At 46.2% G+C, this 144,179-nt stretch overlaps 1 protein-coding gene and 1 long non-coding RNA gene across 5 annotated transcripts; one reads left to right on the top strand and one right to left on the bottom strand.

Moving 5' to 3' along the window:
* Positions 1-34,198: 34,198 nt before the first annotated feature.
* B4GALT5 (beta-1,4-galactosyltransferase 5) lies at positions 34,199-125,100 on the bottom strand. Of its 3 annotated transcripts, none has more exons than XM_077167062.1 (9): positions 124,983-125,100; positions 61,800-61,934; positions 54,742-54,855; positions 53,610-53,734; positions 52,428-52,544; positions 49,853-50,040; positions 49,087-49,209; positions 35,395-35,496; positions 34,199-34,584 (listed from the first exon to the last, which is right to left on the bottom strand). In XM_077167062.1, the coding sequence occupies exons 1-9, from the start codon at positions 125,092-125,094 to the stop codon at positions 34,437-34,439; spliced, it is 1,164 nt and encodes a 387-aa protein (XP_077023177.1). In that variant the 5' UTR covers positions 125,095-125,100; the 3' UTR covers positions 34,199-34,436. The 3 variants fall into 3 exon arrangements, with proteins under 3 accessions (XP_077023177.1, XP_077023185.1, XP_077023187.1); XM_077167070.1 differs by lacking the exon at positions 124,983-125,100 and adding an exon at positions 124,123-124,300; XM_077167072.1 differs by lacking the exon at positions 124,983-125,100 and adding an exon at positions 88,649-89,769.
* LOC143688783 (uncharacterized) lies at positions 61,800-67,833 on the top strand. Of its 2 annotated transcripts, none has more exons than XR_013178309.1 (3): positions 61,800-61,923; positions 63,559-63,628; positions 67,087-67,833. It is a non-coding gene; the product is annotated as an uncharacterized LOC143688783 (long non-coding RNA). The 2 variants fall into 2 exon arrangements; XR_013178308.1 differs by having other exon boundaries at positions 63,559-63,656.
* Positions 125,101-144,179: the final 19,079 nt, after the last annotated feature.

The following is a 144,179-nucleotide window of genomic DNA, read 5'->3' as shown; positions in this document are numbered from 1 at the left end:
CAGATCCCGGGCGTGTTCGGATCCAGATGCCCAGGCTCCGGGCGTGGTCGGATCCAGATGTTCAGGCTCCGGGCGTGGTCAGATCCAGATGCCAAGGCTCCGGGCGTGGTCAGATCCAGATGTTCAGGCTCTGGGCATGGTCGGATCCAGATGCCCAGGCTCCGGGCGTGGTCGGATCCAGATGCTCAGGCTCCAGGCGTGGTTGGATCCAGATGCTCAGGCTCCGGGCGTGGTCAGATCCAGATGCCAAGGCTCCGGGCGTGGTCAGATCCAGATGTTCAGGCTCTGGGCATGGTCGGATCCAGATGCCCAGGCTCCGGGCGTGGTCGGATCCAGATGTTCAGGCTCCGGGCGTGGTCGGATCCAGATGCTCAGGCTCCAGGCGTGGTTGGATCCAGATGCTCAGGCTCCGGGCGTGGTCAGATCCAGATGCTCAGGCTCCAGGCATGACTGGATCCAGATGCCCAGGCTCCGGGCGTGGTTGGATCCAGATGCTCAGGCTCCAGGCGTGGTTGGATCCAGATGCTCAGGCTCCAGGCATGGTTGGATCCAGATGCCCAGGTTCCAGGTGTGGTTGGATCCAGATGACCAGGCTCCAGGTGTGGTTGGATCCAGATGCTCAGGCTCCAGGCGTGATTGGATCCAGATGCTCAGGCTCCAGGCGTTGTCGGATCCAGATGCTCAGGCTCCAGGTGTGGTTGGATCCAGATGCCCAGGTTCCAGGTGTGGTTGGATCCAGATGCTCAGGCTCCAGGTGTGGTTGGATCCAGATGCTCAGGCTCCAGGCGTGATTGGATCCAGATGCTCAGGCTCCGGGCGTGGTCGGATCCAGATGCTCAGGCTCCAGGCATGATTGGATCCAGATGACCAGGCTCCAAGCATGGTTGGATCTCGATGCTCAGATCATGTCTACAGTGATACAATCCCTCCGGTTCTCATCCCTGCTCCCCCCACGCAGCCTCTCCTCTTGAGGTGACTGAGGTTGGCCCTCAGAGCTCCAAGCTTCCACCAACCAGCTCAGCAAACTCAGAGAAAAGGGAGCACCACTCTTCCAGGTGTTGCAGGTGGGTCTATAGCAGGGCCTCTGGGACTTGAACATGCACCCAGACCACAGAGGACCCTGTGGAAACGCAGATTCTAGCTCAGCTGAGCCAGTTCTGGGTGGAGCTTGGGGTGCGGCGTCACTAAGAAGTGCCCAGCTGGGACCACCACTGCTGGCCCATGGCCTGGCTTGGAGTGGGTGGGTGGGGGTGTCTTCGCACAAGGTTGTTTTCTCTAAATTAAAAATGCACTGCACACGCACAAAACCCTCTTGCTGCCTGGCAGGTATTCTCTAAGGATTAACTCATCCACTGCTCACAACAACGTCACAAGAGCATACTACTCTCAGCCCTGTCTCCCTGTAAGGCACAGAGGGCGTTCGCTTTCCCAAGGCCACATCAAGCAGGAAGCAGCAGCGCTGGGCTCTGACAGCCCCTCCGGCTCTGGGGTCTGCGTGGCCCGGGGTGCTTTGGCGTCGGTCTTGCTGCCTCTGCCCACGGGAGCTGCCTCCATCCTTCCCTGTCACAGCATCACTCAGCGGACACCTGCCCCAAGGTGTGCAGGGGTGCCTGGACAGGTGCACCTGGGACGGAGGCGAACAAGTGAAACGGCCACGTTGAAAGATGCCTCCAGATGCCTTCGGACACACAGACTCACGGTGTCCATTTTTTCTCTCACCTGAAAAAGCAGGTGTGCTCACCCCTGCCCCCACCCCCACCCCCACCCTCCTGTCCCGCCCCCACCCCCCACTGGCACTCACAGGTTTTGCTAGTCCAGCCAGGGACAGGCGACCTTCCTCCCAACCCGGGAAGGTCAAGGACAGAAGGGACCGGTCACTGGGGTTGCCCTGGGCCACCGGCCTCTGGCATCAGGGTAAAGGTTGGAAACTGGTCCCTGGAGAAGCTGGTCCCTGCGCTCCCCAAAAGTCCCAGGAAGAGGCCACGTGGCAGGCTGAGCCCCTCTGCCCCGTTAGCCTCCCTGTGGGTGCTGCCCTGATGGGGGGCTGGCCGTGCTCTCCACAGGCTTGGTGCCCTCCCCCGACCCTCAGCCTGCCGGGAGAAACTGCAGGGCCCCCCATGCCGGGCCGCCCAGGCTGCACGGCCTCAGGGAATTTTTTTTCAAACTAGGGCTCGAGTTGCCTAGTCCAAGTTGGAGTTTTTTCCCTAACGCCCTTTTAGGCTGCTTCGGTGGAGGCTGGTCTAACTCCCAAGGCTCAGGCTTGTCTCCCTTTGGGGGACCCGAATACACAAGCTTCCTAAAACAATGGAAATAGTAAATGACAGAAAGCCTCGATCACCACAGCCGAGGGACCTAAGGTCCCGTCCCCAGGACAGGCCACGCCGGCCCCCGAGGCCAGCTGGAAACAGCGAGCAGACGCGGCTGGGTTTCGGGCTCCAGAAGCAGGTGCAGTCCGAGCCCAGGCCCCAGGGGACGTCCCGGGGCCCAGTGAGGGCCTCGGGCCAGCTGGCCTGTCCCCAAGAGCATCAAGGTCAAGGACAAAAACCTCTAGACTAAAGGAGATGGAAGGGACATGGCCACCAGCTATGATGCGTAATCCTGATGAAACTTTCGATCGGAGAAAATGCATCAAGGACCACTGGGATAACTGGCAACATTTTTATGTACTTTAGACAATGGCTCCGTCACATTTCCCGGCTTTGACAGCTGCCTGGCTGTAGACCAGAATGGCCCTGATCACAGGCCATGCGTGCAAAAGCGTTTAGGGGGAAAGAAGCATCATGTCTTCATTCTCAAATGATTCAGAAAAGATTGTACATCTTGAGAAGAGAGGAAGAGAGAGCGCGGTGAAGGACACATGCCCCAGCCCCCGGCACAGGCTGGCGGGGAGGAAAGGGGCTGCAGGGTCTAGGCCGGGTGCAAATTGCAGCTGTGCTTCCAAAGCCGCTTCCCTCCCTGAGCCGCCTTCCTTCCTCTGCCTGGGAATATTTCTGTTTAAAAAGTAAAAACTTTCTGTGTAAAATAAAACACGGATACAGAAAACCATCGAACGCGAACATGGGCAGTCGTAAGTTATCACGAGGCGGCTAAGCGTCCTGGGCACCCCCGCCCTCCAGGTCAAGAAATAGAACTTTCCAGATGGCCCCGCAGGAAGCCCCTGCACACACACCCTCCCCCCCACCCCCCGCCCACAGCCCCTCCCCCGCCCACAGCCCCCCTCCCCTCCTCACGGGACCCTCCCTTTGGTGTCAGCACTTGTGCTTCCTACAGCTCTGTCACCCCCCGACCCCCGTGCGCGTCCCGCCCACACATTTTGTCTCTCCTATTAAAAAAAAATTGCTCCGATGGCTTTTAAATCGCTTGATCTGCGTCTCCCCCACCACGCCACTCTTTCCCTTACGCAGGCTCTGCTGGGTCGCGAGTCCCACAGCAGCGCCGTCCTCCGGGGCCGCTGGTCCCCGTGCCACCTGGCAGTGCCCTGGCCAGAGGCGGGGAGCCGTGCAGGGGCGCCGGGGCAGCACCCCCCCCCGATGCAGCAGCCGAGCCTCTCGGGGGCTCCGGGCCTGGGGGATGCGCCTGCCCGAGACCCTCCGCCTCCTTCCCCCCACCAGACCAGCCGCAGCCCGCGGTGGACAGCGGCCTGGAGGGCAGCTGCCTCTCTTCCCTAAAATCATTTTTCCTCTGGAAACGGCTTCCAAACCCCGCCCAGGAAAGAGTTGGTGGTGCAGGGAACATTTTCTATTTAAAAATATTTATTTATAACAAACCACCAAATGCCGAACCTCTCCAGCCTGGGCTCGGAGGCCTGGCTGAGCACCAGCTGTATACCCTGCCTTGAGAGGCCTGGCCAGGGAGGAGCAGAGGCTGAAAAGGGGCAGTGGGGGCCTGTCCCCAGGACCAGGTTGGGGCAAGGAGACACAGCCACCTCCTGCAGAGGCACAGATGTGGGGGTGCTGCGCCTCGGTGCCCCAACGGCCGAGGAGAGGGGTTTGGCCTGGGGTGGTGACCTGCCCGGCCACTGGGACACACAGTGACTCTGGGGGGCTCTAGGTCAGATTAGTAGGAAGTTACTTCCTTAGGGACTGCCTGAACCTCTCAAGGAGGAAAGCTCGCCGGCTGCTGGCTTCCTTATCACTCCCTAACACTCTCATACCCCCTTAACAGATCCCGCCCAGGCTTCTCTGTCCAGACCTGGGCCATCGAGGGCCACAAGGCGCTGGCAGGAATGTAATGACCCCGTTTACTTCAGCTTATATTTGTTTTCATAGCTCTCTGCAATTTGGGACAAGTGTTACCAGTATTTTATTTCTGTTAATGATACAAAGTTTCCTTTGCACGGAGATGGATTTAGTGGGGACTGGGTGAGGTGGAGCGGGGCCAGGTCATTTTAACTCTATCCTAGAAAAGCAGAGGGCTGAGTGCAGCAAGCATTGCTGGGTGGAGGATGAGAGGCCCTGGCGCCAAGGCTAAGAGGGCAGGCTCGAGAGCAGACCTGGGTGCCAATACTTGCAGGCTATGTGACCTTGGGCAAGACGCTTTCCCTCTCTGAGCTTCAGTCTTTCATCTGTAAAAACAAGGGAAATAACACCTCCTTTGAGGGCTGTTAATGAGGATTCAGTCAGGCACTGGGGAAGGCACTTAGCACAGCACCAGTGTGTGGACTCAACACCTCCATTCACGCAGCCAGAGCTGAGGAAGCGCCTCTGCCAAGCTCCCCGCAATGAAGCGCAATGAGGGGCTCACGGAGCAGGTCCAAATCCCAGCCATACTGCTTACTAGCTGTGCAAACTGCCCCACCTCTCAGCCTCCGTGTCCACCTCTGTAAACGGGGCCCTGACAGCCCCTGAGGGTCCCACAGGGGGTGGAGGGCCGTCTCCTATGACCCTGCAGCTCCTTGTGTGCCCTACACCTGCCCAGGTAGTCTGCTCGGCCTCTAAGTCTCAGCAAGGAAACGGAGCCGTGTCGGCCCGCCCAGCCCATTAGGGCCTCCTTGGCAGACTCAGCGCTGAGCTCCAGCGCCACCTCCTGTCCTTCCAGCCGCGGATCTTCCGGCCTCAGGGGCCCCCTGCTTCTGCCTGGGTAACAGCAGCTCGTCACGGAACAGCAGGAGGACGCCCCTTCCCTGGAGGCGCCCCAAGGCTGGGTGGAGACCCCGTGCTGGCCCCCTAGCTCCCCAGGACTCTGGCATTTTCTGACCTCGGATCTGGAGGGGCGGTGGATGTTTGGACAGACCACTAAATGTCCTGTGATCCTGGGTCACACGCCGGCCTCTTTCCTCTGCGCACGTACCTCACACACGCCTCCCCTTTCCTCTCAGAGCCCGCCAAGGAGCCACTCGACGCCTGACCCCACTGCGGCCGCAGCTGTGAGGGCTGGAGCCCCCCCGGGCAGGCTGGGCGGGCTTCCCTGGCACGGAACAGCAGCCCTTCCGCTGCTCCCCAAGTCCTGGACCCCACCCCCAAAGCCAGCAGGAAGGAGGGCATCGCAGGCCACAGGAGCAGGAGCTGCTTCTACCTGGGGACCCTCGGTTTCTTCACCTGCAAAAGGAGAGGAGGGCTGGCCCCACATGTGGCAGCTGGAGGCGCCCCTCGTCCACTAATGCCCTTCCCTCAACACTAGCATCAAATAAGCACCTCCTGTTTGCAAAGGACTCAAGATGGCTGATGTGCAAGCAGCTCCCTCCGGGGCTTAGGGGGCAGGGGCTGCAGGGGGGATTGGGTCCGGTGGCTGAAGCGGGAGTGTCCTGCTGAGCATCTCCTGTGTGCCACCCAGGGCAGTTGAGTAGACCAGCTTGTCTGGGCGCAGAGCGCAAGGGGTTGGCACCACTCTGCACCTTTCTGTGGAGCCGGCCACCCAGAGAGGCGGCCCCACTTGCCCAAGGGCACCCAGGCCAGGTGCGGCCAGGGCCGGGTTCTCTGGACGCCCCCCCCCAGCTGTTGCAGTGCAGATTCATTCATTCCACGGGTATGGAGGTGCCAAGAGGGTGCCAGGGGCCAGGAACAGCGGGGAGCAGCAGGGAGCCACGGGGAGCAAACACGCATGGCCCCCACCCTCAGGGAGCTGGCCACCTGGAGGTGGACAATCAGCAAGATAAGTCTTGAAATACGCACCAGCTGCGGGTAGAATCAGTAGGCAGAGGGGAGAGGGTGGCGAGGGGGGTGGTGAGGGTGCGTTTCCACTTTCCATTGAAGTCTCCATTTACTCAGGGCTGGGTGGTCACTGAGGCTTCCACCCCAGGGGGCACCGGTAGGGAGGGCCAGCCCTGGCTGGACACTCCCCGGGGCCTTGGGCCCCTCGGGGTGCAGGGTGGGGGCTGAGCCCTGGTGGCCCAGGTGGCGGAGGTGGGGACGCAGATCACAAGGAGGGGCTGTGAGGTGCAGGGCGAGGGGTTCCCAAGTGGACGGCTCCCTGAGCTTCTGGGGGTACAGCTGCCTGTGCGCCAGGAAGGCTGTGGGCGGGGCAGGTTTCAGGGCGAGGTGGGGACTTTGGGTTTGACACGCGGGTTCTGTCCTGCAGTTAAACCCAAACTGCACACCCGGATGAGATGCCCGGCGCTGACCCGGCACCCCATAATAACCCGGCGCCCACCCGGCACCCCATAACCAGGGCCGAGACTGTGAGCGCCACGGCTGCACCGTCCTGCTGCCCACGCGCTGGAGGGGCCTTGCCACTGAGGGTCCTGCAGGGCTGCGGCGCTGCCGGGCAGCCAGCAGGTGGCGTCCGCCCCCCGCGGGCCGCGTGTCTCCAGGAGGTGGGGGTGCGGGAGACAAATCCCCACCTTGGGCGGCCCTAGGCCCTAAGGCAGCACCCCTACCCCAGTAACAACCAAGCACAGCTCCAGACATTGCCAGGGTTCCCTGGAGGACCCCCATGAGAACCAGTGCTCTGGCACCCACTGAGTGCCCACTGTGTGCCTCTGAGCGCCCACTGTATGCCCCTGAGCGCCCACTGTGTGCCCACTGTATGCCCACTGAGTACCCACTGTGTGCCTCTGAGCGCCTACTGTGTGCCCACTGAGTGCCCACTGTATGCCTACTGTGTGCCCACTAAGGATCCCTGTGTGCCCGAGCACCCACCGTGTGCCCACTGAGCGCCCACTGAGCACCCACTGTATGCCCTCTGAGCACCCACTGTGTGCCCACTGAGTGCCCACTGTGTGCCCTCTGAGTGCCCACTGTGTGCCCACTGAGCACCCATTGTATGCCCTCTGCATGCCCACTGTGTGCCCTCTGAGCGCCCACTGTGTGCCCTCTGAGCGCCCACTGTGTACCCACTGAGCACCCACTGTGTGCCCACTGAGCGCCCACTGTATGCCCACTGAGCGCCCTGTGTGCCTGAGCCTGGGCTTGGCTGGCACTTCACAGAGGTGGACAGTTTGGGTGCATCGCCGGCCCTCAAGGGACTCACAGCCGACAGGCCAGTGCCCAGCAGGGCACTTCACAGCTGCCTGCCCAGTGCTGGAGTGGTGCCCGGCACCCATGGATGCTCCATCCACAAGTCAGCCTGAGCGTCCTGTGGAAACGGACGCCAGATCACGCCCCCGGGAGCTCCCCTCGCTCGGAATAGATGTCCCTGTGGCCTCCTGGCCCTCTGTGGCCTGCCCACGGGCCCAACTCCCGCCGCCCCTTCCCCTCGCTCCCTCTGTGCCAGCCCCTCTGGTCTCCTTGCACTCCTCACACACATGCTGGCCATTCCTGCCCCAGGACCTTTGCACTTGCTGTTCCGTCTGTCTGGAATGTGCTTCCCCAGATATCGGTCTATCTCCCTCCTTGTCACCAGGTCCCTGCTCAAATGTCATCTCCTTGGGAGGTCCCTGGCCAGCCACTCTATGCAGTTATCTGATTTTCCTAAAGCAGTGACCTAGAGGAAGGGATCTTAGGGAAATGCCAACTTCTTCACTGTCAGGCTCCCCCGTACCACAGACACCTGCGAGTCTTATAAGCCAGGTGGCCAGGAGGGGCTTCTTCGTAGAGGGACTTGTGTTGTGACTGGCAGGATGAGAAGGGGCTGGTTGTGCGGAAATTGAGGAAAGGTCTCTTCTGGCAGAGAGAACAGCATGTGCAAAGGCCCGGGGCTTGGATGGTGCATGCTCACACACACACACACACACACACACACACAGGTTGCCTTTGGGCAGGTGTATCTGCACACGCACCCAGCGTCCCCTGGGAGCAGGAGGGCAAGAAGCACCTTGGAGCTCCAGGTGGCACAGCCCTGTCTCAGGAGGCTCAGGCTTCCCTTGGGGGTTGAGGAGGCCCGGAAGGGGGGCCAGCAGGCGGGCAGGCACCTTTCCACCTTTACATGCCTGGCCTTGGTGGGGGGGGCCCATCTCGGGCTGGGGGCAGCCAAGGCAGAATGGCAGGGGCCACTGGCCTAGGGAGGGGCCTGCGGGGGAGGAGGGCTGGACCCAGAGGAGGGAGGCCCATGCCCGAGACAAGGGTGGACTTTGGCCCATGGCAGCCGGCGCGGGGAGGGGGGGTCGGAGGGGGCAGCCGGCGCGGGGAGGGGACGTCGGAGGGGGCAGCCGGCACGGGGAGGGGGTTCGGAGGGGGCAGCGGGCGCATGGGGGGTTCGGAGGGGCAGCGGGCGCATGGGAGATGTTGGAGGGGGGCAGCCGGTGCAGGGGGGTGGTCGGAAGGGCAGCGGGCGCGGGGTGTGTGGGAGGTCTGGCCGCCCTGCCTGGGAACTGATGCGCTAAGGAGCCGGCGGCCATCAGGAGTCGGCCCTTACCTTGCCCTTCTCTACCCATAGAGGTCGGGTCCCTCCGGGGACTTAGAAATTGTTCTAGAAAAAATTAAACTAGCTAGTATTCGTTAAGCATTACTTACTGAGAACCTGCTATGTGCTAGATTTTGGGAACAGACAAGAACAGAGTCCCTGAGTATGGAGTTGACAAGAAGTTCAGAAAGAAAGAAGGTTCCCCCAGCCCGTGTCAGGTAGAGTTGAAAAGCAGCGTGTGGAGTGAGGCCTCTTGGGGAGCGAAGATGCTCCAGGAGAGGGACCAGCAGAGGCAAATGTCCTGGGGTGGGGAGGAGCTGGAGGCCCAGGAAGGGGGGGGGGAGGGGGAAGGGGGAGGGGGGGAGAAGGGAGGGCAGGGAGGGGGGAGGAGGGAGGGCAGGGGACGTGGGCTTAGACCCCACAAGGCCTTGTACAGTGAGGTTAAGACTTTGTTCCAAGCTCAGTGGGAGCCTGGGGGTGGTGGGTGCGGGAAGGGGCTTATTTGCAATTTTGCATCCTGTCACAGGGCTCAACTATTTCACAGACAAGGGCCCTGAGACTGAGAGGATTAATGACTTGCCTAAGGTCACACAGCTGCTGAGAGGCAATGGCAGGCCTGGACCCTGATTCCTGCCCTCCTCCCAACTGCAGGTAGCCCTGCTAGGGGTGGGGGGAAGCCAGGCTTGTGGGGGGAAGCCAGGCTCGGGGTGGGAGGGAGCCAGGCTGGGAGGGGAGAAGCCAGGCTGGGGTGGGGAGCCAGACTGGGTGGGGGAAGCCAGGCTAGGAGGGGAGAAGCCAGGCTGGGGTGGGGAGCCAGGCTGGGTGGGGGAAGCCAGGCTGGGAGGGGAGAAGCCAGACTCAGGGTGGGGGGGAGTCAGGCTGGGCCCAGTGCCTTAGGAGCGCTGGGTGACTCTGGCTGTTGGCGTGGGGCAGCAGGGGACAGGGACAGGCCTGGCCAGCGGCTCTGCTGAGTGCCCAGGCCGTGTGGTGCCTCCCCAGCTGGGAGCTACCCTGGGGTCCGGCCCTCAGCCTGCCCTCGGCCAGGTGCCCCATGGCTGCCCAGTGAGCCCCTTTGCTCCCCAGGCCCTCTGGCCACTACTGCCAGGGGGAGGCCCTGCAGGAGAGCAAGTGACCACCTTCTCCCTTCGCAGGTGGCCTCGGCCAAGCGCCCTGCCCTCGGGGCTCACACTGCCCCGCTGTCTGGCGCAGACACTTTGTGGAGTCCAGGCTGGACAGATAAGGAAGGGCGGGCGGGTGCCCAGGGCCCACCCTGAAAAGGGGACCCAAGAAGAGGGGAGGCTCCAGCAGGCAAGAAAACATTTAAACAAACAAACACAAATCACTAAACACAGCTAGCATTTATGGAGCGCTCTACTGCGGTTATCTCACTTAACCCACACAACAACCCCCTCGTGAGGACAGGATGGAGCCCATTTCACAGATGAGGGAACAAAGCGAGGCTCGAGCCCGGGTCCCTCCCACTCCAGAGCCGCTCTGGCTGGGCCTGTGGCTCCTCCTCTCCTAAGTGCCCGTTTCCCCCCAGACAAGAGGCCCCCCTGGCCGGAGGCAGCCCGGGCCATCCCGCACGCCGGGGTCCCTGACATCCAGGCAGCCTCCCTGCTGGAGCCTGGCCCTGCCCCCAAACCCCCCACCTGCCACTCGGGTCCTCACCCACAGCCCAGCGGCTTCACCTGCGGCCTCACCACAGAGGTGCAGAGCCGAGGCCGGGACGCGGCCACCCCAGCAGTATGTGGGGAGTGGGGAGCCCAGGGCCGCTTCCCGCCACCTCGCCCACTCGAAGCTCTTCTTCTCGCTACTGCCTGTCTCATGCAGCCTCAATTCGTCCTGTCCCAGGATCTCATGTTAGAATAAACACACAAATAAATAAAATGCCCACAAGAATGGTTATACTAAAGGCAGCCGGAAAATAACAAGTGTTGGCAAGAACGTGGAACATTTGGGGTCCTCGTGCATTGCTGATGGGAATGAAAACAGATCCGCTGATGTGGAGCAGACTGGTGGTCCCTCTTAAACGTAGGATGGCAACGTGACCCAGCAACTCCACTCCCAGGTACATAAACCCAAAGAGTTGAGGCAGGTGCCTGAAGAAACACGTGTGCATGCCTGCTCGGAGCAGCAGGAGGGGGAAGCACCCAAACGTGCCGCAGGTAAACACATCGTGGTGCTTCGATGCAATGGACTACAGCTCAGCCGTGAAAGAGTGAAACTCTGATACAAGCCGCATGGGTGAGCCTTGGAAACATTATGCTCAGTGAAAGATGCCGGACACAAAAGAAATGTCCTGAATAGGTAAATCCATACAGACAGAACGCAGATTGGTATCTGTCAAGGGCTGGGGAGGGGAATGGGGTGCAGGGTCTCCCTCTAGGGTGATGAAAATACTTGCAGCCAGGCCAAGGTGACAGCCGCACTGTGAATGCACTAAATGCCATTTGTTCTAGTTTGCTAGCTGCCGGAATGCAACACACCAGAAACGATTGGCTTTTAATAAAAGGGGATTTATTTTGTTAGTTCTTCAGAGGAAAGGCAGCTAACTTTCCACTGAGGGTCTTTCTTACGTGGGAAGGCACGGGATGGTCTCTGCTGGCCTTCTCTCCAGGCCCCTGGGTTCCAACAACTTTCTCTGGGGTGATTCCTTTCTGCATCTCCAAAGACCTGGGCTGAGCTGCGAGTGCTGAGATGAGGAATGCCGAGCTGCTTAGGCTGTACTACGTTGAGTCTCTCATTTAAGCACCAGCCAATTAAGTCAAATGTCCTTCATTGCAGCAGGCACGCCTCCTAGCCGACTGCAGATGTAATCAGCAACAGATGAGGTTCACATACCATTGGCTCATGTCTGCAGCAACAGGACTAGGTGCCTTCACCTGGCCAAGTTGACCCCTGAATCTAACTACCACACCATTGAATTGCCCACTTCAAAAGGGTTAATTTTACGTGACCTGACTACCCCTCAGCAAAGGTGAATGAGTGAAAGAAGTTCTCTCCTTGGCCCTACTGCTTTTCAGCAGGGATTGCTAGAAGACGGCGCTCCTGCCACGAAATGGGTCTGGAGGGCCCGAGCTCTCGGCGACCCAACAGTGGCAGCCACGCCGACTGTCATCCCTGGGCAGCACGGCCGACGCCCTCTCCTCCTGGAAACGCCCCCATGGCCGGACCCCACCTCGGGCCCACCCAGGCTCCTTCCCCGGACCGGGACCTCGGAACTCGGGGCTTCATGACTGCCGCCGGACTCGGCCTGGACACAGCCTGAAAAGGCGTCTCATTCCCCCCAAAGACTTATCCAACCTCTCCGCACCCTACAGCCTGCGCTCACGCCCCAAACTCGGGCGTCTCCCTGATTCTCCCATTTCCCTCACCAGCCCTGCAAAGCACACCCTGCGCCGCCCATCCCTCTCGCCTCCACTGCCGCCCCAGCCCAGGCTGCCACTTCCCGCCCATGACCCCTTGCTGGCTGCTCTGCTGCCACGTTCTCCCCCCTCAGCAACCAGAGGGCATGTTTTAGAAACGTCAATCAACATGCCAGCTGAAAGCCTCCTGGGGCCTCTGGCTGCCCTTCTGAAAAACAACTCCAAAGTTCCCACCAAGGCCCCGGGGAGGGTCTCCAGTTTTGCTTCCTTCTTCAGCCACACACTTCCTCTGAGTCAAGATCTTTCGTGCCTCAGGGCCTTTGCACTTACTGTTCCCTCTGCCTGTAAATCACTTCCCATTCTTCCCATAAATGCAGAACCACTTCTCCCTCCAAGGCCCCCCCAACCCCCGAGAAAGAGCCCCCTACTCCTGGCACCTTGTCTCAGTGCTGCCGGGAACTCACTTAATTGCTTATTTACTTGTTTATTGTCTATCCACCCCACCTCCCAGAATCTAAGTTCCAAGAAGACATTTATGCTTGCTTTTTACCCACTGCTTGTGGAAACCAGGCAGGTAGCAGAGTATCTGGCACACAGAATACGCTCGATAAATATGGGTTGGGTGTAAGGATGGGCTTATGGGTGGATGGGTGGATGGGTGGATAAATGAATAAATACATGACCAGATAAATGAACTGTATATAAACTATACCCTTATTCATGTCGCTCTCCCACTCAAGAACCTTCCTTGGCTCCCCAGTGCCTCCAGACCAGAGAACAAACTCCTCTGTGTGACAAGGTTCTGGAGTTTGGCCTCAGATGTGGTGCCCACTGCACCTCCAGGGGATACACAGATCACTCCCACCTGGCCCTGAGAAGTGGATCAGTCAGCCAAGCGCCTCCCCAGCAGCTCAGGGGGCGTTTGAGGACAGGGTCTTGGTCGTTGTCATTGCTGCATCTCTGCATTGAACCCGTGGTCAGTGGCGGCAGACCCCTTTGATGAATTAAAGATGCACTGGTGAGCAAGGGAGTGAACGGAGTCCCGCTGTGATTCTGGAGCCAGTAAAGGAGATGCTCCCACGCAGGAAGCCTTTGACCCAGAGAGGTGAACTCACAGGTTAAAATGTGGCAGTAGGAGCCCCCAGTATTGGGGTTTGTTCATACGAAACTTAACCCCACAAAGGATAGGCTAAGCCTACTTAAAATTAGGCCTAAGAGTCACCCCCAAGAGAACCTCTTTTGTTGCTCAGATGTGGCCTCTCTCTCCAGCCAACACAACAAGCAAACTCACCATCCTCCCCCTGTCTGCGTGGGATGTGACTCCCAGGGGTGCAGACCTTCCTGGCAACATGGGACAGAGATCCTAGAATGAGCTGAGACTCAGCATCAAGGGACTGAGAAAACATTCTCGACCAAAAGGGGGAAGAGTGAAATGAGACAGTGTCAATGGCTGAGAGACTGCAAACAGAGTCAAGAGGTTATCCTGGAGGTTATTCTTACGCATTGAGTAGATATTGCCTTGTTATCCAAGATGTAATGATGAGGCTGGAGGGAACTGCCTGAAAATGTAGAGCTGTGTTCCAGTAGCCATGTTTCTTGATGATGATTGTATAATGATATAGCTTTCACATGTGACTGTGTGATTGTGAAAACCTTGTGTCTGATGGTCCTTTTATCTACATTGCCAACAGATGAGTAGAACATATGGAATAAAAATAAATAATAGGGGGAACAAATGTTAAAATAAATTTAGTTTGAAATGCTAGTGATCAATGAAAGGGAGGGGTAAGGGGTATGGTATGTATAATCTTTTTTTTTCCTTCTGTTTTCATTTTATTTCTTTTTCTGTTGTCTTTTTATTTCTTTTTCTGAATTGATGCAAATGTTCTAAGAAATGATCATGATGATGAATATGCAACTATGTGATGATATCGTGAATTACTGATTATATATGTAGAACAGAACGATCATATGTTAAGAATGTGTTCGTTTGTTAAGTTTTTTTTTTAATTAATAAAAAAAAGAAAGAAGAAAAAAAATGTGGCAGTAGGTTCACAGCTTCAGGTCACTGGTCAGTTTTGAGGAGCGCGTAAAGCTGGGCTCCGTGGTGACAGGTAAGTTTGAACCCTACCAGGATGGGCCTGGCAGGTCTCTGGGAATGGCCTGACCTGGCTGGTGTGGCAGGTCCTCCACCGTCAGAGCCTCACTGTGTGGGCGGTAAAAACACGCTCCCGCCGGGCTTCGAGGGGAGCCAAAGCCTGGGAGGGAAGGTCCCCGGGCCTCTGGTCCCGGCAGGCCGCTCGTTGGAAGGAGCCCAGCTCTGGGGGACCGCCCTGCCCTTCAGAGACGGGTCAGCCTGCCACGCTCCTGGATAGGCTCAGGCTTTAGGATTGTGCACCGGAGGCCCATAAATCCTCACTGAGAAACCCACCCACTTCTAGGATGCTGCACTTGTCAGCTTTAGCAAAGTGAGATGCTTGTGTTGATGCCGACCAGGGGGGTGGGGGTGGGGGGCTGCAACCAAAGGGAAAGAGCCGAAGGCGCCTCCACGGAGCCCCGGCCCCACCTCGAGGTGGGCACCCCAGCTCCCCTGCAACCCACGACGCCCTGGTCCGGGGTGGGCGAGCTCCCGCCTTAGGAGGCCGCAGGGACGAGCTTTTGGGGGGTGGGAGTGATGCTGTCAGTAGGGGCGTTCCCGCAGGTGCTGAGGGACTTCCCCGGAGGTGATGGGCCAGCAAGTCCTGGCGGGAGCACAGTGCTGCGCCCGCGTCCCACCCCTCAGGGAGTGGGACCCCGATGAGGCTTCAACCAGCTGAGGCTGGGTGGGTCCCAGGTGGGGGTGGGGGGCCGGCGGGCACGGTGGGGACATGGCCGGGACAGCTCATGCTTAGACTCGGGGCGTGGAGAAGACCTTGGGGGTGGTAAGGGGGGGCAGGCACAGCCCTTGGTGCGCATGACCCCGAAGCCAGTTTTAAGGGTCTGCAATGATTTCCTCACGATACTGGAGAAGAGGTGTCGGGCTCCAATGAACCCCACCGTTTGGACCTTGGCTGTGCGAGCTGGCCACGGACTGGCTATGGCGCTGTGTCGGGGCGCGCGGGTATCGGGGGCGCGCGGGCATCGGGGGCGCGCGGTCCCCCTAGAAGCGCCTCGGCTCCGCCCAGGCCGCCTCGAAGTCCCGGAGACAAAGTCGCACCAGCTGCTGGGGCAGCTGCTCCGAGGACCCTACCGGGCCTCGCCTGCCGACCCCGAGCTGAACTGCAATGAGCAGAAATAGGAGTGAAGGGGACCCCGGAGCAAGGGAGGAGCAAAGGAAAAGCCCCGACGGCCGTGACACGGGGACACGGGAGGACACCTCGCGAGGAGGACGGCGAACAAGCGGGCGCTGTGTACCCACGGGGGAGGGGGTGCCCCGGGGAGGGCGTGGCCCCGGGAACACGGAGAAGCGGGCCACGCAGCAGGGCCTCACCGCGGAGGGCGGGTGGTTCGACGCCAACCCGCGCTGTTTGGTGCCCGACAGGCCACAGCAGTGGGACAGCACGTGGGAGCCTGTCCTGGCCGGAACATGCTCCAATCCTTCAGAACCAAAAGGAATGCGGGGCCGGGTTGCGCCCTGACACCCCACGGGCTGCACAGCACGAGGTGCTTTTCCTTTCTTCCACCTTCCCCCTCAGGAAAGTGAAGGACAGGCCTCGGCTTTTGCTCCTTGATCAACCCCGGCACCCGGGGTTGTGCTAGGTGTTCAAATATTTACTGAATGAATGAACGAATAAACCTTCCCAATCTGACAGATAAGAAATTGAGATTAAAAAATATACACATAGGAGCGGGCCACGGTTGCTCAAGAAGCAGACTTCTTGCCTGCCGTGCCGGAGACCCGGTTGGATTCCCGGTGCTGCCCATGCAAAAAATATACATATACAGAGAGCCAGATAACCCCTCATAGGCGCAGGTGCCCCTGGCGGAGCCCCACTGCTCCCTCTGGAGAAGCAGGGAGGTGGGTGAGCAAACACTTTCCCTGCAAGTCTTCGGTCAAGAGTAAACGGAGCTGCATGAGCCCAGCAGGAAGCTAGATGCCCAAAGGCCAAAGGTCAGCGGCAGCTCTGTCCTCAGGGGCCCAACCAGAGCTCTGGGTGACCTGGGGTGCGCCCTCCCTTGCCCGGAGCCAGAGCCTCTCATCAACCACAAGGAAGCGAGTTCTGACGCCTGCTCACACATTGTGCTAAGTGAAACAAACCAGGCGCAGAGGACGAAGGCTGCGTGCTTGCACTTGCATTAAGTATCCACAACATGCAAACTTGTAGAGCAGAGAAAATCTGGTAATTCTGTCAATGAACAGCCAACCATTGAAAACGTGTAATTATGAATGCGAATCTTTTAAGAAAAGGAGAGCCGGGGGTGGAGAGAAGAACGTGGTATGAAGGATGGGGGCTAGGGTGTGGGGGATGTGGGGGGGCGTGTGGGGAGGGTGGGGGGAGGGCGTGGGGGGAGGGCGTGGGGGGCGTGTGGGGAGGGCGTGGGAAGGCATGGGGAAGACGTGGGGGGAGGACGTGGGGGAGGCGTGGGGAGGGCATGGGGGGCATGTGGGGAGGGCGTGGGGAGGGCGTGGGGAAGGGTGTCGGGGAGGCTGTGGGGGGAGGGCGTGGGGAGGACGTGGGGTTAGGGCGTGGGGTTAGGGCGTGGGGAGGGCGTGGGGGGAGGACGTGGGGAGGACGTGGGGAGGACGTGGGGAGGGCGTGGGGAAGAGTGTGGGGAAGGCTGTGGGGGGAGGGCGTGGGGAGGGCGTGGGGGAGGACGTGGGGAGGGCGTGGGGGGAGGACGTGGGGAGGGCGTGGGGGGAGGGCGTGGGGGGAAGGCGTGGGGGGAGGGCATGGGGTGACATGAGGGGGACGTGGAAAGGAGGGTGTGGGGAGAGGGCGTGGAGGGAGGATATGGGGAGGACGTGGGCGTGGGAGGCGGGTGTGGGGTGATGTGGGGGGAGGACATGGGGAGGGCGTGGGGAGGACGTGGGGAGGGCGTGGGGGGAGGACATGGGGAGGGCGTGGGGAGGACGTGGGGAGGGCGTGGGGTGAGGGCATGGGGGGAGGGCGTGGGGAGGGCGTGGGGGGAGGACGTGGGGAGGGCGTGGGGGGAAGGCGTGGGGGGAGGGCATGGGGTGACATGAGGGGGACGTGGAGAGGAGGGTGTGGGGAGGACGTGGGCGTGGGAGGCGGGTGTGGGGTGATGTGGGGGGACGCCGAGAGGAGGGCGTGGCCTTTAGGCGGGTTGCACCTGCAAGGCCCTGGGAGGAGGGATGCCTGTGCTTTACTGAGGAAGCTTCTCTGTCGTAGAAAAAGAGGCCTCAAAGAAATAGTAGGATAAAAAAAAATTATGTTTAAAAATGTATATACAAGCAGCTAGAAGAACGAATGAAAAATCATGGAACTGTAACCCATACCAAAGTTTAAAATCTGTTCTATAACTACCTGTTAAAATGTACTTGGAAATTAATTGTCTTTGTATATATATTTCACAATAAAAAAAAATGAGATGCAAATGTCTGCAGGCGGCCCTCGCCTTCCTGGGATGCTATCCACACATCCCGCCCTTGAGCACGTCCTGCCAGCTGCCCCAGTGGGACCCTGGAGGGTCACTCTCTTTAGTTCTTTTTCTGGCGCGCTGCAGATGCTCTGAAATGGCCACGGTGACGGACACACAGCGATGGGCAGATGCTGCGAGCCACTCACTGTCCACTGAGCACAGACTGCGTGTGGCGATGCTGACGCGGGCGATGGGCGTTGGGGATCCCGCGGGGACTGTGCGCTCTGGGAGGCCCCACGCGGCCCCTTTCCTCGTCCCGTGGCTGCCACCCCCTTCCCTGCCCTCGCGCATCGGCGTCCCCCAGAAAGGAGGCATCTCCCTGCTCCCCCCAGGAATCCGGGAGCCCTCCCCAGCTGTGAGGCTCAGGGACCCCCGGAACCTGACTGGGGTCTCCTCCCCGTGGGAGCAGGAGTCCGTGGGGCCGATTTGAGTCTCCCCCACACACTGCCCCTCCAGGAGCTCCGTGCGCCCTCTTCTCCCGGCTCTGTACCCCAAGCCTCACATGTTCTCCCTTAGCGCCCCACAGGCGCCCTGGGTGTGGGGGACACCCTGTGGGGGCCTCAGGACTCTCCTGGCCCCTCCTGGACATCCCTGGCACACCTGTGGGTCGGCCTTTCCGGGCACCCCCCCCCCGCCCCATCCTGGCAGCACCTGGGGGCCCCTCCCTGGAGCTTCTCAGGGCCGAAGCCTCTCCATTTCCCCGGCAGTAAGCTGAGAGCGGTGTGGGGTGGCCGAGCCATCAGTCTCCCGTCCTGGAGGGCCGGGGATGCCTGGAACAGAGCTCGTGGGGCGGCAGGAGACCCAAACCAGGGCAGCGGCCCTCAGCCCCCCTCTCTGCCTCTCCTTTCCCAGGAGTGCGTGGTGGGCGCCCCGCAGCACAGCCTGGACACAGTGGCATCAGCTGGACGTTTGGGAAGGGACAGTCAGTGCCCTGTTGTAAAAGAGACCGAGAATGGCCACACATTCCTCACGTGCGGGTTTTTATGGCTTCATATCACAACAACCCGTATAAGGGCTCTGGCAACGCACGGTTTGCCCAAAAGGGCAGTCAAGAACTTCTTTCTCAGAACTCTTCTTCGCAGGAGGCAAATATTTATTTTTTTAAAATTTATTTATTAATTAAAAAAATAAACAAAATAAAACAATATATAATCAGTAATTCACAATATCATCACTCAGTTGCACATTCATCATTTCTTAGAACATTTGCATTAATTCAGAAAGAGAAATAAAAAGACAATAGAAAAAGAAATAAAACGAACACAGGAAAGAAAAAAAAAAGATTATACCTACCATACCCCTTACCCCTTGCTTTCACTGATCACTAGCATTTAAACTAAAATTATTTTAGCATTTGTTCCCCCTATTATTTATTTTTATTCCATATCTTCTACTCCTTTGTTGACAAGGTAGATAAAAGGAGCATCAGACACAAGGTTTTCACAATCACACAGTCACATTGTGACAGCTGTATCATTATTCAATCATCCTCAGGAAACATGGCTACTGGAACACAGCTCTATACTTTCAGGCAGTTCCCTCCAGCCTCTCCATTACATCTTGAATAACAAGATGATATCTACTTGATGCATAAGAATAACCTCCAGGATAACCTCTCGACTCTGGAATCTCTCAGCCATTGACATTTTGTCTCATTTCCCTCTTCCCCCTTTTGGATGAGAAGGTTTTCTCAATCCCTTGATGCTAAATCTCAGCTCATTCTAGGGTTTTTTTCAATCCCTTGACGCTGAGTCTCCGCTCATTCCAAGATTTCTGTTCCACGTTGCCAGGAAGGTCCACACCCCTGGGAGTCATGTCCCACGCAGAGAGGGAGAGGGTGGTGAGACTGCTCGTCATGTTGGCTGGAGGGAGAGGCCACATCTGAGCAACAAAAGAGGCTCTCTTGGGGGTGACTCTTAGGCCTAAATTTTAAGTAGACTTGACCTATCATTTGTGGGGTTAAGTTTCATATGAACAAACTGCAAGACTGGGGGCTCTCCCTATAGCTTTGGTTGTCCACACTGCTTGTGAGAATATCAAGAATTCAACTTGGGGGCGGGCCATGGTGGCTCAGCAGGTAAGAGTGTTTGCCTGCCATGCCCGAGGACCCGGGTTCGATTCCCGGTGCCTGCCCATGTTAAAAAAAAAAGAATTCAACTTGGGAAAGTTGCATTTCTCCCCGTTCTCACCACTCCCCGAAGGGGGCTTTGCAGATACTTTTCCAGCCACTGATCAAATCACTCTGGGATTCATCGGGGCATGACTCTGGACAAACTAGCTAAAACTCATGTCCTACCTGAGATTCCAAGTACTTATGGCGTTTAATCAAACTATCTACATAAGTTATATTAGGAAATGCACTAGTCAAAATATAAATTTTGTAACAAATAAACATTTTTTGCTTTAATCTCACACAGAAGGTGACATTTTAAAATATTAATTACCATCTATTTTCAGTACCCTGCAATAATGACATTCCTTTGTTCTTCCTCATGCAAAAACATTTTTAAGATTGTACCTTGTACATTTCACTATTATTATACACTCTAGGCATTCCTAGATTTACCATCTCAATTTTTAAGATCTTTCTTTCTGATTTCATTTATGTCCCCAGCCCTCCCGCCCTATATCATTCTCAGATGTCACTTCATTCAGTGTTTTAACATAATTATATTACAGTTAGGTAGTATTTGCTGTCCATTTCTGAGTTTTTGTATTCAGTCCTGTTGCAGTCTGTATCCCTTCAGCTCCAATTACCCAATATCTTACCCTATTTCTATCTCCTGATGGTCTCTGTTACGAACAAAATATTTCAAGTTTATTCACCAATGTCAGTTCATAACAATGAGACCATACAGTATTTGTCCTTTAGTTTTTGGCTAGTCTCACTCAGCATAATGTTCTCAAGGTCCATCCATGTTGTTACATACTTCATAAGTTTATTCTGTCTTAAAGCTGCATAATATTCCATCGTATGTATATACCACAGTTTGTTTAGCCACTCGTCTGTTGATGGACATTTTGGCTGTTTCCATCTCCTTGCAATTGTAAATAATGCTGCTATAAACATTGGTGTGCAAATGTCCGTTTGTGTCTTTGCCCTTATGTCCTCTGAGTAGATACCTAGCAATGGTATTGCTGGGTCATATGGCAATTCTATATTCAGCTTTTTGAGGAACCGCCAAACTGCCTTCCACAGAGGTTGTACCATTTGACATTCCCATCAACAGTGCATAAGTGTGCCTCTTTCTCCACATCCTCTCCAGCTCTTGTCATTTTCTGTTTTGTTGATAATGCCATTCTGGTGGGTGTGAGATGATATCTCATTGTGGTTTTGATTTGCATTTCTCTAATGGCCAAGGACGTTGAACATCTCTTCATGTGCCTTTTGGCCATTTGTATTTCCTCTTCTGAGAGTTGTCTGTTCAAGTCTTTTTCCCATTTTGTAATTGGATTGGTTGATTTTTGTTGTTGAGTTGAATAATCTCTTTACAAATTCTGGATACTAGACCTTTATCTGATATGTCGTTTCCAAATATTGTCTCCCATTGTGTAGGCTGTCTTTTTACTTTCTTAATGAAGTTCTTTGATGCACAAAAGTGTTTAATTTTGAGGAGTTCCCATTTATTTATTTATTTATTCAGTGCTCTTGCTTTAGGTGTAAGGTCTATAAAACTGCCTCCAATTATAAGATTTATAAGATATTTCCCTACATTTTCCTCTAACTGTTTTATGGTCTTAGACCTGATGTTTAGATCTTTGATCCATTTTGAGTTAACTTTCGTATAGGGTGTGAGATACGGGTCCTCTTTCATTCTTTTGCATATGGATATCCAGTTCTCTAGACACTATTTATTGAAGAGACTGTTCTGTCCCAGGTGAGTTGGCTTGACTGCCTTATCAAAGATCAAATGTCCATAGATGAGAGGGTCTATATCTGAACACTCTGTTCGATTCCATTGGTCAATATATCTATCTTTATGCCAGTACCATGCTGTTTTGACCACTGTGGCTTCATAATATGCCTTAAAGTCAGGCAGCGTGAGACCTCCAGTTTCGTTTTTTTTTCCTCAAGATACTTTTAGCAATTCGGGGCACCCTGCCCTTCCAGATAAATTTGCTTATTGGTTTTTCTATTTCTGAAAAGTAAGTTGTTGGGATTTTGATTGGTATTGTGTTGAATCTGTAAATCAATTTAGGTAGAATTGACATCTTAACTATATTTAGTCTTCCAATCCATGAACATGGTATGCCCTTCCATATATTTAGGTCTTCTGTGATTTCTTTTAACAGTTTCTTGTAGTTTTCTTTGTATAGGTCTTTTGTCTCTTTAGTTAAATTTATTCCAAAGTATTTTATTCTTTTAGTTGCAATTGTGAATGGAATTCGTTTCTTGATTTCCCCCTCAGATTGTTCATTACTAGTGTATAGAAACACTACAGATTTTTGAATGTTGATCTTGAAACCTGCCACTTTGCTGTACTCGTTTATTAGCTCTAGTAGTTTTGCTGTGGATTTTTCAGAGTTCTCGACATATAGTATCATATCATCTGCAAACAGTGATAGTTTTACTTCTTCCTTTCCAATTTTGATGCCTTGTATTTCTTTTTCTTGTCTAATTGCTCTGGCTAGAACTTCCAACACGATGTTGAATAACAGTGGTGATAGTGGACATCCTTGTCTTGTTCCTGATCTTAGGGGGAAAGTTTTCAATTTTTCCCCATTGAGGACGATATTAGCTGTGGGTTTTTCATATATTCCCTTTATCATTTTAAGGAAATTCCCTTGTATTCCTATCCTTTGAAGTGTTTTCAACAGGAAAGGATGTTGAATCTTGTCAAATGCCTTCTCTGCATCAATTGAGATGATCATGTGATTTTTCTGCTTTGATTTGTTGATATGGTGTATTACATTAATTGATTTTCTTATGTAGAACCATCCTTGCATATCTTGGATGAATCCTACTTGGTCATGATGTATAATTCTTTTAATGTGTTGCTGGATTCAATTTGCTAGAATTTTGTTGAAGTTTTTTGCATCTATATTCATTAGAGAGATTGGTCTGTAGTTTTCTTTTTTTGTAATATCTTTGCCTGGTTTTGGTATGAGGGTGATGTTGGCTTCATAGAACGAATTAGGTAGCTTTCCCTCCACTTCAATTTTTTGAAGTGTTTGAGCAGGATTGGTACTAATTCTTTCCAGAATGTTTGGTAGAATTCACATGTGAAGCCGTCTGGTCGTGGACTTTTCTTTTTGGGAAGCTTTTTAATGACTGATTCAATTTCTTTACTTGTGATTGGTTTGTTGAGGTCATCTATTTCATCTTGAGTCAAAGTTGGTTGTTCATGCCTTTCTAGGAAGTTGTCCATTTCATCTACATTGTTGTATTTATTGGCATAAAGTTGTTCATAGTATCCTGTTATCACCTCCTTTATTTCTGTGAGGTCAGTGGTTATATCTCCTCTTCCATTTCTGATCCTATTTATTTGCATCCTCGCTCTTCTTCTTTTTGTCAATCTTGCTAAGGGCCCATCAATCTTATTTTCTCATAGAACCAACTTCTGGTTTTATTGATTTTCTCAATTGTTTTCATGTTCTCAATTTCATTTATTTCTGCTCTAATCTTTGTTATTTCTTTCCTTTTGCTTGCTTTGGGGTTAGTTTGCTGTTCTTTCTCCAGTTCTTCCAAGTGGACAGTTAATTGCCGAATTTTTGCCCTTTCTTCTTTTTTGATATAGGCATTTAGGGCAATAAATTTCCCTCTTAGCACTGCCTTTGCTGCATCCCATAAGTTTTGATATGTTGTGTTTTCATTTTCATTTGCCTTGAGATATTTACTGATTTCTCTTGTAATTTCTTCCTTGACCCACTGGTTGTTTAAGGGCATGTTGTTGAGCCTCCACATATTTGTGAATTTTCTGGCACTCTGCCTATTATTGATTTCCAACTTCATTCCCTTATGATCTGAGAAAGTGTTTAGTATGATTTCAATCTTTTAAAATTTGTTGAGACTTGCTTTTTGACCCAGCATATGGTCTATCTTTGAGAATGATCCATGAGCACTTGAGAAAAATGTATATCCTGCTGTTGTGGGGTGTAATGTCCTATAAATGTCCTTTAAGTCTAGCTCATTTATTGTAATATTCAAATTCTCTGTTTCTTTATTGATCCTCTGTCTAGATGTTCTGTCCATCGATGAGAGTGGGGGATTGAAGTCTCCAACTATTATGGTAGATGTGTCTATTTCCCTTTTCAGTGTTTGCAGTGTTTGCCTCATGTATTTTGGGGCTTTCTGATTCGGTGCATAAATATTTATGATTGTTATGTCTTCATGTTGAATTGTTCCTTTTATTAGTACATAGTATTCTTCTTTGTCTCTTTTAACTGTTTTACATTTGAAGTCTAATTTGTTGGATATTAGTATAGCTACTCCTGCTCTTTTCTGGTTGTTATTTGCATGAAATATTTTTTCCCAACCTTTCACTTTCAACCTATGTTTATCTTTGGGTCTGAGATGTGTTTCCTGTAGACAACATATAGAAGGATCCTTTTTTTAAATCCATTCTGCCAGTCTATGTCTTTTGAATGGGGAGTTCAATCCATTAACATTTAGTGTTATTATTGTTTGGGTAGTACTTTCCTCTACCATTTTGCCTTTTGTATTTTATATGTCATATCTAATTTTCCTTCTTTCTACACTCTTCTCCACACTTCTCTCTTCTGTCTTTTAGTATCTGTCTCTAGTGCTCCCTTTAGTATTTCTTGCAGAGCTTGTCTCTTGGTCACAAATTCTCTCAGTGATTTTTTTGTCTAAAAATGTTTTAATTTCTCCCTCATTTTTGAAGGACAATTTTGCTGGGTATAGAATTTTTGGTTGGCAGTTTTTCTCTTTTAGTAATTTAAATATATCATCCCACTGTCTTCTCGCCTCCATGGTTTCTGCTGAGAAATCTACACATAGTCTTACTGGATTTCCCTTGTATGTGATGGATTGCTTTTCTCTTGCTGCTTTCAAGATCCTCTCTTTCTCTTTGACCTCTGACATTCTGACTAGTAAGTGTCTTGGAGAACGTCTATTTGGATCTATTCTCTTTGGGGTACACTGCACTTCTTGGATCTGTGATTTTAGGTCTTTCATAAGAGTTGGGAAATTTTCAGTGATAATTTCTTCCATTAGTTTTTCTCCTCCTTTTCCCTTCTCTTCTCCTTCCGGGACACCTACAACACGTAACTTGTGCGCTTCATATTATCATTCAGTTCCCTGAGTCCCTACTCATATTTTTCCTATAGTTTCTGTATCTTATCAGATTTCAGATGTTCCGTCCTCCAGTTCACTAATCCTAACCTCTGTCTCTTGAAATCTACCATCGTAGGTTTCCATTGTTTTTTTTTCATCTCTTCTACTGTACCTTTCATCCCCATAAGTTCCGTGATTTTTTTTTTCAGACTTTCCATTTCTTCTTTTTGTTCATTCCTTGCCTTTTTCATATCCTCCCTCAATTCACTGATTTGGTTTTTGATGAGGTTTTCCATGTCTGTTCGTACATTCTGAATTAGTTGTTTCAGCTCTTGTATCTCATTTGAACTACTGGTTTGTTCCTTTGACTGGGCCATATCTTCAATTTTCCTGATGTGATCTGTTATTTTTTGCTGGCGTCTAGACATTTAATTACCTTAATTAGTTTATTCTGGAGATTGCTTTCACTTCTCTTACCTAGGGTTTTCTTGCTAGATGAATTTGTTGTCTATCTGTTCTTTGACCTTCAGTTCAGCTTTTTCCGGACCTCTAGCTTAGGTTTTGTTTAACAGAGGATAATTTTTCAGTTCTTGTTTTCTTGTTTCTTGCCCTGCTTGTATGGTGCCTTTTCCCTCCCCCCCCTTAGGAGGGTCTACATAGGTATTATAGACTCCAGCCGGGTTTTCCTGGACTAAACTGGTCTCCTATCAGGGGAAAGGAGTCACCTGCATCAGTTTTCCCTTAGGGTGAGACCCCGCAGGTTAAAAGAATTGCCTGTGAAGTCTCTGGGCTCTGTTTTTCTTATCCTGCCCAGTATGTGGCACGTCTGCCTGCGGGTCCCACCAGCATAAGATGTTGGGGCACTTTTAACTTTGGAATACTCTCCCTGCTGGGGGCATGGTGGAGACAGAGGAGAGGTTGTAGGCTGGTTTTAATGGCTTCAAATTGCCAAGCCCTGGGGTCTGAATTCCTTGAGGGAGGGATTCCACCTGAGTTGCGCTTCACCCCTCTCCTGGGGAAGGCACAGGTGGGAGACAGCCCTGAAAGCAGTTGTTTCTGCCTATGCCTGGGGCAGTTGTAGCCCAAGAAGTCCCGCCGCTGAATCCAGAGGCTGCTAAGTCTCCATAGAAACACAGCCACCAACGCTTCTGTTTTCTCCCCTTTCCTCTTTTTCTGTGAGCCCAATGAGCAAACTCTGGAGGCAAATATTTTAAATAATCCTTTTTTAACAGCCCAGCCCACCCCAAATCTTCAGTTAGCCTCTCAAAATATAAAGCTCCTCTTTTTCCTCTTTCCCGCCACTGTCCCTGCCACTGCCCCCGCCACTGCTCCCCACTGCCCCCCACTGTTCCTGCCATTGCTCCCCACTGCTCCCCACTGCCCCCCACTGTCCGTGCCATTGCTCCCCACTGCCCCTGCCACTGCTCCCCACTGCCCCCCACTGACCCTACCATTGCTCCCCATTGCCCCTGCCACTGCTCCCCACTGCCCCCCACTGACCCTGCCACTGCTCCCCACTGCTCCCCACTGCCCCGCCACTGTTCCCCACTGCCTCCTGTCACTGCTCCCCACTACCCCTGCCACTGCCCCCCACTGACCCTGCCACTGCTCCCCACTGCTCCCCACTACCCCTGCCACTGCTCCCCACTGCCCCCCACTGCCCCCTCCCTGCCCGCCTCTCCATCTTTACACTGGAAACCCAGCAGGGGAAAGCAAAGGCAGAGGGAGGCGAGTAAAGACCGGGAAGAGCCCAGTCCATGCTGGAACCCGTGTCCTCTCGCCCAATGCCCCTAACCCCAAAGGCCTCTTCTTCCCCTGGGGGTCAGAGACCTAACCCTGGGCCTCGGGACCCCCCACCCACCAGGGCTCGGGCCCAGGGACTGCACCGTCCCCGCGGGGTGGGCGACCCCTCCAGCCCTGCTTGCAGCAACCTGTGACCCTGAAGTTAGGGCATGAAGGGCCAGGCCTGTCAATCAGCATGCAGGGGTCCCCTCCACGGCCTAAGTGTATGGAAACAGGCCGAGGGAGGCGCCTGCACCACCACTCACTGCCACGGCTGTGTGGCCTGAATCTCGTGCCCTGTGATTGTAAAAACTTGTGACTAACCCTCATTTGTACCCAGTTACCCAGTTTTTTTTTTTTTTTTTTTTTTTTTTAGAGAGAGGGAGGAAGGGAAGGAAAGACAGAAGGAAGGAAGGATGGAAGGGAAACATCTTTAAACATTTTCTTGTTTTATTATATTTTGTTTGTTTGTTTTTTACATGGGCTGGGGCCGGGAATCGAACCGGGGTCCTCCGGCACGGCAGGCAAGCACTCTTGCCCGCTGAGCCACCGCGGCCCGCCCCCAGTTACCCAGTTTTAAAGTTTTAGAGTCCTGTGATCACTAAAGACAGTCCCTAGTATTTTATTAATGAAGGGCCCAGGGTCCGCCCGGAACTGACCCACCCCCAATCCAAGTCACCTTGATGACCGAGACCGGATGGAGCCAGAATGGCCACCTGAGCTTGGACTTGAACCCACAGGTCACCTGGGCCTTATCACAGCACCGAAGGTCACCGTTGTCCAGCAGGCGCCCTTTTCTTACACACGCTCATGCCTAGGCGTGTCACCAACCTGCGCAGCCTCAATAACCTGACCCCTCTAATCACACCCTCGGCCGCTGGGCTCACCATCCTGCAGCTGCCCACTTTTTTTCTAATAAAACTCCCCGAAGTACTGCAGTTCGGGGGGACACATTTTGGGCCGCTAGGCCATCTGCTGTGCTACTACGCGCCTAGTAATCAACTCCTTCTCTGTGAGATCCCGGGGTATCAGGCATTAGTCATCTGAGCACATCAGGCAAAAGAATCCACCACCTTTGTCTGGTAACAATTACTTTGTCTAAAAGATAAAAACTCCTATCATATCAAAATAATGTCCTCATTAATGTTTACGGTGACGTCATCACCTTTAGTTCAGAAAACAAATGTTCTCACTCTTAAAGGAAAACTGTTACAAGAGATTTGTTCTCTCACCTTGTAAAAGGTGCCAACATAGTTTGACATATTACATTAAAAAGGTATTTAAGAAGTATTACAATAATTAAAAGATTTTCTGTCCTTCTGTTAGCAAAATGTACATGAGTGAAATGTTATTCATTTATTTAGAAACTGTGTAAATTTTCTAAAAACTTGACAATGTTCTATCCTAATACTGATCTGTATAATGTTAAAAGTTACAGATCACGACACAACCGGATTTAACTGTCAATTACTTTACTCTAAGTAAAGCTTCCCTAAAGAGACACATGGTCAGCTATAAGTCAAAACTCCATCTTCAATAAAAAGGACCTTAAAAGAGCAACAAGCAAGCTTATATATTACATTCTATCTATTAATTAACAAGTAAATGTGTACAAGTAAAACAGGGCAATACTTCTGTTATGGTTTGTAGTTAATAACCCCAATATAAAACAACTGTCAAATGTTTTCATTTCTTAAAACTTCATTTAAAATGCTTATAAATAAGTAAGGCTTACATTGTAAACTTGCTATGGCATTCACATTTACTCCTGAGCTTTAACTGTTGTCATGGTTAGGGACAGGTGTCAACTTGGCCAAGTTGTGGTACCTGTTCATCTGATTGGGCAAGCGCTGGCCTGTCTGTTGCAATGAGGACATTTCATAGGATTAGGTCATGATCACGTCAGCTACATCCACAGCTGATTCCATTTGTAATCAGCCAAAGGGGAGTGTCTTCTGCAATTAGTGATGCTAAATGCAATCATGGGAAGCCTTTTAAGGAGGACTCGGAGGAGACAGGTTCCATTCCTGCTCTGGCTGGTGAGCCTCTCCTGTGGAGTTCATCCAGACCCTCCATCGGAGTCGTCGGCTTCACAGCCTGTCCTGTGGATTTTGGACTCTGCGTTCCTACGGTCACTTGAGACACTTTCATAGATTTTATATTTGCAAGTGTTCCCTGTTGATTCTGTTTCTCTAGAGAACCCTAACTAATACAACTGTTATTTCTGAATTCTGAAATGCTTTGCTTTTTGTATAACCTAGTAATTTCCTAAAATGCTGTCTGTGTGAAACCCAAAACTCAAAATTAAAGTTCTCCAGTTCACTTCATACACAATGGTTGCCATGAAAAAGCTGTAGATTTTCTATAGCACACTTCCTAATTTAACTAGCCTAGTATTTGCAGAGTTTCCTAAAGGACTAAAGAAAAAGTTCAAGTATTAAGCTTTCCCGCCGGGGAGTTCTTGCCACTCCCTTAAGCAATGGGGGCTCCCAATTTAACAAATCAGACTAGAGTGAGGGCAACCCCCTCAACCCCGCCCCACCCCGGGACTTAAAGCCAAAACCAACAGTCCTCACCTGGGCTCTCACTCAGAAAAAAGGGCAAGGTTCTGCCTTCCCCGTTGTGGATGCTCCTGCAGCAGTGTAGAAAGAGTGAGGCTTTCTCTCGAAATGCCACCAAAAACCTACTCCATTTCTTAAAAGCTGTGCTCTCGCCGACAGAAATGCTGCAATTCGTCGCCTTGGTCGTTAAAGTAATGCTAACATCTCTCGAGGAATAGCTGGGCCAGCACGGCAGCCGAGAGGCAGCCGGGTCAGCCAAGCCCCTCCTAGCCTCATCCTTAGATGGAGATGGTGGAGCCAAATGCCCCCCACCTAGGGGGCTGTCCACGGGAAGATGGGGCCAACCAGCCCCCCCCCCCCACCTGGTGGGCTGTCCATGGGAAGATGGGGCCAACCAGCCCCCCCCCCACCTGGTGGGCTGTCCATGGGAAGATGGGGCCAACTGGCCCCACACGCAGGGCCGACTCCTCTCACTTGCTCACCTGCCTGCCGAGCCCTGCATGGCCTCTCACGTGTTCTCGATAAATCTTCCATCTGCAGCCGCCTGCTGGACACTGGACTCCGCTCGCCGCTGACCCCACGGTCTTCTGCATCTACCTGCTCCATCTCTACCTGGGCTCGGCCTCGGGCCTGGCCCTGCCCTCGTGCAGGAGGAGGGGAGCTGGAAGTGCCTTCCTCCAGCCCCGTGCAGTCCACACCCAGGTCCCGTGGGCCTCAGCTCGGCGCCTCGCCGCCTCCCCTCCTCATCCACTCCGCCCCCCGCCTGTCCGTCTGCAACCCCCCAAACCACAGCTCGGCGCCTCGCCGCCTCCCCTCCTCATCCACTCCGCCCCCCGCCTGTCCGTCTGCAACCCCCCAAACACCCTCCAGCCACAGCCATCTCTTCAATCCTACCACCCGTGCCCTCACTCACTGCCCTCCAGCCCTCAAACCAAGTGCCTCGCTTTGGACAGACAAGGCCCCAGTCCCTCCTCGGCTGGGCAGGGTTCCCCACGCCGGCCCTGTGGGCCCCGTCCAGGGCAGGCAGCTGAGCAGGGCCCAGCCTCGTCGCCCCGTGGCCCGGGGACGCCTTCCCTACACACCCTCACTGCTTACAGAGTCCGCCTCGGTCATGCTTATCGCAGATGTCACTTGAATTAGTCACACCACCCACTGGACAGTACGCTTTTCGGGACCGCTGACCCTGCCTGAACTTATTCAAAATTTATCAAGCCCCAGCACTGGGCACAGAGCCTTTCCTCAATCTGTGAGTGGTAAAGAGTCAGCAAACAGCGGCTGTGATGACAATCTCTCAGCAGAACAAGGCAGAGCAAACCATGGACTTGCCCCAGCGACCTCTTCCCCAGCCGCCCCGGGGTGGGGGGGGGGGAATATGCATATTTTTGTTCAACATTTTTAAATCGTAAAATATAGCATATAAGCCAAAAAATTTTGGCTTGATAAATTTTGAAGTACATTTTAATAAGTAGTTAGAGAACAAATGTCAAAGTACTGTTCGGAATTCCACAATTTTAGGTATTTCCTTCGAGCTGCTCTAAGATACTGGAGACTAAAAAGATATATCAGTATGCCATGTGGGAGACCCGGGTTTGATTCCTGGACCATGCATCTCCCCCCCAAAAAAGAAATATCAATATAATGATTGTGGGGTCGTGTTCACTTGTTAATTCGTACTGTCTCTGTCATAACTTCTCCTTTGATCCTTCTCAGAACTTTTAGGGATGTCTGGGCAATGACCATTCTGACTTCTTCACACTGAAAAGGGGTGTGGACATTTTGAGGAAGTGGATGTTTCTGGTGAGACCGCTGGGTTTCAGGGCTTATTTGGCTTAAGAACAATTTAGAGTTTTAGGTTTCTGTAAAATAAACTTAGTGAGTGAAGCGTTTATAGAGCCTCAGCCAGGGCCCTGGGTATTTTTTAGGGTTTTTAAGATTACTGTTGGTTTGGGGCTTGGCTTTCCATGGCAATATCCCACTAAAGTCCAGAGTAGCCTTTCGACTCCATGTGAAATCGCTTAGCCACGGAACCTTATTTTTGCTACATTTCTTTTCCCTTTACTATATATTTTTAAGTTACTATGTGCAGCTGATTCAAGGAATAGTATAGTTTCACTCAGTCATTCTTGAAATAAAACCCAAATATGGAGGGAGCCCAGATAGCACAGGGGCTTCCGTGCTTTAGCTGCACTGGGGGAGGCTTTTACTTAACGTGAAACTGGCCCGGGGTCAGCCGACTGTCAGGCAGCATTTATCTCAGGGGAGCAAAGCAGAGGCCAGAGCTGCTTTTAGGACCACACAGGAGCTCAAGGCTCACAAGAAAGGAAAATAAACGCCCCAAGCAGCCAACCTGTCCGAGACAAAGAGAGACGGCCACCAAAGTTTGGTTCTTGAATATGTATTTTTTACTGAAAAAATCATTCATAAATTAACATACAAAAATGTACAAACACATGAGTAAATAATGTCATGACAAAGGATTATTTTTGTGAAAAGTGTTTCTTAAAACATTTTTAGATTTCAGTGCAAAAATGTACCCCTGGCACCTCTTAAAACATAAGAGCAAGCTCAAAAAAACAGCGATGGAAACACACCCGCGATGCTTGGTGCCCTCAGCAGCCAGAGCAGATGCAGTCAACACTTGCAGATGCTGCTCATCGCGGGAGGACAGCCGACGAAGGCCCAATAATGTCAAAATGAGGATTTCTGCAAATATCGCAGGTCCTCAACCCCACCAGAAAAACAAGCGGAAAGGGGAAAGAAAGGCTTGTAATTTTTTCATTAACCTTTCCTTATACACAGCAATCAAAAGCAAGGTTGATTAAGGGATCACCATGGCAGCTTTCAAGAATTTCAGCTGCCAAGATAAACACAAGGTCACATTTGGTTCTTATTTGTTTTTTTTAACATGAGAATTTGACACTGTTAGCAGCCCACAGGCCGGGCGGTTTATTTTGGACAACACATTTTCCATACAATAACTAACCTGGTGGATAACAGTGCACATTCAGAGATGCCACATTAATAAAACCAACGTATACATGACTGCAAGAGAATTTAAGTGACCCTAATTAAAGCAGTGAAGAGAGTCCTTTCCTTTTGTCCTTGAATCAGCATGTTCTCTTAAAAATCAGGTGCTAGGCTTTTGCCAGATTTGTCCTTGGTGACAAGTATGTTAATATAGAACTTCGGACAAGTCCACCTCATACCACTGCCACGCATGCGCTATCATCCTTAAGCAAGAATGAGTCTGACCTGGCAAATCACTGCACCTTACATCCATCATCTTATCACCCGGAAAGCAACTCACATTGCTCAGTGACAAAAGAGGAGAGTAAGAAGGACCCAGAACAGCTCAAAAGTCTGGGGAGGGAGGAGAGGGAAAGGGGGAAGAAAGCTTTATTGCTATATGCACCATGAAACGGAGGAAAACCAAATGAACTTCCGTGTATAATGTTCCCATAACGTTCTCTTAAAGCACGGATGCTCAGGGTTTTGTTAAAACATATGACACAACTTACCAGCATCTTCAAGGGCAGATTCCTGCTCTCTCATACGAGCTGATAAGAGCTTTGCAATGCAATTTATTTTCTAAACAGCACTCTGCTCCCCAAAACAACAAAAACACAAACAAAAAACAAGGCCTGGCCAATCACTCCCTCATCGGCGGGAATCATCTGTCCACGGACCCCACAGACGCCTACCCTCCTGCAAAAATCCATGTAAACCATGAGAATCAAGGAAACCGAAGGCAAACAAGGCAATTAAAAAAAATACGAAGTTCTCTTCAGAAAGTACTCCTAGTCACAATATATAAATATGTTTTGTGGAAAAGGAGGGAGAGAAACTGGAATCTTTCAGCACTCTGCAGAAGCCGCAGAGACCACGACGGGGGACCTGGCTCAGGGAAGGCCTGGCTCAGGGAAGGCGAGGCGCGCAGGTGCGTGGCTGAGGACGTGCCTTCCTAAGGCACGCGGGGCGGGCAAGCTCTGGGCTCGGGGCCTCGTGGGTCTCACTGCAAAGCCCAATCTGGAGTGGACTGAACCCCAGCTTGCCCACCACGCACCTGTCACCTCCCCCAGCTGAATCCTTCATCATGTGATTGTGCGTTCGTTCTCTGCACCAGCTAACAGAGTTAACAGAGAACCTTCCTGGGGCCAAAAGGGGAAACAGAGGAATCAATGAAAACCCGGTAATTGAGGCACGAATTTCAGAAACGGTGGCTGTTTCCGAAAGAGAAAAAAGCAAGCAAACAAAAAAACCCACTCTCTCTCTCTCTCTCTGACGATGAAAGTACAGAGTGCGTGGGCTGGGCACAGTAAGTCTCCCTAGGGACTGCTCCGGCAGACAGAGCAGCACTCAAAAAGCAGCAGCCTCCTGCTGAGGAGAGGCCGGGAGTTTATAAGCCCAACAAGAAGAGAGGCTGGAGCAGAAGTGTGAGACCCCCGGGAAGAGGCTGACAGCAGGGGTGGGAGAGACGCACTGGTCACGCCCCGCCCCGCGTCGGCTCCTTCCAAAGTGACAGCCCTTCGGGAGATGACACCCACCTGCATTCTAGCTGTGTCCCTGCACTCGCCAACCAAAGAAGTGATCTAATGTGCAAAGCCCTCAGTGTGAACTGGAGCCAGCTATAAAATTAAATCTTAAAAAGGCATCTTACACGGCTTATGTACAATTATACTTCTTCAAGAAGTGATTGTTATATATATGTCTATTGATCTGCCCCCGTCCCTCCCCTCCCCTCCCCCCCCAACTCCCACCTAAAGCGGGTACTTTAAAAAGACAAGGAACCGCAGAGACCAGCAGGCCCGTGGACCCGCGTGGGGCTGGCCCGCCTCTTTGCTGGGAGGCCCAGAGCCTCCAGAGGTCATTCGTGGGAGCAGGTTTCAAGGGCGGACCACGACGGACCACCGTCGGCCCTGGAGGTGATGGCTAAGACAGGACGTTAGGGCAGGACAGATGGCTGTCTCGTGGAAAGAGGAAAGAAAGCCAGTCCTGATGACGCTGGCGTGAGCCCAACGCAGGGGCCAACACAGCGAAGGCATTTTGTGTGTGTTTCACATTCCGTCCTCGAACCCTGTGATCCTTCATTAGACACTGGAGTTCTCTTCTCTTCCTGGGTCGGCTTCGAAACCCCCTCACTGGGCTGCGTTCTTGGTGGCGGCGAGCGGAGCGACCACGCGTCCTCTGGCCTCAGTACTTGTCCACCTGAGCCAGCTCGGGCGTCAAGTTGACAGTTATGTTTTTGTACAAGGCGTCGTACGTGACGTTTGCAAAGTACTTCAGGTTGCTGAGGCCGTCCAGGGCTTGCCGTTCCTTTGACTTCCTCAGCAGAGCATACCTGTTCAGGCAGAGAGCACAGGCGGTCCGGAGCTGGACACAGAGCTCGTCACAGCCCAGAGGGCTGAGGGGCCCAGCACTGGACACAACCCGACTGCACCAGGCGTGCCACACACCAGGTCAAACACTGCTATACTGAATGCTCTTCATTGCTGATGACTATTTCCTTTAGTCCCTTCCCCTCCCCTTTAAGTTATGAGGATACCAAGACTCAGCAATGTTAAGTGACTTGCCCAAGGTGACAGAGCGAGGAAGTGTCAAGTAATATATTAAAAACAGATCTGACGGCACAGTCCTTAATCGTATTCAGTGCCTGCTTACTTCTCTGAAAAGAGATGCAGCAATCAGAATCCGCTGTCTAGAGAACCGTGCTCTCCCCAGTTCACAGGAGACTCAGCTGCTCTTCATAACGCAGACAGAACCACAAAAACAGAAGCTCAGAAACACCCCTTCAAAAATGAAGTTTGCAGAAAAGGTGTCACTCTGCTTTGTCATGTTAGCACATGTGGCACAGAGATCTTCCTCCGAGTGGATTTTTCTGTAACTCTCTAAAGGTTACAGAGGAGAGTACAAAGCTTAAGATGAGAGATTTCCTTGAAAGATCTATCATATTTTTTCACCAATAGTCTGATTTCACCCCAAATTCCTGCCTCAAAGCTAAAACAGAATATACCCAGTGGCTGGAATGAGCTGGTACAGCAGGGTCTTGGAATGGGAGTAGAAGACACGGAGCGGCTATAATATGCTCTAAGACAACTAGAGAGCAAAGTACTGAGGATATTTGTAAGAGGAACACACAAATTGCACCAACCTTCCAAGAAACTGGACTTCTCCTCGATGATGATAAGGGATGGACTTGTACTTGCCCGTGTCACCTTCCGGCCGACTCACGGAGTAGCCTGAGTTCTGTACTCTGTTCAAGAGAAAGAAAATGGGCTTTTAGCCATAACGGCCACACCCCACAGGTGACCCAAATCTAACAGGTGCGTTACAAGCTTATAACCACAACAAAGTATAGCAGAAGCTTTCTCCTCTGCTCTGGTGTAACTGGCTCGCTGGGCTAGGGAGGCTCTGCAGACCCCCACAGAACACGCTGGCGAGTGCTCCCAGAACACCCTGGTAAGTGCTCCCAGAACACGGTGGTCAGTGCTCCCAGAACACCTGGTAAGTGCTCCCAGAGCACGCTGGCCAGTGCTCCCAGCTCCCTGTGCTCGTGGTCAACAGTTCACTTGCGAATACACTTGTAAAACACCCCCCCAGCTTGGTGGGGGTGTCCCAAGATCAGCAGTACGTAGCCTCGGCCCTGCATGCTAGCTGTGCTTGCTATTATGGTGCTCTAATTTAATTAAACCATATGTAAACTAACAAAAGAGAGCTCTAAGTTATTGTTTCCATGAAGAGTAAGTTGACTGCTCTGAAAAGACTCAATAAAGACAAGTTGTTAGACAATTCTGGTGAAGTAAGTATGGGTGAAACAGCTATAAAGGACTGAAATGAAACATGATAAATATTTAGAAGGATTTGACACTTGTTATCTGGAAGCAGATCTCAATCTACTTTAAAGAGCCCTCCCTAAACTCGAAGCTGTGCTCGCAACATTGTGGGTCTGACTTCAGCAGAAGAGATGAGATAACGGGCATCAGTGAAGCCTGATCAGGGAAAAGAGAAAGCAAACAATGTAGATGTGCATAACTAAGGTGGAAATAAAACATTTGTCCTCCTTATGACTGCTTTACTTCACCAGCTGATGAAGGGGAACCAGTGACTCTCCACTGGGGTATGGTGTCACAGCTGGGGGTTGAGTGTGCCACTGCTGCGGGCGTTGGGTGGGTGTCACGGCTGGGGGCTGAGCGTGCTGGTTTGGTGGGTGTCACAGCTGGGAGCTGAGCGTGCCGCTGCTGTGGGCGTTTGGTGGGTGTCACGGCTGGGGGCTGAGTGTGCTGGTTTGGTGGGTGTCACAGCTGGGGGCTGAGTGTGCCGCTGCTGTGGGCGTTGGGTGGGTGTCACGGCTGGGGGCTGAGCGTGCTGGTTTGGTGGGTGTCACAGCTGGGAGCTGAGCGTGCCGCTGCTGCGGGCGTTTGGTGGGTGTCAGCCAGGGACACTGCCAACACCCTGCCATGCACAGGACACCCCCACAATGAAATTATCCAGCCCAACTTCAACAGCACCACTGCTGAGAACCCAGAGCTTAACAACAGACTTCTGCATCTAAATATCCCGACTGCATATCCTGTGCATGATTTTAGAAAATAAATCTCTAATACATGAAATTTTGAAGACAAAACATTCATAATCCCTGAGTGTGAGCTCTGACGTGGCGTCTCGGTACCAGGACAAGAGTTACCTCCCCCCCCCGCCACAGGAGCACACACATCCTTCTTTGTCCTGGTTAATTTCTATCAAAGGGATTTCTCTTGTTGGTTTGCAGCACCTTCCCTTCCATGACCTACTATAAAGCAATTCAGCAAAATCAAAATGGTGGCATGTTTCCCCTACTGAATTAGAACGTGTGTCTTTGCCCACCTCCCCTGTTGCCCAGGGGCTGCGCTAACTTACCCGGCACGCCTCTATCTAGACGGGAAGAAGAGCATACAGGGGTGTGCGGGCTAGTTTTCCTCACGACTTACCCGGGAAGATCTCCCCAACCTGGGTTTACTGGAACGTTAACCTGCGTGACATATGCGGTCGTTCTTACATATTAAAATTATGGGAGAATGTTATTTCAAGATCTTCCTCTTGATTAAAAACTATACTCTAGCTTTGACATATGAACATGTGTTCTTGCTCTACAGCGCGTATTCACTGAGTGCCTGCTGTGGGGGGCTTGGGACCAGGCAGGGAAAAGCAGCGGCAGCTCCTGCCTCCCAGGGAGCCTCCGAGAGCGGGTGAGGGGCTCGAGCAGACCCAAGGCAGCTGACCACACGCAGGAGACCTGGGAAGGCCCAGGGAGCTCAACCGGACCGAGGACCCGCCAGAATAACTAAGCACACGGGAAAGACGCTCCCTATCAGGGGGTCCTAAGAAACCCAAAATAATAGGTTGGGATGCCACGTTATTGCAGACTGAAAACAATGAAAAGGCTGCTTATACCCAGCATTCACAGAGGGGTAAGGATGGGCACACGGGGGCACCGCTGGTGGGAATGCATCTGCGGTCTTTCCTGAGGCACAATTTGGCCGCAGCTACCCAAAGCCTGAGCGTGCATCTACGGCTCGGCTCCGCAGCTCCACACGAGCATGGGACCTGAAGAAATACGTGCCCATGTGAACAAAGCATGTTCAATATAGTAAACACCTGATGTTCGTCAAGAGCAGAGGAGTAAAAGCTACTTCGTCTACACAAGGAGAGACCATGGAACTGTTAAGCGTAGTGAAATGGCTCTCTAGAGGCTGACGTGGTCAGAGGCAGAGAAGGGACGTGCCGCGGCTGCCGACGTGTGCCCACAACGAAGAGTAGCGGGAAACAAAGCTCGTTAAGACGCTACTCCCAGAATGGGACAGAAGGTCAATGGAGAGTAAGACTTGTGCACTTTTGTTCATGCACTTCTGCATTATTTGAGTTTTTGCCTGAAAACGATTACTCTTTAAGAAAATCAATACTGTGTAATTAAGTACCAACACATATTTTCTTTTTAAAAACAAAGCTAGACATGTGTTATAACTAACAGGCAGAAATTCTTGCATTTGTTCCTTATTAGGTTGATATTTACACAACTTTGTGAAAATATGACTTTACACCATCCACACCCCACAGAGTTGTCTGGTTTTCATAACCAAAGCCTTATCTGATGGCAGGAAAAGCAAGTGTACACATATCACCAATACTTGACCCCTGACTTGTAAAGGTTCAATGAAGCAGTCACTGGTGTGTAAAGCTTCAGAGGAGCCTTTGGACACCTGGTTGTAATATGCCGTAAGAGCCTTAAAACGGCCTTAGTATTTCCACTTCTAGGAATTTTTCCTAAGTAGGAAAAAAAAAAACCAGGCAAAAGAACATCCACTATGTTACAATCTATAATAGTGGCAAAACGGAAAAGAATGAATGTACAACAACAGGGGAATAGCTACACAAATTACAGTAAATCTATTTAATGGAATAAAATGTAGCCATTTAAAATCCTGTTTCAAAGAATATTTAATGTCGATATAATAAAAACATCCACTGAGAACCAATCACATGTCAAACACTAGAGTTTCATATGCATGGTCTCACTGGATCCTCAAAACCCTAAGATTTGTACTATTGTTATTTTACAGACTAAAAAACCCTGATACACATGGAATTTATTGCTTACTTATCGCTTTTAAAAGGCAAAATAGCTCCTGGGAAGAGGGCCAACTGGAGTGGGTCGCGCTCAGCCCTGCTCCGCGGAAAGGCTGGGGAGGGGACAGGAGGGTGATGGAGGCGGAGACTCGGGAGGGCGCGGACCTGGGGGAGCTTCGCACCGCGTGGGGCGGCCCTGGCTGCGGAGGCCAAGGGCTGGGAGGCAGAGAGGGGGAGCGCGGTGCCCGAGGGAGGCACGGCCGGGGCGGGACTAGGAGTCAGCCAGGAGCATCCCCTGGCGCTATCCTACCCGTGACCGGCCACTCAGCCCACACCCCATGCCCCTGAACATCCTTACCGGCTCCCTTCCCAGCGCTCCAGGGGCCCCCACCCCACAGCCCCCAGTGCACGCACCTGCCCTCCACCCCACCCCAAGGGCAGCCCAGCCCACCTCTCCTGCCCCCTCCCGAGCACTGCCTCCCCCTCCCTATTCCCTGCAGGCTGATGCCAGCACATAAAAGGCTGCGGGCACTCACCTCCATGCCGAGGCTACGCCCCCCCCCCCCGCCCCCCTCCACCTCCACCTCCCCCCAACCCCAACAGGGCCGTACCCTTACCTCCCCCCCTGAGCTCCGTTCACGGCACTCCGAGGCCCACGCATGCGCAAGGCCCCCAGTTACGTCATCAGCTCTGGGAACAGCACTTTACAGCAGCCCTAGAACCAGGCATGCGCACAGCCCTCAGCCTTACTTCCCAGCTCTGAGAAAGCACCGACCTGTGCAGCTGGGTCACATCTGCCCCCAGGCCATGAAGGTGTAATGCCAACCTGCTGCCACAGCTCTATGCATATGCACAAAGGGCCCCTAGCCGTAGACCAGCTCGAACCAGGGTTACGCCCACCAGACTGGTGAACCCGCACAGCTCCATCCTCCCTGGGCTGGGCGCCCACGTTCACAAGCATCAAGGTTAACAGCCCCAGACTTGCGCCCATACCTGCCCTGAGACACATCACTGTACTGAGTGCTCCACCCCGTGCCCTGCTCCTTGCTGACCAACCTTCCTGCAAACACAAGGCCTTATACTACTGAAAGAAATCAACTCCCAAAGGAAATCAATCAAGTCATTTACATGCTGTCTTTTTATTTCTTTTTCTGAATTAATGCAAATGTTCTAAGAAATGATCATGATGAGGAATATGCAACTATATGAAGATATTGCGATTACTGATTATATATGTAGAACGGAATGATCATAAGTTAAGAATGTTTGTGTTTACTTGTTACATTTCTTTAAAAAATTTAAAAATTAAAAAAGAAAAAAATGTAAAAAAAAGATATTTACATGCAATGAAGACAGCAGAAGATCAGTAAGCATACCACAACACAGACAGATATAGCCCTGCCTAATGACCAAATTAAAACACCAGAGGAGACACAGATACTGGAACTAATCAAAGAGGTACATACAACTCCACTTAATAAAATAAGGGGGAGAGCAAATGACATAAAGGAGATCAAGAAGACAGTAGAAGAGCATAAAGAGGAATTTGAAAGAATAAATTGAAAAATAGCAGAAATCACGGAGATTAAAGACTGCTAACCAAATAAAAAACACACTAGAGGCACATAATACCGGATTTGAAGAGACAGAAGAAAGAATAAGTGATATAGAGGACAGGATAATTGACTTCAAAGACTGAAAACAGCAAATAGCAAAAAAAAAGATGGAAAAAATTGAATGGGAACTCAGGGAACTGACAGACGAAACAAAGGGCGCAAATATAAGAATCACTGCTGTGCTGGTTTGAAAGGATGTCTGTCCCCTAGAAAAGACACGTCTTAATCTAAATCCAGTTTCGTAAAGGCAGAATAATCCGTATTCAATACTGTATGCTTGAAGCTGTAATTAGATCACCTCCCCGGAGATATCATTTAATCAAGAGTGGTTAAACTGGATGAGGTGATGACATTTCTCCACCCATTCGGGTGGGTCTAGGTAAGTTTCTGGAGTCCTATAAAAGAGGAAACATTTTGGAGAATGAAAGAGATTCGGAAAGAGCAGAGAATGCCGTAGCACCACGAAGCAGAGAGTCCACAGCCAGCGACCTTTTGAAACGAAGAAGGAAAACCCCTCCCAGGGAGCTTCATGAAACAGGAAGCCAGGAAAGAAAGCTAGCAGATGACGCTGTGCTCACCATGTGCCCTTCCAGATGAGAAAGAAACTGTTACTGTGTTCGCCATGTGCCCTTCCACTTGAGAGAGAAACCCTGAACATCAGCCTTCTAGAACCAAGGTATCTTTCCCTGGATACCTTTGATTGGACATTTCTATAGACTTGTTTTAATTGGGACATTTTCTCGGCCTTAGAACTGTAAACTAGCAACTTATTAAATTCCCTTTTTTAAAAGCCATTCTGTTTCTGGTATATTGCATTCTGACAGCTAGCAAACTAGAACAATTGGTGTCCCAGAAGGAGAAGAGAGGAGTAAAGGGCTATGAAGAGTAGTTAAGGATGTAATGGGGGGGGGAAACTTCCCAACCTCATAAAGGCATAAATATACAAGTCAAAGAAACCCAAAGAGCTCCAAACAGAATAAATCTAAATAGGCCTTCCTCAAGGCACATACTAATCAGTCTGTCAAATGTTGAAGAGAAGCAGAAAACTCTGAAAGCAGCAAGAGAAAAACAATCTACTACATACAAGGGAAATCAAATAAGACTGAGTTCAGATTACTCAACTAGCACCCCGGAGGCGAGAAGGCAGTGGTATGATATATTCAAGATCCTGAAAGAGAAAGACTTCCACCCAAGAATTCTGTACCCAGCCAAAATGTCCTTCAAAATTGAGGGAGATTTTATCTACCTTATCAACAGACAAGTAAAATACATGGATTAAAAATAAATAAATAATAGGGGGGACAAATATTAAAACAAATTTAGTAGACTGAAATGCTAGTGACCAATGAAAGGGAGGAGAGTAAGGGGTATGGTATGTATGAATTTTTTTCTGTTTTCTTTTTATTTCTTTTTCTGAATTGATACAAATGTTCTAAGAAACGACCATGATGATGAATATACAACTATGTGATGATATTGTGAGTTATCGATTATATATCAAGAATGGAATGATCATACAGTAAGAATGTTTGTGTTTGTATATTGTTATGTTGCATTAAAAAAAAAAGTTGAGGGAGAGATTAAAGTTTGCACAGACAAATAAGTCCTGAAAGAATTTGTCAACAAGAGACCGGCCCTACAAGAAATACTAAAAGCAGTTCTGCTGGCTGAAAAAAAACAGTCAGGAGAGGGAGGTCTGAAGGAGGGCACAGATTTGAAGAGTACCACTGAGGGTAAAATTTAAAGAATGGGAAAAGAATATATAGATCTGAGAAATAAAACAAAAAAGATAAGATGGTGAAATCAAGAAACGGCTTTTCAGTAATAACTTTGAATGTAATGGACTAAATTTACCAATTAAAAGATACAGATTGGCAGAACAGATTAAGAAACACAATCCAGCTATAGGCTGTTCCCAAGAGACTCATCTTAGACACAAAGATACAAACAGATTGAAAGTGGAAGGATGGAAAAAGATTTTCCACGCAAGTTGTAACCAAAAGAAAACAGGAGTAGCTATACTAATACAGGACAAAAGAGACTTTAAATGTAAAGACATCATAAAAGACAAAGAAGGACACTATATACTAATTCAAGGGTCAACTCACCAAGAAGATATAACAATCATAAATGTTTATGCTCCCAATCAAGGAGCTCCAAAGTAGACGAGACAGGCATTGGCAAAACTGAAGGGAGAAATAGATGTTTCAATAATAACAGTAGGAGACTTCAATACATCACTCACCTCTATAGATAGAACAACCAGGCAGAAGATCAACAAGGAAACAGAGAAGTTAAATAACTTGATAAATGAATTAGACCTAACAGACATACATAGGTCACTGCATCCCAAAGCACAAGGGTACACATTCTTCTCTAGTGCTAACGGAACATTCTCCAGGATAGATCATATGCTGGGGCACAAAACAGGTCCTTATAAATTTAAAAATACTGAAGCTATTCAAAGCACTTTTTCTGATCACAATGGGATGAAGCTGGATCTCAATAACCACCAAAGAACCAGAACATACACAAATATATGGAGATTAAGTAACACACTCTTAAACAACCAGTGGGTCAAAGAAGAAATTGCTAGAGAAATCAGCAGCTATCTGGAGATGAATGAAAATGAGAAAACAACTTCTCAGAACTTTTGGGATGTGGCAAAGGCTGAGCTGAGAGGGAAATTTATTGCCTTAAATGCCTATATTAAAAAACAAGAAAGAGCAAAAATCGAGGACTTAACAGCAAACCTTGAGCAACTTGAGAAAGAACAGCAAACTAACCCCAAAGCAAACAGGAGAAGAAAAATAACAAAGATAAAGTAGAGTAAATGAATGGGAGAACAAAAAAACAATAAAATTGACAGGCCACTAGCAAGACTGACAAAAAAAGAGAGAGGATGCAAATAAATAAAATCAGAAATGAGAAAGGGTGTGTTACCACAGACCCTGAAGAAATCATAGGAGGATACTATGAACAACTATACGCCAACAAACTAGACAACTTAGATGAATTGGACAAATTCCTGGAGACACACAAATAAGCTACACTGACTGAGGAAGAAACAGAAGATCTCAACAAACCAATCACAAGTAAAGAGAGTCAATCAGTCATCAAAAATCTTCCTACAAAGAAAAGCCCAGGGCCAGATGGCTTCAATTTTATCAAACATTCCAGAAAAAAACTAACACCAATCCTGCTCAAACTTTTCTAAAATTTGAGGAAAAAGGAACACTACCTAACTCATTTATTTTATGGAGCTAATATCATTTTAATACCAAAACTGGGTAAAGATGCTCTAAAAAAGGAAAACTACAGGCCAATCTCCCTAATGAACACAGATACAAAAATTCTCAACAAAATATTAGCAAATTGAATCCAACAGCACATTAACAGAATTATATACCATGATCAAGTGGGGTTTAAATCAGGAATGCAAGGATGGTTCAACTCAAGAAAATCAATTAATGTAATACAGCACATTAACAAATTAAAAGGAAAAAAATCACATGATCATCTCAATTGATGCTGAAAAAGCATTTAACAAAATTCAGTACCCCTTTCTGGTAAAAACACTTCAAAAGATAGGAATCAAAGGTAACTACCTCAATATGATAAAGGGGATATATGAAAAACGGATAGCCAGCATTGTACTCAATGGAGAGAGACTGAAAGCCTTCCCTCTAAGATCAGGTACAAAACAAGGATGCCCACTGTCACCACTATTATTCAACATTGTCCTAGTTCTAGCTAGAGCAATCAGGCAGGACAAAGAAATAAAAGGCATCCAAATTGGAAAGGAAGAAGTAAAACTCTCATTATTTGCAGATGATATATGATACTGTGTATACTTGGAAGATCCTGAGAAATCTACAGCAAAGTTACTTAGAAATAATAAATTCAGCAAGATGGTGGGGTATAAAATTAACGTGCAAAAATCAGTAACATTTCTATACACAAGCAATGATCTAGCTGAGGAGTCAGTTAAGGAAAAAATTCCACTCAAAACAGCACTAAAAGAATCAAGTACTTAGGAATGAACTTAACTAGGGACATGAAGGACTTGTACACAGAAAACTACATAACACTGCTAAAAGAAATCAAAGGAGACCTAAATAGGTGGAAAGATGTTCCCTGCTCATAGAAAGGAAGGTTAAATATAGTTAAGATGTCAACTCTCCCCAAGTTGATCTACAGAATCAACACAGTACCAATCAAAATTCCAACAGCCTATTTTGAAGATTTGGAAAAGCTAACTACCAAAATCATCTGGAAGGGAAAGAGACCCTGAATACCTGAAAGCATCCTAAAAAAGAACGAAGTGGCAGGATTAGTACTTCCTGACTTTATAACCTATTATAAAGCCACAGTGGTCAAAACAGCATGGTACTGGCACAAAGACAGAAGCATTGACCAATGGAATTGAATCAAGAGTACAGAAATAGACCACCAAATCTATGGTCAACTGATTTTTTGACAAGGCCCCCAAATCCTCTGAACTGGGACAAAATAGTCTTTTCAATAATTGGGCAGAAAGAACTGGATATCAGTAACCAAAAGAATGAAAGAGGACCCCTATCTTATACTCTACACAAAAATTCACTCAAAGTGGATCAAACACCTAAATATAAGAAGTGGCACCATAAAGCTTCTAGAAGAAAAAGTCGGGAAACATCTTCAAGACCTAGTAATAGGGAGTACCTTCCTAAACTTTACACCCAAAGCACAAGCAACAAAAGAAAAAATAGATAAATGGGAACTCCTCAAAATCAAATGCTTCTGAACCTCAAAACACTGTCAAAAAGGTGAAGAGGCAGCCAAGTCAATGGGAGAAAATATTCGGAAATCACATATTGGGCAAAGGTTCAATATCCTGTATTCACAAAGAAATCATACAAATCAACAAAAAAAGAACAAACAACCCAATTATAAAATGGGCTAAAGATATGAATAGGCATTTTTCTGAAGAGCAAATACAGATGGCTCAAAAGCACATGATTAGATGCTCATTTTCACTGGCTATAAAGGAAATGCAGATCAAGAATAAAATACCACCTCACATGGATGCTATTAGACAAACAGGGAACTATAAATGTTGGAGAGGATGCCGAGAAACTGGGACACTTATGCACTGCTGGTGGGAAGGTATAATGGTGCAGCCACTATGGCAGATGGTTTGGCAGTTCCTTAGGAAACTAAATATCGAGTTGCCCTATGACCCAGCAATAGCACTACTTGTTATATACCCAGAAGAGCTGAAAGCAACGACACAGACATTTGCACACCGATCGTAGCAGCATTATTCACAATCACAAAAGATGGAAACAATCCACATGCCATGAACAGAGGAGTGGATCAAGAAAATGTGGTATATACATACAATGCAGTATTATGCAGCTGTAGGACAAAATGACGTCCTGAAGCACATGACAAGACGGATAAGCCTTGAGGACATAATGCTGAGCAAAAGTAGCCAGACACAAAAGGACAGATACTGTGTGATTCTACTTTTATTGCCAGCATGAAGGTATAATCAGAGGCTTAAAATAAAGAATATAGGGGACTTAGAGATACATAGAAGCTAGAGATGGGTGAACCATTAGCTAATGAGGTTGAACCCCAATGTCAGGGACTAGAAAGGAGCAAAGGTGATTCTCTAGTGGGTCTAGAAGCAATATTACCATATTGAAGATGAACAAAATTGAAAGGGGTTGTGTAGACCTACATGTCCCACTGACTCACACTAAAAAGATGAATGGAATTCTTGTAAGAACTACTTCAAAGATATGATTCTTGTATAAAGAGTGTTTAAGTTCAAGGCACAGTGAGAAAACTGCTATTGCATGCTAGGAGCTACGTTCAAAAGGAAACCGTCAGCACTACCACAGCTACAGCACAGGTAAATAATGGGGGGAGGGACAAGGTTAAGAGGAGGTTTAGATTTCATATTTTGTGAGGGTGTGTTTATTGGATTTCTGTCTCTTGGGAACAATGAAATTATCTAAAATTGAGAATTTTAGATAATTCTTCTACATGATGCCTGATGAATGCAGGTGGCTGAAGGATGCACAGAGAAGTAGAATGGTGAACGATGGTGTATACTTATGAACAAAGGTTGTGCTGCTACAAAAAGGAACAAAGTTGTGAGGCATGCAACGAAGTGAATGAACATGTGGGACATTTGGTGAGACAAAAAAAGCCAGGAACAAAAAAACAACAATGGAATGGTCACCTTTAGAAAAAGCTTATAAGAAAGCAGGGGCCTAGATTGTAAGCTTTTAGAGCTGACACATTAAGTCTGGAGTGGTGATTATTATTTCTGGATTTTGAGAGGCTGTTTTACATAAAACCTGATATTCAGAGATAAGAACGAAGCCAAACAGGTTGGAGTTAAAGTAATTCAGAAGTTAAAGTAATTCAGAAGTTAAAGTAATTCAAAACACAGGGATAAGGAAGACAGTGTCTATATTTTAGAACCACACATACTCTTTGAGAACAATGGAAGAAAGGTTTATTCGATTTGAAACTGAAATTTTCTGTAGTGCATAATCTAATTCAACCTATCTGTACAGCTCATTTGAACTATGGAAACACAGAGAGCACAGAATGAGAAAGAGGTCCTTTAATCCTGTATAGGTTACTGTAATGCCTGGATACGTCCTAGAGTATATTCAGCAGATAATCAAAAAGTACTGGCAAAGTCCCCTGAGGGAGGGGAGAAAGAATATGGAATTATTAAATGTTACCATCAGGGAATCCCCTGATATTGTGTCAAACTTTAGGGACACCCAAGTCAATAGGCCATGCCCTCGAGCCTGAGGCTTACTCTTGTGAAGCTTATGCAGGTAGCGGAGAAGCTTAGACTACCTATAGGCATGCCTAAGAGTTACTTCTGGAGGACCTCTGTTGTTGCTCAGATATGACCTCAGTCTCTCTAAGCCCAACTCTCCAAGTGAAATCATTGCCCTCCCCCCTACGTGGGACATAACATCCAGGGGTGAAAGTCTCCCTGGTGACGTGGGAGAGGACTCCCAGGGATGAATCCAGACCTGGTACCGTGGGATCAACAATTCCATTCTGAGCAAATGGGGGAAAAGAAGTATAATTAATAAAGTAACAGTGGCAGAGAGAGTTCAAATAGAATCGAGAGGCTACTCTGGAGGTTGCTCTTATGCAAGCTTCAGGTAGACCTTGCTACCTATCATAACCTGCCAACCCCCAACCAGGACCATTCCAGCCAGTCCTAAAGAACACCTAGGGCAATATATAAGATTCCACAAGGGTTCCAGGCACTAGAGTAACTTTCCAGAAACCTACAACCTCCAGATGGGTCCCCGGACCAGATAAGTCCTGAAACCTAGTCCAGCCTCTCCAGAACATTAGAAAGTTCCATCTTCCTACCCCATATTAGTGACAGACCCTTCCAATATCAAAAATTTAGAATGGTCATAGCTCAAACACCCCTAAAGAGAAGGATGGAAAAATCAAAGGTGATGATGCACTTATACAGCGAAGATAGGATTTAACAAATGAATATGAATGCTGAATCGTTAAATTGATATCTCTTTTAGTCTCCAGTATCTTAAAGCAGCTAGAAGTAAAAACCTAAAATTGTGGAACTGTAACCCATGTCAAAGCCTGAAATATGTTCTACAACTAATTGTGGTGCTGTGCTTTGAAATTTATAGCTTTTTGTATATATGTTATTGTTCACAAAAAAAGAAGGAAAAAAACGTTGATTGTGATGATAAAAAAGTGTATTTAAGCCCTCTAGCCTCTTATATTCTGGAGCAGCTAGAAGGAAAAATCTGAGAGGATCGTACCATAGCCCATGATAAACTCTGGGATCTGTCCTGTAACCACTTTTTGAAGAGTGCTTTGAAAACTATTGCCTTTTTATTTCTTTGCTTTGTATATATGTTATAGTATACAACAAAAAAAGTTTTAAAAAAAGGCAAAATAAATTTATGAAAATGGAAACAATGATTATTTCTGGGTGTTTAGACTGTGGACAATTTATTCTATTTTTATACACATCTGTATTTTTAAATGAATATGTTATCTACTATAAGAAAACTTTGTTGAATTACAAGGAGTTAATTTTTGCATGTCAAAGGGAAAAAAGGAAATCGCTGCTTTATTAGAATGCTGAGTTTGTCTTATAGGATGGTAAGAAGTATCTTTATGTGTGTTTTAAGGTTATAATTATCTAAATTTTAAGTGGAAAAAATTCATTTCTATGCCTCCAGATAGCCTAGTCTCTATCGTAAAAGAAAATTATTAATTGCTCCTGAAATCTAAGCAGAAAGAATCTTCTGGAGTTGCTCTGTCCAGGCTGGCGCCACAAGTCGCTGTCCACACCGGGAAGGGGCGGGTCAGAAGTGACGCTGCAATGGCTGTCAAATACACACCGGACTTGGAAGACGTAATAGGAAAAAGTGAATGCAAAATAGTAATAATATTTACACTGACTACACACTGGAATGATATCAGTTTAGCTATATTATTAACAACATTAAACATACCGTTAATATATTAATACAATTAATTTCACTTTAAAAGAAAGGTGGACCCTAGAAAAGCTTAAACCGCACCCCAGGGCAGCAGAGGAGGGGCAGCACCTGTTCCAGAGGTCGTCGTCCTCTCCGCCCCAGCCCCAGAACGCATTGGGGAAGCCATTGATTTTCCGAAACTGTTCCACCGTTAAGCCGCTCACGCCACCAAAGAACTCGGTGTAAGGAAGCCTGAAAGCAGAGAGACAGCACACATCACAGATGCACCGCAGCGCGTTTCCCCGGGGCAGGCCGCCTCACTCGCGCGCCCAGGTGGAAAACTGTCTGAAATCGTGCTCATGCGCTGGGACGGAGCAACCTGCCACCGCTGGGTTTTGTCCCAAGTGACTTCTGAAATCACAGCTTTCTTGAGAAACAATTCACAGACCATACAATCCACCCACTAAAGGGTACACATGAATGGGTTTCAGTACGCTCAATGTTAGAACATTTCCCCACCCCCGGGGAAGGCGTGTGCACACCAGCGACGGCACCCCCAAGCCCCACCCCCTCGCAACCCCAGAGGAGCCACGCTGCCTTCTGTCTCTGATCTGTTCTGGGCATTTCACTTGATGGGATCACGCAGTCTGTGGTCTCTTGCGACTGGATTCTTTCACCCAGCGCGTTGTTTTTTGAGTTTTACGCACATGGTAGCACATGTCAGCGCTTCCTCTCTCTCAGTGCTGAAGCACGCCCCACCCGGGGGGTGCACGGCGTGGACCGGTCCACGCGCCAGCTGACGAGCACCGGGGTCCCAGCTAACTGCGTTTTCCCGTCCTTGCGTCTCCCGCATCCTTTTAGAGTTACCCTCTCCGCTCAGAGGCAGGACACTCACAGATACAGGTACTTGTCCAGCCTGGCCGCGAAGTGCCTCGGCATGCGCCCACACCCGTAGTAGTTGCGGTCGCTTTCCGGTATGTGGTCCACGTCGTGGAAAATCAGACAGTCCCAATCCAGGTCCTTCATAGCTTCTTGAAAACCGACATTGAAGAGCATGGCCCGATTGAAAGGCTGCGAACCCGCCTGCAAGAAGCACAACTGCGGTTTTAAGAATTCTCAAGGCGCCATCCCTTGCACCATCCCTGGGGGGCTCGCGGGGATGGAGGGACGGTCACAGGGCTGACACAGGTCACCACGTGAGCACCACTGCCTCAGAAATGGAAGGCGGGAGAGACGGCTTCTGTATGCAGCTGCAGAGGTGAAAAAGCAGCCTAGGGGAGCACCCACCCCATAAATTAACACGACCGAGCTAACTTCACAGGCTGCCTGGTACTCGCCCATCACTCCCTCAGCACATGGACCAATCTGTACCTGTTCTACTTCATAAACCAAATCCATCAAGAAGACTGTGTTTTCGTTCTGTCTTGTCTTGTTTTATTCTGAACAAAGGCACCAGTCACTGAGCCTGTTAGGGGCTCGCGGAGCTCACAGAGAGAACATTTCAAACCATGACAGCCCCCCTGTGAGTCAAACGTTGGAACTTCTGATGGGTGTGCAGGGGATGAAATGTAATTAAATAAGAAAACTGGGTTTGATATTTAATCACTAGGACAACGCTTTTTATAGCGTAGCGTCCACAAGCCACAGGCAAACAGAAATGAAAGCTGCTTCCCCAAGACTGTGGACGGCTCCATCCCATTCAAGATACCTCTCCTTTTTAGGATCGTGACTCTCAGCTGACTTCTCATGGTTCCAGCCACCACCACTGCACCGCCACCTCTCACAGCAGCACAGGCAACCATTCTCAAAAGCGTGCTAGCAGGGAGGGGCAAGTTTGCAAAAGGTCTTCAAAGCTGAGAGTGAGTTTATCACGGGGAAATTGTAAACCTTCACCCGTCCATAAAGCTCTAGTCTAAGTATCCCAAACTTAAAAAATGTCCACAGAAGCCAGGTCAGTAACATAAGTGTGAACCAGGCAGGGAGGAGACGACAGTAGTCCGGGGACCAGGACAACTGGACAGCACGCTCCATCGAAAGCCAGCAAATAAATAATAGTGCACAGGGATCAGCTCCCCCGCCCACCCCAGGGAAGGGGTTCAGATGCTGAATTTGCCACGTGGGTCTTCAGTTTGTGACTTCTGTATCTGACTCAATCCCAATACTCTAAAGATTAAAAACCACAAACCAAGGGGGAGGAGAGAAATGAGACAAAATAAAGTGTCAATGGCTGAGAGATTCCAAACAGAGTTGAGAGGTTATCCTGGAGGTTATTCTTATGCATAAATAGATATCACGTTGTTAGTCAAGATGTAATGGGAAGGCTGGAGGAAACTGCCTGAAAATGTAGAGCTGTGTTCCAGTAGCCATGCTTCTTGATGATGATTGTATAATGATACAGCTTTCACAATGTGACTGTGTGATTGTGAAAACCTTGTATCTGATGCTCCTTTTATCTACCTTGTCAACAGATGAGTAGAACATATGGAATAAAAATAAATAATAGGAGGAACAAATGCTAAAATAAATTTAGTTTGAAATGCTAGTGATCAATGAAAGCGAGGGGTAAGAGGTATGGAATGTATAATCTTTTTTTCCCTTTTCTGTTTTCATTTTATTTCTTTTTCTATTGTCTTTTTATTTCTTTTTCTGAATTAATGCAAATGTTCTAAGAAATGATGAATATGCAACTAAGTGATGATATTGTGAATTACTGATTATATATGTTAATGTGTTATTTGGCTTGTTAATTTTTTAAATTAATGAATACTTTTTTTAAAAAAATTTTTAAAATTTAAATAAATAATAGGGGGAACAAATGTTAAAATAAATGTAGTAGATTGAAATGCTAGTGATCAATGAAAGGGAGGGGTGAGAGGTATGGTATGTATGAATTTTTTTTCTGTTTTCTTTTTCTCAATTGATGCAAATGTTCTAAGAAATGATCATGATGATGAATATACAATTACATGATTAAAAAAACGTTTATATTGTATGCTGATTGGTTTCATTAATAAAAATTTTCAAAAAAACCACAAACCAAAATAAAACCCTGAGGCTGAGAGAAGTCTGCTAATGTTCACATCCCACGGTTGATTAATAGCAGACACGGGAAAGGAACCCAGGTCTCCTGACTCCAACGCCACGTTCTCTGAGTCGGAAGCTGATATAGCTTCTTATCTTAAGAGGAATTTCCTGGGGCTGGAGTCTGAAGACACGGCCCAAAGCAGGCACTACCCAAACCGCCTTACAAAGGCAAAGTTCAGGTGCGAAGTTCCACCGTGTACTCAAATGTGCTGATTTTGAGCCACATCTCAACCGGAGCACAGAACTGCTCTGTTTCCCTTCCCTCCTCAGGGTGCCTCAGTTGTAAGAGCTGCTTTACTGGCTCTTTACACCAAAGATGGATTGGCTTGAAGCACTCTACACTGCTGCCCCAGAAGAGAAAGAAAGAAAAAGAGAGGACCACTCACTTGCTCAACCACATAAAATGCAAACCGCAGGCGCTGGCGCTGAAGCATGGGGATCAGATGTCTGAGAAGGACGGGGAGGTGCTCACGGCGATTCCGGAAAGGGATAAGGATTGCCACCTGGTGTGAGCCACAGCAAAAGAAACAAGCCTGTTAGTCCCCCAGATTGCTGTTCGATGGCAGGTCACCCCTGCAGAACTGGCAGCCAGCTGACCGGCTTCTGGGGGGGTTGAGCTGCCTGTACCTCAACTTCCTCCAAGGGAAGACTTCTGTGCTGGCGAGTCGACCCTTGGAAGCCAGCGGATGATACTGTTACATGCACTTTGCCTTGCACACAGTAGGACTGTCCAGTGGATACTGCTACATACACTTTGCCTTGCACGCAGTAGGAGTGTCCAGTGAATTAGTTTATTCAACCCACAGGAACAGATACAGTTTACACTATGACCCAGTTCATTATATATATATATATATATATATATAGACACAAGTAAAATAACGTCACAAAAGTTGTCCTCCTTACAACATGCCAAGCACTCTAATATTTTACTTTATTTTTTAACTGCTAGTCATTAAACTGATTTTATATTCGTGACGGGCTGCAAACACTCTTCTAAACTTTAAAGTCCAGGACTTCCTTGATCTCTGCTGCACCACGAGTGCTTAACAGGGTCTGCCACATAAGAAGCACTTTAATAAATATTGTTAGAAGAATGGATTTAAGTCAGTGTCATAAACTTGGTCCACACCATTGACTTCTGATTATAACTGTGCAGAAAAACACTAAACAAATCTCCAAGTCAAACTAGATAACTCTGTTTTTTATTCCACTAACCTCAGACTAAGCCAAAGAAGAACAGAGCAGGAAGCACTGCATTTGCAAAGACGCCTGCAACTGTACCACAAGAGACCTACAGACCCCACCCGCCGCCATTCACTTCAAGCATATTTCAGTTAGGAAGAGAAGAGGGTCCCGCTGAGTACTCAGAGTGATGCAAATTCCTACGACTACAGAAGAGTTCTCAGGTTAGATCCATTCCTTCAAAATGTTTCTGTCAGTGCAAACACCTTGCATTCGATGGAGGGAAGCCAAGTACTAAATGCTGTATCTGTGAACCCCTGGTGATCCAGGCTGATGGCACATTCTGGGTAGACCTCCCGGCACCTCTGGCCTGGCGTCCCTACCTTCCATCGAGGCATGCAATCCGAGGGCTTCCAGTGACCTCCGAGCTGGATGGCTGGGTCTCGGGAGAAGATCTCATGAATGTCATCCATGCTGATTTCACTCATGTTTATGTCTATGGGGCCCTCTGAACATAGAAGAAAAAACGGATTAAGAGGCCAGAAAATGGTATGTTTTTTCCAGGGTGTGAGTCAACGCCTTTTCAGTTGATAGTGTTTTTAATAGTAATGGAAAGCTCTTCCTCTGCTTTCCAACTCACTGCACTTCCGCTCACCACTCTTATTTGCTAAAAGCAGGAGATCAAGAAATTAAGACTTCAGAGCTCTGCTTCTGCCAAGGGTATAGAAAGAAGTTGAAAATTAGAAAACAAAACGGCAATTGAAAATGATTTCTCGTAACCAGCTCCCATCTCTCAAAGCTCTCTTTTACTGAACGTGAAACTTCTCAAAGGGGAAGTAGGAAAGCCACGAAGCTAGTTGGAGCCATTTCAGCTTGCTCCTGAGGTAAGTACAGACACAATGTTTCAATTCATTCACTTATGAGTCTGGGGCCCTAAAACCCACGTGGCAAACCACCTCAAAACCCAGATCATTTGTCATGTCTGACTTAAGTTAAAAAGCAGAACTATCTGAACTATCTAAGAAGCCCAAAAGAACAGAAAAAAATTAATGTCCCTGTTTCGGATTGCACATGAAAAAAAAAAAGAAAAAAAATCCGAGAATTTCTTAATAACCAGCACTTTGTTGAGAAAATAACTTTTCCAATATCAAACAAGTTATAATCAGTGTGAGATTTATACCAAAAGACGAAGCTAGATGCCTAGATTCTTCTTTGTCTAAAATATACATTATTCTTTTTCTAGGACATCCTAACAGGCCCAAGTTACAAAAGAAGAGAGAAAAGTGTGGGTACCACAGGACACCCAGGGGTGCAGGCAACGCTGCAGAGAAGCTGAAGAGAGGTCCAGACCACAAACAACATTTGCTAGCTCCGCTCCTGATGGCAGGGAGGTGCCTGTGTTCTCCATATACGTACAAATACAGAGTTCAAGAAAGAACGCCCTCCTTGTCATTTTGATCAAATAAAAACACAAATCACTTTAAAAAATAGAAGAAAATAAACAGCTCTACTCACTCATGGAAGGGAGCCTTTCAGGGCAGGTGTGATTCGCAAAATAGGTGAAGTCTTCAGGGAGAAAAGTTGTGGTTTGTAGGAAAGTTTCACTGTGATTCAAGTCAAGAGGATAATCTGGGGAAAAAGGGGGGGGGGGGGAAATGGCAAATCAGCCTCGTACCTAAAATCAATGGGCAATTCTTAGACACCTACCAAAGATGAACTCTTTTTCTTAGATGTCGTCTTTTACAGAAGCAGGATTCTGAACTAGCTCTTTGCCAGTTAAAAATCCAAACCCACCAACAGAAATGTTGATCAGATGAATAGCATTTTAACCAGCGTTCCCATCTTCATTGATTTTACAGTCTTAGAAACATTCCATTTAGAGCCACATAATCCTACAAGGTAATTAAAGAGACAACAGGCCCCATCTTCCATCTCTTATTCCCTAAAGATATTATTCTCACCTCCTTGAGCCAACTATGTAGTACTTACATTTAGTTTTTACCTCCACCAAGCCATATATAGGTAACACCGGTTTTTCTTTCAGGTCACGGCTACTGACTGCCCACTTCGGAAGGTGATGATTTTATTTTGCCCCCTTCTTCCTCCTGCTCCCCCACTTGCCTCTCCCATCTCCCCATCCTCCTGACAGCCCTGTGTCTTGACTGTGGTCAGGACAGCCTTTGGTGTTACATTATGATTTTTCTACAAATAACATTCAGAGCTGAGAAACAGAAATTCCTGCATAATTTTCGTGGGTTATCTATTTTTCAGAGCAACGGTCTTGTTTTTCTGTTTGCTTGGGGTAATAACTACTAACTTGGCATCACACCTCTCACTGACACATGTCCTCCTAAGACATCTGCAGGCATCAACTACGCTATTCACTTCACCTTTCCAAGAAGGGCCAGTGCCTCTGAGCACCCCAGCCTGGAGCGGCAGTCTCGGTTCCTCACCTTCACCAGTGTTCTAGACTCCCTCCCCCTCTCTTCCTTACTGAACCTCACGTTTCCTACAGCCATTTTCTTTCTTTGTCCTCTCTGGTGGAACCCATCCTTTGAGTAGCTTCTTAACAAACAGGACGGAAAGCAAATTTTTCTGAAATCTTGTATATTTGATCGCTCTTATTTCTCCTCACTTGATTAAAAGCTTGGTTGAATTTACAGAACTCTAGACCAGAACCAGTTTTCTTTTAGAACTGTGAACGTGCTGTTCCACTGCCCTCCACCTTCCACGGGGTTGGAGGTCTAAAGCCATTCCAGTTCCTGACATCTGGGGCGACTCATAGCTCCTTTCCAGAAGGACATTCTCTTAGGTCAGAAAACATCCCGCTGGCCAGACCTGCTGTGGTCTGCTTCAACCTCCTGGTTTAGCCATCCGATGGGCCTTGAAAGTCTGTAAATTCACGTCCTTCTGAACTGTCTTTGCTGGAAAGGTACTACTTCAGTGATGATGCCCTCCCTTCTTTATTCTCTGTTCCCTTTCTGAAGAACAGACTATGAGCTGGTCACTGGACCCACTGAACCTCTAATTTTCTCTTTTTTTTTAATCTGGTTTTCCATTTTGCCTTTTTTTGTCCTACTTTCCAACATATTTCCCCAACTTTACCCAACCCTCAAGTTAACTTCCATTTCAACCATCATATCTTTAATTTCCAAAAACTCTTTTCTGAATATTCATTTATGATAATATATTCTTGTATATATTCACATTTACAGTCATTTTCTCTTATCTCTGAGAATACAAATGACAATTGTTTGGTTTTCTTTTCCCAATATAGTCTATTTCCTCCAATTTACTTTTTGTTCTTGGTTTTCATCTCCAGCACAGTAATCCTTGGTCACTGCTAATATTTAAGAGTGGGGCACCCCACAGCTAACTGGAAAGGGCTGGACGATGAGGCGCCTCGTTGTAGGGTGCTGTGCCCTAAGCCGGCTCTGGAAACCTCCCGTGCCAGCATCTTCGGGTCTGTCCTCTTGGCTGGTCAGAGTCCCCAGGGAAGCTTCCTTCAGCCTCCAGTCGGGAACACAGCCCGGCCCCAAGGCTGGATGTGCTGGCCCTGACTTTTCAATCCTAGGCTCCCCCTGACCTGCCTCGCGTCCCCAGGTCCCCGGGCCCTCTGCGAGCATCTCTGCCACTGGAGTCGCTATCTCCTGCCAGAAGAGGAAATGGGATTGGGCACCTGACTGCATTTTAAGTAGTTTTCCACCGATCTTAATCCTAGTTCTCACCTTTATTCCCACTTCTAAAAGGACTTGCTATTGCTCATAATTCCAGAGCTTCTGGGAGATTCCCGGGTCTAAACTGTGTGGTTTCTCACTCTCCCTGCAGCTGCAACTATGCCAGTTTTCTCGGGCCTGTTAAGTCCTTTATCCCGGGTCCATCTGCTTTCCAACTTCCAAATTTGTTGGCTGTAGTGTCCTTTCCTGTTCTCATTCTTGAGAAGAATTAAAATAAAATCTAAGCTTATGTTCCTTTACTGACTTTTAGTGGTGTTTTAAGAGTGCGAAAGCAGAAGCCTTTTTCCTAGGGGACTATAACAGCGAAACAGAAAGGGCTTCCTCCAACCTCTCATTTTTTACAGAGGAAGAAGCTGAGGCCTCCCGCGCACACAGCTTCTGCGAGGAGATTCAGCCAGTGTGCGACAGCACCCACGGCTACGGCTCTGGGCCTTTCCCACATCACTGCATTATTTTTCACCAAGCATTAAAATCTTTCTCCCGAGCAAAACATACGGAATAAAAATAAATAATAGGGGAACACATGTTAAAATAAATTTAGATTGAAATGTGAGTGCTCACTGAAAGGGAGGGGTAAGGGGTATGGTATGTATGAATTTTTTCCTGCTGTCTTTTTATTTCTTTTTCTGAATTGATGCAAATGTTCTAAAAAATGATCATGATGATGAATATGCAACTATGTGATGATATTGTGAACTACTGATTACATACGTAGAATGAAATGACCATAAGTTAAGAATGTTTGTGTTTGTTGTTATATTTTTTTAAAAATTAAAAATTAATAAAAAAAAAATCTTTCTCCAAATCTTTTAGATTCAGCTCAATTTCTTTTGGATCCTCATGCTAATTCTATGAAAATTAAAACTTCTTGCCAATTTCACTTCTAACCCCTAGATTTGTAGACTTTTCAACCTGGTTATCATAAAAACTATCGGTAGAGGGCTCCCAAGAATCAAAGGGCTAATGCGCTGCCCCTCTTATATGAGCACGCAGCTGCCCTCCCCACGAGGACTCGGGTGCAAAGCCCAAGGGGGCAGCCTGAGGAGAATTTAACAGTCTCACGGCACAGAGGGAAGAAGCAGGCGCCTTTCTGTCCTTGAGAGCTGCAGTTTAAAAAGAAAACCCCCACACCCATATTCAGAGCCTGGTAGCGATTACTTTACACAGAGATGCAAACCGAACAAGCCCGAGCCTTGAAGGGAAAATCCCACATCCACGGAAATCAGTCCACAGTCCCCAGTTCATCCGTGCAAACCTACCCTAAGTCGCCCTTCTCCCAAACGTATTTACTACTGCAAAAACCTACGCGAAGAGTCGACCAATTACTCTGACGATTCCGATTGCTTCATAAAAAAATACATATTTTATATGTAAAATGATTATCTTGAAGAAAAATACATTAAAGGCAAAAGTTTCCCCATGTACTGGAAAGGGAGCGTGAAGAGCCCACGTGCTGGGAGGTAGAAGGTGGCGGGACACCCAGCACTGCAGAAACTGCGTGAGCCCCGCGGGCATTATAACAAGCATTTTCATGAACTAATCCACAAAAACAGACAGTGTATTAACACCCGCAATGCCAGACTTAACTCTTAAGAGTTACAGCCTACATAGGAAATAAGAAGTTAAAAAGAAGAAGAAAAAAAGCCACGGAGAGAGGAGACAAGGTACTTTCCAAACTTGAGGCACCTACTATTTGAGGTTTGTTTGAAGATAAAGATAAATTCCTTTCTACTTGCTTCAAATGCTGATACAATAAGCCTGGTGACAATTAGTATGAAATAAAACAAGGCTACTTTATTCTTTCTTCTGATTACTAAATTCATATATGCCATTAAAATAATAAAAAAAAAAACAACTCCCAAATACAGCTGCAAAGTGAAAGTTCTCCGTAATCTTGCCTTAACCCTTGAAAAAAATTAACACCTCACATGTGAAACGAAAACGCGAAGAAAACCTCCTTTCACTAGCAGGGGAAACTTTATAAAGAAGTGAAAGAGGCAGAGGAAGTGGCCAGTGACCTGGAAAAACTGCCCGTGGTTAACTGCGAGCAGTCCCAGCTCTCCTCCTCCTCTTGCCTAGAAACAGGCGGGTCACACGGCCACACTGCTGGGGTTCCCAGACGTCACCGGCTTCCCCTTCCGCGCATGCGCCCAGGGAGGGGGGAGCCTCAGACAGCGGGGATGAAACAATGGATTTGCTGAATTTCTATGGCCACAGTTTTACTTTTTAAAATTTAATCCATTTCAAATCCGGACATGTTCGTCCAGCAAAGGAAGGAGAAGTGCAAAGAAGGCAGCTGCTTTTACAGTGATACAATGGGGGAAACAAACATCCTACCTACAGATTCAAGTGGCCACTGACTCCCCAGGGCTCAGAGACCAATATTTCTGTCCATCAGTAGCTACTTACTCAACTTGGCTTCACAGCACTGGTTCTCAGCCTTGGTCGCGAGGCTGCAGGGGTGGGAGTGGCCCTGCTGGAGGTGGTAGGCACCTGGCCATCTCAGCAGCTTCAGGGCCAGGATACCCTCCATGCGAGGCAGAGAACTGCTTTGAAATGAGTGAAGATGGTGGGTTTTCACCAACTACAATTCCAGTGAAATACCCCCACTTCAATTCTTATTTGTCCAGGGTGTGCCGGGAACACAGAAGCCGCTGGAGGGGGTCTGAAAGCCACGCTGCGATAGGAACCGTGCCTCTCGTCACACCCACCATTCACTCACACAGCCAACAGGCATTTCCTGGCACCTCCCACCTTCCTCCATAAGATGGGAACACGGGAGCCACTGTACTGGGTCCCCGAGAAGACGCTGAGCGACGATGCAAGCACAGAGCCTGGCACACGTAAGGCAGCGACAACAAAGACTCCCCTAGTCTTTCAGGGGATTTCTGTCTTACCCTTCATCTTCTAAATGTTTAAATTTAAACAGTCAATGAGAAGGGGGGGTATGGTACATATGAGGTTTTACTTTTATTTCTTTTTCTGGAGTGACGCAAATGTTCTAAAAAATGATCATGGTGATGCATAGACAACTATGTGATGATATTGTGAGCCACTGATTGTGGCTATATATATGGTATGGAATATATGTGTGTGCAGATTTATCAATAAAAGTATTAAAAAAAAAAAGTTCCTATAATAAGTATAATGTTGGGCAGGTCATCAGACGTTTCTGTGTCCTGATTTCCTCTTTATGCAGTTAGTTCTTAGAAGAGAATAAAATCCACAGGTAAGAGTCCCCACACTGAGAGGGAAATGTGCACGCTCACATCTGGAAAGCTCTATCAGTGGCTGAGTGAGCGTGACCACCAAACTCAGCCACACACAGGGAATTACACCACGGGAGGAAACGCCTCGCCTGGTTGGGAAAGGTAAACCAGAGGCAATTCATTAAACCGTTGTTCCAGAAGTCGCTTTTAAAATTATAATTTGTAAGAACTGTCCCCATTACCAGATCATTATGAAATGCACATGTGTAAATTTCAACTAAAGCATACATAAAAAATGCTGTAAACAAATCCTACTGGGTTGAACACATTTAAAATAGAGTCCAAGGCTCCCAAGGGTGTGGACCTTCCCGGCAACGGGGGACATAGAAATCTTAGAATGAGCTGAGACTTGGCACCAAGGGATTGAGAAAACCTTCTCGACCAAAAGGGGGAAGAGGGAAATGAGACAAAGTGTCAATGGCTGAGAGATTCCAGAGTCGAGATGTTATCCTGGAGGTTATTCTTACGCATTGAGTAGATATCACCTTGTTAGTCAAGATGTAATGGAGAGACTGGAGGGAACTGCCTGAAAATGTAGAGCTGTGTTCCAGTAGCCATGTTTCTTGAAGATGATTGTATAATGATACAGCTTTCAGTGTGACTGTGTGATTGTGAAAACCTTGTGTCTGATGCTCCTTTTATCTACCTTGTTAACACACGAGTAGAACATATGGAATAAAGATGAATAATAGAGGGAACAAATGTTAAACTAAATTTAGTTTGAAATGCTAGTGATCAATGAAAGGGAGAGGTAAGGGGTATGGTATGTATAAAATTTTTTTCTGTTTTCTTTTTATTTCTTTTTCTGAATAGATGCAAATGTTCCAAGAAATGATCATGATGATGAATATGCAACTACGTGAGGATATTGTGAATTACTGATTACATATGTAGAACGGAATGATCAAAATAGGAATATATGCGTTTGTTATGTGTTTTTTGGTATTTAAAAAAATAAAATAGAGTCCAAGGAGAGAAGAGAGTTGAACAGCTCCTCCTTTCTCTCTGTGTAGCCTTCGGGGCCAGATTATGATTTAAGGAAATTCTGAACCGTCACCACCTTCACCGTCACCACATGTAACTGAAAACAAAACAAGTAACAGACAAGACTAACATCCGCAAACCTAAGGGTAAGGAAGTCCCACCAAGTTCTTTCTTCTCTGTTGGTGAAGAGGATACATTTTTGAAATCAAGTACCGAGTTATTTCCCCAAACAGTTTTTGGTTCTCCTGTTTTACCGGGTCCCTAAATATATGCCTAAACTGCCTACTGGCAAGACACCATGGCAACTACGCTGAACCCTGGGGCCTTGAAAGCTAGCGCCTGCCTCCTGGAAAAGTATCAGGTCGAAAGCAGAGTCACCTGGTTACGCTTAAGGCACAGTCAGAAACATGAACAAGGATTCATTTTGCAACAACTTCTTCTGCAGAAGTAAGGTAAGACTCTCAGCCAAACCTCCCCTCTTGGACAATGCATTTTTTTTCCATCAAAAATAACTATGCATACCAAACCCAGCCCTCCTGGGAAGAGACCGTCCAATAAAACCACCTCTTTGCTCAAGGCCTACCTGAGTCGTTCCCGCTGCTGTTCCTCTTGGCGTAGGCGCCGCGGACCATCTGCTCGTAAACCTGCGCACTGATGGTCCTCACGTTGTCGCGGATCAGGATGCCCTGAGCTTGCATCATGAAGAGGTAGGTGTTCACTGCGGAAACAGGAGGGTCGTGGAAAGGGGCCAATTCAATAGCAATCATGGAAAAAACCCCAAAACTTTGGATTCCTTTTTCTCTTTTTTGACTTCTAAAATCCCTTTCAGTTCTAAAATCCCACAATGCTGTGACTCACGTTTCCATACCGGGTTGAATGTTTTTGGGTCATCAGCATTCCCTGGGTAGCTGGTAGGGTTCAGGGGAATTTCTATCAATACTCAGAAAATTAAAAAAAAAAAAACAAAAAAAACCCCATAAATTTAAAAAATTACATCCTATCTGATCTTTGAATATACACAACCTGTGTTCTAACAATGTGGTTATCACAAAGACGTTTATGAATTATTTAAAACTTTTGAAGTCACTTCTATCTTTAAGTTTACCTTCTGGTATTTATTATCTAAATATTTATTGTTTAATAAATAATAAATATTTATTACCTAAATACCAGAAGGCTGTACACAGAGAAAAGAAACCATTGGCTGCTCTGCTTTCTGAAAACACTTAATCTGGGTTTGGCCTTGGTAACCTTTCTCGAACTGGTGGACTAAGGTTCCAACTACTTTTCTTTGGGAGATTTGGAGAGAAAGGGGAGATAAAGAAAGAATGCTGCAGTTCTCACGACACCCCCACCCCACCCAGATTTCCAAAGCCTTAGGAAAAGAACAGGTGGCATGGCTATTCCACTTTTTCCCAGGCCTCGCCAATCCAAGAATTCAAACAGAAGGTGCCTTTCCATACACAGTCCTATTAAAATTTATCAGTGGAGGAAATATGTTGTATTTGGCAGTTCTGAAGCAGGAGAATATCAATTGTAAAAGTAAACATAGCTTATTTGTGCAATATAAAGGAAGTACAAAACAAAGAAGTAGTCCTCCAAATTTTTTCTTCTACACATGTATGAAATACATAACTCTTTTCTTTCCTTCCTTTCTTTTTGCCAGGGACAGACTCATCCCTGGGAGTCTTCTCCCACGTCGCTAGGGAGACTTTCACCCCTGGATGTCATGTCCCATGCAGGGGGGAGGGCAATGATTTCTCTTCCAGGGTTGGGCTTAGAGAGACTGAGGCCATATCTGAGCAACAACAGAGGTCCTCCAGAAGTAACTCTTGGGCATGCCTATAGGTAGTCTAAGCTTCTCCGCTACCTACATAAGCTTCACAAGAGTAAGCCTCATGATCAAGGGCATGGCCTATTGATTTGAGTGTCCCTAAAGTTTGACAAAGTATCAGGGGATTCCCTGGTGGTAAAGTTTAATAGTTCCATATTTCTTCTCCCATCCCTCAGGGGACTTCGCCAATACTTTTTAATGATCTGGTCAACATACTTTGGGATGTATCCAGGCACGACGTTAGGCTGTACAGGAGTAAAAGCCCTCAATCCATTCTGGGCTCCCTGGGTTTTGGGCTGTTCACATGATCTGCCCAGACTGAGTTAAGAGAATGTGCTATGGATAATTCAGGTTCTAGACAAAAATAAACCTCTCTTCCTTTGGTCTCATAAAGTAGGTGAAGTTCTAAAATACAGTGTCCTCCTTCCCCCTATATTCTGATTTACCTTAGTTCCAATCTGATCAGCTTCGTTCTTATCTCTAATTGAGGCCTAATCTCTTTTCCAAGGTCTCTAACAGTTGCTGTTAGAAGGAAACACTGACCTTCAGACCTGCAGAACTCCAACTCTGAGCCTCAGGTGACACACAGTTCCGGAGAAATACCAGGTTATAGATATATAGCACAGCCTCTCAAAATCTAAAAATAATAATTACAGCTCTGTACTAAACGTGACTGCTATAAAACTTGCCATCTAGGCCAAATTTTCTAAATGAGATCATACAGTATTTGCTCTCTTGTTTCTGGCTTATTTTGCATCACATAATGGCCCACAGGTTCATTCACAGTGCGGCATGCCTCACGACTCTGCTCCTTTCTGCAGCAGCACAGTATTCGCGCGTATGTACACTCACAGCTCACCACTCTGCCTCTCAGTCAGCATGTCCCTCAGCCACCTCCATGCACTGGGCATCAGGCTCAGTGTCCAAGGTCAACAGGCCATGTCTCACATTAGCCTCACTTACACATACTTTTCTTTAAATAGAAATGCTATGTTCTTGCACAGGATTCTGTAGCTTCCCTTTTTTTTTTTCTCCACTAATACTGCACGGATATTTTTCCTTATCAGTAAAATGCAAATAAACTTTCTGGTTTTTAACACCTGTTTAGTACTATTTCACTGAAGTAATATATTTAATTTTATTTTACCAATCCTCTGATTATAGATATTTATAGTGTTCTAACTATTTACTGTTATAAACATGCTTTACTGACCAACTTTATTCAAGTGTCTTAGCATTTAAACCGGACATTGCAAAACTGCTCTCCAGTAAATCAATGACAATTTATTTTCAATAATTCAACAAAGTTTTATTGAGTGCCTATCATGGGCTAAGTCAGTTTCTTCACACCTTGGCAACAACAGGTATTATTAATGCTTTAAGTGTCTGACATTTTATCTTAAATGCAAGTTCTTTGGTCAAGTTTTTCAAAGAGTGGTGAAGGGAAGCATGGCAGTTCCAAACAAAAGTCCCAGTCCTTTTAGCAGGTGAATTCTTAGGACTAACTAACAAAGGAGAAAAAATGTGACTCTCCTTTTGATTCCAAAATAAAATTTAATCATTAAAAAATAATAATGGGTCAGTCTCCTATTAGGAAATTTTATAATAGGATTCATTTTCAATTCTGTTTAGGTAACTTTAAAGTTCTAAAAACAATCAATAAAAATCAAATCATACTCAACAAATATATCTATGAAACACAATAGCATAATTCCTTCCAGAACATATAAAAGACTTGACACTGAAATTCAAAGCAATGTGCAGACTTTACATACAAACCCTAGCTTTTATGCCACTCTCCTCATTTCTCCACCCTCCAATCTACCCTTCTCCCATCTTTAGTTCTCAGCACAACCTGATTCGGCCATCTCATCGTCCCCTAGACTCCCATCTTCAATCTCACGCTCACGCTGCTCTCTCTGCACAGACCATGCCACCCAGTCTAAGCAAACAGCCCCTGCGGGAATCCCCAGCAGTGCCCGCCTGCCGGAAGCTTCTCGCAGCCCCCCTTGCCCGTAGTCCCCCCTGCTCTCCCCCCGGGCCCTGGCTGCCCTTCCTGGCCCCCACTCACTAGAGGCACCACTGTGCGCCTCCTTCATCCATCACCCCCACCCCACAACATGAAACGACAGCACAGACATCAACACCGCCTTATGGTCCCAAAGGGGCAAAGAGGGACCTAAAAACAGGCGTTTCCTGCATGACATCCCAAACCCGAAGGCAGCCCCGCAAAACATTCTACTTTGTATTATTTAAACACTTTTTATATTAAGTTGGGGTCTCATTTGTTTACAGTCCCCTATCTCCATCATCTGACTCCCACTAGCTGACCTTTAACCATCTGTAAGTCTCACATTACTTAAAATCCCAGTGAAATTTATTCTGTCTTACGGCTACATAATACTCCATCATATGTATATAACACAGTTTGTTTAGCCACTCATCTGTTGATGGACATCTGGGCTGTTTCCATCTCTTGGCAATCGTAAATAATGCTGCTATAAACACTGGCGTGCAAATGTTCGTTTGTGTCCTTGCCCTCATATCCTCTGAGTAGATAGCTAGCAATGGCATTGCCGGGTCATCTGGCAATTCTATACTTAGCTTCCTGAGGTACCCCCAAATTGCCTTCCCACAGCGGTTGCACCATTTGACATTCCCATCAACAGTGGATAAGTGTGCCTCTTTCTCCACATCCTCTCCAGCACTTGTCGTTTTCTGTTTTGTTGATAATGGCCATTCTGGTGGGTGTGAGATGATATCTCATTGTGGTTTTGATTTGCATTTCCCTAATAGCCAGGGAAGTTGAGCATCTTTTCATGTGCCTTTTGGCCATCATGATGATGAATATGCAACTATATGATGATATTGTGAATAACTGATAATATATGTAGAACCGAATGACCATACATTAAGAATGCTTGCGTTTGTTTGCTGTATTTTTTTAAAAATTAAAAAACTAATAAAAAATAAAGATAAAAAAGAAAAAAAAAATCCAAGTGAATCAGGGCTCATACTGAAACATACTATGTTTAATGGAGGTTCCACATTCACTTTTTAATATAAATAAATATCAAATGAAGAAGCCAAAGCCACATGCTTCCTCAGGAAGGGAAAATTCTCTTCCAAAAATGTACCTACCACACCCCACTCCCCGCCCCCAGGGCAAAGTCAGTGGCAGATTGTAAAACACAAGCAGACCTCAAACTGAAAACTCAGGTAATTCACCACGATTCGGCAGGCATCTCAAAAACCTGTATACTGAAATAAGAACAAAGAAATCTAACTGCATTCTCTTCTACCTCTCCAGAACTCAGACTCCATCCTATGTGAACAGATTGTCACTCGAGCACATCCACCCTCTTTGGAGAGCAGTTTCTACTTGGATTCTCTGCTGCTCACTCTGTGATATAAAACTAGGAGCTCACAACACCTTACAACAGAACTCCTGTATTCCACTTGCAATCTCAAATACTATGCCACTGAACTTCAAGAAACTGTAAAACGTTTAAAAACATATCCTCTTAACTAGCCACCCTCATCGTTGTGAGATGGCAGCAATTTAAAGGAGGCGCTTTTTGTTTTTCATATAAACATTTATATTCATAACAATTTGTATTTTTTATTATGAAAAACAACATATGTCCAAAAAAAGCAATAAATTTCAAAGCACACCCAACAAGTAGTTGTAGAACAGATTTCAGAGTTTAGCATGGGTTACAATTCCACAAATTTAGGTTTTTCCTTCTAGCTGCTCCCAGACACTGGAGACTAAAAGAAATATCAATATAATGACTCAGCAGCCAGACTCATTTGTTAAACCCGACCTTCTCTGTTTTAACCAGGGTGGCACATTTTTACAAATCTGCATTGGGGGAGGAGAGATTGAAAAAAAAACTAAACAGGTGGCTGACCCCCCCACAGGCCTGGCTCTTCAGGACACACTAGCTGACCCTGTTTTACCTTTATTTCCAGGGCCCTGCCCCTATGTGCCGTGAATAGTGACAATGGTCACTTATTTCAAGCTATCATGCAGGTGCTGATACAGAACGGGGTGGAGACAGAACAAACCCACGGGCACAATTCTCAGGGTCGAAAAACCCAGGTGGCCAGCATGCAACAGAAGCAAGAAATCTTTCAAAGGATTTTAACTCATCTCTAAAATATATTCTAATCTATAAAAAAAGAAGCAACAGAAGTCAATGGTCAGAGAGCTTTTAGAGGCAGCAATTTCAAATTACTCTTTGCAGCGACTGGAAGGCAAACCACATGCTTCACTCGTGGCATTTTTGGAGGCTAGCTCAGGCACCGTTTATTCTCTATTAGCTAGAAAAGGTTAAGGGACATACCACAGCTTCAAATCCAAAAGAAATGGAATCCTGTGGCGCCTCTGAAAGCAAGAGTGCTGCCTCACTACCTACTCCCAGCACACAGGACAACGCCTGGCCACAGGCGGGCAGCCCGTGAGTATCTCTTGTACAGAATATTTAAATCTCAACTTACAATCCCATTTCTAATTTGATTCTGTAGGGTTTTTTTTTCTTTCTAAAAAAATTTATTGTGGTAACATATAAACATAAAATGTGCCATTTCAACCACCCTTGATTATATTTACAATGTGTGCTACCGTCATCATATGTTCATCACGTCTCCATCAGCTCGCTGGGACGCTGCGCCTGGTGGGGCTAATGAGCCTGCACCACCCCCCCCCACCAGCACGCGTGGCACAGGTTCCCGGTCACCAGCGCCGCCCACCAGTCACCAACTCCACTCACCAGTCACCAGCACCGCCTACCGGTCACCAGTGCTGCCCACCGGTCACCAGCGCCGCACACCAGTCACCAGCACCGCCTATCGGTCACCAGCTCCGCCTACCGGTCACCAACTCCGCCCATCGGTCACCAACTCCACTCACCGGTCACCAACTCCGCCCATCGGTCACCAACTCCGCTCACCGGTCACCAACTCCGCCCATCGGTCACCAACTCCACTCACCGGTCACCAACTCCGCCCATCGGTCACCAACTCCGCCCATCGGTCACCAACTCCGCCCACCGGTCACCAACTCCACTCACCGGTCACCAACTCCACTCACCGGTCACCAACTCCGCCCATCGGTCACCAACTCCGCCCATCGGTCACCAACTCCACTCACCGGTCACCAACTCCGCCCATCGGTCACCAACTCCGCCCATCGGTCACCAACTCCGCTCACCGGTCACCAACTCCGCCCATCGGTCACCAACTCCGCCCATCGGTCACCAACTCCACTCACCGGTCACCAACTCCGCCCACCGGTCACCAACTCCACTCACCGGTCACCAACTCCGCCCATCGGTCACCAACTCCGCCCATCGGTCACCAACTCCACTCACCGGTCACCAACTCCGCCCATCGGTCACCAACTCCACTCACCGGTCACCAACTCCGCCCATCGGTCACCAACTCCACCCACCGGTCACCAGCTCCGCCCACCAGTCACTAGCGCCGCCCACCGGCCACCAACACCGCCCACCGGTCACCAACTCCGCCCACCGGTCACCAGCTCCGCTCACCGGCCACCAACGCCGCCCACCGGTCACCAGTGCTGCCCACCGGCCACCAACGCCGCCCACCAGTCACCAGTGCTGCCCACCGGCCACCAACACCGCCCACCGATCACCAACTCCGCCCACCGGTCACCAACTCCGCCCACCAGTCACCAACACCAGTCACCAGCACCGCCTATCGGTCACCAGTGCTGCCCACCGGTCACCAACTCCGCCCACTGGTCACCAACTCCGCCCACTGGTCACCAGCACTGCCCACCAGTCACCAACACCGCCACCAGTCACCAGCGCCGCCCACCAGCCACCAGCACCGCCCACCGGTCACCAACACCGCCCACTGGTCACCAGCACTGCCCACCAGTCAGCAACACCGCCACCAGTCACCAACACCGCCACCAGTCACCAGCACCGCCCACTGGTCACCAGCGCCGCCCACCGGTCACCAACACCGCCCACCGGTCACCAATACCACCCACTGGTCACCAACACTACCACCAGTCACCAGCTCTGCCCGCCAGGGCACACTGAAACCACTGCTCTACCATTTAAGCTATAATAAAAAATTGGAATAGTAGGTAGCATTTTTCGAACACTTAATTCCATGATTCTTCATCTCATTTAACCCTCACAATTATCAGAAAGCCCAATTTATAGCCAATTCTAGGCTCCAGTTTCTCCCAGACTCTGCCCCAAGGTTGAGGGAGGAGCTGGAATTGGAACCGGGCACGCCTGAGCTGGCGCTGAGCTTTAGCCCGCGCTCAGCACCCCCACCGCAGCCGCCACGCCGCCCGGGGTGAGGCAGGGAGACAGCTCCCCAGGCGACATCCCGACAGGGCTCTGGCTGAGCTCCCCTCACCCCAGTGAGGGCGTCTCTGGGCCTTCCCGTCTCCTGTCTTGGTGGCTCCTGCTCTCCCTTCTGTCCTCAAATCCTCCCAGCCCTTCGAGTCCTTCACATGCACTTCTAGAAGCTTCTGTATCATGCAGCCGTCCAGGCCTTCCTTCCCTTTCCCGGGATCTCTATGGGTCTGCCACGGGCTTTCAAAAATATGGCTTCCGCTACCGTCTTGTCCTCATTTCCTAACAGCTGTATCGTGTGTAGTCTCATCATTCAACGAGTAAGTATGCACAAATCAGATTATTCATCCTTTTCCTAATGAACCACAGGAATGAACACAATGCTGAAAAAAGAAAAGGCTGAAGAACTAAACATTGCCAAACGAAATAAAATAATCACAAATTCCTCGGGACTGGAGGGAATAGTAAAGAACACTTCCCCACACCCAGGAATGCTCCTTCCAAGAACACAGGCCCAGGATGGGAAACCAGCAGCCTGCAGGGAGCTCGGCCTCAGCACAGCCAGCCCCACAGACAACTCGACCCCACGTGGGGTCTCTGGTGTCTCCCGCTCGCTTCTGCCCACTGGTTCTCAATCTGCCCCAGGTTTCTGCGTAGAGGCACTTCAATCCCCGGCACCCTTACCTCGAACCCCCGCCAGGCCGGGCAGCCTCACGGCTCTCTCCTCTGCTGGCCCCCTCCCCTGGCCCAGCGGTCCCTACCTGACAGCGGCCAGGTGCTGCATGTCGAACCCAGACACAGGCCGGGGCCCAGCCCCCCTGTCCACCTGCCGTCAAAGCACGGTCAGCCGAGCCCCTCTGGGAGACACACATGTACGACGATTTCCTGGCAAAGAAATCCTACAAAAATGATGTTCCATATTTAACCAGTATCTCCCCAGCAAGCTCCTTTCTTCACAGAGGCCTGGCAGCACACCTCCAGGCCTTCGCCAGAGAACTTGGGGAAACTCTACTTGGGGTATTTTTATTAACAGAATTTAAAACTTCTATTACATGGTAGGTCATCAATTGATACCTCTGAACGCTGATGGGAATATAACAGGCAGACAATAATACTGATTCATGTGAAGCTTGCTGGGGGCAAAAAACCCAGGAATGCCCCCTTTTTAAAGACGCTGGTGCGAAGCTGCCCTTCTGTTCTGATCCCAAGATCAGGCTGCAGGGCTTTGCAACGCCTCTATTAACAATTCTGTGATTACATTTATCCCAGGTCCCAGCCTAAACGAGACAGTGTACGTGCATTTACACGCACATCGCTTCCAATTTAAATCATCTCATTTAAAGTTCACATCTCAGTGAAATTTCTGATTTTCTTATTTCAGGTAATGAAGTCAAGTCCTCCAGAGATAATCTGGCTAAGGATATATACTATATTAGTGAAATAAAAAAGAGAGGTTAAAAATAAAATAATAGAAAAATAAATAAGTAAAAAAAATAAAATAATAATGATAAAAAAGAGAACTGAGGTTGGACAAATATCCCATAACATTTGGATTAATTTTACTTTGAAAACTTTGAAAAGCAGCATCTTCCAATAATGGGATCGTAACAGCTGGCTAACTCACAGTTACAAATCCGTTCTAAATTGGCACACGGGGGTGCAAGGGTAGTTCAGAGACAGAATTCTCACCTGCTATGAAGGAGAGCCGGTTCGATTTGGGGCCCATGCAGTTCTCAAGAAACAAACAAAAATTCAACAAACGGTGCTACAGTAACGAGGGATACTCGCGTGGAAAAAGAATGAAATGTGACCCCGCCATAGAGCATACCAAAAAAAAAGGCAGACAATCCTCCATTATTCCAACAACTACCTCTGGAGCACCTGCTCTGCGGTGGGCTTTTGGCACAGCACTAAGCTCCTGGGGTTCCTGGGAGGAGGAGACAACACACTACGGGACAGACTGAGTGAACAAGAAACTCTCATCCAGTCGGGTAAATGCTAAAATGACAATTCATACAAGTTCACACTTACTAACAATTCTCGGACACTTTTGTGAAGAGCTGACACGGTAATCCAGCCCCAGCGTCTGGACTGGGGTCACCTGCAGCCACGCTCCTGCGCCCCCATCTGTGTTCACAGCTGGAAATTTCCAGGCGGCCGCGGGGGTGCGGTGGGGGTGGGGGGCTGGAGCGGAGCCTGGGCTGCAGCCCTGAGCCCCCCCGGGCCCCCCAGCACAGCCCCCTCCCCTCGGCCTCCCTCCCTCCCCCAGACCCCCAGGCAGCCCCCGCTTCCCCGTGGATCCAGCCACGCGGCTTCCACCTGACCACACTCGGCAATCAGCGGTGACTCGACAGTCCTCCCGCGATAATGAAACCTGACATTCCAGATGAGGACCAAAATAACAAGACACAATAGGTTCAAGTGGGAAAAAAAACGAGGTTCTATACACTTAGAGTTGGTGATTTCGCATCCTAAACATGAGCATCCTTAAGGTTAGATTTGGCTTGGGAAGTGACATCAGAAAAGAATGACAAAAGAAAGCCATGCCTTTCCTGAGGACGGTTTAAAATCTCAGATTCATCCTCAACGCCCCAAACACACACACACACACACACACACACACACACACACACACACACACACACACACACAACTGTCTTTTAAAAAAAGAATGAGGAACCACTGCTAATAGCCAAAGCTGGAAAGAATCCAGAAGTCCACCTAGAGAGAAGATTAAAAATTTATAGTGCGGTCAAATCTTGGAATACAAAGTACAACTATAGAAAACAACAGAGTAAATCTCTGGAGACACAAAGATGTAAATAAGATAATTCCTGTCACTGCCTGAGAGTGGAGGAGATAGGGAAGAAGCCCAAAGTGCAGCTGTGTTTGCTGAGCGCCGTGCAGGCACAGGACGCTGCGGGAACAGGAGGGAGAGGCTAGTACACACATCAGGCGGGGGTCCGAGAAACGCTCTCACAGAGAGAAGGAGACTTTAGAAGGGGTCTTGAAAGAGGGGCTCTGAAAACGGACAGGGAAGAGCAGAAACGAAGACAAGGGCATAGGGGGCTCGAGGAACGAGCGGCAGTCCTGGCTGGAGTGAAGGGCGCGGGTGGCGAGCACAGGAGAGGGTAGGTGCTGCGTTTAGGGGTCGGTTCGCCATTCTGAAAGCCAGGACACTGAAGGTGTAATGCAAGATCTGATTCGTGGGGGCGGATAAACAGGTAAACAAATTCACCCCTGCTCAAAATGCTCGGCTCGGGGTAAGGAACTACGTTTTCAGTTGACGGATCTGAGGTCCTAAAAGGGAGCACCATCTGCAGGTGAAATGAGTCAGGTCCCGCACACAAATCCCCACTGGGCACTAAAAGCTGGGCACCCACATCCTGCCGAGGAGCAAGCTTTCCTTCCAGGTCCGAAGGCAACCTGATGAAGACGTCAGGTACAACTCAGGGACAGCTGACCAGCCAGGAGGAGGGGAAGGGTGGAGGTGTGGCAGCACGAGGATGGGTGCCGCCTGAGGTCCGGGGTGCACGGGCACGCCGGGTTCCTTACCTGCATTCGCAAACAAACTGAGAGGCAGGTCATCAACCCTCATCTGACAGATGAGGGAACTGAAGGTTAGATAAATAGCTCGATCGCACGGAACCAAGATCAAGACCACAGCAGGTCTGTATCTCAGAGTCCACGCTTTAAAAAAAAAGGCCATTTCATCTCTCAGGTTCCCAAGGCCTAAGAACGCCTCGAGTCCACAGCTCCTCTCCCACCCTTTGCTGACTGACTCCTTTATTCTGGGTCTTTACTGTCAATACAGCACATACAGTGAGTGCCAAAACTCAAAATAAAGTCTAGGGTAGCGCTAATAGTTGACAAGATTTATAAAATCATGTAAATTTGAGACTCCCTGAATTTCTGCATTTCAAAACGACTTTCTGTAGTGCGCACTGGAATCTAAGAGGCAGGGTAGCAGAAGCAGTCTCACCCCTGTAGAAACAAAATTTACCTCATCTCCTAACATGCAAGGCATTTTTTGAGACCCCAAACTTCAAACTTTCCAGCGTTACTGAGAATCCTTTTCTCAAATAGCACCTATGTAATATCTATGAACATGCGCTAGCCACCTGAGGGAATGGTCTTGTTATGTTTTAAACAGTGATCGTACAATGTGTACATTGGGGGATTAAGCACAAAAATACAACCACGCTCTGCCTTAATAAGGGCTCCAAGCCCGGGAATTTCCTTTTCATCTACCCCCAAAATGAGTCATAATTATCCTAAAACTTCTGCTGCTTCTCATCGTAACTGCACCATTCAGGTTTCCTCTACCTCGTCTAAAACCAGAAGTATTCCTCCATAAACAACTCCTGTTCTCCATGCTGATTCCCTTCTGGAAAGGAGATGATTTCCCGAGAATATACTATACTCAGGTTACTGTTAGTGTGACAGACTAATGAGGTTATCTACTCTTCGGGAACTAAATGCTTCCACAAGATAGCCTTCCAATTGCTATTAAGTCCCAAACTTTCAAATGCATGAAATCAAAGCCATGATTTCCCTACAAAGGCGAAAATTACCATAGTAAACACCTGAAAATTTCTTGTCAAAAGGCTTATCAAAACAAGGTCTTCCTTTACCCTCTGTGAATACACTTCCTCAGACCAAATGTCCACACAATCAGCAAACATCAAATTACAGTCCTAAAAAGGGGTCCTCGGAGCCATGCAAAACTGCACATTTTCCCATTTTCTATTATAGAACTCTCCTGTCCAGCTGATCCAGAACAATCTAAGACGATAAAACTGTTAGAAGAAAATGTAGGGAAATATCTTATAAATCTTATACTTGGAGGCGGTTTTATAGACCTTACACCCAAAGCAAGAACACTGAAGAAAGAAAGAAAGAAATGGGAACTTCTCAAAATTAAATACAAATGGCCACAAGGCACATGAAGAGATGCTCAACTTCCCTGGCCATTAGAGAAATGTAAATCAAAACCACAATGAGAGAGAGGTCCCAAGATGGCGGCTTAGTAAGACGCGCGGGTCTTAGTTCCTCCTCCAGAAAAGCAACTAAAGAAACAGAAACAATACGAAACAGCTCCTGGAGTCACGACAGAGACCAAAAAGACAGCGTACCCCATTCTGGAACAGCTGAACGGGCAGGGAGAATCTGCTGCGGTGAGCTACCCGAGGGGCGCGCGTTTTCCCGGCCGGGGCGGCTGGCGACTGGGGTCCCCTCCACGCACGTGGCTCCCCGGTCTGACTGGGAACGTTGGATAGCGGGGCCCTCCCGTCACGCTTGGCGTTTCGGGCCAGCTGGGCAATTAGGACCGGCACTCCCCCAAGCCAGGGCGGCCGGCGACACCCCCCGCCCTCCACGCGCGGTTTCCCGGGCCGACTGCCGTGCAGACAGACGAGCGCCACGAGCGCCACCTACTGGGCAGGAAAAGAAAAACAGAGCCCAGAGATTTCACAGAAAAAGCTTTCAACCAGCTGGGTCCCACACCCAGGGAAATCTGATCAAATGCCCAGACACCAGCAGAAAATAATGGATGACGCTCGGAAAATTGAAGATATGGCCCAGTCAAAGGAACAAACCAATAGTTCAAATGAGATACAGGAGCTGAGACAACTAATGCTGAATATACGAACAGAAATGGAAAAATTCTTCAAAAACCAAATCAATAAATTGAGGGAGGACATGAAGAAGACATGGGCTGAACAAAAAGAAGAAATAGAAAATCTGAAAAAACAAATCACAGAACGTATGGGAGTGAAGGACAAAGAAGAAAAAATGGAACAAACAATGGATACCTACAATGGTAGATCTAAAGAGACAGAAGCTACAATTAGTGAACTGGAGGATGGAACATCTGAATTCCAAAAAGAAACAGAAACTATAGGGAAAAGAATGGAAAAACTTGAGCAGGGGATCAGGGAACTGAATGACAATATGAAGCGCACAAATATACGTGTTATGGGTGTCCCAGAAGGAGAAGAGAAGGGAAAAGGAGGAGAAAAACTAATGGAAGAAATTATCACTGAAAATTTCCCAACTCTTATGAAAGACCTAAATTTACAGATCCAAGAAGTGCAGCGCACCCCAAAGAGAACAGACCCAAATAGGCGTTCTCCAAGACACTTACTAGTTAGAATGTCAGAGGTCAAAGAGAAAGAGAGGATCTTGAAAGCAGCAAGAGAAAAACAATCTGTCACATACAAGGGAAACCCAATAAGACTATGTGTAGATTTCTCAGCAGAAACCATGGAAGCTAGAAGACAGTGGGATGATATATTTAAATTACTAAAAGAGAAAAACTGCCAACCAAGACTCCTATATCCAGCAAAATTGTCCTTCAAAAATGAAGGAGAAATTAAAACATTTATAGACAAAAAGTCACTGAGAGAATTTGTGACCAAGAGACCAGCTCTGCAAGAAATACTAAAGGGAGCATTAGAGTCAGATACGAAAAGACAGAAGAGAGAGGTATGGAGTAAAGTGTAGAAAGAAGGAAAATCAGATATGATATATATAATACAAAAGCCAAAATGGTAGAGGAAAATATTATCCAAACAGTAATAATACTAAAAGTTAATGGACTGAATTTCCCAATCAAAAGACATAGAATGGCAGAATGGATTACGACCCAGCAATACCACTGCTAGGTATCTACTCAAGGGACTTAAGGGCAAAGACACAGACGGACATTTGCACACCAGTGTTTATAGCAGCATTATCTACAATTGCAAAGAGATGGAAACAGCCAAAATGTTCATCAACAGACGAGTGGCTAAACAAACTGTGGCATATACCTACGATGGAATATTATGCAGCTTTAAGACAGACTAAACTTATGAAGCATGTAATAACATGGATGGACCTAGAGAACATTATGCTGAGTGAGTCTAGCCAAAAACTAAAGGACAAATACTGTAAGGTCCCACTGATGTGAACCGACATTTGAGAATCAGCTTGGAATATATCATTGGTAACAGAGACCAGCAGGAGTTAGAAACAGGGTAAGATAATGGGTAATTGGAGCTGAAGGGATACAGACTGTGCAACAGGACTAGATACAAAAACTCAAAAATGGACAGCACAATAATACCTAAGTGTAATGTAACTATGTTGGAACACTGAATGAAGCTGCACCTGAAATATGGTTTTTTGTTTGTTTGTTTGTGTGTTTGTATCTTTTGTTTTTGTTTTTTTCTTTTTCCTTTTTATATATATATATATATATTAGTAGTAGTATTATTTTAATTCTCTTCTCTATATTAACATTCTATATTTTTTTCTGCTGTTTTGCTAGTTCTTTTCCTAAATCGATGCAAATGTACTAAGAAATGATGATCATACATCTATGTGATGATACTAAGAATTACTGAGTGCATTTGTAGAATGGAATGATTTCTAAATGTTGTGTTAATTTCTTTTCTTTTTTTTGATTAATAAAAAAATTAAAAAAAAAAAAAAGAGAGAGAAAAAAAAAAAAAAAAAAAAAAACCCACAATGAGATATCATCTCACACCCACCAGAGTGGCCATTATCAACAAAACAGAAAATGACAAGTGCTGGAGAGGATGTAGCGAAAGAGGCACACGTATCCACTGTTGGTGGGATTGTCAAATGGTACAACCGCTGTGGAAGGCAGTTTGGCAGTTCCTCAAAAAGCTGAATATAGAATTGCCAAATGACCCGGCAATACCATTGCTAGGTATCTACTCAGAGGACATAACGGCAAAGACACAGACATTTGCACACCAATGTTTATAGCAGCATTATTTACAATTGCGAAGAGATGGAAACAGCCAAAATATCCATCAACAGACGAGTGGCTAAACCAACTGTGGTATATACATACAATGGAATATTATGCAGCTGTAAGACAGAATAAAGTTATGAAGCATGTAATAACATGAATGGACCTTGAGAACATTATGCTGAGTGACACTAGCCAAAAACTAAAGGACAAATACTGTATGGTCTCACTGATATGAACTGACATTTGTGAATAAACTTGGAATATTTCGTTGGTAACAGAGTCCAGCAGGAGTTAGAAACAGGGTAAGATATTGGGTAATTGGAGCTGAAGGGATACAGATTGTGCAACAGGACTGGATACAAAAACTCAGAAATGGATAGCACAATACTACCTAACTGTAATACAATTATGTTAAAACACTAAATGAAGCTGCATGTGAGAATGGTAGAGGGAGAAGGGCTGGGGACATAAATGAAATCAGAAAGAAAGATAGATGATAAAGACTGACATGGTATAATCTAAGAATGCCTAGAGTGTATAATGTTAGTGACTAAATGTACAAATTTTAAAACTGTTTTTGCATGAGGAAGAACAAAGGAATGTCATTACTGCAGGGTGCTGAAAATAGATGGTACTTAATATTTAAAAATTTCATCTTATGTGTGAGACTAAAGCAAAAAATGTTTATTTGGTACAAAATTTATATTTTGACTACTGCATTTCCTAATATAACTTATGTAGATAGCTTGATTGAACACCGTAAGTACTTGGAATCTTGGTTAGGACATGAGATTTTGATGGTTTGTCCACAGTGATGCCCCGATGAATCCCAGAGTGATTCGATCAGTGAGTGGAAAAGTATTTGCAAAGTTCCCTTCGGGGAATGGTGACAATGGGGAGAAATTCAACTTTTCCAAGTTGAATTCTTGATATTCTCACAAGCAGTGTGGACAACCAAAGCTATAGGCTGAGCCCCCAGTCTTGGGGTTTGTTCATATGAAACTTAACCCCACAGGGGATAGGTCAAGCCTACTTAAAATTAAGCCTAAGAGTCACCCCCTAGAGAACCTCTTTTCTGGCTCAGATGTGGCCTCTCTCTCTCCAGCCAACACAACAAGCAAACTCACCACCCTCCCCCTGTCTACGTGGGACATGACTCCCAGGGGTGTGGACCTTCCTAGCAACGTGGGACAGAAATCTTAGAATGAGCTGAGATTCAGCATCAAGGGATTGAGAAAAACCCTAGATTGAGCTGAGAATTAACATCAAGGGATTGAGAAAATCTTCTCGACCAAAAGCGGGAAGAGTAAAATGAGACAAAGTGTCAATGGCTGAGAGATTTCAAACAGAGTCGAGATGTTATCCTGGAGGTTATTCTTACGCATTAAGTAGATATCATCTTGTTATCCAAGATGTAATGGAGAGGCTGGAGGGAACTGCCTGAAAATGTAGAGCTGTGTTCCAGTAGCCATGTTTCTTGATGATGATTGTATAATCATATAGCTTTCACAATATGCCTGTGTGATTGTGAAAACCTTGTGTCTGATGCTCCTTTTATCTACCTTGTCAACAGACGAGTAGAACATATGGAATAAAAATAAATAATAGGGGGAACAAATGTTAAAATAAACTTAGTTTTAAATGCTAGTAATCAATGAAAGCGAGGGGTAAGGGGTATGGTATATGTAATCTTTTTTTTTCTGTTGTCTTTTTATTTCTTTTTCTGTTGTCTTTTTATTTCTTTTTCTGAATTGATGCAAATGTTCTAAGAAATGATGAATATGCAACTATGTGATGATTGTGAATTATTGATTATATATGTAGAATGGAATGATCATGTCAATGTTTTTGTTTGTTGCTAAATATTAAATTAATAAATAAATAAATAATTTTAAAAAAACAAACTTTCTTTCTTTAGTTAACTGACATTCACTTGATAAAGCGATTCAGGATTTATCAAGGCCAGAGCTAAGAGAAAGGCCAACTTACTCCACAAGCGAACGCTGGAAGAACGCAATGACTGCTCAAAATTCGGAAGATTCTATATTCTGGAACATGAGATACAAGTTCTTTTCACAGATTACTTAACACAATGAGGGAAATGTACAGGTACCTCTTAACCAAGGGGCCAAACTAGTTGTCATAACATTGGAAAACGCTAACATTATCTTCAAAATATCCTTGCCAGTAACTTTTAACCTAAACCCAATCAGTGTTTTCCAATGTAACATACCAAACTGACAGCAGACGGGTGCAGAATGAGGCGGGCCCAGTCTCTTCAAAAACTTCCAATAATGGAGGGAGGGCCAAGATGGTGGCTTGGTGAGGTGTCGGATTTAGTTCATCCTCCAGAGCAGGTAATATAGCCAGGAACAGGACGGAACAACTGCTGGGGCCACGTCAGTGACCGGACACACAGAGTACTCCAGTCTGGACCAGATGGACTGGCTGCCAGCGCCCCCAGAACCGTGAGTTCCCCAAGCCGCAGCAGCCAGCACCGCTCCCCCACAGGCTGCTTCCCAGAGGGGAAAGGAAAGGGACTTTACCAGCAGCAGGGTCTGAGCCCAACCAAATGCCAATTGTGGAATTAATTCACAAATTCTGACTGCTAAAAATAGGCTCCCAGCTCAGCTGAACCTTGAGTAAAAGCAGAGGTCATTGGTTTTGCCCCAGCGCAGAGAGGGCAGGGTGACAGAAAAAGAAAAAGAAAAACAACAGATGGGCCCTGAAGGAAAGGAGGAGGCCCATAGGACCTGGAGATACACAGAGCAGCGTACCAACTTAAGCTCTTGATAGGCAAACTCAAGGAACAGGGGTCCTGCTCTGAAAAGAATTTTTCTTTCATTTTGGTGGCGGTGTTTCTATGGCTTCACTGCTCTTTGGATACAGTGGCAGGGCTTCTCAGGCTTCACTGCCCCAGGCATGGGCAGAATTAAGCTTGTTTGAGAGCTTGTCTGGAGCCTGTGCCTTCCCGAGGAGAGGCGTGGGGCCCAGCTCAGGTGGAATCCCTCCCTCAAGGAGTTCAGACCCCAGGGTCTGGAAAAGGGAAGGATTAAAGTCAGCTGACAACCTCTCCTCTGTCTCAACCAAACCCCCAGCAAGGAGAGTCTGCTGAAGTTAAAGGTACTGCAGCATCTTATGCTGGGGGGACCTGCAGGCAGACCAGGCAGGATAGGAAAATGGAGAGTCCAGAGAATTCACAGGAAAGGCTTTCAACCTGCTGGGTCTCACCCTCAGGGAAAACCGACGCAGGGGACTCTTTCCTTCTGAGAGGAGGCCAGTTTGGTCTGGGAAAATGTGCCTGGGGTCTATAATACTTAAGTAGACCCTCCTAAGTGTGGGGAAAAAGGCACTATACAGGCAGGGCAAGAAACAAGAAAACAAAAACTGAAAAACTCTGATCTGTTAAACAGAACCTACGCTAGAGATCCAGAATTAGCTGAACTGAATGTCAAAGATAGACAACAAAGTCATCCAGCAAGAAAATCCTAGGTAAAAAAGTTAAAACAACCTCCAGAATAAACTAATTAAGGTAATTAAATGCCTAGATGCCAGCAAAAAACAATGAATCATACTAGGAAAATTGAAGATACGGCCCAAAGGAACAAACCAACAATTCAAATGAGATACAGAAGTTGAAACAATTAAGTCAGACAGAATGTTCAAACAGACATGGGAAACCTCATCAAAAATCAAATCAGTGAATTGAGGGAGGATATAAAGAAGGCAAGGAATGAACAAAAAGAAAAAATTGAAAGTCTGAAAAAACAAATCACAGAACTTATGCGCATGAAAGGCACAGTAGAGGAGATGAAAAAACAATGGAAACCTACAATGTTAGATTTCAAGAAGGAGAAGATAGGATTAGTGAACTGAAGATGGGACATCTGAACTCAGACAAGCAAAAGAAATATAGGGGAAAGAATGGAAAAATATGAGCAGGGACTCAGGGAATTCAATGACAACATGAAGTGCATGAATATACGTGTTGTGGGTGTCCCAGAAGGAGAAGAGGAGGGAAAAGGAGGAGAAAAACTAACGGAGGAAATTATCACTGAAAATTTCCCAACTCTTATGAAAGACTTAAAATTACAGATCCAAGAAATGCAGCATACCCCAAACAGAATAGATCCAAATAGACGTACTCCAAGACACTTACTAATCAGAATGTCAGATGTTAAAGAGAAAGAGAGAATCTTGGAAGCAGCAAGAGAAAAGCAATCCATCACATACAAGGGAAGCCCAATAAGACCATACGTAGATTTTTCAGCAGAAACCATGGAGGTGAGAAGACACTAGGAGATATATTTAAATTACTAAAAGAGAAAAACTGCCAACCAAGAATTCTATATCCAGCAAAACTGTCCTTCAAAAATAAGGGGGAAATTAAAACATTTTCAGATAAAAAATCACTGAGAGAATTTGTGACCAAGAGACTGGCTCTGCAAGAAATACTAAAGGGAGCACTAAAGACAGATACAAAAAGACAGGAGAGAGAGGTGTGGAGAAGAGTATAGAAATGAAGACTATCAGTACAGGTAAAAAGAAGAAAAATTAGACATGACATATAAAATCCAAAAGGCAAAATGGTAGAAGAAAGTACTACCCGAAAAGCAATAACAGTAAATGTTAATGGATAAAACTCCCCAATCAAAAGACATAGACTGGCAGAATGGATTAAAAAACAAGACCCATCTATATGCTGTCTACAGGAAACACATCTTAGACCCAAGGACAGACATAGGTTGGAAGTGAAAGGTTGGGACAAGATATTTAATGCAAATAACAATCAGAAAAGAGCAGGAGTAGCTATACTAATATCCAACAAATTAGACTTCAAATGTAAAACAGTTAAAAGAGACAAAGAAGGACATTAATAAAAGGAACAAAAAGAAGAAGAGAGAGGATTCAAATAATAAAATCATAAATGGAAGAGGAGACATAACCACTGACCCCATAGAAATAAAGGAAGTAATGAGAGGATACTATGAACAACTTCATGCTAATAAACGTGACAAAGCAGATAAAATGGACTACTTCCTAGAAAAGCATGAACAACCAACACTGACTTGAGAAGAAATAGACGACCTCAACAAACCAATCACAAATAAAGAAATTAAATCAGTCACTAAGAAGCTCCCCAAAAAGAAAAGTCCAGGACCAGATGGCTTCACATGTGAATTCTACCAAACATTCAAGAAAGAATTAGTACTAATCCTACTCAAACTCTTCCAAAAAATTGAAGAGGAGGGAAAGCTACCTAACTCATTCTATGTAGCCAACATCACCCTCATACCAAAGCCAGACAAAGACATTATAAAAAAAAGAAAACTACAGACCAATCTCTTATGAACAAAGATGCAAAAATCCTCAACAAAATTCTCGCAAATCAAATCCAACAGCATATTAACAGAATTATACACCATGACCAAGTAGGATTCATCACAGGTATGCAAGGATGGTTCAACATAAGAAAACAGAATTAATGTAATACACCATATTAACAAATCAAAGCAGAAAAACCACATGATCATCTCGATTGATGCAGAAAAGGCATTTGGCAAAATTCAACATTCTTTCTTGTTGAGAACACTTCAAAGGATAGAAATAGAAGGGAACTTCCACAACACGATAAAGGGAATATATGAAAAACCCACGGCTAACATCATCCTCAATGGGGAAAAACTGAAAACTTCCCCCCTAAGATCAGGAAGAAGACAAGGATGTCCACTATCACCACTGTTACTTGACATTGTGTTGCCAGAGCAATTAGACAAAGTGGCATGTTACAAGATCAACAGTCAAAAATCTGTAGTGTTTCTATACACTAGTAGTGAATAACCTGAATTACAACCAATATGTTAAAAGAAATCACAGAAGACCTAAATAGATGGAAGGGCATACCGTGTTCATGGATTGGAAGACTAAATATGGTTAAGATGTCAATTCTACCTAAATTGATTTACAGATTCAATGTACTACCAATTAAAATCCCAAAAACTTTCTCTTCAGAAATAGAAAAGCCAATAACCAAATTTATTTGGAAGGGCAGGGTGCCCCGAATAGCTAAAAGTATCCTGAGAAAGAAAAACGAAGCTGGAGGTCTCACGCTACCTGACTTTAGGGCATATTATGAAGCTACAGTGGTCAAAACATCATGGTACTGGCATAAAGATAGATATACTGACCAATGGAATCAAATAGTGTTCAGATACAGACCCTCTCATCTATGGACAATTGATCTTTGATAAGGCAGTCAGGCCAACTCACCTGGGATAGAACAGTCTCTTCAATAAATGATGCCTAGAGAACTGGATATCCACATGCAAAAGAATGAAAGAGGACCCATGTCTCACACCCTATATAAAAATTAACTTGAAATGAATCAAAGACCTAAACATTAGATCTAAGACCATAACACTGTTAGAAGAAAATGTAGGGAAATATCTTATAAATCTTATAATAGGAGGTGGTTTCCAATGGGAGACAATATTTGGTAACAATATATCAGATAAAGGTCTAGTATCCAGAATATATAAAAAGATTGTTCAACTCAACAACAAAAAGACAGACAACCCAATTACAAAATGGGAAAAAGACTTGAACAGACACTTCTCAGAAGAGGAAATACAAATGGCCAAAAGACACATGAAAAGATGCTCAACTTCCCTGGCTATTAGGGAAATGCAAATCAAAACCACAATGAGATATCATCTCACACCCACCAGAATGGCCATTATCAATAAAACAGAAAACGGCAAGTGCTGGAGAGGATGCGGAGAAAGAGGCACACTTATCCACTGTTGGTGGGAATGTCAGATGGTATAACTGCTATGGAAGGCAGTTTGGTGGTTCCTCAGAAAGCTGAATATAGAATTGCCATATGACCCGGCAATACCATTGCTAGGTATCTATTCAGAGGACATGAGGGCAAGGACACAAACAGACATTTGCACACCAATGTTTATAGCAGCATTATTTACAATTGCCAAGAGATGGAAACAGCCAAAATGTCCATCAACAGACAAGGGGCTAAACAAGCTGTGGTATATACATACGATGGAATATTATGCAGCTGTAAAACAGAATAAAGTTATGAAGTATGTAACAACATAGATGGACCTTAAGGACATTATGCTGCATGAGATTAGCCAGAAATAAAAGGACAAATACTGTGTGGTCTCACTGATATGAACTGACTTTAGTGAATGAACTTGGATAACTTCAGTTGGTAACAGAGCCCATCAGGAGATAGAAATAGGGTAGCGATTGGGTAATTGGAACTAAAGGTATACAGATTGTGCAGCAGGACTGATTGTAAAAATTCAGAAATGGACAGCACAAATACCTAACTGTAATACAATAATGTTAGAAACTGAATGAAGCTGAATGTGAGAATGATAGAGGGAGGAGGCCTGGGAGCACAAATGAAATCAGAAGGAAAGATAGACGACAAAGGCTGAGATGATATAATCTAGGAATGCCTAGAGTGTATAATGATAGTGACTAAATGAACAAGTTTAAAAGTGTTTTGCATGAGGAAGAACAAAGAAATGTCATTACTGCAGGGTGATGAAAATAGATGGTAATCCATATTTTAAAACTTTAACTGATGTGTGAGACTAAAGCAAAAAATGTTTATTTGGTACAAAATTTATATTTCGACTAGTGCATTTATTAATACAACTTATGTGGACAGCTTAATTGAACACCATAAGTACATGGAACCTTGAGTAGGGCATGAGATTTTGTAGGTTTGTCCAGAGTGATGCCTCAATAAATCCCAGAAGGATTTGAACAGGGAATAATTCAACTTACCAAAGTGGAGAACCCTTGATATTCTCACAAGCAGTGGGGACAACCAAAGCAATAGGCTGAGCCCCAATCTTGGGGTTTGTTCATATGAAACTTAACCCCACAAAGGACAGGTCAAGTCTACTTAAAATTAGGCCTAAGAGTCACCCCCAAGAGAACCTCTTTTGTAGCTCAGATGTGGCCTCTCTCAGCCAACTTGACAACCAAACTCACCGCCCTCCCCCTCTCTACGTGGGATATGACTCCCAGGGGTGTGGACATTCCTGGCAACATGGGACAGAAATCCTAGAATGAGCTGGGACTCAGCATGAGGGGATTGAGAAAACCTTCTCAAACAAAATGGGAAGAGTGAAATGAGACAAAATAAAGTGTCAATGGCTGAGAGATTTCAAACAGAGTCCAGAGGTTACCCTGGAAGTTATTCTTATGCATTAAGTAGATATCACCTTGTTATTCAAGATGTAATGGAGAGGCTGGAGTGAACTGCCTGAAAATGTAGAGTTCCAGGAGCCACGTTTCTTAAAGATGATTGTATAATGATGCAGCTTTCACAGTGTGACTGTGTGATTGTGAAAACCTTGTGTCTGATGCTCCTTTTATCTACCTTGTCAACAGATGAGTAAAACATATGGATTAAAAAAATAAATAAATAATAGGGGAACAAATGTTTAAATAAATTTAGTAGATTGAAATGATAGTGATCAACAAAAGGGAAGGGTAAGGGATATCGTATATATGAATTGTTCTCTTTTTTCTGTTTATTTCTTTTTCTGAATTGACGCAAATGTTCTAAGAAATGATCATGATGATGAATATACAACTTTGTGATGGAGAAAAAAGAAAGAATGTTCATATTGTATGTTGACTGGTTTTATTAATTAAAAAAAATAAAGTTCCAGTAATGTGGGTAAAGAACTTGAATAGACATTTCTTCAAAGGAGATAGACAAATGGCCAACAAGCCCATGAAAAGATGTTCAACATCACTAGCCAAGTGTTGGTGGGAATGCACCAAGGACAACTGCTGTGGAAAACAGGCTGGTGGTTCCTCAGTTAACGAGAACTACCACTTCTAGGTATGTCCAAATGAACTGCAAGCAGGGACTGAGATATTTGTACACCAGTGTTCACAGCAGCATCATTCACAACAGCCAGAGGCAGAAGCGACCCAGTGTCCAGCAGCAGATAAACAAAACGTGGTGTTTCCTTACAATGGAATAAGACTCAGCCTTAAGAAGGAAGGAAGCCCTGACATGCCCTACACGGCTGAACCCCGAGGACATCATGTTGAGTGAAACAAGTCACACAAACGGACCATGTGGCCCCACTTACATGAAACAGCTAGAACATGCAAACACCCAGAAAGCAGAGCAGGGGTGGGGGTGGGGAGACAATGCATGCAGGGTAGAGAATTTCTGCCTGGGAGGATGGGAAGTGGTTCTGATAACAGATGGGGTGGGGCAGCACACGGCTGAGCACACGATTAATCCTGCTATGCCTAGGAGTGGGTGAGATGGGGAAGTTTTTGTTATATTTATGTTTTTACAATTTTTTTTTTAAAGAGCAACTAAAAGACAATTAAATGTCATACGAGTTCTTGGGCTGAATCTAACTGTGGAGGGAAGAGTATCAGAATACAGACAGTAAGTTTTATATCAACGTTAATATTCTTAAACTTGGTAAGTGCATTCACGGTGGTCATATAAGTGAATATTCTTGTCCTTAGGAAATGTACATGGAAGTACATTTTTTCAGGAAGCATGATGCATGCAACTTACTCTGAAATGACTAGAAAACAGATAGAAAGGCAGATTGACGGACAGATAGAATGACACAGCAAATGTAGCAACATGTTAAAACTGGCAGATTTGGGTGCCTAGATGTTTGCTGGAGTAATATGTATGGAGTTTGTATTATTTTTGCAACTGTCCTGTAAGTCTGAAATTATTTCAAAATTAAAAGTTTAATAGAGAAAAAGAAGTTACAGTAATAAAGGGAAAAAAAGGTAGGAAGACTAAGAGAACAAAGAGAGGTAACTAAATAGAGTATATGATTTGGAGGGAAGAGGGTAGCTAAAAATTACATTTTGAGCATTACTAATGAAATCTGAATGATGCATTTCATTATTAATGAAATCTGTTAGAAGATGTCATGGAATTTCTGTTAATTTTCTTAGTTGTAATAATAGTGTTGTGGTTATAAGGAAAATATCCTTTGTTTTTTAACAGATGTATTAAGGGATTAAAAGTCTTATCTACCTACAATTTAATTTCAGATGGCTCAGGTGGAAAAAAATAGACAGCCAGAGTTAAAACAAATAAAGCAAAAATGGCAAAAACTGTTGACTCTAGGTGGAAGGTAACATGTTCACTGTGTTATTCTTTTTACTGTGTTTCAGTTTTTTTTTTTCATAATAAAAAGCAGGGGGGAAAGATAGATTTTGGACGTATCTAAATTGCCAACTAAACCTATATCAAAGAATACTAATACTATTCTAAGAATCCTGTAAATGGGTCAAAACCTGTACACAGGGAGTAAATACCCTAGCAATGATCACATAATAAGTTAAATCATTCAGCGATTATTCTATGCCTCCCTCCTCAAAAAAAAACATTATTTGGTTTTTGAAGTTAAATAATTACACTTACTCTATACCTGTAATTCATGGCAGAGCTTTCAATCTATATCCATATACAATTTTCTTGTTGTTCCTTCACTTAAGTCTCTGGTTAGCTTTCCACTGCTGTCAAGACCAAGTCTAAACTCTCACGCTTAGCATGACTTAGAATTGAGTCCTCAGAACCTGGCCACAGCCTCTGCAATTTCAGTCCTTGCCACCCTCCAACTCCAGCCATATTTCAGACAAAACTGTTCCTGTTGCCTGGAATTGAAGAATAAAATCCAATGGATGGAGGAAGGTAAAATTCCCTACCACAACAAAACCGAGAGGCTGGGAAGGGAAAGGAAGGAAAGCACAGGTGCGGGGAGAGGAAATGATTCCAATGAAGATGGAACCTGTGGTGCCTTCGCTTCTCTCCACATCTCCCTCCCTTACCGCTGGCTTCTACTGTGGCTCTTTTCAATTACATTTCTCCTTCCTGCATCCAAACAAAAACATCACTAATTCCTGAAGCCGGCATTGGTCTCAGGCAAAAATGAACTCCCAGCCTGCACATCCCCAAATCAAACAAACTGAAGATGTCAGTAGTTAAAATTTCGTAACACCCTGTGCTGGCAACCATACAGAACTGAGATGCAACAAAAATTAAATTATCCTGTTCTGTAATAGATTTAGTGCTTTATTTTTAAATATTTACAAGATTGCCAGAGGGAGTAAATTTATCAAGGGATGAGAATTCTAACAGTCCTCCCAGTTCACCTGGAGGCCAATTACCATTTCCCACCACACCCAACAGCAATCAGACTCTCTAGTGCTCCAGTAGCTTAGGGCCCTGTGGGTTTACCAGCAGATGCCTCTGCCCAAGTCTCTCCTGTCCATACACGAGGGGGTTAGTATGCAGGGAGGCAAGACCTGAGCTCCTGCACCAACCTGGGCAACTGAGGAGGTGTGTGTTTTGTTTTGTTTCTTTGACTGCCTGAAGATCCAAACCCAAAATCTAATGTGGCTATATGATTTTTAGGTTCTTTTCTCCCCTTGGTTTTTTTCCTTCTCACCATTATTTTTATGATCAGCAAATGCCCGACATTCATCAACTGTCAGAAGCCATCTGTGCTTTTCACAATTAGATCACTGTTAAAAGGGAGCAAAAGCATGTGTTAGACTTTACTTCAACAACCTGGCAGAAGTCATTAAACGAGTACATGATTTCATCTTTTTACAGCAGAGTCAAGGCACTATGAGGCAAATACAAGCCACCTTAAATAAATTTGGTTCATGAATTTAAACAATGGTGGGCACTGAACCTTCAGGTTTGGGGTTTTTATTAATGCCTCCTTCCATGGCCTCCTCCCCATCCCAAACAAAGCACCCAAACAAGCCTGGCACTTTCTGCAATGCTGCTCATAAAATGACTCATCCCACTAATGTGGTAACTGACAAGTCCATAAGGGACTAAATTTTTATTAGGTAAAAAATGAATTTTAAAAGTTATTATGAGATCCCGCTGCCTGCCCATGCCAAAAAAAAAAAAAAAACAGTTATTATGAGAAAAGCTGTTAACTATGTAAGACTAAAAGAAAAACTCACCTAAAAAGAAAAAAAATCAGGAATCACCAACAACCTTCCACCCAAACTATCGCTCTAAATGAATCTGCAGACTCTTGAATTATCTTTTGCTAATTTGTGGTTAGAGTACAGAACACTCAAGAAAATTAAGCTCATGGCAGGACATTAATACTAAGTAATTTTAAGAGATTATGTCTGCATTTATGCTAAATAATTTATGCTGGGAGCAGTAATAAAAGCGCAGATGAAACTTATCTATTGATTGAAGATTGCACTAGCCCTCTCAAAACTCAAAGAAGGGTGAATTTAAGACCTAGCTCAATATGTACCTACCAATTGATCTCTTCCTACTTAAAAAGTGCCACTGCTAAAGTCTCCCTGACAGCATGGGAGAGGATTCCCAGGGATGAGTCTGCCCCTGGCACCGTGAGATCAACAATGCCATCCTGACCAAAAGGGGAAAAAGAAGTATAATTAATAAAATATCAGTGGCAGAGAGAGTTTAGAGTCGAGAGGCTACTCTGGAGGTTGCTCTTACACAAGCTTCAGTTAGACCTTGCTACCTATCATAACCTGCCAACCCCCAACCAGGACCATTCCAGCCAATCCTAAAGAACACCTAGGGCAATATATAAGATTCCACAAGGATTCCATGCACTAAGGGAACATTCCAGAAACCTACAACCTCCAGATGGGTCCCTGGACCAGTTATATCTTGAAAGCCAGAGGGTCCAGCCTCTCCAGAACTTCAGATAGTTCCATCTCCCTACCCCATATTACTGACAGCCCCTTCCAACATGAAAAAGTTTGAATGGGCCAAGTCCAAATACCGGTAAAGAGTAGAAGAGAAAGATCTAAGGTGATGGTGGAGTTATACAGAGAAGGTCGGGTTCGACAAATGAGGATAAGTGTTGAGTATATTGATATTTCTTTTAGTCTCCAGTATCTTAGAGTAGTTAGAAGGAAAAACCTAAAATTGTGGAATTGTAACCCATACCAAACTCGGAAATCTGTTCTACAACTTATTGTGGCAATGTGTTTTGAAATGTATTGCTTTTTTTGTGTATATGTTATTTTCTACAAAAAAAAAAAAAAAAGTTAGAATAGGCAGAGCCCAAATACCCCTAGAGATTGGGAGAAGGATTAAAGGAGAAGGAAGAGTTATAACAGAGAAGACAGGATTTAACAAATGAGTACAATCGCTGAATCCTTACACTGATATTTCTTTTAGTCTCCAGTGTCTTGGAGCAGCTAGAAGGAAAAACATAAAATTGTGGAACAGTAACCCGCACCACACTAAAATCTGTTTTATAACTATTTGTTGCAGTGTATTTTGAAGTTTATTGCTTTTTTGTATATATATTTCATAATGTAAAAATATTTTTTTAAAAAGAGCCACTGCTCTTACAGACGTGGGGCACCTTGAGCACTGAGCTGGGCAGCGGGGGTGGAGCCCACGGCACGGGGACTGACTGGGCAGCTGCCCAGCGAGGTGGAGGCGGCCTGAGGAGGGAGAGGCACTAAAGTCCTCTTGGGAGCGGAGGGCAGGTGGGGAGGAGGGAACAAAACGATAAAACAAAAGCCTTCGCTGTTTAAAAGGCTCCAGGTTAAACCGCTTTCATGCTCTGGGTGTGACACCAGCTCCTGCAGTTTTCGGGTGAGTGGTGAAGGGGAGTCCTCCTGAGAAGCTGGGAAGGGCTTCTGTGCCCCTCCACCCACACAGAGGCACAATCACTCCGAATTTAGGGCATCTGGGTGCTGCTGTACAGCCCACGAGACGTTCCTGCCAATCCTTCCAAAGGCGTTGCGGTTTGCTGACCTCCTTCTCCTCTGAGGTATCCCCGCTACCCTTCTGGAAGGACCGCAGCCTATCAGCGGGGGAGCCCACAGCCTTCTGGTGGGCAGGGCCTGGAAAGGGCGCACGCGGCCTCCGAGACGGCCACACCCACACCTCCTGCCCTGCAAAGACTGTCCACACCCAACAGAAGGACAAGACCATCAGGTGTGTCCGTCGTAAAGAAAGCTCCCGCCAGGAGCTGGGCTCTAAGATAACCTCAGACACATCATCGCCGCCTACCAGCCTCTCTCCACCCCTCTGGTATCCCCGGCCCCACGCAGCCCCACGCAGCCCCACGCAGCCCCACGCAGCCCCACGCAGCCCCACGCAGCCCCACGCAGCCCCACGCAGCCCCACGCAGCCCCACGCAGCCCCACGCAGCCCCACGCAGCCCCACGCCCCACCCCAGCTCCCCCAAAGCAGCACTTCCAGGACAGCACAAACCATGATGCCTCTGGCGACCTGAGCACTGGCTAAGGGGAACTAAGTTTATTTCCACCACACAGGCTGTAAGTACCCACAAACGTAGAAGTCTCTGAACCCAAATGCAAATGTTAGCTGCTGAGTACGTTAAAGGAAGGCTTCTTAGCAACTGGTGAAATGAATAAGGAATTTGATTCTACTCGATCTACTTCTGATTTCTGAACTTGAGTTGTCTGCATAGGGGAGGAGGGGAAACTGTTTTTTCTTATGCAGCTGAACAGATGAAACAAAAATTATATATAATCAGAACACAGTACAAAGTAAGAGTTGTACCCTCCCATATGACATGTATTTGGCTAACAGGTGAAAATTATCTGTGAAATCTTACTTAGTGTGTGCTCTAGAAGACAGTTTCCACCTTCGGGCACAGAGTAAATAAGCCGTATTTCTTCAGAACACAACAGAGCAGAGACCCAGTGACACTGGAAGATGGCCTGGATCTCTCCCTCCCGACAGGCCAATCAGATACAGCCCACGGCTCCCAGGCTAAGCTAAAGACAAAGGGCAACTAAATTAAAAGACAGTCCAAGGGAACCAGGAGAGAAGTGAAAACCGACCAGGGGACTAAACAGGTTACACGCATGTCACAGCATCCTCTATAACCCAGGACACATGGACAATAATTTGGCTGGATAAGAGTTTAAGCCCTTTCTTGAGTTTACTCCAAAAATTTAGGTGCCTTCCTACTGCAGCCAGGGGTTTCCCCACAGAGGAGGCCCAGGGAGTGCTGCGCAGACACCAGCACAGATGCGGGACAATCAGCCAGCTACGGGAGGCTGAAAAAAGCCCACCAACACCTGCCTGATAAAACTATCAATAATCCCTGAGGCCAGGAAGCCTCCGGAAGCTCACTTGTTCTTGGAAGGAAGAAGAGAGGCAGACACACTCCTCAGACGTCTTCCTTCTTGCACGAGCCTTAATCAAGAAGAAAAGTACCAGTGGCGGAGTTTCACTCAACTTCTATGAAGTAGATGTTATTATTCCCATTTTACAGAGAAACAAGCTGAGAATTAACCATCACTTTGATCTGGCTTAAAAGCCCATGCTCCTTCTACTTGGGTGTTTGCCTTTTACCATTAAAATTTTTAAAGAAAGCACCTGTTTATTCACTAAGCACTTCCGCTACAGCCTTAGCCCGAAACCCTTACCTGACTCAGCGACTAAAGCAAATCCTCCGAGACGCCGGGTTCAACGTGGAGACCGCACTGAGAATTTAAACTCCTCTTCTCCACTCTCACCCCAGAGTGTGTGCTGCCCCAAAACGTGGCTAAGAGTCAGCATGATCTGTTGGACAAAGTACTAGAGAGCTGGGTGTTACTCTCAGCTCAATTACTAAATATTAGTGATTTCTCTTGGAAATGAAATTTCCTATTAAAAATTTCCTTAGAAAATTATAACTATATTGGCCTTGGTTTGAAAACATCTAAAGTGAAACTAAGGTTAAAACAGGGGAATCTGCTGAGAGCTTGGAGATTCTTAGCCTCCATCCACGTAAATACTGCCATTACCGCTAACGGGGAGAAATAACCCAGCATTCCTGGGGCCCAAAGCAAAGTCTCCTCCAAGCACCTACAGATAAATTCATCCCTTGCCTAATAAATGACTGCGTTAAAATAGCAACACAAAAACAACCCAGCGTTAGGGCCAAAGCCCAAAGCCAACCACAAGAAAAAGGCGGGGACAAGGCACACTGATCCTCCTTCTCAACTTCACCGGAGCTGTCTTCAGCACCACTGAGATGCCTCCGTGCCTTAGGGGGCACCTGAGAGACCTACTGTGAAGGAGGCTGAGCCAACGCTGCTCTTGAAAATTACCACTTTCCTGCCATTTTCTTCTCCCCACACTGCTTTTTTATTAAAAAATATATTTTTGTATTTTTTGCAACTGCCAGGCCTGACATGAAGCTAAAGGTTTTCATTCTATGCTTTACCACTCTCTGCCACCACAGTGGAGCATCAGTGCACCTCGCCAGCCATGCGAGGGCTGGTCAAACAAACAACGCCTCGTTACACGTCAACCGAGCTTTCAGTGGACTCGATTCCTGAACCCCAGAGGAGAGCCTGGTTTTTCCTCAGTACATATTAACGACATAAATTCTGCTGTTATCAAACACAGAATGACTAGGTTATTTTGGAGATTTGGCAAATAAGTCATTTTTTCACTCCACCTGCCTTGAAGAAACAGAAAACATTATAGGATTTGCCCCAAGCCCAGCGATTTGTCAATTAAGCAAGCTGCGAAACTATGCTCTCCAAAGTATCTTCACCCTATTCAACACAGCATTTATCCCGTTTCCAGAAGAAGGAATCTTCTTCTGGAACGATGCTGTCACTTTCACATGTTTTCTATTTCAACAATGCCCTATTAACTAATCCTTGGATTCAAAATGTGATATAATATGATACAACCCACCACATCATTTTAGTCAGAAAGCAAATCATCCAGCTACTTAGTATCACTTTTGTCATCATTTTACTGGTAGTACAAATAAGTGAGATGGCAGGAGAGGTTCAAGATCCACTTCAACAAATTCTTGAAGTTTCTCAGACACTCCGGCCTTGATTATCTGCAACACAGGCTGAATTACTGAGCTCTCTCGTAGCAAAGAAAGTGGTTTACGTTCATTATCAAGGATGTTTTAAAAAAAAAAAAAAAAGCTATATATAAAAACTACAATTATTACTTAAGGTTATAGGTGGTAAATGTGAAATCTAACTCAAGGGCCATCAATAAGAGCCAGAAGAGCTACATGTGTCCAGAATCAGAACCAACAATTCCTAAGTGCTGAAGCCGGCGAGACCCAGTTCCGGTCGCTCTCCTCTCAGTGCTAGATGACCCGGGGGCTCACACCCCGGACTGGTCCATTTGTACCCAGTCCTCGGGGCATCTCATCCAGGCTCAGGACTCTAAGTTCTGCACACATGCCGAAGACTCCCAGAGATGACCTCCCTGACTCCACCCTGACCACCAGGCTTGTCCAACAGCTGCCTGCTCGATACACCCCTACCTGGTTAACGGTCATCTCCAACTTCACTCGCCCAAACCAAATTACTGCCCTTTCCCCCACGACCTGCTCCACCTGCCACCTTCCACCCAGGTCGGGCCTCCATCCTCAGCCGTTCACATGCAGGCAGCCAGGGGCACTCCTGAAAACAGACGTCAGGGTATTTCACTCCTCTCTATGGATTCCCATCCCACTAAGGCTAAACGTCAGTTCTGGACAATGCCCCCCAAAGCTCTAAATCAAGATCAACCCACGTTGGGGCCATCGCGTAGACATGTAAATAAAGTGTGGCTGGGACTCAGACGTGCCTATCTATTGAAGTACTGTCTGGCTTTTTTCATGCTACAAGACAAAGCCAAGTAACTGCTAGAGATGGCGCAAAGCCTGAAATCTTTAGATGGGGTCCTGCACTACTGCCTGCCCTTGCTCTAAATGACAGGCATCTCACCTTCCGGCCGCACCTGTCTGCCCCCCACCCCCCACCTCAGCACACTGCTCCTTCCTCTCCACAACACCCCACGTGACCCACCCGCCAGGCCACTGCCCGTGCTGCCCTCTCGGCCCCGAGTGCGCTCCTTCCAGAAAACTACGAGGTTTGTTCCTGCACCTCCTGGAAGTCTTGACTCAATTGTTACCTTCAAATCTTCCCTAACCTCATTACTTAAAACTGCAACGTGTTACAAACACACACACACACACACACAAACACACACACATATACACACACATGCACTTTCCCCCTTCTTTATCTTTTTCCATAGCACTGTCTAATGTAACATGTAAATTTTTTTTTAATTGTGAGAACTGACCTCTACACACTAAAATATAAGCTCTACAAGTACAGATATTTTTGTATGTTTTGTTCATGTATCTCAGTGTCTAGGACAGTACCTGGCACACAGTAGCAGCCCTATAAATATATGTTGAATATGACTCAAAGAGTATACTTGGTATAGTGAAGCCTAAGGGAAAAATTCAAGATTTCTACTCTAATTGTGGGGAGCGAAGAGAGAAATCAAATGGTTAACAAACGAGCTGGGGAAAATAAGGAATTGTACTTAAAAAGAACCTGAAAATACAATTTTGGCTTATAAAACAATCCAAGCACAAATATAAAGGAAAATTTCTCAATTAAAAAATCAAATACTAGTCTTGGCGTTTCAATCAAATGTTAAGTAACAAATTGCATACATGCACACAATTGGAAATGTTTCAAGTGATAACTCTCCAATTTAAGATATCTCTATCCCACTGAACTTTATTTTTAATTTTCAGATGTCAAAATCTTAATTTATGTACACCCTATTACTCTATTCCAGTATTCCTTACATTCAGTTATTAGCTGAAATAACCAGAAATGGAGGAAAAAATCTCCTGTTTTGATGAAGTACATTAAAGAAATGGTATAAATTAGTGAAAAATAAACCAGTCATGTGCTAACAAAATTGACAACTCTAGTTCGTAGAAACAATATTTAAAACAAGAAAAAGTTATCATATCATGCAAGAGAAGATAGAAGAATGACTGTAAATTCTTTACCCCACAATCAAGAACATCAAGGAAACTGAAAGGCCAATTTCTAAGAACTCCAGTTTTGAATTTGCCAAGTAAAGCCACACACAGAGAAAACTTAACCACAATTTTGATATTTGGTAATACTACCATCAATACACGGCCTCACAACTAATCGGGTATTAGTTTACGCTTAGTGACGAATACGCATTAGCTTATGTTTAGAAAAAGCTGAGAGGGAAATGCACCAGGCGATTTCAAAGAAGTTTATTTGGAGGATCAGGTGGGGTTATGCAGGACTTTTAACTTTTTTAGATAAATCTGTAATTTTGAATTTTGTATAACTTTATATTCTTTTGTCAGCAGAAAAATAAAGACATAAATAAAAGATATAGAAGAGCAAACACAAGCTTGTAAAAAGTAGATAAAAATTCTCAACTAAAAGGACAACGAAGCAGCTAGTTTAAGAACTGTTTGAGTTTCACAAATAGTTGATGTCCAGCCTAGAAGATGCAAGCTCAGCACACAAGTATGGTTTGTCTGGCCTACCAGGTGTTTGTGTTTTCTTCCTTTTGTCTTTAAGAATTAAGGTCAGTCTGTGAATGTGAAAACCTTGTGTCTGATGCTCCTTTTATCTACCGTATCAACAAAAGAGTAGAACATATGGAATAAAAACAAATAATAGGGGGAACAAACGTTAAAATAAATTTAGTTGAAATGCTAGTGGTAAATGAAAGCGAGGGGTAAGGGGTATGGTAGGTATAACTCTTTTTTCTCTATTACCGTTTTATTTCTTTTTCTAAATCGATGCAAACGTTCTAAGAAATGAATATGCAACTATGTGATGATATTAAGAATTACTGATTATATATGTAGAATGAAATGATACCTTATTGTTTTGCTTGTTGCTAATTTTTTTTAATTAATAAAATAAATAAATAAATAAAAAAGAATTAAGGGTCAGGTAAATCTTTTCTCCTTAAAAGGTATCAACTTTGGAGGCGGCTGCCTGGGTTACACCGTAGTCTGTGAACAGCCTCAGCATTAACTATTGGGTGCTCCAGTTTCCTCTCCTTCAGGATTAAATGAGCTCATGTATGTGAGACGCAAAGGATAAAGCCTGGAACACAGGAAGCACTACATTTATTTGAAAGTCTGCTATTGTTACTATTCGCATAAAAACTCAGATTTCCAGCTTCCCCAGAAAAAGCGGAGGGCGGGGCCACTGGGACACCCGGGCTGCCCAAGGCTCCGGCCACCCTGCCCTGCGGCCGCCAGCATCCAGGTCTGGGCCTGGGTCCCAGTGAAACAGAGAAACTTTCGAATAGCAGAGTCACTGCTTCTGCCCCTGACCCCAAGACCTTGCTTTTATTTGTTAATTTATTTATCCAGCCACCAATTTGAGGCACAGGAATCCAAAGACAATTGAATGCAGCTTAACAGTCAAGAGGCTGGGCGGGGGGCGGGGCAGGGGGCGGCCAGCCTGCCACACTGTCCTCTCCCAGGGACGGCGACACCTCGGGCAAGTTACTTAGACCCTGCAGCTCAGCCGCCTCATGGGTGACATGCGGGAAAGAGTAGTGCCTAACCTGTGCCACGCTCCCAGAGTAGGGCCTTGCGAATACACTTAGCGCCACATGTTAACTCGGAATTTACTTCAAAAAAAGAAAAAAAAAAGAGTCCCAAATGGAAGGGTGCCAAAGTCTAGCAAGGCAACAAACACGCAAATCAACACGCAGCACGCGATATTCCCATGCACAAGTCATCAAGGCAAATGCTGTCTTATGTGACACACCAGAGCTGGTTCCGGTAACTCTCCCAATCCCAGCACCCGCGGTCCTCAGTCCCCAGTGCCATCGCAGGTCCTGCGCCCATGACAGGCTCCACGCAGGTCAGTGGGGGTTTGTGTGGCCCGACTCGGCGATCAGAACAAACTGGACTCCAGGACGACGGCTATTATTACTTCCATAAACCCGTCAATTGTAGACGTAGTTTCAGATTTACAGAAAAGCTGCAAAGATAGTAGAGTGTTCCCACGCGTTTTGTTTGTATCCAAACAGTCATCCGACAGACTGAGGATGAAGAGAGGAGAACAGTTTCTCAGCACCCTTTAACTCCACGACCACGTTAAGCCTGCCACTCTAGGAAAACCCTGAGTTAAGCACCGACACACACCACACCTTAGGTGAGTGGATTCAGCTACAGTGTAAGATGTCACTGCCTACAGGCAGTCATGAGAAAGAAGCCAAGATGCTCGCAGACCTGGCGACACTTTCTCCGTGTCACCCCCTCCTGAAGGGGCTTACGCTGGCAGGGGCAGGGATGGCCTCTCACCTCATACCACAGACCTAGTGGCCTCAAAAATTGCTTTTTTGGGCAGGCCTCGGTGGCTCAGGGGCAGAGTTCTTGCCTGCCATGCCAGAGGCCTGGGTTCCAGTCCCGGTGCCTGCCCATGCAAAAAAAAAAAAAAAAATTGCTTTTTCTTTTTTCAGGGCCCATCACAACACCGTATTTCCTAACAGCCAGGAAATGAAAACCCTGGTGGCTCAGGCAGACCTTCTGAAGAGCAGCCTCTGAGCGGCCACTCAGGGCGCAGGGGGCTAGCCAGGTAGGGAAGAAAACACTGGATTCAAGCCTGGATCCCAGGGCCCACCCAACAACCCATTACCTGTCCCATCCCTTCAGATCTATCTGGCTCCGAGCAGCCACTCTCTGTAACTGTGGTGTGAAACAGCATTCTAAGTTTTATCAAGTAGAAATCAGGACTCCTAAGAGACATTCCCAAACAATAGCTTAAAAAGTGGGAAAACAGCAGTTACTCTCCTCGAAATCTAATGCTATCCCCACTAAAGTTCAGATCCACTTGAAAGATGCTCTCAAAAACCTCATATCCCTGACATTTCTGGATAATTTTTAAAACCTTCTTTAAGAGTAAAAGAAGACGCCTCCTCTGACTTGACGCTTTACTTAGAGGACGTAAGGTGAAAGCCCTGCTACCGGATAAATCATTTGAGTGCTACAGAGGCTCTCCTATTAACTGGTCCTGAGCCGCTGCTGTGACAATCTCCTCTGACTCAGCACCTAACAGGAATGATGGGAAGTGACCAGCACTTCTGAAAATCATGCATTATTAATAAGAACTCTGGTATCAAAGCAGAATGATTCGGAAAACAGGAAAATGTCTGCAGAGTAAGAGAAAGAGTAGTGAACAGCTTAAACAATTTTTTTGGCCATGTCATACCATTCAGAAATGCCCAGTTTAACTAATTTTTCTTCTAAGCTATCCTGTTCTCTTTTACCCCTTAGTTTCAGCCCTAATTCTAATCTCATATTATAAATCCTTCAAAGTCACAAATGGTAATTTGCACTCTCCGAGTGGGTCCCTTTGTGTTAATTTACCTCCACCAGCTTAAGGAACTACTTACTATTCCTGAGTTAGATCTAAATGTAGACTGTTAGAGCACAGCCTTGGAGAGCCCAAAGAAAGAAAACATGGACTTCTAGAAATCAAGAGTCTGTCTTCTGAACCTGAGAACAAGTAAACAAGTGCCCTAAGCTCCAAATTCAGAGAGAGCTAGCTAATGGGGAAAAGCTCCATTTATTCTTAGAGCCATTTTAGGGCCCCAGTCCCTACCACTGAAAAGTTCAAATCTACTTCTCCAGTAATACATCAAGATAGGAAACCTAATGCTTCGCCCTAGACTAGCAGCTCTCAATCAGTGGCAATTTTGCTCTCCCAGGGACTTCTGGCAACATCTAAAAAAATTTTTGGTTGTCACAACCGGAAAGGGTGGTCCATTGGCATCAGCCGGCAATAGCCAGGAGATGCACAGGGGAACTCTTCATCCCCCAACAAGTAATCAGGCAACCAAATGTCAGCAAGTGCCAAGGTTGAGAACTCTCCCTTAGACAAATCATTTCATCTCTCTGTGCTAATACCTTCTTTTAAGTTAACCGCTGATATCATTAGACAATAAGTAAAGTTGTAATGTATAAATGATACATTTGTATCCACAGACTGGAGACAAAGATCACAATCAGGTCACCCCGTGGAGATGACCATCCCAGGCTCCCAGCTGGAACCCTGCAGGGTTGCTACCTAAGGGTCCGGGCAAACAAGAGGTAGACAAAGCCCGACAAACCGAGCTGTACCAAAACCACATCCCAGCCCTGGTCAAACCAGTTCCTCTTAAGACGACGAAATCAGGCCCCATTCTATCTGTTTAGTAAAGAGAGCTCTCTTTAGAAGATAAAATCATCTGCAGTCACTACAATTTTTTCTACACAATGTCCAATTTTCAATCTATGGTACCAGGCATGCCAAGAGACAGGACCAAATGACTAAAAACCAAAAGATAAATTAGACACTCTGAAAAGATCCACAGGTGACCCAGATATTGGAGTTATAATTATAATTCTTGGGCTTTAAAACTAACTGTGTTTAAGATAATATGTAGAGGAAAAAAAATAAAGACAAAAGATGGGAAAAAGTGGAGAATTTCACCAGAAAATTGAGATCAATTAAAAAGTATCAAATAAAAATTCTAGAACTGAGAAACACATCAATTGATATTAAGAACATAACAGATGGGTTTAATATCAGATTAAACACAACAGAAAAGAGAATTAGTGAACTAGAAGTCACATCAAATGTCCAGACTGACATTTGGGTAGGCGAGGGAGGGGGAATAAAATATACAACCCTAGAAAGTATTTTGCCAAAACAATGTTTATGTATCCAACGTATATTACATGTAGAAATAAACACAGGGGGTAACTCTTTGACAATTATGCAGGGTTTATGTTACATGATCACTTCTAGGACAGCATAATTTTAGAAAAATAATCTTTAGACTCAATAAAAAAAGACATTAAGAGGTTCTTATAGTAAAGACGAACTCAAAAATTCTTAGCTCTTTATCAATCTCAAAGTTAAAATGATGACAGCAGCAGTCAAATCTGAATGGCTCCATTTCTTCCCTATGATAACTAGAACGTAGAATGTATTAATTTCTAACATTTTTAAAAATCAATTATTTTATTATGAAAAACGTCAAACATACTGCAGAGTTGTAAGATTTTTGCAGGAACACTCATACACCCATCATGTTGTTTCCACTATTAATTTGTTCACCACAAATCTATCCAAATATCCATCCATCAATCCATCTTATTTTTTGATGCATTTTAAAATCAATTGCAGAAATAAGTACACTTACCTCTAAAGACTTCAGCATGCTACCTTTAAAGTTCAATATTTGTATAGTTTTCCTTTTGATGTAAAATTTCACACAATGAATAAGCATACATTTGCTAAGTTTAAATGAAGGCGCTTGCCTCTTAAATGTAAACCCCTAGAAAATAAAACAACACTTCCATCTCACGGAAAGTTTACTCATGCCCCTGCCCAGTCATTCCCCACCCTCTTTTCCCCTTCTTGGTCCAGGCCTTCATTTTAACCCACTATTTCTCAGAGATGCATCTTGAATATCTTCAAGTCTCTAGTTTGAAAAGTCAATCCTTACACTGGATAAGAGACAAGGCATACGGGGTGAAAGTCTCTCTGGCAACATGGGACATGACTCCCAGGGATGAGCCTAGCCCTGGGATTTGGGATCAACAACGCCCTCCTGACCAAAAGAGGGAAAAGAAGTGTAATAAAATAAGATATCAGTGGCCAAGGGACTTCAAATAGAGTTGAGAAGCTACTCTGGAGGCTACTCTTATGCAAGTTTTAGCTAGATATTGCTGATTACCAATTTGTCAAACTCCAACCAAAACCATTCCGGTTAACCCTACAGAACACCTCTGGCTCTCTTCTGAGATTCTACCAACGTTTCACACACTGAGAGAAATTTCTAGAAACCTACAACCTCCAGAGGTTCCTAGACTAGAAACCCAGAGGGACAGCCTCTAACAGCATCAACTACTTCCATCCCCCATCCTGTACTGTCAGTGCCCCTTTCCAACATGAAAAAGTCAGAATGGGCGGAGCCCAAATACCCCTAGAGAGTGAGAGAAATATTAAAGGAGAGGGTGGAGTTATAAGAGAGAAGACAGGATTTAACAAATGAGTATGACTACTAAATTATTACATTGCTTGGAGCAGCTAGAAGGAAAAACCTGCAACTGTTAGGTAACCCATACCTAATTTTGAAATCTGTTCTGTAACTACTTGTTACAATGTACTTTGAAATTTATTGCTTTTTTGCATATAGAATTCACAGCAAAAAAAGTTTTCAAAAAGTCAACCTTAAAAAGTTAAGATTTATGCTTCCCAGTGCCTGCCCATGCGAAAAAAAATAAAGAAGTAACATTTAAAAGGGACGATCATTTTAATTATAAAACAGTAAAAAAAAAAGCACATTTTGAAGTTAAATTTAATCTACGTATATATGTAAAGTAGCCAATAAAAAAGCAACATCTTTAAATTCTATCAAGCTCACAGCTAATTAACTACCAGTATTTTTCAATCAGACATTTAGGCCCAAAGAAGACACACTTACTGACATATTCCACACAGGTATTCTTTATCTAACAAACATTTTTGTTTCCTGAAATTCTGTCATTTTATGAATTCATAGAGGCACAAAATATTCTACGGAGGAATCTCTTACAAGATTTCAATTTTGTCTATAACATGTACCCTTGAATAGTTGGCTTTCCCTTCTGCATATGACCAGCCCAAATCTTTCCTGGCAAAAATGGACTGACGACGGAGTTTCTCCAGTGGTGGGTGGCTGGGCTGCAGAGGGCAGTCGCAGTGGGCAGTGGCTGGCAGCAGGCGGTGGCTGGCAGTGGGCAGTAGTGGGCAGTGGCAGCACGCTGACCACCAGGGTATTTAGCCTAACTGGCAAGCAGGCAGTTTCCATGTCGGTGTGTGTGCAAGCACACAGAAGTGTGGTGAGGGGTGAAGACTAGTCTCTCCCAGCTTCCGTCAGTCGGCGGGACCACCCCAGCCCAGTATGGCCCAGGCCGGCCAGAAGCCTGGCACGGAGAAGGCCTCCTGGAGCAGCCCCTGCACGGCGCAGAGTTGGTGGCGTGGCACGAGGCTGACCGGGAGCCCTGCTGAAAAGAACAGACGCCCCTGCGAGTGGAAAAGCGTGGGCCCGGCCTCCCGCGGCGTGGCTGCGCTCACCCTGCGGGGAAAAGGCGCGTGTGCCCCCTCCCGCCACCTGGGGAGACTGGGCGGCCTCGTCCACCAAGAGGAAGCTGGGCACCAGGCCAGCCCAACCCAGGGGACAACGACCAGGCCGGGTGGGAGAAACAGAAGTCTGCTCTTCATTTACAGGAGTGTAACTTGCTCTGTCACTTTCCTGCAACCGAAACTGATACGTGAAACAGTAACGAGGCTAATACATGAAGAGCGGACGTGGGGAAAAAAAGAACGGATTGTGATGGAAAGGTCTTGGTAACGGATGGTGGTGAGGATGTGACCATGAACACAATCAACAAAACTGTACTGTATACCTGAAAGTGCTTAGAATGGGAAATTTTATATGTGTATATGTTACCACAATAAAAACAATTTCAATACATAGAATTGTGAAACATAGTAAATCTTAACGTAAACTATGAACTAAGTCAATGATATAATTGTAACAATAATGGTTCATCAGTTGTAACAAAGGTACCATATTAATGCAGAACTAAAATAACAGGGAAAACTGTGCAAGAGGGGTAATATGGAAAATCCATATGCTCTGAATGACGTGTCTGTAAACCTACAGCTGCTCTAGTTAAAAAATTCAAGAAAGAATGGACTGTTCCCTGTTCTGTGGACCTTAATTACCTGGCTTTATCTGGCAACCCATTAATTTAACATAAATTAGCAGATTAGGACTGCGCTCAGTTCCTGGAATGCTATTTAACAGACAGCAGATATGAACTGTAATTGATCAAAATGGTGGGCTGCCAACGAGTCAAAAACTTCCTTGAGAATTAATATATTATTATTATTTCAATTTCTGAGACTACCTGTAGATAAGAAAATATGAGTGATTCTGAAAAAAACAAAGGTGGAAGGCAATCAGCCTGCTTTAGATAAATAAAACACACACCGAAGTATGTTCTAGAATGGTGTATGGTAAAGCCCACATTTTCTTATACTACGGAAAAAGAGTCATTTGCATACACATTATACTTAAACCTTTTAAGTTAGATAAAAAACTGTATATATGAGCTCAACCATGTTTTCTTTTTAATTTGTACATATTTTAAAAAGCCAACAGGAGATAGTACTATAACAGTAATAGCAAATCATCTTTGGGCTGTGACGTTTTAGGTTATTTTTTCTTCATGCGTTGCTGTACTTTCCAAATTTTATACACTGAATGTATTACTTTTATAATCCAAAATAAATGTAAGCTACCAGGGGAAATAAAAACCTGTACCAGCATCTGATCTGAAATGATCACCAACTGTCTGATTTCCCACCACCTCTGATGATAGTGCTACAGTGCCCTTTACCCCAGCTCTTCTACCCTTTCTGTGCAAAGACGCATGTAACCTGCTTCTGCCAGCACCAAAACACCCTGGCGTCCCAATTACCCACTGTTCAAAGGAGGCATCAGGCCACCACTCACTGCCTTAACCCTCTGCCCACCGCCATCATCTTCCTCACTCTCTTTGGCTTATTTTGGCCAGACATGTTTTGTAAACAGTCACTGCACTCTGCATAACAAACGCAGTAGGTACGTTGCGCGTTGAGCGTGCCCTTCCATATACACAAAAGCCTCTCTCTGCCTCATTCCCCAAATCATCAACACCAACTCATCAACCCCTTCTCATCGTCACTCACTGCCGACTTGATGAGAATCCCCAAAATAACCTGCTGAAAACCCTTAGGATGACCACTAGACCGGGAATCCCTTCTAGTCTTAGTTGTATCTAAAAAGCTCAGTAAACCGTTTAACATTCCTAAGGTTCAATTTCCCCATCATTAGCTCAGTAATCTTTAATATCCTCCCCCACTTTAAAACCCTAAGATTCTGTGATATCCTCTACACGTCAATTAGTGCCTAAAACACACTTAAGATTTCAACCTCCAGTGGGCAAAGCCCCACCCAGTTAACAGCTAACACCACTGGAAGGCCTACCACTGCCGGACCCTTGCTAAGCTCTGCTCTGAGAAGCAGAAACTGTTATCTCTAGGAGAACACTAAAGAAGGGACAGAATGGTTCGGTAACTTGCTCACAAAACCAGCACAGGACAGAGCCGGCCGCTACCACCCGGGCGCAGGTGAATTCCCTTTGTCCTAAACAGCACACAACACAATGCAGTAAAACTTGCTAAGTGCTTCCAAAGGCCTGTAAGCCTGACGATGAAGTAGGCTTACTACGCCGCTGAGTTCCAGGACTCCAGGAATTCTGAGTATAAATAGCTCCATTATTGTGATAGTTACACATCATCAAGAAACACGCTTATTTTCCTCACCACTTTTTAGGAGACTTTTTAAAAGCCTGGCTGGCAGCATGGGCTTTACGCAGACACAACCCGCTCAGCTCCACAGCCAGGAGCAGGACCCATGGGGAGGTGGCAGGGGGAGGTGCCAGCCCGCCTGGGGGTTTGCAGAAAGAGCAACTCTGCCGAAGGAGCAGCCTCCAGGGCGGGTCCCAGGCCCAGACAGCAACTTCATGGGGCCTAAGAGTGGATACGAAGGGAACAGAGGTGCAAAGCAATTCACCTCTGTCTGCTCCTGGAAAATAACTCAAAACCATATCATGGGCACCTCACTTCCAACATCATAATTAGCCACATCATTCCATTCATAAAAAAAAAAAAAAAAAAAAAACAACTGAGAGGAATCACCTCAAAATCAAAATCCAGTTCACTTCTTATAGCAAAGCCTGAAAGCAGCAGAGAAAAACAGAATGCTCTTCCGGGAAACCACTCTTTCTCTATTGCTCAAGGCTTCCTCTTTCATCTCCAACAAATCCAGGGAAGGCCGTCTTCCCAGTCTCTGGGACAGAGGGAGTAGACCCAGCGGACGTCTTAGCTGCTCTTCCATAAAAAGCATCAGATGGCTTAAGAATACCTTTTTTTAGGTGCGTGGTCTGGGAATCGGACCCGGGTCTCCAGCATGCAAGGCGAGCATCCTACCACTGAACCACCCGTGCATCCAAGAATACCTTTTTTTAAGACTCCAATTTTGAATTAGTTTCCAGAGAAGCTAGAAAAGCTTTGACCCTCATACGTCAGCGTTCCGCCATACATTTTCCGTATAAAGCGAGAAGAGAAGTGTGTTCACGCAGGCCTCCCGCCCGCCACGGCTCTGGACCTATTCCAATCACAGGGTAATGAGTGTTTCCAGACAGCCAACGGCTAGTTTTCTTTTTCCAACTGTAACTTTCAAGAGCTTAAACATCCTCTCTGTAAATGAAAAGGAATCAAAAGACTGCCTAAAGAACTCGGAATACTGAAATCTATCCTAAGACCTAAAGGCAGGTACAGATGTATTTAAAGAACAGAGGTTCTAGAAAAGCACAGCCTGAGGCTCAAACTCTATCTCTTCCCCTTACAGGTTATGTAACCCTGGGCTGGCTTCCTCACCTGTAAAATACTGCACCTCAAATAGATTTATTTCAACATTAAACAATGTTCAGATTCAAAAAAAAGGAAAGAAAATGAAGTTTTATATACCCTTCTCCATCCCCCTTTTCTTTTGAAACAATTCAGCCCTAAGCTTTTAGGTGTGTGGGGGGAGGGGGGAGGGGGAGGGGAGGAGAAGGAGGGGGAGGGGAGGGGGAGGGGTAGTTCCAGCAGCCCAGACTTACATCTGAGCCCAGAAGGATGAGGAGGGTGGCACAGCAGAGCCCAGAGGCACCCACCCAAGGTCACTAGATGCCGCAATAAGCCCAGATGGGGTAAGGTCGGTGCCCGCACTGACGAGGGCAGAGGTCGGTGCAGGATCCGAGCCTGGGGGGTGAGGAAGGGCTGGGAGCAGGAGCAGCAGCCAGGCACCCAGCAAAGAACTGAAGCATGCTAGGCGCCTGAGGCAGTCTGGTCACATGCAGGTAAAAACGTATTAACAAAAATGGGGCCCAGGTTTCCCATTCGCAGAGACAGGAGTTACAACTATGGAAGGGAGAAAGCCCGAGTGAGCCCTGCGTGCTGGATTAGAACTGAAGGGCTGCTGTGAACGGATGGAGGGTTTTCAATACATATCAAGTCAATCCTCATTATTCATGGATTCCATATTTTCATATTCACCTACTCGGTAAATTTGTAACCCCAAATCAATACGGGTGTACCTCATTTTCACTGCACTTCACCTGACTGCACTTTGCAGACACGGCGTTTTTCACAAGTTGACGGTGTGACAACTGGCGCCAAGCAAGTCTCCGGGCACCATGTTTCCAACAGCGCATGCTCACTTCACAAAGCTTGCTGATTCTTGCATAGTTCTAACGTTTTCATTATCACCCCATGCGCCGTGGTGACGTGGTCAGGGATCTCTGCTGTCACTGCTGTAATTGTTTGGGGCACCACGAACTTAATGGACAAATGTGTGAGTCCTGACATTCGGACAGCTCCACTGGCCGTCCCGTCTCCCCCTCGGGCCTCCCTGGTCCTCGAGACACAGCAATACTACAAGGAGGCCAAATAACCCTTCCAGGAACTAAGTGTTCAAGTCCCAAGTCTCTCACTTTAAATGAGAAGCCTGAATTGATGGGGCTTGATGAGGAAGGCAGGTCCGAAGGCGAGATGGCCAAGAGTGAGGCCTCGTGTGCCAACCGCTTAGCACAACAGCTGTGAATGGGCAGGAAAAGTTCTTGAAGGAAATTACAAGTGCTACTCCAGTGAGAATACGCATGATAAGAGGCAAAGCAGCCTTATTGCTGAGGTGGAAACATTATTAGTGGTCTGGATAGGTGAAACCAGCCGCCACAGTCTAACCCAGAGCAAGACCCTCACTCTCATCAATTCCATAGAGGCTCAGAGAGGTGAGGAAGCTATGGAAGAAAAGTAGGACGCTAGCAGAGGTTTAAGGAAAGAAGCCATCTCCATAAGATAAAAGTGCAAGGTGAAGCAGCAAGCGCTGGACACAGAAGCTGCAGCAAGTAATGCAGGAACTCGAGCCGAGATCCCTGGTGAAGATGCTTACACTAAACAACAACTTTCCGATGGAGACAAAAGAGCCTTATAAGGGAAGATGTCACCTAGAACTCTCATAGCTAGAGCAGAGGTCAACGCCTGGCTTTAAAGCTGCAAAGGACAGGGTGATTCTCTTGTTAGGGACTCAGGCAGCTGGAGACTTGAAGTTGCATCCAAGGCTCGTTTGCCACTCTGAAGATCCCAGGTCCCTCATGAATGAGGCTAACTCTACTCCACCTGTTCTCTAGAAAAGGAAGAGCAGAGCCCAGCTGCCAGCACATCTATTTACAACATGGTTTCCTGGACACGTTAAGTCCACTATTAAGACCGATGCTCAGAAAAAAAGACATTCCTTTCAGAATATTACTGCTCGGAGGGCCACAGGCGCTCAAAGGGAAGCTTTCACGCCTGCCGTGTGGGAGACCCAGGTTCGATTTCCGGTGCCTGCCCACGCAAAAAGAAAAAGATATATATATCTTTTATATATCAGTGCTGCTCACTGCCAATACACTGGTGCCCCAAGTCTAATGGAGATACATAAGACGAATGTCGTTTTCATGCCTGCCAACTAACACCCATTCTGCAGCCCGCAGATCAAGGAGTAATTTTCACTTTCAGGCTGTTTTATTTAGGAAATACATTTCACAATAAAAAATGCCACAGTGATTCCTCTGACAGATCTGGCAAAGAAAACTGAACATCTTCGGGGAAGGGTTCACCATCCTCAGTTTCACTCAGGACATTCACGCCTCACGGAGGAGGTCAAAGTTTCAGCGTCGACAGGGGTTTGGAAGAAGTTGACTCCAGCCCTTGCAGCGACTTTGAGGAGTTCGAGACTTCAGTGGAGGAATTAACTGCAGATGTAGTGGAAACAGCAAGGGAACCAGAACTAGAAGGGGAGCATAAAGATGCTATGGAATTGCTACAATCTCATGATAAAACCTTAAAAGATGAGGAGTGGTTTCTTTTTCTTTTCTAGCTTTTAAAAAGGGGGGTTTATTAAGTTGCAAGTCCACAGTTCTAAGTCTGTGAAAATGTCCAAATTAAAACAAGGAGAAATGTCCACTCTAAGGCATCCAGGGAAAGATGCCTTGGTTCAAGAAGGCCGATGACGTTCAGGGTTTCTCTCTCAGCTGGAAAGGCACATGGCGAACGTGGCATCTGCTAGCTTCCTCTCCAGGCTTCTTGTTTCATTCTTTCTTCATCTCCAAAGTTCTCTGGCTGCGTGGGCTCTGTGGTTCTTGTGGCTCTCAAGCTTTTTCCAAAATGTCTCCTCTTTTAAAGGATTCCAGTAAACTAATCAAGACCCACCGGGAATGGGTGCGATCACGTCTCCCTCTAACCGAAGGTTAATACCCACAATTGAGCGAGCCATGTTGCCTTGGAGATAATCTGATCAAGTCTCCAACCTACAGACTGAATAGGGATTCAAAGAATTGGCTCCCTCCACAAAACGAATCAGAACCAAAACATGGCTTTTCTAGGGTGCATAATCCTTTCAAACTGGCACGGCCAGTGACTGAGAAAGGCAGTGGTAACCAATCATGGCCATCATGGAGTGTTTCCCAGCCAATGACTGAGGCGTAGTTTCTTGAGATGGAATCTACTCCTGGTGAAGATGTTGTGAACTTCGTTTAAACAACAACAAAGGATTTAGAATATTACATAAACCTAGCTGAAAAAGTAGCGGCAAGGTTTGAGAGGATTGGCTCCAATTTTGTAGTAAGTTCTGTGGATAAAATGCTGTTCTAGTTTGCTAGCTGCTAGAATGCAATATGCCAGAAAAGGAATGGCTTTTAACAAGGGGAATTTAATGAGTTGCTAGTTTACAGATCTAAGGCCAAGAAAATGTCCCAATTAAAACAAGTCTATAGAAATGTCCAATCAAAGGCATCCGGGGAAAGATACCTTGGCTCAAGAGGGCTGATGAAGTTCAGGGTTTCTCTCTCATCTGGAAAGGCACATGGTGAACGCAGTCAGGGCTTCTCTCTGAGCTGGAAGGGCATATGGCAGACACAGCGTCATCTGCTAGCTTACTCTCCTGGCTTCTGGTTTCATGAAGCTCCCCGGGAGGCGTTTCCCTTCTTCATCTCCAAAGGTTGCTGGCTCGTGGACTCTCTGCATCTCATGGCTACATCGTTCTGCTCTCTCTGAATCTCTCATTCTCCAAAATATTTCCTCTTTTATAGGACTCCAGTAAACCAATCAAGACCCACCCAAATGGGTGGAGACATGTCATCCCCTAATCCAGTTTAACAACCATTCTTAACTAAATCACATCAACCAGGGAGATGATCTCATTACAGTTTCAAATCTACAGTATTGAATAGGGATTATTCTACCTTTAAGAAATGGGATTTATATTAAAACATGGCTTTTCTTAGGGGGCATACTTCCTTTCAAACCAGAACAAATGCTATCAAACAGCATCACATTCTTTATAGAGAAAGTTTTTGTGAAAGGAAGAGTCGATCACTGCTGCAAACTTTACTGTTGTGTTCTGTTCTAGTTTGCTAGCTGCCAGAATGCAATATACCAGAAATGGGATGGCTTTTAAAAAGGGGAATTTAATAAGTTGCAAGTTTACAGTTCTAAGGCTGAGAAAATGTCCCAAGTAAAACAAGTCTATAGAAATGTTCAATCAAAGGCATAAAGGGAAAGATAACTTGGTTCAAGAAAGCTGATGAAGTTCAGGGTTTCTCTCTCAAGTGAGAAGGCACATGGTGAACACAGTCAGAGTTTCTCTCTCATCTGGAAAGGCACATGGTGAGCACAGCATCATCTATTGGCTTCACCTCCTGGCTTCCTATTTCAGGAAACTCCCCGGGGGGCGTTTTCCTTCATTTCCAAAGCACTGGCTGATGGACCCTCCACTTCATGGTGCTGCAGCATTCTCTGCTCTCTCCAAATCTCCTATTCTCCAAAATGTTCCTTTTATAGGATTCCAGTAAACCAACCAAGACCCACCCAAATGGGTGGAGACATGTCATCACCTAGTCCAGCTTAACAACCACTCGATTAAATCACATCTCCAGGGAGATGATCTGATTACAGTTTCAAACATACAGTATTGAATAGGGATTTTTCTACCTTTATGAAATGGGATTTAGATTAAAATATGGCTTTTCTAGCGGACATACATCCTTTCAAATCAGCACGTTATTTTAAGACACTGCCACATGAAGTAGACATGCTATTTTCTGTCCTGTGTGACTCTCCTTTTACCCTGGCTGGTCCAGCTAATTCCTACTCCCTCCTCCTGAATAATGTTCACTTTTCTCCCAACAGCAAAAACAACTATGTTTTCATTGAAGATGTTGAAAGTAATCATAGCAAGACAAAGTACCAATGTAAATGTGAATTCCTTAGCTAAAAGTTTCATCACAATTGTATTATTTCCATTTAATTACTACATTTGACTCTATGAATTGAATGATCTTGAAATAACTAAAAATTGATATTAAAAATATAAATATATAACAGTAAAAAAAAAAAAACAAAAACAAGAAATTGCCATAGCCACCCCAACCTTCAGCAAATACCAGCCAACAGAGGCAAGATCCTCTACCAGCAAAAAGAATGCTGCTTGCTGAAGGCTCAAGTGATGATTAGCATTTCTTAGCAATAAACTATTTTTTGTTTTGGTGTATGGGCAGGGAATCGAACCTGGGTCTCCTGCATAGCAGGTGAAAATTCTACCCCTGAGCTACCAGTGCACCCACAATAAAGTATTTTTAAACTAAGGTATGTACATTTTTTTTTAGAAATACAGTTACTGCACAAATAACAGACTACTGTATGGTGTAAACACAGTTTTTATATGCACTGGGAAACCAAAAACTTCGTGTGACTTGCTTTACTGTGGTAGTATGGAACCAAAGCCCCAGTGCCCCGAGATGTGCCTGTACTCACCGTACTTTTACACTCATGTTGAACTTGTGCAAAGCACTGAGGGTTTTCTGTTGCCCGACAGGCACGTTTCCTGCTGAGGTCAGATAAGGTGACATTCTGCCTTCATGTTTTAGCTCTCACACCGTAAACAAAAGTCCTTTTCACATTATGTTTAGTGGCATATTTTTCACATTTTTGCTTTTTCTGTTGGTGATTCCATTGTTTAAAATGAAGCCCAGACAAGGTGCTGAAAGGGCTGTCTAGAATTCATGTGTCATAAACTTCACTCAGGCACAAATTACTGCAGCTGGCCATAAGGTCATGCTAATAAATTAACAATATATATTAAGCAAAACAAAACAAAACATTAAAAAAAAACAACATATATTAAATAAGACTTTTTTAAACAGAAAGACATAAGACAAGGTTATGTACTGATCAGTTGAAAAACTATGAAGAGAGGTTTACAGGGACCTACCCTGGATTTCCCCCAGGAGCCATGGTTCAATAACTGCTAATGCAGCATTTGTCACAGTGACTTTATAGGATGTAACTACTGCAAATAACAATAACCAGCTGTATACGTAAAATAATGCAGGTGTAAATGTGCACACATCTCCACACCTCTATATACTGGGAGGGTCCAGAAGCCTCAACAACTCAAGTAACCACGAGCACAGCCAGCACTCAGGTCTTGGCTTCTAAATACCATTCTCTGGGGATGGGGGCCAAGACAGCGGCTTAGCGAGGTGGGGGATCTAGCGCGTCCTCCAGAGCAGCTAGGAAATAGCCAGGAACAGGACAGAACAATTGCTGGGGCCACATCAGTGACGGGACACACAGCGTACCCCAGTCTGGGCCAGCTGTGAGTCCCCCCGAGAACCGTGACTCCCCCAAGCCACGGAGCCGGTGCCCCTCCCCCACAGGCTGCTTCCCAGAGGGGAAAGGAAGGGGCTTTACCAGCAGCAGGGGCTGAGCGCAACCAAGCTCCAAATGTAGAATTAATTCACAAATTCGGACTACTAAAAATAGGCCCCCAGCTCAGCTGAACCTCGAGTAAAAGCTGGTACAGAGGGGGCAGGGCTGATGGAAAAAGAGAAAAACAAAAACAAAAACCCAGAGGGTATTTTTTGGATCGACAGCACAAAATACTGCGCCCTGAAGGAATTCACAAATACATGGAGACTCAACAACACAGTCTTAAACAATCAGTGGGTGGAGGAAGAAATTAAATACCATTCCCCACTAAAAAGAATCAGTTCCTCAAGTAACTGAGCCCAGGTCTGGGACAGGGAAAGCACAGCACGTGCCTGGAACTCTGCAGTACACCAGAAAGTAAGGAGGTGCTTGAATGGCGACGGGGATGTGTCAAGCGGACCGATGCCAGGGCCAAGAGGCCCCACCACCCAGTCAGGACAGGCAGGCATCAACACAATGATAATAACAATTAAACCACAAGCCCGTCCTGATTTTTTTTTTTTTTTTTTTTGGCACGGGCAGGCTCCAGGAATTGAACCTGGGTCTCCAGCACAGCAGGTAGGAAGTCTGTCACTGAGCCCCACTGAGCCCCCAGTGCATCACCCCCATACCGATTTTTAAAACTAAATGAACTGAAAAAATTAAACACAAGTCCATATGATACAAAAAAGGAAGTACACCGAAAAGTCTGGTGAAGAATGAGATCTTGACATAGTTATGAAGTAACTCCCAGGAAATCCTTACTAAGTACAAAGAGGAAAAGAAGGATGTTACAGTGGAAAGCCCAGCAGTTACCCCCTCAACCTAGGGACCAAACCAGACCCCACCAGCGATGAGGACACAGCATCACCTCCGGGTGAAGGCGCTTCACCTGAATCCCAACACAAGGCGCCGAGCCAAAGTGAGGCACGTGCTGCAGCAGAGCCGACCTGAACGCCTCAGAAGTGCTAAAGCCAGGAACTTCAAGGAAAGGCTGAGGGACCCTCCCAGGTGTCCCAGACGGAGACTAAAGGGACATGACTAGAAAATACAACAGGTGGCTCTGAACCGGATCCTGTGATACAAAGGACATTACTGGAGTAACTGGCAAACTTTAATGGTGATCTGAGGATTAGACAGCAGAAAATCATCAGTGTTAATTTCTTAATTTCAATAGTTGTATTCTGCTTTGCTGGACATCATTTTTTTTTTGTTGGAAAAGCACATTCCAGTATTTGGGGTCAATGACTCAAAAGAAAAAGACAAAAAAAAAAAAACACTTTACTATACCTGCAACCTTTCCGTAAGTTTCAGATCATTTGAAAACTTTACAAACTTTTTAAAAATTATTTCTTAAAAGTTTACATATTCATACAAATTCCATTATATTTTGTCTTATAGAGCCACTTCTGCCATAATGCCTATTTTAAAATGCAAATTTGTTTCAACACAACTGATGTACTGGGAATGACAAACAGAGAATTCAAAAATTTCTTGAAGTTCTGTACAATTTCATCTGAAACACCCAGAAAATGACACTAAAGGACGGACACACACACACACACACACACACACACACACACACAAACATCTACCAGCTACCTCTTTCACCAAGTGCAAATTTCACACACACACGGGATGCCAGACTTGCAGTACAATGTCAGACCACGCTCCTTCCACGTCACAGTAACTCGCAGGCTGTCACCCCCCTGATGCCCACCTCTGCAAGCATCAGGTCTTTTTCAAAACTAAGAACCATATTTATGGTATTTCTTAACCATCTATCATGTGTAAAACTGTGCTATCATTTTTATTAGGCACCTATTTTTTTCATGTGACACTTTTTAAGAATTGGATACCTAATCCCATTTTTTTCCAGGAGTTCTGTGGCTTTTATCGGACAATTTTGCACTACACAATGATTTTCAGGAAAGCATATGTTGTGCTGCGGCAGAACTGACTGCATTTGATAAAATCACCTTCATGGAAAAAAAAATTAATTTCATAATATCCCATTCTGGAGATATTGGTATATAAGGATTGACCTTTTTTAAAAAGAGGGTGGAAAAAAGAAAATATCACAATTAGTTTCACCCTAATAGTTTCCAACAACTCAGAAGTAAAGGAATATCCTGGGTTTTTCTTATATCTAATGCTTCCAGGTGGGCTCTTCCAAAACGTCAAGAAGCCAAGATCAAACTATAGAATGCAGCACAAATTAACTTTACATAATTAACTCCTTTAACTACAGATTTTAAGACAGACTGTGCCACACAGCTACATTTGTGGAAACAAAGGAAATAATAGCAATAACGTGTATTTTTAATTTGGCCAGGTATGCCCAACCTACCCCCTATTTCTATTCAATTGATCTTACCCACTTCGGAATAGCTTCTCAATCATTCAAAGTCTAGTTACTCTTGACAAACTACAGAAAAGTACCAGACTAGAGAAAAATGAACACTAAGTCCAAGTAAGTTTCTTAGAAAGGCCTTGTCTCCTCTATTTTGTTAAATCCAATCAAAGGAGGAAATAGATAAAATATTATACTCCCACATTAAGTGAGCCGTATCTTTATAACATATAGTAAGATTTGAAATTCTTCTATTTAACTGTATTAACAATATCTGGGAATGAGATTAAATAGATTTGACTGACACCAAAAGGGCTCGAATTTCTCATCAAGTTTTCCACATAGCAGTCAAGACAGCAAGTTACGTTTTTTTTACAGCTTTCCTTCCAAGAGTCCCTTGCAAGAAATAATCCTATATAAGATACGATGTTTAGTTATAGTAGGGGAAACACAGAACCGCCCAAGAAAAGAATTTAAAGAAAAAGATTGCAAAAACTTATTCCAGCATTAACAAAGCAGATACTAAATTGCTGCCACCCTTTTAAAATCAATTCTCTCAGCCTAACAATTCCTAAGGGGCAAAATTTTCAAATGTCTGTGCATGGATAAAGATGAGAAGGAAACAAAGGAAATACCTGTGATGAAAAGATTATGAATAAGTTATTACAATTTTATCTTATCATCCTTCAAGTTGATTTAATAGTTTAAAAACATTGCTCAACAGAACAATGGCAGAAACATTTGTTAGATCCTAACATGATTCATTCTGGAATGTTTCTGATGACACAGAGCTTACATAAACAATCTACAGGTGAGTCTGTTCAAAATTCACAATGAAAAAAAGTCAGTTTTCACACATACAATACAACCCAAAACTAGAGCTGGCCAATCTATGGCAAACTGTTTTTACATATTTTAATTACAGAACTAATAAATGGAATAATACTAAAATTAGATCAGTAGTGTTTAATTTGTGGCTACTAGGGAATGTTACTAAACACAAACCACAAAATCTGTGCCAAAACAAAACCTAAAGGGGCATTTTCACCACGCTTTCCCTTGCCAGCTTTGCATTTGGCTTTGGTCAAAGCTGATGTAAATAGCTACAGAAATTAGCAATCGACTCTCAGAACAAAAGGCCAAGGGAGCCAAAAGAACACAGGTGCACACGAATAACAGCCACCATGGACGCCCCAGAGGCGCCAGGGCACCTGCTCCCCGCCCAGCAGCGCCCCGGGCGGCACAGTTACTCTCGGCACACACCCTTGCTCTGAATTCCGAGGGTTCACATGAAGGACAGGGAAATGTGAAAAGTTAAATCTTCCAGAAATGTCACAGTAATCAATTGCTTGTACCCTCCCCTACCACGCACCAGTTCACCAGGGCTGCTGATGGCAACAGGAAATGTCCTGCCTGCCCCCCCCCCCCAGGAGTGGGCACTGCTATTGGGGGCTGTGAAGGGGACAGTCACTCGTGGAGTGGCAAACCGGGTACCGAGCCCTGCAAAGATGTGATAACGATTCCCTCTTTTAACCCTCACACAATAATCCTGTGAGTTTAAATACTGTTTGTCTTCCTTTACACAGACACAGAAACACTCCTTTAGATAACCGGATCAGCAAGAAACCTGAACAAAAATGGAATCCAATTGTTCAGAAGCTTTAAAAATCCAGCCTCTGAATGAGCCCAAGGCTAATGTGCAGACTTACAGGCAGGGGGCCTTTTCCCTTTCACCCTTATGTTTTTCATGACAGATCCCTGCTTAACCTCAAATAATTTCCTCTGCTCAAGGGAATCCATTATGCTGGTCACTCTGGTTTTGTATTCATGTGAAATTTTCTATCATAAAAAAATATTTTAAGGGAAAAAATGACCTTCAACATAAAACCAATACAAAAAATTTAAAAAGAAAAAAAATAGAGCCAATACAAAAAATAGCTCCTACCTAGACTGACTTTCCCTACGGCCCAATGAAATCCAGCTGAATCCAAACCTTCTAATTCACACATGCCGAGGCAACAATGAAGCAGAAATCAAAACCAAAACCAACACAAAACCCCAAACACTGAACTTCCTCCCGCTCTCACACTCAACACGCCACCCAGCAGGGGTCCGGTTGCCCTGCACAGGCACGGTTGCCCTGCACAGGCACAGCCGCCCGAAAAAAAAACTGTCCTCGCAACAGGGCAAGCTTTCTTCTCCCTTCCATTTAACACAGGCACTACCCCAGCACAAGGAAATTGCAATCCAGAACGCTTCGCTACCAGCACCCAGTAGATTATGAGAACATGGGCAAAAGGAGCTTCTCTGGGAAAGTTAAAAGATTGAATGATTTAAGAGACACAGATTCAAAATAATTACCTCATGAACCCTAAAGCCAGGCTACTACCGCCTTCAGTTCACCTACTTTGACCTCCTTAAACTAGCGGTTTTGTCCTCTGCCCCAACTGGAATACAGGACTCGCAAACATAACCACGACGCAGTACTCAGGAAAATGCTATTTTCTGATCTCCACAAACCGGTGGCCCATCCATCAGAAAACATGCGGACACAGTCACAGACAGAATCGAGGCCCAGTGCCAGGAAGTGGGACGCCTCAAAACGAGGGAGTCGGCAGTTTCATCAGGGAGAAAATACCCCCATTTTCCAAGTCTAGGTTATTGAAACACGAGAATTAAGCAAAAGGTGCAGCTGTCTACTAAACATGCTTTGAGAGCCATGCTGAGGGTGGAAAAGGAAGCAAACAGATTCCCTATACGGATACCTAAACGTTTCCTACTCTTCAATACAAATACCCACAATAAAAACAGTTGTGGTAACCGGAAGCCTAGATCAATCTCTCAGACACAACCCTGAGCTCTGAGGGCTGCAGCTCAGGACGGGGACAGGACAAGGGCTCCTAGGAACACCTGCCAGGCCACCTCCCAGGCTGCGCCAGCTACCTGCCTAGCTCTGAACCCTGGGAAGCAAGCGGAACGGTGCCAGGCTCTACAACTGCTTACTCAAACTAACAAAAAGAGAAACACGGGACTCTGAGAAGAGACAGCACTCTAAGTTTGTCAGTGCAGCCCCCATGCTTTGGGAACAGTGAATTCACGAGATCAGCAGGAGCTATGAAGGTTCTCTAGTGCTTCTCAATCTCTTAGATGAAGTCACAACACAAAAAGAATTACTGGGTCAAAACGTAAAATCCACTTTCATTTTATATCCAACTCCCAAGATGGTTGAGGCTGGGCAGGAGCTAGCGAGTCAAGGGTTCTATTTCATACCTAAAAGCGAAAGTGTGAGCTGGAGGGAAGGACTGATTTAGCAGACTAAAACTTAAAAGGAGCACCCAGAAACAAAAGAGGGCGAAAAACAAAACAGAGATACAAAAAGAAAAGTGATCTTAACATCCCAAAGATATTTCCATAAAATTTAGTTTTTTCCTTGGAACAATTTTCTGCCCTTTTTGCCACACTGATTTTAAAGATGAATTTCTGCACAGAAATTCCAAGTCTTGAGTTCCTAGCAAGTGCACTAAGCCCTAAGACCACGGCGTGACCCGGGGTGACTCCCACACTGGCACTCACACAAACACCCAGCACCTCAGCAGCCACCCACAGTCTGTGGCTCAGTGCTTCACTAAAGGCAGGAGACTAAGGGAATGGAAAATCCGAATTTTAAAAAATGGAAGTGACTTTACTTGATAACAACTTCTCCTTCAGGACCCAGCTCACATTTGCCCAGCTCATGCTAGCTCAGCTCACACTTGCTCAGAATCAAGTAACTTCAGCTCTGAAGGGAGCCCCAGAGCTTGTCCTATAATCAGTCCAGGTTCCTCAGTGGAGAGAACAGAAAACTAAAGTAAAAGTTTCAAAGCTAATGACAAATAAAGTCAGAACGGAGCCCAGCCTCCTAACTCTCAGTTTTGCATCCCGCATTAGACCAAGACTCATAAGTAACAACTATAAATGCATGGGTCTCCATGTCAAGTGCTAGGCTAAGCCCTTCTACGTGCATAATTTAATTCTCATCACAACCCCAAGGGAGAGGTAGTATCTGTATCTGACATATTAAGAAAACTGAAAACAATTTGCTCAGTTACTCAGTAAAGGGCAGCCACTTTGAGCCTCTGCTGGCATCCTCCTCCCAACTCCGAGCCGTGGGGAGTTAGTGGGGGTCTCACCCCACCCACCTCCTACCAGTCTCCACTCACTGGACCGTGGTTCCCACGCACCAAGACCCCCTGCCTCGGGGCTCTAAGGGGCCATGGAAACCCCTCCCGCCTCACCCCCCACCCCCACCACATGTGCTTGGCTGCACCCCTCAAGCCAATGCCACCTCTTCAGCAACATGTCCCTGAGCGCTCCACCTAAACCGCCACTGACATTACCCCGTGTGCTGGCTGCTCCCCATGAGAGTAAAGCAAAGAGGCCAAAACCTCCCACTAGAATCAAGACACCATGGCAGCAAAAATGTTCTTTGTTCACTTCTAAATTGCCCAAAATTCAAGAGTGTCTGACGAAAAGAGGTGCTCAAGAAAAGCGTATTTGCTGAACCAATGAAGAAACCTCCCTCTACATTACTGCCTGTGCCTGAAATCCTACCCCATCACAAGCCGATACCGTATAATTTAGTAATGGATTAGATACTGTCTTCTATTTTCTCCAAGTGTTGCTCGTCATCAGTCTTGTCTTTCAACCAGACGGGAGGCAGCTGAGGGGTACGGCCCTCACCGGACCCGTGTGAGCAGGGGTCTCCCACTGCTGGGGACACGGCGGGTGGCATTCCAGTGCCGGGCCACCCACCAACGGGATCTTTCCTCTCTTTTATCGACCGTCTCACAATTCTCTAGGAAGCACAGTGGGCAAAGGAACGCCTATCTCCACCTGGCCAGTATTAGAAGCTGAAGGGTAACTGCCCTTTCACTGACAGTCCACAGGGCTTGTCTTTTTTTACGACTGCACCATGAACTTTTCAGGCCGACACCCAATCTGCTTGCTTCTAATTATCCTTTATCTTGACCACCTTTTCTCTTCCTTGAGACAGGCCTCAGCAGCATTACATTCCTTGCTTCACAGGGTGAGTTGGGCTCAACCCTATGATCTTAAAAACTGCACATTTGAGGGGAACACAGTCGTTAGCATTTTGGCCACTTTAAATTTCCACACCCTCAAAGAGCTCTGAAGAGTCCTGACAGCACTGAGCAACCACCCTTCCTGGTGACTGTCAAAGCACGCTGCTAACTGGAGTCGGTCAACCCGGGGCACGGGGTGGGGACTGTCAGGACTGCAACAGAATCATCCATGAGCTAGAGTATCAAAGTGCTGGAAGAGTGGCTGATACTAAGTAGCTGCTTCCAAAAACGTATCCAAGGCCAGCATTCAGTATGAAAGAAATATCAACTCCAAACCCAAGACCTTGTTTCCAATACAGCAGAAACTCTGCAGAAAGGGAACGCGACACCACCGAAGCCCTAGCCAAAAGAGGTGATATCATTTTTCATAACTTCACCCTGCTCTCCAAATTGGGATTCCTTCTAAAAAGACATGCTACACCCAAGGAAAATGTGTGTGTGTTTGTGTATTGGGGGGAAAGAAGGGTGTTTTTAACACGGACCAGGCTTTTTAATTTTCTAAATTGAAATAGCCCACATTTGCCCTCATGTATTTTATTCCAAAACACCAAAACTAAACTGAGGCATCCAGAAGGCATTATCCAGTGAAGAACAACAACAAAAAAAACAACTAACCAGGCGATTTTCCATACTTTACTTGAGTAGAGGAATCTGAAAATTTCCTATCATTATTAAAGCAAATTGTATTTGATGACATAAAATATGTATCTTATCTAAATCTTGGGTCCAATATTTGTTTAAAATGTAAATGAATTATTAATTTTCTACACGTAAAAGCACCTCACTAAAAGTTTGCCTGAGATGCAGTTCTAGTTTTTCAAGAGCTTGGTTTTGTTTGTTTGTTTGTTTTTTGCCAAGTATCAGATCAGAGAAATCAAGTGACTTGCTCAAGGTCATTTGGTCAAATCAGGAGGGCTTCCAAAAGCCAGCCATAAATCAAGTTTTTCTCAGAACGAAACAGGCCAAAAGGGAAAAGTCATTCACCATTTCCTTTCTTCAGTAATCAAAGGACAAAACAAAAATTAATCTAAATGGCAGAACTTTGATAAACAAAATCTCACTAATGCATAGACTTATTATCCCTCTCTCAAAACTGGTACCTGTTGTAACAATTTTCAGATGACAGTAAACTCTTTACAACTTTAATATATGAGGACACCATGACTTGAGTTTTTCTTAAATTAGCCCTTCATACATATATCTATAAATAATTCCCTTATCTCTTAAAAGGCTTGGTCAGACTGGAATATGGAAGTACTTGGATTAGCTTAGGTTTTTTTTCTTTTAACTTAAAGGATCATAAATAAGTTCAAAGTTTTCTTCAGAAACCTGAAAGGAACAGAGATAGTTCAACACTGCAGGCGAAATAAATGATTAAATAAATGAAAATCACCCAGGCAGTCATGGAGAGGGGAGGGAGTTGGACAGAAAAGGGATGTACGCATTCGTTTAAAATATATCACCTTCCCCTTTCCTTTTTCATTTCCACCACACCTCCTATTTTCTGCCCCATCCTTTTATATTGTTACTTTTAAACAGCTGATATAAAAATAACACAACTATAGACTAACTTGTCTCATCTTTAAATAGGTCTCCACTCACTCTCAAATTTTAATCAGGAGTCGCCTGTACACACTGCTTTTGAATTAATAACCAAAGCATTATGTCCACTGAAGCCATACTTTAAATAATATTAGCTGGACTGGGATGAAGATATTAAAGTAGCAAAGAAGAGCACTTTGTATTTACTACCATCACACTGAACTAGTAGTTAGTAATTTTTCTCATGCCCAATCCTCTAGGCCAGATGGTGCAGCTGCCTCCATTGCACAGACAGCCTCAAGAACAAGAAATGTCCACTGGTCCTTTGATGACAGGTCACCCGTAAGAGCTGACATACAGCAAAGGATACGAAATTAATGGGCTAGAATTTTTACTGGGTTGTATGACACATGAATAACTTAAAACACTTATAACATGATTTCTCTTATTTCACATTCAAGCCTACCTATTTGTGATACAGGTGTAACAGAGTTTCGTAGTGTCGATTTCTCTTTAGCACATGAACACAAGGGGCCATAGCATATACAAAGCAAATCAAAGGCAAAGATTGGGGAAAAAAATTAAACCTGGAAGGAAACACAAGTCTGATATTTTCCAATATGTCAAAAAACAGAATTGTCACTAATTATAAATCAAGTCAAACTATATGAAACTGCCGATTCATAACCTTTTCAACCCCAAAAAGGGAAATTTCACGTGGTTCAACCCAATACTGTTTTCTGAGTTTGTTTTAATAACTGTTTCAAATAAGTTATTATTTAACCTGATATCCTATGCCACCTAAAACCTTATTATTTCTTCAGATTTCCTCAACCTTTTGAAAAGATTTGCCACTCCACAGTCCAAAGAGGGTCATTCGAAAACTTAAATTCATTCATGGGGAAGCCAATATGAGTAAAATTGCCAAACTGCTAACTGTGATGAGGGCGTGAGGCCTCAAACCATTCTATCATCTTTTTTTACTGCTCCCTTTCCCACAAACAGAATCAGAATTCCAAAGAGATCTGCCTTTTGAAAGATTCATATTTAAGGAGATACTGATAAAACATGTAAGTAAGTGCCTTGCATCTTTCTCAGTTGTCAGTGATACAGGAATCTAAGTATGCAGTAGCCCCAGCTTTACACTGGGGTTCCCCTAACCTAAACTCCTGCCATTAAGGAATTTTAATCAGGTTCCATTTCTTTGGGAGAACCCGGCTTCTAACCTTCCTAACCAAAAGGGTGACTTCCATTCCAGTGGAATAATCGTCTTTGATTGAGATATGGCTGATTTACACACCCACACCAGAAATACCTGTCACTTTCACAAAAAAAGAGGAAAAAGCGACTCCAAGACTGCTGCTAGGTCCAAATTCATCATTTCACATCCATTTTTACTAGAGTCTAATATCTAATATTCTAATGACCTCTTTTTCTCAACTAATTTCTCTTAATACTCACCCCTTCTTGTTCTATCCTTTTACCATCCATTTGTCAGATGCATCAGGAAACCTATTACAGCTCCCCAGACGGCGGCTTTTCCTGATTCATGTATTTCCTAAGAAACTGTTAGGGTAAGGGAATGTTGCCTTTTTTGTCTTCCCAGACCTCACTTACAGAACAAAGCATCACTATTAGCCATCAAGTGAAATATCTATTTTTTTTTAAAAATCAGGAGAGAATCTTCAGCTCTATCTGGAAATTTCTCTACTCAACTGGCTCAGTGCTGGCAAATCAACAGAGAATGGCACAGCTATTACAATTCCTAAAGGCATTTCCCTACACCTAAGGCTTCAGCCTTTTCCCAACATCCAAACGATCCAGTTTTATAGTAGAAGCATTTCCTCTCCTCCCAGCCAAGGGTACCTGCTGATCATCTCCTCCCCTAAACTGTTCTCTCCAGAGCCCCCTGGTGATGCCAAACAAGACAAATACGTTCCTTAAACCTTCTACCTGCTCCCTTCGTTTTCCAAAGTTACATATTATCATTGACAGCTGCCATCTTTTTGAAAGTTCTTGACGTATCAGGCTTTAAACAGGGAATTTACTTCCATCCTTAAAACCCCATGAGGTTGGAATCAGTGTCCCCATTTTGCCGAAAAGAAAAACTGAGGGTTAGTCACTTTCCCAAGGTTATGCAGGGCAAAGATTCAAACAGAAGTCCGACCTCAATGTCCTCCGCCCTTAATCCTCGAACTGCATTTCCTTCTAATCTCTGTCTGCTTTGTAGTCTTAAAAAAATCCACGCTTGGGGAGGGTTCCGCTTCCCCAGACGCCTTTCCTGGTAGAGGACAAGCCTCCGAGAAGACCAGACGCCCCGTACCCTCTTTCCCGGACGCCGCCCCCCCGCCGCTGGCAGCGGCCCCCTCCCCCAGCGGGCGCCACCCGACACCGAGGGGCCACCTCGTGCGCTCGGGGCTGCCCCCAGCCACCAACCCTCCGGGAAGGGCCCGGGGGCGCAGAGGGGGCGTGGGGTGCCCTGGCGGGGGGCGATGGGAGAGGTGAGGGGTGCGTGGGGGACTGAATGGGAGGTGGGGCTCCGGAAGGGGGGACGGCCACCCGGCGAGGGGGGCGACCCGGCCCCGGGGGGCACGAGTGGGGGCGGCCTGGAGGTGTCAGGGCCAGGGGCGAGGGAGGCGCTCAGGACAGCAGGAAGCGGGGCAGGGGAGGGAGGCGGGGGGGCCGGGAGGGCGGGGCGCCTCGGCCCGGGTACCGGGGTTCGGCGGGGAGGGGTCGCGGTGCGGGGCATGCCGGGAACCGGGCTCCAGGGGTCCCTGGGGGCCGGGACGCGCGAGCTCTCGGCCGAGGGGCGGCGAGGCGGGTTCTGGGGAGGGGGGCAAAGGGGGAGGGGAAGGCCCGGCCCCAAGAGGGGGATGCAGTCCGGCGGGCAGCGGCGGGCTGGGGGCCGCGAGGGGCGGGGGTTCCGGGCGCCCCCGGGGGCAGGAAGTGGCCCGTCCGGGGCCCCCCGAGGCCAGGGCCGGGACCCGTCAGGGCGGCGCGCGGTCCCCGGGCCCGGGCCGTGCCTACCTATGCCGGGCGCCACATAGGCGAAGTAGAGCAGCGAGGACGACAGCGAGAAGAAGAAGAGCGCGGCGAGCAGCGAGCGGCGCGGCAGCCGCAGGGCCCGGCGGACACGCATGCTGCAGCCGCCGCGGCCCGGCCCGCTCCCGCTCCCCGCGCGCCCCGCGCCCCGCGCGCCCGGGCGCCGCCGCCTCCCGCCTCCCGCCCCGCCGCAGGCCGGGCCACATGAAGCGGGCGGGGGCCGGAGCGGCCCGAGCGAGCGCAGCGGCGGGCGGGGCGGGGCGCGGGGCGGGGGCCGGGGCGGGCGGGGCGGGCGGCGCCGGCGCCCCGGGCACCGTCGCCAAAGGCCGGCGCGCGCTCGCCCCCGCCCCGACGGCCCGAGGGGCACGTGGCCCGACGGCGACCGCCCCTGCCCGTAGCTCCGCCGCCGCCCGGGCTTTGGGGTGCGTCCCCCGCGCCGCGCCCCAACCCTGCGCCCAGGGGCCGTCGGCAAAGCCGGACCCGGCCGGTCGCCCACTGCGGCAGAAAAGCCGGGGCTGTAAGCGTGGGGGCTGGGCCTGTTACGGCCCTCATTCATTCATTCACTTACTCGTGCATTCATTCGTTCGATTCATCGTCGATGTAGTCCGTTCTTGTTGGAGAAACTACAGAGAACCAAAGAAGCAAAATTCCTGTCTTCCTGGGAACTTACATGCAAGTGGGGGAGGAAATTCATCAAGTCAGGTTCTAATGGAACAGGAACACAATCCCACAGGAGAATTGTTGGGGGTCGGCTATGGGGGGGCCTCCCTGAAGAGGCACAGGAGCCGAGACACACAGTGAGAAACAGCTGCAGATGCAAAGGCCCCGGGGGTACGAAAGGGCTGCTCTGCCCCCAGGTCGAGGAGAGGCAGCAGCAGGGCCACCGACCGGGGCACAGACCACAGACCTAACGTTCTAACGGTTGCCAGCCTGAGGACTTAACTGAGACGCTAGTTTTATTCTTAAATCCCCTATGGCCGCCTACCAAGGGCCCCTGCACGCTAAGCTGCGGCGCATCTGCTCCGCCCAGCTCCACCAACCGTGTCCCGGGCCTTTGCATCTCCCAGCCTGAGCCGGAGAACCGAGTCAACCCGGCCTCCAGGTAAAGGGCGGCAGAGGCAGCCCCGCTTCAGGGAACTGCCCGCTGAACTGAGGAGGCAAGTGTACCCCATGTAGAAAGGGCACTTTCTTGGTATGGCAGAAGCAGCCAGGAGGAGAGAGGACTTCCCTAGAAATATGTGAGAACCAAGAATAACCGTGTTTTCTGTTCCTAAAGGGATTTAAATTTTTTGAAATATTTTTTGACCCTTTAAGTGGAGGCTCGAGAGTTACATTGTCCAAGGTCTCCCATTCTTAGCTGTGTGTCCTCCAGCAGGGCGTTTAACCTCTCTGTGCTTCAGAGAAACAGGTGTTTTTTAGTAACCACCACATGGACTTGCGGTGGGAATTTAAATGACAAGAGTAAACCTGTCTCATGGTAAGAGCATGCTGCTCGCACCTCATCCTCCCAGCACCCCGGGTGGATGAGACTAGAGAAGAGAGGCTTGCACAACAGACAGGAAAAGCAGAGAATTTTGACTCTGATGTGGGTCTTGTCTTGACTTGGCCGTGCCTGGTGTGTTACCTTGGGCAAGTAACTTCCCCGCTGAGCATCTGTTCATCACAGGAAGTGCACCCAGGATGTGATGTGAATTAAGTGACGTACCAGGCAGGCCCTGGACCAGATGCTGGAATAATCTGACCAGCAAACACTTTTTGTTTGGCCCAAACAATGCCCCCACCCCCACTCCCAAAATGTCTTTAATAAACATTTTAAACATGCAGGAAAGTTGAAAGAAAATACAAGGTACACGCTCCTTGAATTCAATAATCATCATTTTTCCAGATATATCTGTCTATAGCTATATGTACACATATATTTTCCCAAATTACTTAAAAGTGAGTTGCTGCCTTACTGGTAGAATTCAAGCTTCAATACTTCAGCAGCAAATCATAAGAAAAATTATATTGTCCTACCTACCACAATTATGTCATCTCTTAGAAAATGAACCTTATCATAACATTCTATAATAACGAATCCATTTGTTTCAATTAATGTTTTTCATACCTGCTTTTCTTTTAACAGGATCAAATCAAGGTGCACACGTTGCATTTTGTATTACTGCCGTATTTTCATCTAAAACTGTCTACCTACCTTTTGTTTTTTGTCATTTTCCCCCAACATTTTATTTAAAATATTTGTAAACCTACAGAAAAGTTTCAAGAATAGTGTAATAAACACCCAGGTACCTCCTTAGTGCTAGGTCAGTTGGATTTCCAGGTAGAAAAAAAAATAAATGACTCTTGACCCCTATCTCACACCTCACACAAAATCAATTCAAGATGAATGTGAAAGATTTAAAAAAAAAAATCTTTTAAAAGAAAACACAGATGAATATCTCTGTGTCCTTGAGGTAGGCAAAGATTTGTCAAAGACAGCACAAGCAGTCAGTCAAAGGGAAATTTTTTATAAATTGGGCCACATTAAAAAAAGCATTTCTGTTCATCAGAAGACACCACCATTAAGAGGAGAAACAAGCTATAAAATGATAGAAGAAATGAAAATATATAGCTGATAAGGAACTCATATCCAGAATATTATTTTAATAAAATGCAGATTTATATGGTAGAGACACAGTGCAAAAGGAAATTGAAAGGAAAAAAAAAACAAACAAAAGACTTGAACAAGTATTTCTTAAAAGAAGACATTCTGATGGCCAATAGACATCGGGAAAGGTGTTTGATCTCATTAGTCTTTGGAAAAATGCAAGTGAAAACCACCCCTCAGTACCACGTGTGGCCTCTGGTTTGGAAGAGAAGACTTGGCTGAGCCTCAAGTCCAGCTTTTAAAGGCAGAATAGAAAATGGTGCTGTGACCCTGCCAAAGAGACAGAGGGAGGGAGGGAAGGCCTGAGGCTGGGCACCCTGGAAGCCCCGGAGAACAAGCCAAAGGCCGTTCCTAAGGCCTGGGGTGCATTTTCACAACTCTCTTCATCTCTGTTTCCGCTCCATAAAGTGCACTCGGGATGGGTTTCCTTGGAATGTTAGGAGGTAAAGAGATGTCAGGGGCTGAGGAGGCACCTTCTTGTAAGTCCCCTCTCCATATTCCCTTTTCTTCTCTCTGTTAGGTTTCCAACTCACTCACTCATTCATCCATCCATCCATTCATTCATTCAGCTATTCAGCGCCCAAGTCAAACAGGCTTGTGGTGGAGATCTCTGCTCGCAGGTTACCTCCTTAGAGAGCCGTTCCTCTAAAGCAGCCCCCCACCCCGGCCAGCACAGTGCTTCCTCTCACCCTCCCAGCTGTACTTTCTTCACCCCACTTTCACCCCCTGACATTACATCATGTGCACATGCTGTTTTGTTCCTTTTCTGTCCCGTGTATCAGAACATCAGCTCCACGAGGGCAGGGATTTTGTTTTACTCTCGGTAGGTCTCCCAGACCAACGGGAAAGTGAGCGACTGTGACAGGATGAGATGCGGGTGGTTGGGGGAGGGGGCACCTGGGCCCTCCCAGAAGAGGTGGGTCTGGGCACAGGGGCCGTCCCTGGGGCCCAGCACGCTCAGGGGCAGTCAGCCAGCCCTACCTCACTTCACACCTCTGAGCCCCCATTCCCACACCTGTGCAATGGGGAGCCATGGTCCCTCCTTCCTGGGGTTGCAGTGAGGGCTTGAGAAGGTGTCTGTAAAGCACCTGGCACCCAGCAGGCGCTCAGGCAGTGGGAGCGGGCGCTATCCTGAACCTTTTTCTTGTAGCTGCTGAGGAGCCCCAGGAGGTTTTGGAGCAGGACAGCGGCCTGAGAAATTCTCCTGGAGAAGTGGCAGGGGAGCCTAAGCTGGGCCTCCTGTGCTGGTCAGCACCCACTGCAGGCTGGCCCACAGCAGACACCTAAAGGAAAGGATCTTCAGCCTAATGTAAAAACCACAGGTAACACCTGGGCCATGCCTGGAGGAGGTTCCACTTATCCACCCTTAAGAAGCCTTTGCACAATCCATAAAGTCTAATCGCCAGTAGAAAGATAGCATCCCAGGGCGCTGACTCCTCAAAGTTCAAAGCCCCAGAGGACATGAGCAGATAAAGATCAGGGACGTGGAGCTAATTGCTTGCCCAATCCCAAGACTTTGACCCTGTTACTTCCAGCACCAGGAACTTGTGCTGACTAAGCTCTGACGTGGGGCCCGTGGAACCCCAGGCCTGGCAGGGATTAGTCAGCCTCTTTTAGAGGAAACGGCTTCAGAGCAGAAGAAACAGGTGTCATTTCCTGACTACAGCCGTAAGAGCCAATGCACCCTCGCCGCAGTGCCCACCAGTGCGCCACCTGATCTTTATCTGCTCATGTCCTCTGGGGCTTTGAACCTTGAGGAGTCAGCGCCCTGGGATGCTATCTTTCTACTAGCGATTAGACTTTATGGATTGCGCAAAGGTTTCTTAAGGGTGGATAGGTGGAACCTCCTCCAGGCATGGCCCAGGTGTTACCTGTGGTTTTTACAGCAGGCGCCCGGCTCCAGAGCGGGTTCCAGATTGAGCGTGGCATGGACCTGGAGGAGTCGTCTCCCTTTCCTGCCCCACCGCCCTGTACCCTCGGCCTGTGATAAACACGGAACACTAGCAGGAAATAAGTTTGTTTTAAGCCTCTGAGATATAGGTGCTATTTGTTACCACAGCATAACCTGATCTAGCCTAGCTGATAATGACTGTCCACTCCTACAACTTGCTTTCTCTGGACATTATTTTTATAAGAGATATCCAAAATGATACCTTAGCTGGAGTTTATTCATTTTCACTTCTGTATGCTGTTTCATCATATAATTAGGTCAGACTTTTTTTTTGTTTTTTATTATATTTTATTCTTTTTAATATTTTTATTGATAAAACAACATACAAACATAAACATTCTTTATTTTTTGTGGTTCACTGATGTATCTTTTTTAATTTTGTTATTAGTTTTTAAATTTTTTTATATATGACAACAAAGAAACAAACATTCTTAACATATGATCATTCCATTCTACATATATAATCAGTAATTCACAATAACATCAGTTAGTTGCATATTCATCATCATGATCATTTCTTAGAACATTTGCATCAATTCAGAAAAAGAAATAAAAAGACAACAGGAAAAAATTCATACATACCATACCCCCTACCCCTCCCTTTCTTTTTTTAAATTTATTTATTTTTTATTTATGATACATAACCACATACAAACACATTCTTATCATATCATTCCGTTCTTGTTATATAATCAATAACTCACACTATCATCACATAGTTGTTTATTGATCATCATGATCATTTCTTAGAACATCTGCATCAATTCAGAAAAAGCAATAAAAAGAAGAGTCAGTCTTGTTTTTAATTCTTTTTTAGTGACTATGTCTACTTAAATTGTTTCCATTTCTTTGTTCTTACTGGTCCTCAGTCCGTCAGGTACGATTCAGAGCCAAACAACCTGAAAACCAAAAGCTTTTTCCACAATTTATTTTGCAGTGAGAACTGCCCTGACCTGACCTGAACTTCTATAGCGGTAAAATCAGACCTGAACAACTTCTGAGATAATGCAGCTTCTGACTTGCCTGGGACACTCACCTTGAGCCACCAGGCTGCGAGGAAGTCTGGTCCCACGGAGAGGTCCCATGAGGGTGAGGGGCCAGCTGACAGCCAGCTCCGGTCACTGCACGTGGGAGAGGTCAAGCTGGGAGAGTCCCGTCCCCAGCTGTCAAGTCGTGCTGGCTCTTGGGGTCTTCCCGGCAGAGGTCCCACGCAAGGTGTCCCCACTGAGCCGTTTCTGAGCTTCTGATCCCCAGAGTCCACGAGCATAATAGCGTGGTTGTTGTTTTACATCACAGGTTTGGGGTGGCTCGCCGTGCAGCAGTAGAAATTGTGGCGGCATCTTCTGTATGTATCCTTACGCAAGCGCTTCCCCAGGGCCCCTGTGTGCAGAAACGATTTGCTGAGCAGTAAGGTGTACGCCACCTGTAACATTGCCATTCTAGCACAAAACCAGTCTCAGACTATGTGGAAGCAAGTGTGCATGGCTGTGTTCCAATAAAACTTTATTTACAAACACAAACAGTGGGCCAGATTTGGCCTGTGGGTTGTAATGTGTGGACTCCTGCACTAGAGAATGAGCCTATTTTTTTCAAAGTAATTACCACAGATTATGGCACTTAGTAAAATTGAGTAATACCTTAATTTGCCTTGCTTTGAAAGAATTATTTTCAATAAACCCTTACCCTATCTACTTCCCTCACCAGGTTCAGCTTCCTAAGACATAATATTCCTTATGTCACCTCCTACCTCCAAACTTTGGCGGTTCTCACTTAGAACAAAGCCTAATCTCCGGCTGGTCGCTAAGGCCTTCCATGATTTGGCCGCACCGCCTTTCCCTTCTCTTCTTCTCTCCAGCTCCTAGAGGGAGGCCAAGAAAATGCCTCGAGACTTTAGACAGAGGCATGCACCCGGCAGCAGACTGTGACTGCGGGCAGGATAGGGAGCTCCGCCAGCGTCCGTGAGTCTGTGCAGAGGGCATCGGCTGGCATTCTCTGACTTTCTACAGGTGAGCAGACTCTCCAGTGACTCTGCAGTACAGAGCAGAAGAAGGGGCCCTGCAAACCGGGGACGATTCTGCACATGGCCAGAGGTTCTCCCGAAGGTCCAAGGTTCCAGCCATGAGAACGGACTGCGCGAACATTCCACGATTCCGAATGCACAAGGATGTTCCTCAAAAGCAGTTCAGAATTCTATATACAGGAAGGAACAGTTGTTCGGACACCTCAGAATTTCATTCACAGGGAGTCTCTGCAAACATGTTACCATATTAAAGCTGGAAGGAGGCTTTATTAAAATTACACAATTATATAGCTAGAAATGGGCTGTATGGACCCTCTTGATTTTATATTGTGCTTTGCAAACAGTTGTTGATTCTGTAACTGGGAAGGGCTCTGCAAACAATGAATGATTCTGCGCAGAGGAGAGTGTTCATTTCCCTGATTCTACGTTGAGCTGGATGCTCTGTAAAGATTCTCTGTTTAGGGTACTAAACGGAAGGGGGCCCCCCCACACAGCTGATGAGGCTACAGACAGGAGGGTGTTCTGTAAGCATCCCCTGATGCTGCACAGAGATGGGATCGCTACAAACAGGCCACGATTCTGTACCCACAACAGTCGTCTGCAAATATTCCCTGATTTATATGTAGGGGTCCCCTCTATTCTGCAGAGAGGAGAAAGAGTCTCTGCAAACATCCTTCATGGTACACACAGGAAGGGGCTCTGGAAGCGAGCCATAACTTCATACCTGGGAAGGCGCTTGGCAAGTGCCTGGGGAGCCCATGGGCCGTGGCGGGCTTGCCACATCTGAATGATGAAGGAAAGCTCGTGGCTGGGCTGTTTCCCCAATGGACACCACGGGCCCAGGGCCCAGAGCCTATGAGTGTTTCAAGTGCACCCAAGATGCTTGACAACATTGGACCTAAGGTATAAGAAAAAGAAACTGCAAGATTGAAATTCATCCCCGCTTACTTTAAATGCTCACAAAATGTAATATTAAGCTAACTAATCAAATACCTCTGAAGTTAGATACATGTAATCGCTCTACAGGGCAATAAGGATGTGTTTTCTTATGCATAGAGAATATGACAGGGCCTCAAAAAATAATAATGCAAGGGCCCCAGGAAGATCTAGATATCACCCCGGATGGGGAAGTTGCTGGAAAGTTCCCATGGGAGGGTCAGGGGATCTACTGGCCACCTGCTGTTTCTGCTCCACCCCAATTCCTGAACAGAAGGCAGACATTCCAAAGCCAGGTTTAGTTCCTTCCCTGCTGGAAAACAGCCCCACTCCAAGGAGCAGCAGCAAGGGAAGCCAGTTCGCTCGGGACAGCGTGCTTGGCAGGTGACTGGAGGGATCAGAGGTTGTCACGGTCTGAGGAAGGAAAGACAGCTGTTTCTGCATACACACATCCCGCCACCCCCATCCACACCCCTGGGTTCTAGGGGCTGGCATTTAGCAGGCCAAAGCAGAGTAGTGGGCAGGGGAAGGGACGGCCACAGCTAAGCCCCAGGTCACAGGCAGGAACGAGGGATGCTAATCAAAAGCAGGGACAGAAAATCTGAGCCTAGAGACTTAGCGTCCCAGAGCCCAGCCAGAACCAGAGGCTCTGGGCCCACCTGACAGCATCCATAGTCTTGGCCCTAGCTAGAGGCCATAGGATGGAAAGAAATTACAGCTGTATTTCCCTCTTCTTTTCTTTTACAACCCGTACCCCTTTCAATGAACATAAAAGCATTTTTTATTAATCTCCTTTGGCATCATTTTAGTTAAAAAAATTTTTTCAATAACTCTAAAGTTATTAAAGGAAACTATAAAAGAATGTCTTTATGACCTCAGAGAGAAATATTTCTTAAATCAGGGACAAAAAGCACACACCATAAAGGAAAAGATTAATACTACATCAAACTGTAATATTCCTTTATGACAAAAGACCTTACAAAGTGAAAAGACAAGTGACACACTGGGAGACAATTCTAACAACCCATATAATAAAGGAATTATATCCAGGATTACAAAGAACTCTAGGTCAGTAAAAGAAAAGTAGAGAGACAGTAACCCCAGTGAAAAAGGAAAGAGGGGTTTGAACCGGCACTTCTGTGAGAAGAGGAGCCCCAAAGGACCCCGAAACATGGAAAGATGCTCAGCTTTGGGAGTAACCAGAGAAACACAAACTAAAACTAGGGGAAGATACTGCTTCACATCCAGGGATGGGCAGAAATTCTATTTCTAGATATGAGCTTCCAGTGTGCACACAGAGATGCATTCTTCAAAGCAGTGAGTACAGCAGGGAAAAACTGAAGCCACCTAAATTACGTCATTCGGGTAATTAATGAATAAAATGTGGCTTAGTCACATGATGGCATACAATGCAACAGTGAAAAGAAAGTAAGTGGAACTGCTCTATGTATCAACATGGACATATTAAAAATAATATTGGGTAAAAACAAGCCACAGAAGGAGCCAAGGATGATGTTTGGCCTAATTGTATAGTATGTAAAGTGAAACTATGAATGTTAGAAGAAAACATGAAAGAGAGCTTTCTGATTAGGATTCGAAGTCCAGAAACCATAAATAAAAGACTGATAAATTCGACCACATTAAAAAAAAAAACTTTCTCTGTAACAAAATGAAAATGAGAAAACCATCACAAGCAAAGTAAAAACACAAATGACAAACCAGAGAAAAATTCACACAGTGCTACTCTCCCTATTCCAAGAAGCGTTCTTAAGAGCAGATAAGAAACATGAGCCACAGTCCAACAGGAAAATAAACAAAGGATGCCAACAGAGAGTTCCGGGGAAAAGGAAATTCACATGGCTCTTAAACAGATGAAAAGCTTCTCAGCTTCTCTTCAGCTCAGAAATGCAAATTAGAACCGCACAGAGCCACCCTTTTGCTTCCATCATATTGACAATGATCAAAAAGCTTTATAACACACTGGGTGATAGGAGTTTGGGGTAACAGGCACCTTTATGATCGCTGATGGGGTACCAATCGGCTCAGCCTCTGGGGAGAGCAATCTGATAATATCTATCAAAATGATGAATAATATAACCTTTTGACCCTGCAGTTCCATTTCTGGGAATTTGTCCTACAAACAACCCTGCGTATGTGTGAGACGACATGTGTACAAAATTATTTCTTGGAAGCACCATTTGTAATAGCAAAAAAATAGAAAATAACCCTATTATCCATTAATGGGAGACTAGGCAGATAAGTGCTGGTCCATCAAATCATGGAATACTATGCAGCAGGGAAAAAGGTGTGGTGAATAACTTTTGTGCATAAAGAGCACCATCAAAGAAGGTGAAAACACCGCCCACAGAATGGGAGAAAATATTTACAAACCATACACCTGATAAGAGTTTACTATCTAGACTATATAAAGGGCTACAACTCAACAACAAAAAACAAGACCCCGATTTAAAAACCGGCCAAGAATTTGAATAGAATAGACATTTCTCTAAAGATAATATACAAATGGCCAATAAGCACATGAAAAATGCCCAACATAATCTGTCATTAGGGATATGTGAATGAAAATCACGAGATACCGCTTCACACCCACTAGGATGGCTATTATTATTATTATTATTTTACTTTTTTTATTTTATTCTTTTAAATACCAAAAAACACCAAACAAATGCAAACATTCCTATTTTGATCATTCTGTTCTACATATATAATCAGTAATTCACAATATCATCACATAGTTGCATATTCATCATCATGATCATTTCTTGGGACATTTGCATCTATTCAGAAAAAGAAATAAAATGAAAACAGAAAAAAAAAAAATGTATACATACCATGCCCCTTACCGCTCCCTTTCATTAATCACTAGCATTTCAAACTAAATTTAATGGCTATTGTTAAAAGCAAAAACAAAACCAGAGCATAAGAAGGGTTGCTAGGATATGGAGAAATTGCGTGTTGGTGGGAATGCAAACAAGCGGCACCCAGGGGAGACAGTTTGGGACCCCGCAATTCCACTTCCAAGAATATACCCCAAAGAAGCGAAAACAGACTCAAACAGCTGCCTGCCTGTGGTCAGGACGGCGTTATTCAGAATAGCCAAAAGGTGGGACAACCCAAATGTCCATCCACAGATGAACAGATAAACAAAATGGGGATTATTTTTCAGCCATGAAAAGAAACATTGCACCGATGCTGCAACATCTCGGACGAATGCTGTCAACATTACGCTGTGTAATAGAAGCCTGACACAGAGCACAGTCATTTCATGATCCCGTTCATATGAAAACCCAGAATAGACAAATCTGTAGAGACAGAAAGTAGATTCGTGGCTTCCCAGGACTGGGGCGGGGGCACGGAGTGTGGGAATAAGGAGAAATGGGGTGTGACTGTAAATGAATAAGGGGTTTGTTTATGGGGTGATGAAATGGTTCTAAAATTGATTCTGGTGATGGTCACCCAACTCTAGAAACCACTGAAGGATGCCCCTTAAATGGGTGAACTGTGCAGTGCGTGAATTACATTTTAATAAAGCTGCTAATATTTAAACATATCCACTCTTTCCTTTTGCCTCATTGCATCCCTGAAAGCAAAGTCCACTGGGGCCATCTGTGAAAAGCCGGCCAGGGTTCCGCTCCTGCCACATCTGCCGGGGCCGGCGTGACCTAATGGGAAATTCCACCTCGATGTGTGTCGCCAATATTTTGGTCGGAGCACAAAAGACAGAGGCTTCGCCAAGCTCGACTCAATGGCCTTCCTTGAATGGAGCGTCCAAGACGTCTTCCTGACTAAAGAAACAAGGCTAGTTCTTTGTATATAAAATAAAATTAAAAATTAAAAAATATCGGGCGAAAAATCTTCCACCCACCCTCATTCTCTACCCTAGTAACCCCCCCCACCTGCCCCCACCGTGCACACCTGCACAGAGAAAGCACCCCCCACCTGCCCCCACCGTGCACACCTGCACAGAGAAAGCACTCCCCACCTGCCCCCACCGTGTGCACCTGCACAGAGAAAGCACTCCCCACCTGCCCCCACCGTGCGCACCTGCACAGAGAAAGCACTCCCCACCTGCCCCCACCGTGCGCACCTGCACAGAGAAAGCACTCCCCACCTGCCCCCACCGTGCACACCTGCACAGAGAAAGCACCCCCCACCTGCCCCCACCGTGCACACCTGCACAGAGAAAGCACTCACTACTGCTGTCAAGTTCTTGTGTGGCTTTCCGGAGAGTCCTTTATGCATGTACAAATAAATATAAATACAAATTCTTCTCCTCTCCCCTTTCATATGAGAATAGTATATAATACATACTATTGTGTCCTCACTCTATTTTGGAGGGTGGGGGGTGGTGCCCCGACCGGGTCTCCGGCACAGCAGGTGAGCATCCTAACTGAGCCACCCGTGCACCATGCCCTTACCTTTTTTTTTTTTTTTTTGCATGGGCAAGCACCGGGAATTGAATCCGCATCTCCACATCTGCTTTATTTATTATTATTTTTTTTGCATGGGCAGGCACCAGGAATCGAACCCGCGTCTCCTGCATGGCAGGCGAGAACTCTGCCACTGAGCCACTGTGGCTCACTCCTGCCCTTACTTTTTATAGCTGCATAAAATCATTCTATGGATAAATCATATGATAGAAATTTGGGTTGCTTCCCATCTTTTTACCCTTACAAACAGTGTTACAATATATACAGATTATTTTGCACTCCGATAAGTATTTTTATAAGATAAATGACCAGAAGTAGACTTTCTGGGTCAAAATGGATGTATCTCTGTAATGTCAACAGATGCTGACAAATCCCACCCCCCACCGGTGTGGTACCCTCATGGCCCCCCGCAGGGTACGAGGTGGGGCTCCTATTCTTTGCCACCTCACAGGGTGGGAGGTGTAACCCGGTGTACTTTAATTTGCATTTCCTTTTCTGTGAGAATTCAAGCACTTTCCAGTATGTTTAAGAGCCGTTTGTACTTCTCTGCTCCTTTCCTTTGCCATCTTCCCTTTGGGGGTGCACTCTTCTTTCTACTTCTAAAGATGCTTTCTCTGTTAGGGAGACGTTAGCCCTGGATAACAAGTCAACATTTTTCCCAGTTTGTCATTTGTCCTACTGACATGTTTTTCCATCCCTGGATTTTAGGTTTCTCGGCCTGACCAAGCTGCCCCAACGTGTGCATCCCACAAACCTGCACCGTAGACCTTGCTTCCCCGGAACCACAGTAACTGAGCAGAATCCTCTAAAAGAGAAAGAAATTTAAATCCATGTTTCCCCCACATTTATGGACCCTCCACCACGAATCCCACAGATTGATTAAAGGGCCGAGCCCGGCTACCAGCCCTAACAGCAATAACGCATTTGGCCTGTGGCCCAAGAAATACATACAAGAAGCAAAGAAAGACGGAGGGAAAGATGAATTCTGGGGGAACTTCCTGGAGGAGGTGGCAGTTTTATAACATGCCATTTATAGGGACACTCGTATGTGCTAAAGCAGAGGCTGAGAAGGGGTGGCCAGCAGACTTGATTTTGTCATTGTTGCTGTTTTAAGTTGGCATCATTTACAAACAACAAGATGTTTCATAGAAATCTGAATTTGGGGACCTCATGGGCTTAGCACTCTCTATGGGACTCAGCTCAGAGCTCACCTCCACCAGGAAGCCTCCTGATTAGAGGTTACCGCTCAGTCCCAGCCGGGGAGCTGCAGCGACCTGAGGGAGGCCAGTGGTGACTCGGTGGAGGGATGAGGGCAGAGGGGGACTTGGAGGTCATCAGCTTTACCCTGGATGAGATGGGAACCGCGGGAGGATTTGAGCTGACCAACCAGGCCTGACTCCGGTGCTGGCAGGGGCCCTGTGGCTTCTGGAGAGAGGGGTCCTGTGGCCGGGGGCGGTGAAGGCAACGCCGGAGGAGCCGCCGCCCGCTGTCAGGGTCGAGCCCTGCCTGGTGTGGCTCCCGCAGCACATGCCTGGGGGCTTTTCACATGCAGCAGCTGTGCTTTCTTGGGTTTTGGTCCCAGCTGACGGCAAACAGCAGGTGCTGAAGCACGTGGCTAAGACCAGGCGCTCTGGACGCCGAGGGTAGGGTGAGGCCAGCTCCCAGCTTCACAACCGGCTGCTCTGTGCCTTGTTGGAGCCTCAGTTTTTTCATCTGTAAAATGGGGGTGAAGCTGCCTCGGGTGGTTGTGAGGATTCGGTGAGTTAATCCAAGCAAAGAGCTGGTGCCGGGGGCAAGGTCAGTGCTCAGTGAACACTGGCCAGCTTTTCCTGCTCCCCTTTAACCCCATGCCCAGGCGGCCCTAGCCGCATCTGCTGGCCCTTCTCCTCCCCCTCCCTACCTCCTTTGCTGTGATTCGCGCACCAGATCTCTGCACAGCCTTGCCAGGTGAACTCCGGACGAATCCAGTGAGCTGGGGGTTTCCTGCAGGTGGAGAATCTTAGACGTGCAGGGCGCGGGGGTGCCAGGCCACGGGGGCGCAGGGGCGCCGAGGGCACTGCTGCCAGGGCCTGGAGCCACAGCCCCTGCGTGCTGGAGCTGAAGAAACGGAAGCCTCGCCACACAGTGCACGCAAAAAGTCAGGGGCAGCACCTGGGCAGGAGCCACTTGCCTGGGGCACTTTTGTGTCCTCTTATACATTTTTAATGGCACCAGTAAGGCAGGCTGCTTGTTTAAAAAAAGAATGCAGGTAAGTGTGAAAATGTCTTTAAGGTCCACCCTGGGCCATCTACCAACATCCGCCCCTCCCCCTCCCCCTCCCCCTCCCCCCACGTGCCTCCATTTTCACCAAGGCTGTTTACACTTGACCCACCACCCCCTGGAATGGAAACCCGAGAAGGTGGGATCTGTGTCCGCTTCACTCAGAGCTGGGCTCCCACTGTTTAGGATCAGGCCTGGCACAGGGTATGTGCTCAGCAGATATTTGTTAAAAGAAGAAATAATGTCCTGCAATCTTTGCCCGCCCAACATACCAGGGTCATTGTTGGTATCAGTTTGACTTTTGTATCCATCGAGACCAGTCATGTCCCTACGCTGCTTTCCAGTGACAAGGACGTGCTGTATCTCAGGGATGTGGCTGATGTCTCTGAGGAACTGCATTTTAAATTCTATTTATTTCAGTTATTTTGCATTGAAATGTAAATAGCCACCTGTGACTAGTGCTGCCTAAGAGAAGGCACTTTTCTAGACTTTTTCTTAGTGCATTTATGGATGTATGTGTACTCATGGACTGTTTTGCATTTTTGTATTTTACATAAATTTCCATGTTCTATGCATCCGTCTGCCACTTACATTTTTTGCTGAACACTATACCTTGGAAATCTTTTCATATTGGGCCACACGGATGTGCTTTATTCTTTTTAACTGCTGCACAGATGCCATAGTATAGAGGTGGCGGAACTCGTTTAGCCGTTCCCTGTTGGGAGACATTCGATGGCCTTCAATTTGCCCCTCTTAAAAGTTGTGCTGCTGTGACTATTACTGTTCATGTGTCCTTGGGCATATGTGTGGCCTCTCTTTTCTGGTGAACATAATCATACTAATGATAATTATAGTAATACTCACTTATACTTATTGAGCCCCTATTACGTGCCACTTATTGTTCCAAGCCTTTAATGTGTATTAAACAAATTAATCCCTTCTGCAGTCTAATAAGGGAGGTGTTATTATAATTTCCATAGTACAGGTGCAGAAACTAAGGCACAGAGAGGTTCAGCAATTTGTGCACGCCACACAGCCTGTAAATAGCAGGGCCAGGATTTGAATCCTGGCAGTTGCCTCCAGCACCCACACGTTCCCCGGTTCTCCTCCCTCCGAGCTACCTGCAGAGGGTGGGCACCTGGAGGGCCCTCTACGCACCTAGCGTATCTCTGCACCCCTCAGCTTGGAGGCCCCGCATCCCTGGAGGTGTCGCTGGCAGCACTCCACAGAGAGGGAGGGAAGGGGGAGGGGGAGGGGGAAGGAGGGAAGGAGGGAGGGAGAGAGCGGCGAGGGGGGCCGTCCCAGGCTGGGGGGTCAGGCTGCTTCCCCTGTGACCCACTGTGGCACCGCCCCATGGAGCCCGGGTCTTCTCCTCTGGCAAAAGCAAACAGCAGTGGCCTGGTAGGCACATTGGTGCTGTGAGAATCAAATAGGACAGGCTCGGTGCACCTGTCGGTTGAGGAGCCCAAGTGAATCCCAGCCCTGGAGGCCCACAGGTGTCCGGGTCTGCTGGGCCTGGAGGGGACCAGCCCGGCCATGGAAACGCAGGGGTGGCTGTGGCCCAGGAATGTGATTTGTGTGCACTGACATGTGAATTTCACATGATTTCTGGGCGTCACAAAACTTTCTTTGATTATTTTTCACCGTATAGAGATGTAAGCATCCTTCGCCTAGGGCCACACCAGGCGGCAGCACAGCACAGAGCTGGGTCACAGGGAGAGGACACAGGGAATTTGTGAGGGGCAGGTGCAGGGCAGTACAGGACTTCCGCAGGTAGCCTCACAACACACATCCCGTTAAGTCCTTCTATGGCCCTGTCCAAAGCGATTCATTCATATTTCTGTGCTGATTAATCACAATAATCCCATTATCAGACCCATTTTGCAGATGAGGAAGGAAGAGGCACAGACCGGTACAGCAAGCCCAGTACTGGGATTCCCACGCAGAGAATCTCCTCTGGAGCCCATACTCACTTAGGTGATGCTTCTCAGCACTGAATCTTCCCAAGAACTCTCTGTCATGGAAACGCTAATGATCCTGATGTTCCGAAAGAGGGAAGTGAGACCCAGAGAATTCAAGCAAGTGGCCAGAGGTCACCCAGTGAGTGGAGGGCAGAGTGAGGAGCTGAGCCCAGGGGTCTGATTCCAGAACCGGAGCCTGTGATACACACGCGTGTGCACAGAGACCACCTCTCCCAGCACAGCTCAGCACGGCTGCTTTATTTAAATCCCTGCTATGGGCATTTGGGTTGTCATCAGTCTTCATTCTCAGTACTGCAAAGTGCAGACTTAGTTATCCTTGTCTCCTTGTTTTGTAAGGTGAGCATCTGCCCCTGGGATCTGCAGGACAAAAGGCATAGACTGGGGGGCTTTCAATGCGATCAGGTCGTGGTATGCAGGGGAGCATTGTTTTTTTTTTACATGGGCAGGCACCGGGAATCGAACCCGGGTCCTCTGGCATGGCAGACAAGCGTCCTTGACTGCTGAGCCAACGTGGCCCACCCACAGGGGAGCATTCTTGTTGCTGGGCAGTGGACGGGGTTAAGCAGGTTTTGAGCACCACCCGATTTAACCGGTGTGTTCATTTTATTCAAACAATACAATTACATGGAAACTTGAGTAGAGAATGAGATATTATTTTTTTTTTACAGGTTAATGTAATACCGCGGTACATCCCAGGGTAATTGGGGCAGAAAATGAAAAAGTATTTTTACAAACTTCTCCTGAGGGACTAGGGAAAAATGTGGAAATATTCAACTTCCCCACCTGGGAAATTCCTGATATTCTCTCAAGCATTAGGGACTCCCAGTTTAATAGTCAAGCCCTTGATCTTGCCCATATGAAACTTATTTTTACAGTGGTAAAGTTGAGCCTACTTAAAATTAGGCCTAAGAGTCACCCCCAGAGAACCTCTTTTGTTGCTCAGATGAGGCCTCTCTCTCAGCCAACCCGGCAGGTGAACTCACTGCCCTCCCCCCTATGTGGGACATGACTCCCAGGGGTGTGGACCTTCCTGGCAACGTGAGACGAAACTCTCGGGGATGAGCCAGGACCTGGCATTGTGGGATTGAGAAAACCTTCTTGACCAAAAGAGAGCAATGAGACAAAATAAAGTGTCAGTGGCTGAGAGACTTCAAACTGAGAGGTTATCCTGGAGGTTATTCTTATGCATTGTATAGATATCCCTTTGTAGTTTATGGTGTATTGGAGTGTCTGGAGAGAAGTACCTGAAACTGTAGAGCTGTGTTCCAGTAGCCATGTTTCTTGAGGATGATTGTATAATGATACAGCTGTCACAATGTGACTGTGTGATTGTGAAAACCTGTGTCTGATGCTCCTTTTGTCCAGGGTATGGCCAGATGAGTAGAAAAATAAAGACAAAAATAAACAAATAGTAGGAGGAGATAAGGGTAAGGGGAGTTTTGATCTGATAGTTGATGACACTGTGTTTGCTGGTTCTTTGTCACTATGGACCAATGAAAATTGTCTAAAATTGAGAGTGTTGCTAATTGTACAACCAAGCGATGCTGTAAGACGTGGTTTGTTTATTTTGGGCATTATCCATGATGCCCAATGGATAGAGGGAGCCAAAGTGTCCAATGACTGAGAAGCAGAATGGTGAACTGTGAACTGATACATTTATACGATGGAATACGGCATATAAATAAAAGGAAGGATGTTGAGAGGCACGCAATGACAGAATAAACCTTGGGGACAATGTGTTGTGCAAAATAAGCCAGAAACGAAAGAACAGAAATGCTAAGGTCTCTCTCAAAAGATCTTCTAAGAAAATGGGAGCCCAGATTGTAAACCCTTGTAGCAGCCACACTACGTCTGAAATTGTAAATGTATTTCTGGATTATGAGACACTGAGCTATATATGAATCAGCTGGTATTCCCCTGGAAATGTGAATAATTCTGTGACACCTAAGACCCAAAAATGGAGAGCTGCAGTTCTGAAAGTTAGCATAGTTGAATATAATAATTGTTGAAGTAGCCGAAAAAGAGATCAGGCCTCAATTAGAGTTTAAAATGAAGCCAATCTGGCTGGCTTTAAGGTAAATTAGAATGCAGGGTAAAGGGTGATAGTGTGTGCACTCTAGAGCTTCAGCTACTGTATGAGACCAAAGGCAGAGAGGTTTATTATGTCTAGAACCTAAATTTTCTGTAACACACAATCTAAATTAAGCTGTCTAAGAGAGTTCATTTAACCAATCCAAACTCCGGGAGTCCAGAAAGGGAACGAGGCCTTGTAATTCTGTACAACTTAATATAACACCCGGTTACATCTCAGACTATGGTGGCTGATAATTTAAAAAGTATTGGTCGAGTCCCTTGAGGGTCCTAAGGGGAAAATATATATATCTATGGAACTATTAAACTGTCCCGTCTGGGAAACCCCGGGCACCCTCTCAACCACTGGGGATTCCCAAGAAAATAGGCCAAGCCCTTTGATTTTGAGCCCCGCCCTTATGAAACTTATTTCTGTAGGGGAGACGCTAAGACTACCCATAATGAGGCCTAAGAGTTGCTTCCAGAAAACCTCTTTTGATGCCCTGATGTGGTCTCTCACGCTCTCTAAGGCCAACCCTGCAAGGAAAATCACTGCCCTCTCCACCACATGGGACATGACGTTCAGGGGTGAAAGTCTCCCTGACAACATGGGGTGTGACTCCTGGGGATGAGTCCGGTCCTGGCACCATGGGATTGACCAAAAGGGGAAATGTAGTAAAATAAGGTGACAGTGGCCAAGAAAGATGACACAGAGTCGAGAGGCTGCTCTGGAGGCTGCTCTTACACAAGCTTCAGTGAGACAGCGCTGATTGCCGTGGTTTGCTAAACCCCAACCCACATCCCTCCTGCTGACTCTTAAGGACACCCAGGGCTCGAACTGAGACTCTGTAAAGGTTTCATGCACT

Source organism: Tamandua tetradactyla, chromosome 1, assembly GCF_023851605.1.
Source record: "Tamandua tetradactyla isolate mTamTet1 chromosome 1, mTamTet1.pri, whole genome shotgun sequence".
NCBI classification, from domain to species: Eukaryota; Metazoa; Chordata; class Mammalia; order Pilosa; family Myrmecophagidae; genus Tamandua; species Tamandua tetradactyla.
This window is presented reverse-complemented; position numbering and strand designations above follow the sequence as displayed.

Bases quoted from the DNA above. Each gene is read 5' to 3' on its own strand.
- B4GALT5 (XM_077167062.1), bottom strand. From the start codon at position 125,094: ATGCGTGTCCGCCGGGCCCTGCGGCTGCCGCGCCGCTCGCTGCTCGCC. The intron at 35,497-49,086 runs GTGCTGCCCCTC...TCTCTTGAACAG, and splicing joins GACGACGACCTCTGGAACAG to AGTACAGAACTCAGGCTACT. The intron at 34,585-35,394 runs GTTGGTGCAATT...CTGCCTGAACAG, and splicing joins GAAGTCCAGTTTCTTGGAAG to GTATGCTCTGCTGAGGAAGT.